At 41.4% G+C, this 144,179-nt stretch overlaps 2 protein-coding genes across 4 annotated transcripts; both read left to right on the top strand.

The window, feature by feature from the left end:
* Positions 1-6,914: 6,914 nt before the first annotated feature.
* Positions 6,915-18,902, top strand: FUNDC1 (FUN14 domain containing 1). Of its 2 annotated transcripts, XM_085586252.1 has the most exons (6): positions 6,915-6,963; positions 8,048-8,221; positions 8,575-8,731; positions 10,564-10,639; positions 16,633-16,761; positions 18,274-18,902. In XM_085586252.1, exons 2-6 carry the CDS (start codon positions 8,158-8,160, stop codon positions 18,349-18,351), a joined length of 504 nt encoding a protein of 167 aa, XP_085442378.1. In that variant the 5' UTR covers positions 6,915-6,963; positions 8,048-8,157; the 3' UTR covers positions 18,352-18,902. The 2 variants fall into 2 exon arrangements, with proteins under 2 accessions (XP_085442378.1, XP_021394322.1); XM_021538647.4 differs by lacking the exon at positions 8,048-8,221.
* Positions 18,903-42,490: 23,588 nt separating this feature from the next.
* On the top strand, positions 42,491-96,487 carry EFHC2 (EF-hand domain containing 2). Of its 2 annotated transcripts, XM_077790904.2 has the most exons (15): positions 42,491-42,570; positions 47,990-48,175; positions 52,540-52,690; positions 59,110-59,333; positions 62,314-62,568; positions 64,108-64,218; positions 64,547-64,685; positions 73,017-73,182; positions 74,200-74,342; positions 78,401-78,597; positions 82,145-82,278; positions 86,447-86,644; positions 87,238-87,330; positions 94,427-94,532; positions 96,158-96,487. In XM_077790904.2, the coding sequence occupies exons 1-15, from the start codon at positions 42,529-42,531 to the stop codon at positions 96,251-96,253; spliced, it is 2,241 nt and encodes a 746-aa protein (XP_077647030.2). In that variant the 5' UTR covers positions 42,491-42,528; the 3' UTR covers positions 96,254-96,487. The 2 variants fall into 2 exon arrangements, with proteins under 2 accessions (XP_077647030.2, XP_085442244.1); XM_085586118.1 differs by lacking the exon at positions 96,158-96,487 and having other exon boundaries at positions 42,502-42,570; positions 94,427-94,762.
* Positions 96,488-144,179: the final 47,692 nt, after the last annotated feature.

Below are 144,179 nucleotides of genomic sequence, written 5' to 3'. Positions count from 1 at the left end.
CTACCACTACAGTTTCTAATGTTCCATCTGACAAATATCCAGAAAGAGCCCTCAGTATGAAACAATTTAAAAAATGAACATGAGGAGATTCCTCTGAGAAGTCACTCCAGCTGCACTTAGGTCTTTTGGTTTTGCTTGCCCTCTTCTGTGTGAATCTATGGTTTGTGACTACAAGAGCAGACTAGAGAACTCTACATTGCTTGTTTAGATTCCAGCTGGACAATGGACAGCAAATATCCCACACTTCTCCTCTTCCTCTGAGGAATTCTGGATGAGGCTCAGTGAGAACACCATTCAAACACCAATGGCTGGATGGGAGCCATTGCTACCTCTCTGTCACTGTTGCTGCAGTCTGTGAGATTGGCCAGATGGTGTCAGTGCCAGGAAATGTATGGCACAAATGTCTTGCTCATTGAGTTAATGATAGGAAGACAAACTCGATTTCCTCCTCTAATCCCTACCCATAGCATTTTCGGGTCCAATCAGAGTCAGGATTGCTGCTTCTACAGATGTCTAACTCCAAATGATGTCCCAAACAGCTGCAGTAAATGGCACGGCCTCTGTCTTGCCCTGTGCTGAAAGCTCTGCAGAGTAGGGCTTGGTCTTCTTTAGGAGGGTGCAGCTTTCACTCTGCAAAAATCATTATCCAGTCATTGTAGAGACTGTAAGTGCTGAAGGTGGTCAATGGCGATGAGTTATGGTGGGTACAATAATTCCACAGAAACAAATATTGTAGAAAACCAAGAGGACAAGGTGAATGTCATCTGTCTTTGAACAATTTTATCAGGGGCAATGGCTGCTTTCAATTTTTGTCAAACTGCATTAGTATTTTATGAGAAATCAAGATTTGCATATTTAAAACCTGGAACAATTAACAGTGCTACTGGAAACAATGCTATTGTACAGTTGTGTCATTATTATTGAGATTTGAAAGGTAACTGAATGAGAGTCTGATCCTTTGGGCAATCTTTCAAGACAGGTTTTGTTATAAAGAAATAATTTAAATTTTTTGGCGATTCCTCTGTAAAGTTAGAGAAAGCTTTGGTGATGAATTACAGTTACTGCACACAAACACAATAAGGAATGCCTCTCTAGCTTGTCCGGCTGTCTCTCCAGTTGCCAGGGGTCTCAATCTTTGCAGGAGAATTACCCTTGGAAAGAAATCCAGTTCCCCTGATCTCAGAGTCACTAAAGCAAGCCAGTCCTTTGGCCAGAGAGCTGTTATTTTGAGATCTCAATCTAGGAAGGGGATACAGCCATGGGGAATGGGGCAGTTGGAGGCAGCCCTGTACTCTGGGAGTCTCATGTTTGACTGTCTTGGCACGTTTTCATTTATCTGGGGGAAATGTGTTTAGTTTTATTCCAGCCAAAACCAGGCAGCACGGAAGAAGAAGCTGTAGGAGGACTCTTCATAAGCTTGAGGTGACCTGAGAGCAGCCAGGTGTTTCAGTGAAGGCTACCTGTGACTGGCACAGCAGCATCTGATCAAAGGTTTTCTTTCCTTGGCAGCAGTGATGACTCACAGTACTTATCCTTTGTGTACTGTCTAGTGTTTATTCATTACAGTTCTGTATTCTTTTTCCTTCTTGCAAGAAAATGAAAAACATTATTGCCGTGTTTCCCTTCAGTTTAGGATTTTTAACCTTTTTTTGGTGCAGGGCTTCACAAACAGAAAAATCTGGAATTCTTTGGGCTCTTCACCTCTTAGATGATATTTCTGGAGGGTCTTCAACTATTTCAGCGTGGATTTTTTGTAAATCTGCCCTGCCCAGTTATTACCCTGTTACCCTTAATTTTTAAAAGCCAAGCAAAGAAGTTTCATTTTTCTTTTCATTATTTATGTGCACTTATGCTACAGAAAATAGGAACATCTGTTAGCTGTGGAAGTGGTGTGTATGATTGATTCATCATCACAGCTCCTCTAAAAAGTAATTCCTTACATTTGCTTGACAAGACAGACTGCCAGACTATCAGTCTGTTCTCATTCTCTGTTGGTTTGTCCGAGTACTTGAGTGACAATAGCAGGGAACTCCGAAATACCTACAGGATTTACCAAGGGAATTGGATATTTATCTCTGAAGGAGAACTTGAAATCAAAATATATCATTACATTCATAATCACAGCTAAAAGCTGTTTAAAGAATTTCTCTAAAATAATGCAGTACTACAGTCAGCACAGTTTTCTGTAATTTTATAATATGGACATACAGTAAACAAAAGGTTACCTCCAGATAGTTAAAAATCTTTCCTATTTTACTTACAAGAAAACAGCAAATTAAAAACACAGACTTGGCAGAACCCTTTCATTTAAAAAAAGTCACTTTGCATATGAGAAGAGTTTTAAACAAGAATATAACAACAGAGACACCTATACCATATTGAAGACAACCTTCCAGGGCCTTGCAAGACTTTCTCAGATTCAGTTCCCCTCGCTGCCCTTTATTTGCCTGGGCAATAACACGAAGCCTCAAATTTAGCTGAACACTTCAGTTTTTATTAAACATTTTGACTGTGCAAGAGGAACCTTCCTGAGTCATCTCCTGCATTCTGCTCCTTCCCGCTGCCTCCAGGGAAGATCCTAAAGGAATGATGAGCTCAGCTCTGCCCCAGGAGTGCTCTGCCACAAGCTCAGCTCCCTTCTGGCCGTGATCCCAGCGTTTTTCCACAGGCAAGGAGCACCGACCATCCCAAAGCATGTATGGGATTCACACAATAGCAGGAGGTCACGGTCAGAGCTCTGTGCTGCAGCCCAGGCCTGGTAACTCATCAGAGCTGAGATCAAAAGATTAATGGATAATCAGCTTGCCTTATTATCAATACAGTAAACAAAATGAACAGGAAAGATCAATCCCCCCCTTAACTTCTTATTTTTATTTCCTTACTTTTCCAGACGAGGGTCATGGGAATGTGTCCTGCTGCAGCCTGACCTGACACTAACCATCAGTTTTGTTTAATAAGTGCTGTGGTACACCTTACCTGGGTGATGTCTTTGGTTGTTACCTGTTTAAACACCTTCCACAGCACACTAAACTTGTTTTTTCTTTTTGTATCAGTTGAATTCTTCAGCAAGAGACTATTTAAACTCGTGTTAGTTAATGGAGACAATAGACATATCTTTCTTTGGACATTTCTCCTCCACTTATACATGGATTGTGGTGGGAATTTATAACTTAAATTTCATTAGGATAAATGAATTAAGATTTATGGTTGGACTCGATAGTGTTAAAGCTCTTTTCTGACCAAAATTTTTCTGTGATTCTAAGATAAAGGAGGCTGTTATCAAATTAGAGTACTACAAAACTGAAAAGCAGAATTTAATTATGTTCACAAACAAGAAAAAAATTTTCATAATTAAATTTTGTTGAACCTCGCAACAAACATTTTACAAAGAAAAGTGACAAAGGAAGGTTGAAGGCAAGCAATACAAGCAAGCCATCCAAAATTTCACATGGAGATGGCAGGAGACACAAGGATGTGTATTTGTTAATGTCATAATTACAGGGAATATTATCTTCATTTTAACATCACAGAATCATGGAATATCCTGAATTGGAAGGGACCCACAAGGATCATCAAAATCCAGCTCCTGGCCCATCCACAAGAATCCAACCATGTGCCTGAGAGCATTGTTCAAATGCTGCTTGAGCTCTGTCAGGCTTGGAGCTGTGACCACAGCCCTGGGGAACCTATTCCAGTACCCAACAACCCTCTGGGGGAAAAATCTCTTCCTGACATCCAAACTAAAGCTCCCCTGATGCAAATTCATGACATTCCCACAATTCCTGTCCCTGGTCACCATGGAGAAGAGATCAGTGCCTGCCCCTGCACTGCTCTTTGTCAGGAAGCCATGGAGCTTCCTACTGCATTAACAGTCCAGGTTATTGCTCCACAACAGCCCTTGCCCAGGATCTTGATGGACTTAGAACCCAAATCCCTTCCCAGACATTTCTCTGCCATTTTCCAGCCAACAGAGCTTTGAATAACAGCATGTTCACATAGGGTTGTTAAAAAGGAATCATCCATTCACTCCAATACCTTTATTGCCAGGTTATTCTGACTGCATTTACTAGGTTAAGCCTGTGGAGAACATAAGTTTCACTCACAAGCAAGGCCTAGTGGAGAGGGCTGGCAGTGTGTGTTGCCTTTAGTTTCTATAATTAATCATGCAAGGTGGTAAAAAATTAAAGGATATATGTTCCAGTTTGGAATTCTGGTCAGCAGCACAAAGCTGCTAGGATTAGAGTCGCACAGGCATTTGATGATTGGGGGCCTCTCTTCTGCTTTTTGGGGTTTTGGGGCATTTGGGGGTTTTTGGTTGCTTAGTGTGGAGTTTTTTATTATTTGTAAGGTACGTGTGTGCCATGTATGTTCCATTGCAAGCTGTGACCCTGAACATGCTTGTCACAGCTATAAGGACAGAGGGTGGCTGCACAGCCTGAACTTGTAGGTAGCATTTACAGAGCAAAGAGAGCAGTTTTTCTGCTCAGTCCTTCTGATGATACAGGAAAACACTTTGTTCCTGAAGAACCTTTAAGGGTGAAGCCAAAATGTGGCCTGAGTTTAAATTGTCTACCTTTCCTTGGAAAATCTGTCAGAATCTGCCATTAATAGCTTGAAGGAAGCATCAGGGTGCAAGAGATTTGAATGGGCCTGGGGAATTTTATACATCACAGTGGGGCTGGTAAAAGCTCTGCCAGTTATTCTTGGTCTCTGGAGCCACAAGGTTTGCTGTCTCTGCACAGGGTACGGATTTTGCTGGGAGCAAGAACAATCCTGACATCATTTTCTGTGCAAGCATTGAGCCAATCCCCCAGGCAGTGCCTGAGGATCCCAGGCAGATACTGGGAGCACCACTGCATCCTACTGTGGTGTCCATCCAACTGGAACCCACTGGGAAACGCCTTGGGGTGCATCCTGATCCCAGAACAGAGACAACACAACCCGAAACCTGCCAAAGGGCTTTCCCTGGGTCTTTCCTAAACTCCTTCCCTGCCACTCACACCACCCTGACTTGGCAAGAGGGGTGCAAAAGGAAGCAAACAGAATTCGCAGGTAGTACATGATGCAGCTACTAATGTTAATCTTTTAAAAGTGCTAATTATACAAACCTCCCTGTTCTGAAAGGAAATTAATATAATTGTTTGCACAGAAGTGCTGCTATTTTTTAACTGATAGTAGTTAAAAATAGGGAAGCCAAATATTAAGAATTCAAGCTACAAAAGGTACAAAAATAGCCAGGCTCACACAACGTGAGCAAAACTCTCTGGTCACCTCTCTTACCTTACTGGCATCTGACTGGGAAATGTCAACAAGCACTTTTTTACTGACTGGGAAGGGAATACCAAACCCACCAATTTTATGCTTAAACAAGAAAACTCCCAAGATGCACAGTGTTTGTCAAAACAAATCATAAGAGACAAATCTGTTTGTTCCTTATAGGAATGTATCTGTTGAAAACCTTAGAGAAAGCAATATATTACCAGTTCTGTCTGGCATGCTGTCACCTAATTATCACAATGGCAAATGTTTGTAATAAAAATAATTTAATAAGCAAACAACCACTTTATACACTAATTTCAAGTTTTATATGCTAATTTCAGTTTCAGAGCAGACTACAGAAGGACTTTCTCGTGGAAGATACATTCTTCCCTCTTCTGGTATGTCTGTAAAGGCTGGTGTAATTAAGGGGTTTAATTAAAATCCTAAATGCTTACTCCATAAAAATAGCTTTATGACATACAGAAAAGTGGATTTTATTCATTATAATTACCTGCTTTGTGTATTGACAGTGTAAGAGTCCAAGTGAGAAGCTGTAAACACTTTTAAATAATTTGTTTTCAATTTTATTATTTATAAATTAAGTTCCTTGATGTTTTCTTCATTCATATTGCAATAAAGCTCCTAAAGGTGCACTTACTGTGTCAGCCACCTCCGTTGCGGCTGCATACATTTAAAAAAACAGTCCTAAAATACAATTATGTGGCTTTTAGCCCATTGAAACCCCACCAACGCATTGAAGGAGCAAGCACACCAGGGCTCAAATTTAGTTTTTTCCAATGTTTCACAGCTCACATTGGCTTTAACCTTTGTACTTTGAGGGGCCTTGTGTTTGGTTTTTTCTGGTTATTAATTTTTATGGGGCTCGTGGCACGCAGCTGCTGTCCAGCCATGCCTGCAGCCACTGGGAGATATTGAGAAAGTTTTGGGGTTCTTACCCCCACCACTGGCATCAATGAGCCCCTCAAGGCACAGGCTTGAATATCGTGTGCTGTTTTGAGGACCACAATACAAGAAACACAGTGAACTGTTGGAGAGAGCCCAAAAGAGGGCAACGAAATGGTGGAAGGCCTTGAGGGGAAGCGTGTGAGGAGCAGCTGAGGGCGCTTGGTCTGTCCAGCCTGGAGGAGACTGAGGGGAGACCTCACTGCAGTCACAAATTCCTTGTGAGGGGAGAGGAGGGGCAGGCACTGATCTCTGCTCTGTGGTGACAGTGACAGGACCCAAGGGAATGGCCTGAAGCTGTGTCAGGGCAGGTTTAGGTTGGATATTAGGAAAAGATTCTTCCTCCAGCGGGTTCGCTGGGCAGTGGAACAGGCTCCCCAGGGCAGTGGTCACAGCACCAGCCCGGCAGAGCCCAAGAAGCGTCGGGATAACTGAGGCACACGGCAGGATTCTTGCGGTGCCTTGCGCAGGGCAGCCAGCTGGATTCGCTGATCCCCGCGGGTCCTCTCCAGCTCGGGATACGCCACTATTCCCACCGCGCAGCCCGCGCCCCTTCCCGCAGCCTCCCCCTCAGGGACTCCCCGGGGTGAGGGGAGCGGGAGGCGCATGCGCGGCGCGGCCGCGAGGGGGCGGCACCGCGGCGGGGCGGGGCGCGAGCGGCCGCTGGGGGCGCAGCGGGGCGGCCGCTCGCCGCCTCAGCCCCGGCCAACATGGCGGCGCGGCGGCCCCGCTCCGCCTCAGGTCAGTGCTGGCCCCTTCCTGACGGGAGCGCGGAGGAGGCGGCGCGGCGGGCGCCCTTCCTCCTCTCGGGGGCGGCGGGCAGCCCCCTCCCGCTGCGTCCCGGGGGCGGGGAGGGATGGCCCGGGCTCTGCGCCTCCCTTGTCCGTTGCGTGTCCCCCCCTCCACCGCGCGGCCCGGCGCATCGGCCCCGGCGCTCCTGGCATCACCCGGGCTAAAGCTCGTTCCCGGGGTTTAACCAGCCAAACCCCTTCTAGGCAGGCCCGCGGGCAGAATGAGGGCCGGCCGAGCCCTCACGGAGCCGGAGGTGCCGGGGGGATGCGGGACCGGAGGCTCCAGCCCCCATGGCCGCCGCATCCTTCCCTGCGCGGGGCTCTCCGGGCATCGCTGTGGCCTCGTCCTGCGGCGCCTTTCGGCACTGGCACCTTCCGTGTGCTTGGGCAATGTGCGGAACATCATTTGTCGCATGCAGGAGGATTTTTCATCGGTAGAAAACGCTCTGGCAGTTATTTGCCACAGAGCGTGTTATGGATGTGTACACTAGTTCTGGTTTAAATAATAATAATTTAAGGGCGGAATTATTGTGACTGTTCATGACAGTGTTTTAATATTCTCCATCCAAAGAAGTTAAACAAGTTGTCCTCAGTACTGCAAAGAAAGAACATTCGATAACAATTTTTTTAGCATTATAGGTCTCACTATTTATTATTTAGTACTCAAGAACATATGGTAATAAAGAGAAATAATGCCCACCTATATATGTACTTCTCGCAGTCTTTGAAGCTTTTACCCATACTGGTAGTACAAGTTAAAAAACTGTCAAAAATTTAATAAAATGTTTATTTATATCTACAGTCTTGCTTTGATTCTAGGTAAAAATTTAACTTCTTCTGGAATGTCCTACCCATAGTGCTGAATTTAGATTTAACCTTAAATATATTTAATCAAAGTGGACTTCAGTTCATGTGTGTATGTCACAGACTGTGATACACTTTTAAAATATTTTTCTTTAAAAATCTAGACCCATCTCTTTCCTCTAATGCTTGAGTATACACAGTGTTGAGGATCTCTTAATTTGAAATTGTAGGATGCCTGTTTTGAAAACATTGACAGAATTGTCCTGAAAACATGGAACCTAACTGAAGTCCCTGTGTCATCTGTTTCACTGGAAAAGGAACAGAAGTCGCTTCCTGGCAAATGCTGATGCCTGGTCCTCTGAGGAGAGCACTGGGCCAGAAGTTCTTAATCTTTCCAAGTGTTGGTCTGTCCCTTTGGTTTTTGTTGGGTTTTTTTGTTTGTGGTGAATGAGATGACTGGTAGTTTCATCGGATGTCTCTTGAACAGGCAGGGGATTCTTGTTCACCTTTGCAGTGCCAGGCATGGATTTTATTGATTATACCACTGCTGTAGCCTTCTACACCTTACCTTGGCGATGGCATAGAATCCCCAAATCCTTTGTTCTGGGAGCTGCTGGACCATAACTTGTACATTACAGTTGAAACCATTGGATTACCCGGTTAATGCCCAAACTGGGTCTGGGACTTTCACATAACTTGTTAATTTACTCTATAACTGAGAAGATAACATGTTTTAAAATTGCTTTTTCTATTTCAGACCACGACAGTGACGACGATTCCTACGAAGTGCTGGATTTAACAGAATATGCTCGACGTCACCATTGGTGGAACCGCTTGTTTGGCCGGAATTCAGGACCAATTGTAGAAAAATACTCTGTAGCCACACAGATCGTGATGGGAGGTGTGACTGGCTGGTGAGGGAGCTTCCCTTTCCATAACTGACCCAGACATTTTACATTTTTAGGAGATCCATTTCCAAGGGTATTTGAAAGCAGATAAATACATGTTTAATGGGATTTCCTTTAGCATTGATCAAGATTGTTCATGTGTGAACAATTTTAGCTTGTTACTCTGACTCATCATTATGAAGTGTTTTTTAATAGTGGTGAAACATGAGTTATCCAAGGGAACTCATACTAGTTACTGTGGAAAAGATTTGGGAAAATGTCAGAGCTCTAAAATGACAAGAAATAAATGGAAAATTACTACATGTAGCTTTTACTCTGTATGGAAGAGCATACTTCCTTATCTAGATTTAGAAACTTAGTTATATTATGGCTGAGACATATTTACAGGTAAAAGAAATGAAGGAAGGAAAAAAGGATGGCAAAATGTACTTTTAATTAAGAGCCTCATTTCCTGGAGACTTTTTTTCTTCTAAATTGAGCTGCAGCCATGTTGAGCAAATTCACAGTTTACTGTGATGTTAACTGATACATAGCCTAGTTATACTAGAATAATTCATGGTGAAAGCTAGACAGTCAGGATGAGAACTTAAACTGGAAAATGTGGTCACAGCCTGAGCAGCTGTGTCAAGGTATTTGTTATTTGTCAGAGGTATTTGAATGGTATTTGTCTACTCCAGTACACAGAAAAACTGTAAATTCATTGAAAAGCACCATTATAGTAGCAAAGTGACTTTTAAAGAGGGATTATGCAAGGATTAGAAGATGAAATAAACTAAAAATGAAATTATTGTACCTGGCTCAGTACAGCTTTGTGGTGTGGGTTTAGCTTTCAGTCAGAATTTTTTATTTGCTTCTGTAGCCTTAAAGTTATTTTAAAAAGTTATATGTGTACATGTAAACTCAGATGTTTCTAGGGAATAGTTCATCTGGCATCCATAAAAACTGGCTTATTGAATGATCTGGAAAATGCACATTTCAGTATCTGTAGATGCACATTTCTCTGGCTGCCTACTGATGTATATAAATGACAATTCACTATTTATATGCAGGGGGAAAAAATTCCCCTCTGCATGTGAGCCAGTGTTTAGACACACTGGAATTGCCCAGGGAAGTTGTGGAACCATCGGCCTTGGAAACTCATGTCTGAGTCAGGGCTCTTGGCAGCCCGATCCAGCTTTGAGATTGGATTGGGCTCTGCAGCAGTTTTGGGAAGGTGACTGGCCCAGGTGACCTCCAGAGGCCCCTTCCTGCCTTGTCATTGTTCTGTGATATCAATATCTGTTCTCCATTTGATGAGGGAGGTTTGGAGCCTGAGAACAAGGTAATTTTCTGGTTGCCTTGATCCATTAAAAATAGACTTAACACCATGTCCCAGCAGAGTGCCCTCACTGAGTTTAACTCTTGTGATAGGGATGTGCTGCTTTTTACTGAGATATTTCAGTTATGAGTTGTGTAGTTAATATAAATTACAGTATAATATATTTACATTCCACTTGGGAACAGTTATAGTAGCACTGTTATGTAATTATGCTGTGCTTTATTAACATGCTACATTTAATAGCAGTAAGATCTTGGGATCTCAAGGTTACTTTAAAGGGGCCATCAGACAGCCAGGAACAAGCAACCATTACTCACATTGTATTGTTTTAAACATTGTTAATTTAATATTGCTTGCATTAAATAGCCTTGATTTTTAAATTTGTAAATATGAAGTGATACATTTGCTTTTTATATGAAATAATGGTAATAGTTGTAGTCAGGAATTGTGTAGTGTGGCATTGTTTAGCAGAAAACTTCATTAGACTGGGTTTTTTTTTGTTTTGTTTTGTTCCCCTAAGGTGTGCGGGATTTTTGTTCCAGAAAGTCGGAAAGCTTGCAGCAACTGCAGTAGGTGGTGGCTTTCTTCTGCTTCAAGTATGTAGCATTTCATGCTTTATAAGTTGGCAAATGTTATTTATTAACAATAGGAAAAGCACAGCTGTTGGGTAACATTTAATTAGGAAGGCATCTTACCTACTTCATCTTTTTAGTCTTATCAGTCAAAACCTTACATTTGAGCTGGAATATTGTGTACAAATGTACAAAGGAGACATTTCTAAAATCAGTGGTAAATCAGAATCTACTCTGTCCTGTAAAATAGTTTGTTGTAAGACAAGAGAACTTCCGTGCAGAAGCTGAGGTACTGTGTGTGATTTGACACTGCCAGATGAGAGGAACTGCCTGTAAACCTATGGTTAGGGAGAATTTAAAATGTGTTTGTTTTACTTTGGTTTGATAGTTTTATCATAGCTGTTTTGGCAGTTGCCTGGAAGGCTTGTTCTGGTCCCAGTATGAGCTGTGTTTTTCTGTTTTCTCCCTTTGCCATATTTTATCTATTGAATCTCTTAAAGCCTGGCTGAATTTTGACAGTTTCATTGTATTCCTCTCTGCTGGCTTTCGGGTTCAGAAGTTTTTAATTATGTTATCTGGCATGATCATTTGCATTTTTCATCATTGTGATTAGGGGAGGATATATTTGCAAAAAAACCTTTGAATTAGACGAAACTTTAAGTGAAGGAGAATTGCATGTGTCCTTCTGTAAAATGCCAGGATTTTACTGGCATTTTTCATGTCTTAATACCTGTGAACTTCTCATTTTTCCACAGATTGTTCTAGGGGATATAGATTGGTGCCTACTTAGGCTCAATGATACACAATTTCTTCAGAGGGGAGGTTAAAGACACATTTATTCTTTCCAGCATCACCCTGGAGGGTTTCTGAAAGGCATATCCTGCTTTTATTTCTTTTGATTGTAGTGGCTGGTGCAGCCAAGCGCTGATCAGGAAGGGTGGGGTGGTAACTGCTGCTGTGTAATACATTGCAGTGTTGCTGTTGTGTGAAGTACATATTTTCTTCATAGTCATGGTCCCCCAGTGGTTTGGGAGCTGCTTTGGTTTTTTCCTCTCCCCATGTTTTGTATGCCATTGATCTTAATTATTTTAATGATAAGTATTTTATCAATATGACTGAATAGCTGCCACACAGAGGCACCCAGGGTGGAGGCAGCAGATTGCTGCAGGTGCCTTCCTCAGTACTCCTGACTACAGGAAGCTGAAAAGTTAAAGCTGAGACCTGTAGACAGAGGAGAATGGAAATTGAATAAAACCCATCACTTGTGCAGCATTTTTGCTTGTTGAGCTGTGAAGTTTGGGGAGATTTCCTGTACATGCAATAGATTTACCATGTGGTTGAGTGTCTGATTTCTTGGTTGATCTCATTTACACTGAATCCAAAAAGAAATGTTATCCAAGAGGAAATATGAGTTAAGTATTTTGATTGGATTGTCTATATCTTAAGTAAGATCAGATTCTCCTGAAAGGAAATGAAGTAAATGCCTTAGTCTCTCTTTTAATTCAAAACACTTTGCATTTTAAGGCTGAGTCATAAATTCTATGGTGTAATTACATTTCTGTAGTCTTTAATTTTTTCATTTAAAGATCACACATCTTGATTCTATGAATACGTGTTCAGTGCTTCCCCTGAGTGGGCAGAAGAGTATTTCAGCACATTACTAGAAAGTTCCTTTTTATCTGTAAATTTCTCTGAAGTTGCAGATTTCATTTCAACTGCTGATTGCAATATTGACATTATAATTACATGCTAGAACAAGAGTAATAACTACAGAAGGCATGATTCTTGCTAAAGCCCATTCAGTGAAATATTTCAGTCTTAAAATTTAAAAAATACAGTTTTTTCTTCAGTGGGTGATGACTTCATCTCAAGAAATGTCTAAGGAAACTGAAAGCAATACATTCTTAAGTGTCAGTTTGTACAGGAAGCAAAAAATATTTTTCATGTTTTTGTAAGTGATCTAGAACTTCAGTCTTAATACAGATTATCTGAAAAGTAGTTGGAGAAAAATAATAAAAAAATACATAAAATTTGCACAGTTTTTCAAAATTGTGATTTGTTATCACATCTTTGTGGTGAATATTTCCACACCTTAATTTGATTAATTCTTATTTGATTATTAACAATGCTTTTTTTTTGTAAAATAGATGTAATTCTTCAAATATGCTAGTGTAAGAGCAATATCCAGGCACTATATTAAGGAATATATAATGCATTTCTCATAACAAGTAAGGGATTTTCCCTGTGTGAATTCTCATTTATACAGCAGTTTGCTAAAAATCCTGAAGAGTAGGGAAGTATGAATTGAGATACTCTTGGTTCTACCGTAATGAATTGGTTAAAAACAATTGTTCTTAATGAGCACCTAGTAGCTCTTTATTTTTAAAATCCTCAAGAGCAGTTCCATTGTCTTTTGTTCTGCAGTGAGCATACAAATTACAGCTTTTTCTTTTCTGTGTTGTCTAGTACTTAATAATGAATTTAGATTCTTATTCAGTTATGTGCTTTCACTAACACATTTTTCCTCATCCCATTAATATGCCATTGATGAATTAAATTGAATTCTTCATTAAATTACATTCTAATTTAGGAAAGGTAAATATGTGAAAACAACACAAGAAGCAAAAACTCTGAGATGTCCTTGGCTTTATCTTTTGTTGCTAGTGCACCATGATGATCAAGGAATTATAGCATGGGTTGGGTTGGAAGAGACCTTAAGGACCATGGCATTCCAGCCCAGTGTGACATCCCAGTGACATTCCCAGGGAGAGAACAATTTGCTTCTGGTGCTGGGGGTTTAGTGAGGAAGATTCGATTTTATGTTGAATATCCCACAGTTGATGTGTACACACTTAGAGGGAAAATTCAATGGAACGGCCAAAGCAAATGGAAGTTGAGAGTTGACCTGATAAAGAAGTGCCAAGTTTGTGGCAGGTTCTGACATGGAGGAACAGAACGTCTGTGCCTCTGTAACTGCAGTGCTGGCAGTGGGGACCGTGGAGCTGAGGGTACAGCCTCTGCAGTTCAACTCAAACAAAATGTTGTGTCACTTCTCAGTCCCTCCTTCAACAAAATGTTGTGTCACTTCTCAGTCCCTCCTTGTCAGTGAGCTTGTCTCCTTGTCCTCTCCCTCCTTGTCTCCTTGAGCTGGGACTTGTCAGATCTGTTGTGGAAACTGGGGGTTGTTCCCTTCCTAAACAGCAGATAATGAAGACCTCAAAGTGCCTGTGGGTTCTGTGCCCTGCAGCTGAGCTCACCTGTGCCTTCAGGTCTTGCTTGGGCTCTTTAAATGTGAGACATTTTGCCTTGAGAAAATTAAAACTCTTTTGTCCCATCTTGCTGTACAGACTTTTTGCTCCAAAACATTTTTCTGCACATTATTCATGTTAATGTTTCACAATAACAAAGTATGTATGTGCCTCTCCAGTATCACCCCCAAAATGAGGTTTGCTCTTGAAGATTCTCAGTTTTCCTTGATTAATTTCAAGAAAGATAATACATTTTTAGTGCTCCTGCACTGATGTATTTCTTCAATTGCCTTTTTGAAAAAATTCTGTTATTTTTTCAACACTTTTGGTAGGTCTTGAGCAAATAATGAGCTGTGAGATATACAGATAAGTATATATCTATTGTTCCATTATCAGATATAGATTCCTGTAAACCCAAAATCCACTCCCCCATAGGTCTCTTTAATAATATGTGCAATTAATATGTATAGACCTATATAACTTCTTAATATATCCAAGTATGGTTATATTACTTGTTATTTTACTTGGCTGTTGTAGGGCCTGAGTTTAAAAAAAAGGGTTAATTTTGAGAATTTGCATTTCTGTAAATTTACTGTTATAAGAAAGTAGATTTTTATGGTACATTGGAGTCTAAAAATTGAAGTCTGTTTTTTCAGCATTTAAGTTCAGGGGTATTATTTCTGCACTTATATATGAAATTATGTAATTAGTGGGGTTGCAGCCAAAGTAGATATGACATAGGTTCTGTCACTGCCAAAGTACAGGGTTTTTTTCTTCTCAGTTAAAAAATTTATATTCAAAACATTACCCTCTCTTGCTTATTTCATAAACACTCAATAAGTAAAATTAGAATCTCTTATTTCAGGCCTGCAAAGTTCAGGGAGAAAAGATGTCTGGTTTTGATACAAGTGTAAGCTCTGCAGTAGTTACAAACAGATCTTAATTAAACACTTCTGCCTCATCTTTGTGCTCTCTGGATAACTGAGCTAATTAAAGTTGTCTTAATGAAATGTTTCTTCCAAGAGCCATTTGCATTTTACAAGCAAGGAGATACATTAGCATTTCTTACATTGTGTTGGACTGAGTAGATCAGTCACGTTTAATTTTCAGTTGTATGAGTGAGAAGGCACCAATTCAATGCTGGGACCTTTTTGAAATTCTTGTGGTCATGTTAAATTCATAAAATAACAATTGCCACAATGTGCAGCTGTTTTTCTTTTCCTGATATTTCATCCAGTGACTGGATGTGCAACCAGTAGAGTTTTCAAACAGGTTTCCTGCTTTCATGTGGTACAGACAGCCCTTAATGAGCTGTCGCTGCCTGGCACTACTGCCCATGTGAATAAATGGTTTTACAGTAGACAGGCAAAGTCAATTAATTTGTTATTAATTAAATTCGGAGGCATGAAGTTAAAGAGAGTTTAAAATGTAGTAATTTCATTTTGCATTTGCCCAGTGAATTGGGTTTTTTTAATTATGTAAAAGTGGAAATTGAAGTTGACTTTCTTGCAAAGGTGAGGTTCTAGAAGTTTTGTTTTGAATTCAGACAAAATCTGTCTGACACTTGTTTAATTTTATCTTTTTTCTGGATTATGAAATCCTCAGTTTGTGGTGAAATAGGTTGCTTAGTTACTGTGGCCGTTGTAGTACAAGCTAGATGGTCTAATTTCAGTTATTTGGTGGAAAGATCCGTGTGAAAGTCAAGCTTCAGAGCCTGTAAGTGATGTGAAACTAAACATAACAAATTGTGTATTTAGGCTTAACCTAATACATTGTATCTTTAGATACCTGTTTCACAAAAGTTCATTATCTGTGACTTATGTTTACCAACTGGACAGTTTGCATAGAAGGCTGGTAGGTAAATTGGGTGGATTTTCCACCCACATGTGACCTTAAGAAGTACCTGAGAAATCTCACAGTTTACAAAGAGTTTTTGTATAACAGTCATTTGTATGTAAGTTTAGTGGTTTATAGCTATTTGTCATAACAGTTAAAATAAGCAGTAATCCTTAATTTTGATTTTTTTTCTCTTTTTTTTCCCCCCAAATGATGAGTTAACTGTTTTCTAGAACATACACCAATTAAATATTAGTAACGGAAATAAGGCAGAGGTTTGGGATGATGGTTAGACATGCTGAAAAATTTGGAAGTTTGTGTGTAAATTGGTATGAACCAGTCTCCTCAAACGTATTCATTTTTCTGATTTTACAGAACTTGTGCTGTTCTCAGGCTGTGTTATTTTTCTACTTAATGGTTTTGTTTTGTAAGAAGGGTGAGAATTCTCTTGTAATGAGTACTTTTTTTTTGTTGTTGGACAGTTTAAATTGGGTAGGATAAAATAAAAGAGTTTTCAGTGTTTCTAATGATGACTTTGATTAGCCCTGGATACCCCGTCACAAATCAGAATTCTACAATTCTCAAAGAAGCTGAGACAAAAGAGTTTCTTCATTGTTGTCCTATGAATGTATTTTTCTTACAAGTAAAGTTACAGTAAATGCTGAAGGAAAAACATTGCAAAGCTTTTATAACTAAAAAACAGAGAACTGGTAAAATTAACAAGCATCTACTGAACTTTGCCATTGCTTGTTCTACTTTGAGCTGCTGTCACTGAAGAAAGGTTGGAAGCAGAGAACCTGCTGAAATTGGAAGAATGTATTTTCCTGTATCTGTAATAAGTAAAAATAAAAATGATTTTATAGTCACCAAGACAATGTATTTTGATTCATGAAATATGAATTGCACGTGTACTAACTCCCTTTATTTCCCTAGATTGCTAGTCATAGTGGATATGTACAAGTTGACTGGAAGAGAGTTGAAAAAGATGTAAACAAAGCAAAAAAGCAGTTAAAAAAGCGTGCAAATAAGGCAGCTCCCGAAATCAACACTCTGATTGAAGAGGTGAGTCGAAGGTGATAAACTCCTTTTTACCAGTCAGGTTTTCTTACCTTCCACTGCAGGTGATAATGAGTTGAAAATGCAAATGCAAAACTGGAATGCATCAAAAATAGTTTGGCTTTATAAATTATTTACAGTTATCAGATTATGCTGTCTTTTATTCATTCAGCTTTGTGGTTTGGTCACTGTTAAAAATGACACATGAATTTGTTCTTGGGAGGTGACAAAGCCAGTAAGGTCATGACATGGTAAAAGTTCAGGATGGTGTGGGTAAAACATGGTAACTACAAAGACAAAACCCAAATCTTCTTAGACTGCTGATAATAGAATTACTTGTCTGGACACGAATGACTTCTTTTGCAGAAAAGCTGTAGCTACTCTGTAACAGAAGTTGTGATTTTTATCTCACTTTTATACATTTTGGAGAGTATCTGTCTGCAGAATCTGTTATGTTGAGAAGAGGTAGTTGTGATACTGGTCAGTGTCACTGGGGCTGTTTCACCCTGTCATTTGAAGACTTCCATTTAATCAATTTTGTGGTTGGTTGGGGTTTTTAAACCCTGTTTTTACATATTTTTCACATTTCATACGTGCAATCTAAGTTTCATTCTGAATAACTGAGAATCCTGACTGGGAATGTGCTGCAGACAGTGAAACAGCAGCCACACTGGTCTTCTGTAATTAATGAGTTTTTGACATCTCAGATTAAACCTATATGGGGTTGCATATAGATTGATAAAAAATTTAAATTTTAATGTGAATATGAACTGAAATTTCAAGATTGACAGTTTTCTTGCTGCTTCTGTACCTCAAATACCTTAACCTCTCCTTTACTACTGTCCTGTAGAAATGGGTGGAATAGGATGGGGCTTTTGGTTTTCCTTTGGTTTTTTTTTTCTGCTCAGATTATATGAGTTTCTTGTAACTGTGTGTTAGTTACCAATCTAGAGTGTTTGAAGCAGAGGATTTATGAAATGGCACATTTGATAAAAGTTGTTATACTCTGTGCTGCTACTTCATGAAATACTCTACACCCATGTCATCATACATAAGTGCTTTTTATTCCTAGGATTAAGTTGTTAGGAAACTGGCTCATAATGGAGTGCATTTCTTTTCCAATGATCTTCCAAAAAGCAGTATTTTTTCTTTTAAACAATTACCATGTGATTGCAATTGAAGTCATGGTGGTGCTCATGCTTTTTTTGACAAGGTAGTTTGTAAAACATGTCTTATTTTAATCAAAACAAGAGTGGTATTGGCATGAAATTGCTGTAATAAGTCCTCTGTATTTTGACTTTTTAAAGGTTCACTGTATTTAAAAAATATTGTTAATGACAGCTGAGAGTCAGTTTGCATTACATTGGTGCCACCTATTTTTATATGGTTTTAGACTCATGGTTTTCCCACTGCACCCTTCTCCACAAGTTTAGTGTTTTTGTTTCCAGGAAGTTATGATAAGTATAAAATAATAATGTCAGACACAATTAACTTTATGAATATCACTTTTCTTCTCAGTCAACAGAATTTATCAAACAGAACATCGTGGTGTCCAGTGGCTTTGTTGGAGGCTTTTTGCTGGGGCTGGCGTCGTAAGGACCCGAACATCTCTTCCAGATGGGATCTGTGTCAGCCAAGATCAGTTGTGACACACTCTCTGCAAGCAGTGTGGGTCACTGGACCTGCCAGAGCAAGACAAGAGGACTAGCTAGACAACTTGGGAGCTTTTACATTTCAGGCTTTTGCCTCCTGAAGCTTGGTAAAACTAGGATTTGCTGAAAAACTGTGCAGTGTGCTCATTATAGCGTTACTGGGCAAAACTGGTTCATCCTCATCATGTCTCTTTTTATCTATGGCCTTTCAAGATCTAGCATTTTTTAAAATGTTATTCTTGGAATATAGCTATGTAACCATATTATAAGAATGAAAGCTCCATTTCTATGTTTTCAGTTAAATACTGTTTATTTAAAAAGTATTTTTCTTCATGCTGTAGTAGGTAGTATCAATGACTACATACTGTATATGATATTGTGTTTTCAGCCTCCTGGCTGTTCATCTTCTTTGGAAGTCACTGCAATAATCTGTAATACCTTTTTACAGAGTATTAAATAACAAAGAATCATGAGCTTATTAAAGGTGAAAATTCATTTTGGCCTTTGCGTAAAAAAAAAATAAAATAAGGAAGTCTCTAAATTTTAGCCTGCAGGGATCTGGTGCCAGTGTTTGCCCAGACAGGTTTTTAAGATGGTTTTAGTGATTTGTTACCAAGTTATTCTAAAGAAGCTGATAATCCAAACAAACAGTCAGTGCATTTTGCTGCATTTCAGACTTGAACCTTTCAGAAGTTCCTACCCAAGGAAGAGTTTGCCCTGCCCTGATTTCTCTGGTCTTTACTGTAGCAGCAGATGAATGTGAACTGGAATCTCTCCCACCAGGTTTTTGTTGGGTTGCTGTTCACTTCTCTGAGCAGCCATAGTGGTTCAGTAGCATCAGATGGATGGATGAGTGTGAACTTGGATACACAGGACATGGGATTTTGGACATATTAACCTGCTAAATATTTAGATTTGTGCATCGCTGGGCTCCAGAGGTTTGTATTACATGTTGATCTCGTGTTTGTGGTGTGCTTGTGGCCAAGGTGAGTAAGGTATGAAGCATGTCCTGCATAGCTCTGAGCTTTAAGGGTTTCATCAAGCCTGGTTAAGTCTTTGGAAAATAAATCTTAGCACACACACCTCCAAACCCAAGGTACATGAGTGGCCATGGATCCTAAATATCTTATTTTAAATTGACTATCTGAAGTTATATAAACACAGTTGCAGTTTATTGGAAATGGGAAGCCCAAGAAGAATGTGTCTGCTGGGTTATCTGGGATTTAGAGTAAAACAAAGATGAAAATGTTAAAATACGAAAGCTGTTGCTATGATGTTCAGCCCAAAGAATAATGGGAAGGTAACCAACCATCAGCTTTTTCCTGCTGATGAAGCTCATAGGTTTTTTGGCACATCCAAAGGGTACTAAAGCCAACTGACATGAGTCATCCACCCTGACTGGAATGAACTGGGTATCCTGAAGGGCTTTGGGGATGTAGTGACCACCTCAGTACCATGAACCTGTAAATGTGCATTTTTGGTGTACTTTGTGAAAGGATTTCAAAGGAGCATCCTTTAGTGAGCTTGTTAAAAAGGCTGCTCATGTGACCAAGGAATTTACTTCATTGTTAGAAGTAGAATTAAAACCAGAAGTATCAGTAGGATGCAAAAGTGATTTCTGCAGAGGAAAGTTGTTCAGCTATTCTGTTGGCATCACTTAAGATTTTCAGTCAATGAGTCAAGAATTGATTGAAATACTTTTGAGGCTTGTATATTTTTATTTTTTGAGTTAGATTTTATTTTTTAAGCCTTTGGAATAAGATACAGTGTTGTACATGTAAAACTATCAGAGGGACTAAAAAGGCAAGGAGAAATGGTGTTATTGAAAAGGTGAACACTGGTGATTTTTGCTGGGATTGGCTTCATGTCCTGGACTCCTGACTGGAAAAGGAGAATGGCTGCTGGCACAGCAGAACTTGCTGATGCAGTTCCTTGGGCTGGTGAGGCAGAGGGGATGTGCCAGCAGCTCCAGGGACAGCTGGCAGGGTGAGGTGGTGATGGAGTGGCAGCTGTGGTAAAGGACCAAGATAAGTGCAGCTCTCCTTGCAAATACCTGAGATTTTTTAATGTGCCAGCTCAGACCAGTCTCACCTGTGTGAGGGGATGCTCTGTAAAGGTACAGCAAACAAATGGATGCTGATGGGGTTGGGAATGGAGTGTAACAGGAATATTGGGTATCTGGGGGTAAAGTCTTCTCTGGGATGATTTCAGAGTTTCTGTTTCCCTCTCTGACAAAAAATAATCCAGGCTAAAAAGATTCAGAGGAGAAAAGCTGCTGAGGCCTTGGCACAGGTTGCCTACAAAAGCTGTGGCTGCCCCTGGATCCCTGAAAGTGTGCAAGGCCAGGTTGGACAGGGCTTGGAGCAATATGGAAGAGTGGAAAGTGTCCCTGCTTAAGGCAGGGGAGTTGGAACTGGATGGTCTTTAAGGTCTCTTCCAACCTAAACCATCCTATGGTTCCATGAATATAAAGGAAAAACATGGAATAAAAGGTTTTGAAGACCATTTTGTGAGGGTGGGTTGGAGGTGAGTGATTTAATCAGTTTTAGAAAGCTGATTAAGAAGGAAGGTGTTAGAAATACTTAATGAAAGGCTGACCAGCATTTCTGTGGTTTTTATGGTATAGCTGAAGAGCTTAAAAGTGGAAAACATGGACGTAGCAGTGGGAAACAGCTTTCCATAATACTCAGTGGGTTTGTGGAATTAATTTCTGGAGTGTGCTACTGAGATCAAGGAAGAGCCCTTCATTCAGGGAAAGATGGGGCAACATGGCAAGAGTCTGAGGTATATCTAAAGGTGGGAGAAAAACCACTTTAGATTTCTCTGGCCATAGTTAATAGTTTGGTGCAGTTCATGTAAAAGTTCCAGCTGATCCTACCTTTTACCTATACAGGCTTGTGTAATTTTTTCCCCTCAAATAGTTGTTAGCAGCCAGTTTTCAAAGTTGAATGCTAAGATAATGATTGAGGAAGGCATGGCATATATCCCCCTAGTGAATGGCTTTTGAAAGCTTATTAAATATGCATTTGGGGAGACATTGCTAATATTTGTTTTCTGCTATCTTGATGGGATAATCTATTTCTTGAAATTATTTCTTTTTAGTTAAAGAAGCATTGGGCAGTACATTTTAATTTAAGGTGAGATGCCAGCATGATCTTATTTCTGAATTTTAAGAGGCCAGAATATGGCTAAAACTTTGAAGGCTGTTTCTGCTTCAGCAGCCAGACTGAAAATTAAATTGTTGTAGTTGAAAGATAGAGCTGTCTTCCAGATTCAAGTGCATTTGTCATGAGGGCTTAAGAGGGGGAGAGGCAAACAGTAAAATGCAGGAGTCAGGACTGTAATTTGGTAATTCTGCCTATGCAGACTCCATAAATTACAGTGAATTCAGTAATGTGAAAAGGAATCAGTAATACCTCCCCCTAACCTTTTGAAAATTGTTGAAAATCTCAAAGAATTACTTTAAAAAATCAATTTTTTGTGGTATGCACCTCCCTGGGGTCAGTAGGTGATAGCAGAAAAAGATAATGTTCACTCAAACTAGAACGTGACATTTTGGAAGGGAGATTGGGCACAAAAAAAAAATTTAAAAAAAGTTTAATTCACCCTAGGACTGTGCATGGGGTGGGTGGATGGTGGGGGAGAACAAGAGTCAAATCTACCAGGGGAAGGAGGTGCTGTCCTCCCTTGTTGGGTTGGGAAGCAGGTCTGATGCAGTGTGGTGACATCCCAGTACTGGGACATGTGGGAGAGCTGGTGTTTCTTATCCTGGGGCAGTTTGGGAAGTCAGTCAGCTGACATTCATGAGGACCTGTAAGACCAGAAGCCAATTTTAATTAAAATAATTGTGGGGTGAGTGTGCACAAAACATCTGACGCTCATACAGCACAGCCTGAACCCTTGGTTATATTTGGTCCCACATTCAAGCTTGGAGGCATCTAAATGTTGGAGTGCTGTGGGACGTGGCACAGAGGTGTAATATGGGATTTTGTGCTCACAGCCTGGGCTGGACTCAGCACAACAAACTCCAGCACAACTGGTGCCAGGCTTGGACCTAGTTTTGCTGGACCTAGGCTGACTCCAGCTCATAGCTTGGGTAGGCCAGTCCAGTGGTACAAATTTGTATAGTTCGTGGAGTCTGCACTCGGAGGTTTTCTGCCTCCCTCACCCTCTCCCCCTTTCACAGTTCCTCAGAGCAGTCTGTGTTCCTGCCTCCCTGCTGTAGTTTTGCCTGCTTTCTGTTTTTTCCACAGCTCCCAGGAACAGAGCACCACTTCATACACTGAGCTCTGAAAAAGGGGAAATTCAGGGCTTCAAAATGAGGGGAAGCTGAGATAAAATCCCACAAGTCAGCTCAGCTATGAGACTTCCCAGCAGTAATGCCACTGTCCTAGCTCAGGGAAGCTGGAGGCCACGTTCCCTTACCTTTTCCTGGGAAACCTCTCCTTCTTCCTAGACCAGTGCCCTCCCTTCCAAACCATAAGGTGTTTTGTGAGATAACCTTGGTCTCTGTTGCTGACACATTCTGGGGTGTGGATGGATCTCAGTGTTCATAGAGCATGGACAGGAACCTGGGTCTGGTCACCTCAAAGTTTACCTGAAATCATTTGTAAACAGTTGAATGAGCTGCTTGAAGTGGGAATGCTCCAACAGGAAGAAAGGAAAGCAGGTTACTCCCAGGACATTTGGTTGCCCATTTGGTAGGATATTTACCTAGGAACTGGAATATATTGTTATATATTCAGTCCTTGATAAGATCTTTTTGATTTCATCATCAAACCACACAAAATCAAGTCCTCGTAGCCCTAATCTGTTAAAAAACCCATTTCTGCACATGTGAACTGTAAATTTTTAAAAAATACTTAATAGAAAATATTAATCCACAAAGAGAATTGAGTATTGAACTATATTATTCCCATTTAATATAGACAATTTGATCTTTTGCCACAACAAGAGGCACTCAAACACTTGCCATAGACATTCATGAGACCTGGAGAATTAGGACAAATATATCTAGTATGATTTGTAATTTAACATCTTATTTTCTTAAAGTATTAATGATGAAGTAGAGGTTATTCTGGTTTTTTGTGTGTTTAACAGACACCAAAATCATATTGCAGCCATATTTCAGATTTTTGTTTACAGATCCCAAATCTTCTCCAGTGAGGCAATCAAATGTCTTGATAGCCTCTATGTTTCTGAGACAGAAATCTAAGCCAAATACATCTGAATTAATCTGTAAACATAAGAAAGCCCTACAGATGTGTGAAAAGAATGTTTGGAAATCAAGAGTTGCCAAATATTATTTCAATATCCACTTGGGCCAATAAAGAGAAGGAAGGAAAATTAACAGCAATCAGGGAACCTGTATTCTTAATGCTCTTATAACAGTGTATAATTGTTAAAAAACATTAAGAAAATGCTTTTATGCAACATAATATTTTTTCTATTTATATGGAATATAAATATATGACATATGAGATCTAATTTTCAAACTAAATTTCAAAGTTGAATTGCATGCTGGCTTCTTTAGATTTGTTTTGAGGCTGCATGTGCAAGTATAGCCAAGCACATGCTTCAGAGACTCTCCAGTTTGTATGTGAAAGCCAAGGCAGAGCAAACCAGGGAAGGGATGCACAGCTCTTTCCTGTTTTTGTGTTATTACAGGAATCTCTGGTTAGGCTTTGAGACCCTTGGAATCAGGAAACCAGGGAATGCTCACGGCGGGGGAGTTCAGGGTAAGGCACAAGAGGAGGATTTTGTCTGTCAGAACGTGGGTGTTCAGCTGGGTGCCCTGAATCCTGTTACGTCCATGTTCTGTGGCAAATCTGCCTTACTGGGAATCACAGATTCACTGAATGGTTTGGGGTGGAGGGGATCTTAAAGATCATCTCCTTCCAACCTCCTGCCCTGGGCAGGGACACCTTCCACCAGGCCAGGCTGCTCAGAGCTCCATCCAGCCTGGCCTTGGGCACTTCCAGGGATGAGACATCCACAGCTTCTCTGGGCAGCCTGTGCCAGGGCCTCATCACCCTCACAGGGAAGAATCCTCCTGACATCTGATCTAAACCTGCTTGAAGCCATTCCCCCTCGTCCTGCCACTGCAAACAGCCTCAGACTTTTCCAATGGCCTCCTTCAGGTACTGGGAGGCCACAATTAGGTCACCCCAAAGCCTTCTCTCTTCCAAGCTGAACAATCCCAATTATTCCTTGGCCTTTTGAACCCCATAGACAGAGGCTGCAGGAGTAGCAGCTCTGCTGGGGAAGGCCTGGGGGTTATGGTGGACCTGGAATTTGAAGGATCTCTGGAGGATCTCTGTATTTTCTGCATATGGAAGAAAATACAGGCTGAGGTGCCTCAGGAGGAGCATGGTCAGCAGTTATGGAAATTTGTCACCTGCCTGTCTGTCCTCAGCCCTGGGGGACCTCACCTGGAATACCATGACTGCTTTTGGGCCCTCCAGCTCAAGAGAGGTGCTGAGAAAGAAGAAAGGATCCAGAGAAAGACACCTAAGCTGCTGAGGGGTCTAAAGCATCAGTGCTACCAGGGGAGCTGAGGTTGTTCAGCCTGGGGAAGGCTGAGGGTGAATCTGAGGCAGCTGCAGCCACCTGAAGGGGAGTCACAAAGGGGATGGAGCCAAACCCTTCCCAACAAGGGGCAGCAGCAAGAACTGTGGCTTGGGAAGGTCACACTGGACATGAGGAGATCTTCCAGCAGGAGGGTGGTGCAGCAGTGGGACAGCTCAACCCAGGGAAGATTTGGGTGCTCCCTCCTCAGGAATTTACAGGATTTGGCTGAACAAAGCTGACCTGACACAGCCCTGGCTGCTGCCCAACCATCCTGCTGTGAGCAGAGAGCTCCAGTGCTCCCCTCCTGGGAATATCAGGTGTTTTTATCCCACTTGGCCCCTTCGTCCTTCTCCTGGGTTTAGAAATGTGCTCCTTCACATCTGAGCATGCAACAGAAATGTGGCTGCTCTCTTCTTACTGTTCACACAGAGCAGGAAAAATAGATGCTGAGAGGGTGTGGCAGCACAATTAATTCCAGGGTTTCACTTAAACAAAACAACAAAAAAAAAAGCAAATTTATTTATTTTCTCAGCATTGAAAAGATTAGAGACCTGCCAGCTTATTTTTTGATGATACTAGTTTTGCTTTTAGAAAGTCAAGATCCTCTGGTAGCTGACACACAGGAATTCATGTATGTGTGTGGTTTGCTTGGAGCTGTTGCAGCAAATTCTTAAATATGGAACAGCCAGAAAAAAATACATTTCTTTCTTTTTTTTTTTTCAATAGGCACTCCTACACTAATTTAAAAATAGTAAACTGGGGCAAGGTAAGTATCACAGAGTCTGATGTGAAAAAAATACATTGATAGAAAATAAGGAATAGAATATGTGATGAAGATTGACACTGTAAGTAAAAAAAAAAAACAGAGGGAAAAAAAATAACACAGAATAATGGAAGATGCAAAGTGATTAGGGAGCACCGAGAGAAATGGGAATGGAAAGTTGGTGACAGATGAGGCTGATAAGGCAAAGGGCCTAAAGGAATTCCTTGCCCCAGTAATCACAAAGGGAGCAGAAGGCATTATCCCAGGAACTGGGATTTGTTTTCCTCAGGGAAGGAAGGAAAATGTCAAAAGGTTTTACTCTCGCACTGGAGTGGATAATAAGGCAATTAGTACTATTAAAAAGTTCTCAGAGCACCCAGACTGAAGTAATAAATCACATCCTAGCATTGTAAAGGGAATGGGAGATCCTGGAAAGCTTTGGTGGGACAGTTGTGATGACTTACTGGAATGGGAATTACTGAGGACTGGTGAGAGTTTAATGAATTTTGGGCATTTACAGATCTCTAGGCTTGACTGCACTTGACCTCAGGAGAAACTAGACACTGGTGAGTCATGGCTGTGTAGATTTGTAAGTGGAAACATGAATATATTATTAAAAATACACCATTTTAACATACATGCCACAGGAGAAGTATATAATACAAATTATTTGGAGTCTGCTGCACAAAAGATTTATGCAAATAATTTCTGTTAATAGGATTTCTCAGTGCAAATCCTTTCTTGACAATAGGAGAAGAGCAGTGGTATGCTTATGATTTACTTTTGCCAAGGGTTTCTGACATTTCTACAATTTCAAATGGTGTTTTCCCCTACATTAGGGATATTAGAGAGGAAGTAACTGGTAACATTTTGCAAAGCTCTGTAAATATGTAAAGGATGCATTTTCTCATCCACAGGTTGAATAAGAAGGGAGAGGAATACAAATCCTTCATATACTATACCTACCCACACCTTCTGATGGTCTCCACACCTTTGTATTGCTTGATGCATTTTAGAAAGAAACACAATTCCTTTCTAATATGGTTTAACTGCTGCCAATAAAAATAAAATAAAATAAAAATAACAGGCAAACTTCTCTGCTCGAAATTGTGGGCTGGTTGAACCCTGTGTTGCCCAGAGGAGCAAGATCTTGTTATCTTCATCCATCCCAGGGACTGAGCTGTGGGGGCTGCCTGTGGTGGGGGTGACAGGGCATGGACAGCCCAGGCTCATCCTACTCCCAGCCTGGAGCAGCCTGAGATGAAAAAGGGCTGAAGGAATGAGACCAGGCAGGAGGAAAGTCACTTGCTGCAGAGGATGTTTCATTTACCTTCTCCTCCAGCTGCATTCAGTTCCTTCCTTGGGGAGCACCACAGGGACCTCTGTTCAAGGGAAAAATAAAGAAATAAGGAAATGGGATGGAAAAATCAGAACCATTTGAGTGGAACAGCCTCTGCAGAAAGCATTTGGATAAACCAGTCCCTGTCCAGCTGGCAGGATGAATCAGCTGCCAGAAGATGCCAACAAAAGGGTGGACAAGATGCTTCCCAGAGTGCTTCCACAGTGCCCAGCACCAACAGCATCCCCTGACTGGTCTGGCCAGAGGAAATCAGTGAGGCAGGGGCTGTGGGAGCAACAGCCTGTGCAGAAAAATCAAAATCACCACTGGGAAAATGAGAGCAGAGTTCAGGGACACAAAGGTCACCCCATCTACAGCAGCCACCCTGCCCAGTGCAATGACACAGTACCTGCCTGAGGGGCTTCTTCTCAGCTCATCCTCCAACACCCCCTCTGCTCTGCCCAGCACCTCCTGTGCCAGTTTGGGTGTCCAAGCTCATCTTTGGTTGAGTTTCAGCACTCAGGAAAATTAAAGGCATAGCTGAGTCCAGCTGGAATTGACCTGCTGAGAACCAGAAATCTGGTAGGGAGCCAGCGAGTGGCCATGTGTGTGTCCAAGCAGGCACCATCCCCTGGGGTTTGTGCTCTGTGTCCCACCTGAGTCCTTGCTTCACCTCGAGGTGTCAGGGTTAATTCCTGCTTTTCCACACCATGGAACATGGACAAGGCACAGCCATTCCCCGGGTGTTGTGCAGCAGCTTCTCTCCATGTGTGGGACAGAACCCCTGAGGCTGGCAGGGACACCAGGAGCTCAGAGCAGATGTACCTCAAGGGACAACAGGCATCCCAAAAAACTGGTTATGCCTGTGCAGTGGGAGGTAACACCAAAAACACGACCTGATAATTCCTAATTTCTGAGCAGTCCCCAAACTGCCTCACCTTTTTTCTGTTATTATTTTAAAGGATTCACTATATTTCCCTGCAGGTGTTTTCCCTCTTGAATTCTTGAGCTCTACCCCAAACTGTTCTTATCTTTCCCACCTCTGACTGTAACTGTAACTCTCTAATCTGTGCAGGGACTTTCTGGGGGTTTTTTGAGAGCCTGACTCGAGGTTACACAGCTGTGCTGTGCCAGAGCTGGGCTTTGTGTCCTTGCCTTGTGCACAGGCAGCTGAGCTCCCTGGAGAGGCTCCAGAGACTGGGAGAGCAGCACTGCACTGCCTGTGTTATGCTGTGGGGATTTTGGGAAAGACAACCAAGCCTGTAAAACCATGGTTTGCTCCTCAGGTGGGCAATGCCCCAATTCTTATTGACTTGGGGGTGACAAGGCAATGCCCACAGCTGCTACCCATCATTTCTGCTGCTCCTGAGGAGCTATATGACATGCAAAGCTGGTGTTTGCTGAGTGAAATTTGAGCACAAGTATTGCCTCAAATTGCTAAAAGTGATACCATTCCTGTGAATGTACTACTCTCAGTTTTGGGGCTGAGTGTCTTCCAGCCTGCTCAGCATCAGGAGACACATACAATCTTGTTTTCTCCTTGCTTCTTCTTTGATCCCCTTCCCAACAATGAGCAGTGATGCACTTGATCTCCCCAGAGCCATTATCTAAACTGGAATGGTGGTGTGAGGCATCCACAGGTGTTGCGTGGCTCTTTAAAGCCTGTCAGCCCTTCTCAAGGATGAGCAGCAGTGCTGACTGATCCTGGATGTCAGAGAGGGCTCCTGTTCCTTGAAAAGCAGGCTCCATTCTTCAGAGAAGGCAAAAGGTGTTTTCTGCAAGAAGTTTCTTTCCGAAGAGAGGAGAAGACACACCAGGGCCAGACACACACAGAGCTGAAGTGGCAGCATCAGTCCCACCCCAATGAGAAAACGCTCCTGAGTGGCTACCAAAATCAGTATATTTTGGTTTTGTTGTTTATCTGCACTGCTTTTCCTAATTTCCAGCATGGTAAGAAGTAGGAAGTTTATGGTGCTATTACTCAGATTGCCTAATGTAACTTTCCTTGGCTCAGCAGAGACTGAAGCCACTGCAAGTTCAATAGGGGATCAGAGGCACCAGTCAGTTAAAGTCTCCCAACATTTTTGTTGGAACAAAATTGCAAACCTTTATCTCACTAAAAGAATTTACAGATTGCACATAACACTGGTAAATAAGAGTATCAATTTCATGTCTGACAGATCACCTCCCAAAGGACTAAACCTGTGCTGCAGAGGGATAGAGATGGTTTTCAAATGGTCATTCCTGTCTCCTTCTTTTATAAAAACTGCCTATTTTGTGGCCAAGTGGTACAAAAGCAAATAATTTGGAAGAGTTATTTTAAAGCTGAAATCAAGTTCTCAGAAAATCTGTCTCCCAGTCTTCCAGTAGGTATAAGGATGTTATAAAGAGGATTATCATCACTTGTTCGTCATGTCCATCAAAACAAGAACAAGAACAAATCAGATTTGAAGTAAAGAAGATTTAGGACAGCGAACACAGAAAATTTCCTAACGATGGGAATCATGCAGCACTGGAAGACAAAACCCAGGAATGCCCTTTTATACCCTTGACTAAAATCTGTATTGTTGCACAGAGGGATTTAAATCTCTAAATCAGAATGACATAAGAACCTTTAATCCTGGCATCTGCTATATTTGTAACTGGAATGTTTTTTTCAGTCTTTTTTATTTTTTTAATTTTTTTTTTTTTTAGATCCTGTATTAGTATGCCAATGAATTGTATAAAACAATGAGTGTCATTTGCAGTGTCTCGCTGTGATCTAGAAAAGAGATGGGGAAGCAATACTGAAGGTGACACAAAGTTATCTGGGTTAGGCTGAGCCAATGGAGAGGAAAGAATTCCCAGGACTTTTGTCCAGACTGAGCATGAAGGCAGTGGGACAATAAAGCTGTGTTGGTTCTCATCTATGCAAAATCATGTCCAGCAGATGGAGTGACCTGAAGCCCTCTGCACAGGGCTTGGTCCTAAATCACAGACAGCAAAGTCAGGGAAAGATTGGGAAATTCACCTGGAAGCTCAGTGTAAACCAGCGGTCAAATCACAAACAGGGTGTTGGGGATATTTGGAGTGGAATAGAAAACAGGTCCAACCATATGGCATTTCAGTGCCATTAGGGTTTAGTGACTCCCCTGGAATAGTGGATCCTGTTCTGGTCAGCCTAATGCTCTGCAGAGACCTCTGAAGAGCTGATTTAGCTTAAGGAGCTTACTCAGATCTCTCTGCAAAGAGCAAGGGGCTCTGGCTCTCTCCTAGGAGATATTTCAAGGATCTCATGGTAAGTGATTGTTCTCCAGCACCCTTCAGAACAACCAGGTTTTCTTCCTTAAAACAGGGGCAGCCCTTTCTTTATGAAGACACAGAAATGTAAGGTATGATTCATGAAAATTGTGAGAGAAGTTGGGGAAAAAAAACCCAAATGAAAACTGAGGAAGCTGATTTACACAGGGAGCAATCAGAACTGCACAAGCTAAGAAAAAACAAGAGCAGGCAGACCTGGCACTTCTGACTTTTTCATAAAACCCACCAGTGACACAGAGGTAGGGGATGAGAAGAGAGGAAGGCTGTTCCACACAATGAGGGGATGAAGCTTCACTGCCTTGACAGCCTTGCAGGATTAAAGAAAAAATCATCCTCTCCCCAACTGATGGGACAACCAGCAGCTGTGCTGGAAGGGCTGCAGCAGCCCCAGGGCTTGGGTTGCTGCATGTCAGAGCAGAACTTCACTGAATGTGGAAGCTGAACTCTCTCATTTACCCTTCTTTCCCCAAAAAGCAGTTTAATCCCTGGGTACCTCCTCACAGAGATTCTGTGTTTCTTCCCACCATGTCTGGCCCAGCTACCTCCAGAGAGGAAATATCCCACCCTCTGCATCCATCCCTGTGATCTCCCCAGCCAGTTCTGAGTGAGAACACAGCTGCCAGCTGTACAGAAGGAACAGGGGACACGGGGACAAGCCTGAATGTGCACCTTGGAGCCAGTGATGAGCCAGATTGCCATGAGTGAAAGGCCACCCATCCCCTCACATTTCCAGGCTCCTGCCAGGCCATAACTGCAGACACACACCAAGATATCCTGGGTCAGAAACAATGACACACCAATTTACAACATCCCACTGACCTTCTTGTTTCTAATTCCCTGGCTTCACAATTCCCTGCCTTTTTTAAAAGAAGCACTATATTTGTCCCCTTCTAGTCTTCTTTAAAAAGGCACTAAGCTTTCTGAACTTCTCAGCATCATCTGCTGATTTGCCTACCCATGGAGTAATTCTTCCCTTGTTTTCCCTTTCTTTTCCTTTTTTGTTACTAAAAAAATACCCTGAAAGTGCCTTATTAGTATAAGCAAAGAATAGGAAAAGTATTTTATTTTGTGCTTTAGACTTTCTGATTTTGTCTCTGTATGCTCATGCTGAGCTATTTTTAAGATTCATTTTTAGATATTTGACCTAGTTTCTATGTTCTCTACTCTCCCTTCTTGCACTTGAGATCATAGAAAAACTTGTGATTTCACAGATATTTCCTACTGCATTTCCTATCCTTTTTACACACTGGGAGATTTTGTGATTCTGCTGCTACAGTATTTTGTTTGTTTATTTATTTATTTATTTATTTATTTATTTATTTATTTATTTTTAATGATCCATCAATTCATTCTGGAACTCCTTTCTTCCATGGATTTGATTCCCACAGGAATTTATCCTCTGTATTAAGTCTGCTGCCTTCAAGCCCTTTGTGTTGATGTTGATGTTATCCTCCCCACATTCCCTGAGGCTTACAAATCCTGTGAGTCTCACTGACATTGTCCTTCACTTTTACATTCCCAAGTTATTCCTCTCCCCTGGTAGGAGCTCCAGGACTCCACCTGGGAAGCTGCTTTCTGTACTGCTGCCTGGCAAAATGCTGGTGACACCCACCAAGGGCTGTGCCCTACTTTATCATGTGCCTCAGAACTAGGAGGGTGGGTAAAGACCCCCTCAAACCAATTTGCTCTGTTTCTTTGTTGAGTTGTATTATTTTTCAAATCACTCTGCTATCTGCTCAAGAGTCACTCTCCCCTCTCTGAATTCCTTAGTTAGGGGTAAGAGGCAGAATGTAATGGATGTGATTTTTACTGCATTATTTCTTGCTACCATTTAGAGATCGGGTTTATCACGCTCCACACTCTCTGTCTGAGAAGGGATGTGTGTATCTGCTTTTCCCTCGCCACTTCCTATTTCTCCAGTTCAGTTCACTGCTTTCCATCTCTCCCTGCTGCCCACAGCCTCATGCAGAGCATCCTGATGGGAGGGGAGGGCAGAGCCCTGACCCTGCCCTGCTTTAGAGCTGCACAGAGCAGAGTGCCTCTTCACAGGCACAACCTCTAAGGGAGATTTACTTCACCCTTCCAAAAAGTCACATAAATTAGGCAGTAAAATTTTGCCCAAACCAGCAGCCATGACTTGACTATCGGGACCACTTTATTTCCCATTTCTTTAATAGGCAGCTTTTCTTCTTGAACATAGACTGCTCAAAATTTGATGCTGAGATCACTCAGTTCAGTCTGATTCGATCTTGTCATCTTCACTATGAACTGTCCCTACAATTTGAAACAGAAACATCACAGCTACATTAAATACCAATAAAATTATGTGCAAATACAAAGATTAACTCATTCTAACTTGATTTTTCACAGCATGATCCTGTCCTCCTCATCCACATAAAAGTTATTCAGCCGCAAAAGGCCCTTGAGCATAGCATGACATTTACAGCATCTCTGAGTGTTTCTTGTTTGTTTCTCATAAATTTCCTTTGGTAATAACTTAGTCACTCAGCAACACTCTACAGCACACACATACATTACATGATTATCTCATATTTTATACAACACACGTTAAAGTAATTAATTTTCCCTGGCAAATGTCATACCAGTTAGTTCATCGTTAGGAGCCAAATATTTGTGCAACCATTTGTTACAAATATATGCACAACCACAGAACACTTCAGCTCCCTGGTATTTATTAAATGTAATTTAAAGGGACACTGTCAAGGCTGTTACAATCTCAACTTTCACAGTAGTTTCTGTTCCAGTTGAAATGCCCTTAAATATTGAACCTCTACTCATTTACTTATTTGTGGACTAACCTTGTTACAGCATTTAGCACACAAAAATAAATATGGTCTTGCTGTGGTGTGGAATGTGCTAGTCTAGCATGGCAGAAGCATTTCTTCTCTCTTCTTTATCTTTTCACTGACAGGATCTGGAATTTGCCCCGTCTGTAAGGTAGAAACATAGCAAAATACCATGGCAAGGTATGTTGTTCATAAAAAGAACTGATATTAATCACAAGCTCAAAATGAACTCCAGGTGAAGACATTTCTTTCTGCGCTATGACAGGTTGCCTCCAAAGAGACAAAACCCCACTAAGACAGCAGCTCTGATTCCAGTGGATGGAAACCAAGTTAGCCAGGAAGCATCAGGATCAGTTGCCTTGAAAAATGTATTATAAGGGCATGAAACCACTTCTGATATATAGTGAAGTCTGCTTCTCCCATCCCTGAAATTAGGTCTTACCCATACTCCTCACACACTGATAGAAAAGCAAAGCCCTTCAAAGTGCATTTAGAGAGAGGAAGAGCAGCAGTGGAGCCTTGCAGAGAGAAATTGTGCTCAGAGACTCAGCAGGCTGAGCCAGACGTCTCCATTCAAGCTAACAGCCCAATAAATCCTATTCCCTGCAGATCATTTATTCTTCAGCACGTTCAATCAACAGGTTTGGAAAGGAGGACCCGACACTTTTCTCACTTATTTTGGCCTTCTATGAGAAAAGCAGCAGTGAAGAAAAGAAGCAGAACAAGTGGGAATGAGAAGGGCCAGGAGGAAGCACAAACCTAAGAAAGCAGGAAGGTAAGGGAAAGAAATATTGAAAAGAAATATTGAGAAGACATAGCAGAGGAAAGCAGAGATGAGAGTAACTGGAACAGTGCAGCACATTGGTGAGAGAGAGTTCTTTTAGGTTATTGTGCATTGCTGCTTTTTATTCAAGGAAGATGAACTTGGGCTGGAACAGGCAGAGAAAAAAGCAGAGCTGGGAGTTCAGGAGAAACATGAACTATCACACAGGCAGTGTGCCAAAAAGTCTGGTTCACTAAACTTGGCCGAAAGCTGAAGGGAGATGTGATTGCTATCTACCATTATGTAAGGAGAAGGCATTGGATGGCAAAAAAAGGAGATACATTATTCAAAGGACAATGCCAAAACAAGGATCAAAAGGATCTGTTTCCCAAGAGTGCCCTTAGGCTGGAAGTTAGAATAAAGTCCTAATCAGCAAAGGAATTAGGTTTGGGGTAAACCTCAGTTCCTAACCCATTCATAATTGACTGATCTTGGGAAGCTGGTATTGACCAAGGCTTTTGATCCATACAGATGACCCAGCTACCATTAAGACAGAGCTTGATTAAGAAAGATTTCTGGGGTAGTGCCTGCAATTGCCAATATCTTGGGTGCTGTGACAGAGGGGATTACTGCCACTCCTGTTCTGCTATTATCCTGGCAGGCTTCACCAATTTTGAGACCACTTCTTGGAAACCCAAAATCCACTTGCTGCTTTGATAATTTATACTGCCTTAATTTTTTTTTCCTATGGACAATGAGCTATCATATTTGAAGGAGAATGGATGAATTCTCAAAGCAGCTTTGATCTGTCCTAGATCCTCAAAGCAGCCTGCAAGAATAGCTTGAAAGCTTTTTATTTAAAATAAGTGTCATTTCCTCCCCTCTCATTTTGATTGAAATAGATGATGAATGCAGAGCAAATTGTACTCTAAGCTTGATTGTGAAAGCAAGTATAATTCTAAACCAGCCTTGATCAATAGCAGTTTCTGGTAATTGACTGTAATCTATCTATCTATCTATTTATTGCCATGGGAATTTTAAATATGGCTGGTGGGTTTTTTTGTTGTTTTATCCATCAGCTACAAAGATGAAGCTTGAAAATGGAGGATGGGAGAAGAGGCAGGAATTGATCAGTGATGCAGCCTCAGCTGATGGCATATCCTCAAGGCAACTTGCAAGACTTGGGGAAATGCTGACAGAATTTTCCTAGGCAGAAGAGAGCAGTCTGGTAAGTCTGGCTGAACAGAGCCAGGGCTGGGGTTTCTTAGGGGGGTTTGAAGTGCCTCCTTATCTAGATGAGAGAGCTTTGATAATGGAGAGTCAGGCTACCAGCAAGTTACACCTCTGGTGGAAAGGAGGGAAGGTGTATTAAAACTTCTGCTGAGCCAAACCCCTCATTTTTGTCAAAAAGCAGCGTGAGAGGAAAGTCAGGAAATGTTTGACCTGCATAAATTCAATCCCATTAACATCCCAAACAGGTCAGGAGTGAAGGAGGGGAAATAAGTGCAGTCAGGAGGGTAATGCTGCCTCCCTCCTTTATTGTCCCCGTGAGAGCAGCTCCCCATTCATTCTGCACTTGAGTGACAGCAGCACTTCCCTGACTTCCATGGGACTGTCTGGGTTGTGAGAGTCCCTGTGCCTCCCTGCTTCGGGGGCTTTGTGTTCCCAAGAGATTTGTCCTCACCCTAGGAGTGATGCTATCTGGAGGGAGGAAGGCTGCTTGGCTCTTGCAGAGGTGACACACAGCTGGGAGGCCTCAGCTGCACTTTGACGTGCGGTCACATTGCTGCCAAGCTCCATGTTCATACTTCATTCCCATCACTGTAAGGTGTCTTACTTACAAGTTTTTCCAACTCTTCCCATTTAATACTGCATGCTGTATTAAATGCATGCCTATAGCTTAATTGAGAGGAAAAAAAAAAAAATCTGCATTCTGCTCTGAATTAAATTAGAGGCTTTTCTGTCAGGTTCATTTTACCAATGTGCCTGCATCTCAAATTAGCCCACATAAGGAGAGTGAAGAGGAGCTGAACAGCTACTCCCTGATGCAGATCTCACTGAATATATGCAGCGGGGGCAACTCAAAGGTATCTACCAGGCCCAGAATATTTCTCTTTTCCTGTACTTTCAGAAGTGTAGGAGACTTAGGGAAGTGGCCTCTTCCATGACACGGAAGTCAGGCTGATTGCAAATATCCCTTGAGAAGCTCACACCTTATGTAAAGGAGCTGGGTATCAGATGAGCAGGAACTTCAAAACACTTCAAAGAGGCACAGCAAAGTGGAACTTGCCCACTGATCTCGTTCTGTGAGACAGAGCACTTTTTCATCAGGTTTCCAGAGGCTGAGGAGTTTGTGGGATGGGGTGATGGGGTGAGGGCACAAGGACAGGAAAACCAGCCTGTGCCAGGCAGGCAGCACCTGTGCCTGCATCCCTCATCCCTGCCCAATACCTCTGTCCCCAAGGGCATGGCACATCTCACTGAGTGGCTCATGTGCAAATGTGCCTCAGTGGAGCAGGCTGAATGGGAGCAACTGCCCTTGGAAAGATCATTCCAGCTAAGGAAACCTTCCAGTGAGACCCAAATGGCTGTAACTGTTTTTCTGTTCTCCTCTCCCCCATGGCATCGCCAGGAGGAAAAGGTTCCAGGCCATGAGATGTGGAAATTCACCCTTTTCACTTTGCCTTCCTGGGGCAGGAGGCAGCTGCAGGAATGATGCACCAAGCATCCTTGTGGTACATGGCCAGCACAGATCCATGGCCACAAAGGTGCCAGATTTTCCCTGTCTGGGTTGTCCGGAGCACTCCACAGCTGCAGCCCAATACTGTGGTCTCAGCATTTTTTTCTGGCCATGAAGCATTATCTTCATGGGCTACATGTTCATTGACTGGTGAAAACAAAATGAATGAGGTAATAGAAGACACAGGAAAACAAAGAATCAATATTCCTAGGACTGTTCACTGAAGGTAGCAGCTGACCCACAGTGCACCACAATGAAAAGCCACACTGGGGCTTCCCCTCCTTCCCCCAGCACGAGCTGGCCACAGGCAGAGCTGTGCTTGATTCCCCTAACCCAATCCCCTCTGTGACTCCTGCAATGCCTCTTACAGCATTCAATATTTTTCTAAGACAAGTCTAAGGAAGAAGGTATTAATAGTTAGTAATTTTCCATTCTTAATATCTGGTGCCTAATTAAGTGTATGCCACAGTTCAATTTTGGTTCAGGTTTTAGTGTGCTGTGTGATGATCCACGCAGGGTCATAATTAAACTGGGAAGCCTGGGAACAATCTGATTTTGGGCAGCCCAGACTTAACATGGCCTGTGAAACCAGTCCCAGGAAAAGGATAAGTCACACATATGACAGAAGCAGAGACATGTTTTCACAGACACTAAATTATGCTGATTTTAGTCAAACCTTCCTGGTTTCCTCTTATTTCTAAATTTTCCTATTCTAAACTGACAGAACTTGGTCAGACCTGGCTTTCCACGCAGACAAATGGACTAAGCCTGGAGCCTGCAGCATTTGGTCAGAGTGAAAGCCAATATATTTTATTTTTAATTATGGCTCTTTGGAAAGTTTTGGGTAGCTCAATTTACAATTTGTACTCTCTTACTCATTTCAAGTTTGCCAGTAAAACTCAATCCCAACACAAAGAGAATATAATAGCTGTATTTTTATCACAAAGACAGCATTTTCCATGTTTTCCCCAGCTTTAGCTCCCCTCCTGCTTTCTCTCTTCTTTGAACTGTACAACTAATTCAGCCCTATGTACATCCACCACTATCATCTGCAGAGTAGTCAGAACACATGGTTAATTTACTACTGCCAACTGCTTACTGTTGTCATTAACAATCTTCATTTAATAAAAAGCTTTTATCAAAATTGGTTTTCCTGGAGTACTTTAATTTTTCCTAGAAAAGGCATTAAAATTAATTTGTTTTCACTCAGTCTGTACTACTGAGTGAATACAGCAAGGAACAAAAAAGATAAACATGTGAGAGAAGGTAATGTAGAAAGAAGCAGCTGTATTCCAAAGTAGATTATAGTTTGGGTTTGTTTTTTTTTCTCATTTGAAAGAAAACAAAATGATTGAAGACTGGTAGAAAACATCAAATTGCAGTGCTGGTTTGGTGCACAAGGAAGATGCTCCCCTTCTCCACATCCCCTGTGGCTTCTTTACTGGGGGAGGCAGAGGTGCAGAAAGATTTGACTTGAGGGTTTAGGGACAATTCACAGGATTTTCTGCTGGAAATGCAGCAGACTCTACTAATACTCTGCATTTCACTGACTTTCCCCCAGCAGGGCTGCAGTTTCCTTTGCATGTTTTTAACATGCATGTTTTTCACACAGTACTCTGCCTGTACTGCCTGAAACCTTGGAGTAACAGTTTATTGTTGATATTAGAGGGAATATTAAGACATTTCAACCACCCTGTTACACAATGAGCAAGAAAATTGGAGATACCAATTCTTCCCTTCCCTTCCCTTCCCTTCCCTTCCCTTCCCTTCCCTTCCCTTCCCTTCCCTTCCCTTCCCTTCCCTTCCCTTCCCTTCCCTTCCCTTCCCTTCCCTTCCCTTCCCTTCCCTTCCCTTCCCTTCCCTTCCCTTCCCTTCCCTTCCCTTCCCTTCCCTTCCCTTCCCTTCCCTTCCCTTCCCTTCCCTTCCCTTCCCTTCCCTTCCCTTCCCTTCCCTTCCCTTCCCTTCCCTTCCCTTCTCCCTAACCAAAACAACAAAACAACCCCAAAATAATTTCCCCATAAATGAGAGTTTTGGAAATCAGAATATTTTGGGCGAAATTCCAATTCAGAGAGTGAATTCTGCACAAATGCTCCCTGGGGACTGGATGGGGAGTCTCTCCCAGGCTTGCTCAGACTGAGCACATCTCCCATGCTGTTCCAGGAGCCTCTGTTTGGGGGAGGAGGGATGACACATTATGGGAATTTCATGGTCTGATGCATCATAGAGTATGAAATATGGCAGGGGAGATCCACTCCATCCAGGAGAATAAGGACATTCAACAGATGAAGTACAGCTCCTCTGAGACAGGGTGATGGCAGATCACAACTGGAATATTTCAGTTTAAGCTATTTTATCCATAAAGTAATTTTTCTGTAAAAAGCAGTCTAATTAAAAAAAAAAAAAAACATATTAATGAACATCTTTATGTAAAATGGAGGAACATAACATAGCATGGTTGCTGTTCTCTGGAACTGGCTTTGGAAGTGTTCTGGAATGCATCTTCCCTTATTAACAAGTAAAATGTTACTTCCATTAAAGAAAAACAACCCTTCCCCCACCAGCCATCCGTGAGAAACTCTCACTGTATTTTCTGTTTGAAATTTAAATTTTTGCGTAATACCGCCCACTGTATGAAATGAATGTGATTAAAATGATGGTTTCTCTAATTTTCAATTAAAATATATTTTAAATGTTTACCTTTCCACACTAAATGCAAATGCAGATGTGTGGTACAGCGCTGGGAAACCAGAAGGTGGAAACCCACTGACCTAGTTTCCCTATCCCAGTGGACTAAAATGCAAAAAAAAACCAAATAAAAAGCTGTAAAAAGCTCCCACCTCCCCCTCCTCCTAGTCTGACAGGGCCCCAGAGTAAAATGTGCTGTGTAAAAGTCACAAAATGAAAAACATTAAAAATTAATTGGTGCAGAAAATGGCAAATGTGGTGGGATTTGTCCCATCTGTGACCCCAGTTCCAGAGGTATTTGGGGGGCACCATGTCCAGAGAAGTCACTGCTCCTCACCAGGTGAGGTAAATTGCCACAGAACCAGTGAGGCTGGAAAAGATCTCTGAGGTTGAGTCTGACTTCTGATCAGACAACCCTGTGTCACCTAGACAGTGGCTCTGAGTGACACATCCAGGATCACACCGTGTCACCCAGACAGTGGCTCTGAGTGCCACATCCAGGATCACCCCTGTGTCACCCAGACAGTGGCTCTGAGTGACACATCCAGGATCACATCGTGTCACCCAGACAGTGGCACTGAGTGCCACATCCAGGATCACCCCTGTGTCACCCAGACAGTGGCTCTGAGTGACACATCCAGGATCACACTGTGTCACCCAGACAGTGGCTCTGAGTGCCACATCCAGGATCACCCCTGTGTCACCCAGACAGTGGCTCTGAGTGACACATCCAGGATCACCCCTGTGTCACCCAGCCCATGGCACTGAGTGACACATCCAGGATCACCCCTGTGTCACCCAGACAGTGGCTCTGAGTGACACATCCAGGATCACACCGTGTCACCCACACCATGGCACGGAGTGCCACATCCAGGATCACCTCCGTGTCACCCAGAACATGGCACTGAGTGCCACGTCCAGCCTTTCCTTACACGCTTCCAGGGACAGTACCTCTGCCACCTCCTTGGGCAGCCCATCCCGATGTCTTATCACCCTTTCCATGAAAAAATTCCTTCTGATGTCCAGCCTCACCCTTCCTGGCACTGCTTTAGACCATGTTCTCTCCTCCTGTCACTTGTTTCCTGGGAGAGGAGCCTGACCCCCATCTAGCCACAACCTCTTGTCAGGGAACTGTAGGGAGCCATAAGGTCATCCTTTTCTCTAAATTTTTCGTGATGAAAATGGCCATGAATCCTGAAAGTTGAAGAAATTTATTTAGTGCATGCTAGTGTTGGATTTAATATGTATTTAGCATTCAGTAAATAATGATGCACAAGAAATATTATATACATATATGTTATATATATATTTTATCTATTATGATACATTTATATAGGATGTGTTTTATATTATAATAAAATTATATAAATTATATATACATCTATTTAGATCTATTTCTATTTCTATTACATATTAATTAATTATATACATAAAAATAAGAATGGATTTAATTCCACTTTGCTGCTGCTGACTCTGGGCCCACCCTGAGGCACCCTGAACTTGGTGGGGCCGGGGGTCCTGTGGAGGAGAGCCGGGACCTGCCTGCATCCCACCGAGACATATCCTGGATGAGCGCTTGGGATGAGGGCTCGGGATGAGAGTTTGGGATGAGGATTCAGGATGAGGGTTCGGGATGGAGCCATTCGGGATGAGGGTTTGGGATGAGGGTTTGGGATGAGGGTTCAGGATGATGATCAGTTCGGGATGAGTGTTCAGGATGAGGGTCTGGGATGAAGATCAGTTCGGGATGATCAGTTTGGGATGATCAGTTCAGGATGAGGGTTCAAGACGATGATCAGTTTGGGATGATCAGTTCGGGATGATCAGTTTGGGATGAGGGTTCAGGATGATGATCAGTTCGGGATGATCAGTTCGGGATGAGGGTTTGGGATGATGATCAGTTCCGGATGATCAGTTCGGGATGAGGGTTCAGAATGATGATCAGTTCGGGATGATCAGTTCGAGATGAGGGTTCGGGATGATGATCAGTTTGGGATGATCAGTTTGGGACGATCAGTTCAGGATGAGGGTTCAGGACGATGATCAGTTCAGGATGAGGGTTCGGGATGAGGGTTCGGGATGATGATCGGTTCGGGATGATCAGTTCGGGATGAGGGTTCAGGATGAGGGTTCAGGATGATGATCAGTTCGGGATGATCAGTTCGGGATGAGGGTTCAGGATGATGATCAGTTCAGGATGATCAGTTCGGGATGATCAGTTCGGGATGAGGGTTCAGGATGAGGGTTTGGGACGATGATCAGTTCAGGATGATCAGTTTGAGATGAGGGTTCAGGATGATGATCAGTTCGGGATGATCAGTTCGAGATGAGGGTTCAGGATGAGGGTTCGGGATTGATGATCAGTTCGGGATGATCAGTTCAGGATAAGGGTTCAGGACGATGATCAGTTCGGGATGATCAGTTCAGGACGAGGGTTCTGGGTGAGGGTTCAAGATGATCAGCTCAGGATGAGGGTTTGGGATGAGGGTTCGGGATGATGATCAGTTCGGGATGATCAGTTCGGGATGAGGGTTCAGGATGAGGGTTCGGGATGATGATCAGTTCGGGATGATGATCAGTTCGGGATGAGGGTTCAGGATGATGATCAGTTCGGGATGAGGGTTCAGGATGAGGGTTCGGGATGATGATCAGTTCGGGATGATGATCAGTTCGGGATGATCAGTTCGGGATGATCAGCTCAGGACGAGGGTTCGGGATGATGATCAGTTCGGGATGATGATCAGTTCGGGATGATCAGTTCGGGATGATCAGCTCAGGACGAGGGTTCGGGATGATGATCAGTTCGGGATGATCAGCTCAGGATGAGGGTTCGGGATGATGATCAGTTCGGGATGATCAGCTCAGGACGAGGGTTCGGGATGAGGGTTCAGGATGATGATCAGTTCAGGATGATGATCAGTTCGGGATGATCAGCTCAGGACGAGGGTTCGGGATGAGGGTTCAGGATGATGATCAGTTCGGGATGATGATCAGTTCGGGATGATGATCAGTTCGGGATGATCAGCTCAGGACGAGGGTTCGGGATGAGGGTTCAGGACGACCCCCGCGCCTGGCCCCGCCCCGTGACGTCACGGCGTCATGACGTCACGTGGCGCGGTGCCGGCGCAGCGGCGGCGCCGGTTGGGGGGCGGCCATGGCGCTGCCGCTGCTGCCCGGCTTCTGCCACCGCCGCAGCGTGAGTGCCCGCCCTCCTGCCGCCTCCCGCCGCCTCCGCCGCCTCCCGCCGCCTCCCGCCCTGCCCCGGGGCTGCGGGGGCCGTGCCAGGCGCGGCGGGGCCGTTCCTGCCGGCCCCGCGGGTGGGGGCGAGGCGCCCCTGGGTGCGCTGAGCCCCCCGGCCCCGGCGGCGCTGAGGCCAAACTGCGCCGGGCAGGTTTAGGCTGGACAACAGGAGGAGTTTCTGAACAGAAAGGCTGATTAGACATTGGGTGGGCTGCCCAGGGAGGTGGTGCAGTCACCGTCCCTGCAGGTGTTTAAGGAGAGGCTGGATGTGTCACTCAGTGCCATGGTCTGGGTGGCACATTGGTGATCCTGGATGTGTCTCTAAGTGATACAGGGGTGATCCTGGATGTGGCACTCAGTGCCATGGTCTGGGTGGCACATTGGTGATCCTGGATGTGTCTCTAAGTGATACAGGGGTGATCCTGGATGTGGCACTCAGGGCCATGGTCTGGGTGGCACATTGGTGATCCTGGATGTGTCTCTAAGTGATACAGGGGTGATCTTGGATGTGGCACTCAGGGCCATGGTCTAAGTGACACAGGGGTGATCCTGGACATGGCACTCAGTGCCACTCTCTGGGTAACACAGGGGTGGTCCTGGATGTGGCAATGTGGCACTCAGGGCCATGGTCTAAGTGACACCGTGGTGGTCGGTCACAGGTTGGACTCGATGATCTCAGAGATCTTTTCCAGCCTCACTGATTCTGTGATCTGGCAACTGCTTTGGGGCAGTTTGAGCTCTTGGTGCAGCTCCTACAGAACAAAACAGGGAGAGACAGATCCCCTCTATGTAAGTAAGCATAAAGGCTTTGCCAGAGAGGGCAGTGACAGCAGTGCTGATGTGCTGTTTCAAGGTTGCCAATACTATTAATGTAGGCTAAATAGACAAGATGGTTATTTTATCACAGCAAACAAAACAAAAGGTTGACATCCCTACTTCACAATTTTTCATCAAGGATAGCTTGGAATTCACTGAACACGCTCTAATGTGAAGCAGTGCAGGGGATAAGGCAGAATTCATGCACAGCACTCTAGCTGGTGCCTTCAGGAGGGAAATGAAACAGTGTATTTTAACATTCTTAATAATGTTAAAATACCTGAAAGGGAATCTGTAATTTTCACACTATAAATATGTTGTGGTCAAGGCTGCCCATACAACATGTCAATACCCCATTGCTGGAAGTGTTCAAGGCCAGTTTGAGTGCAGCTCTGAGCAACCTGAATGTTGTCTGTTCACAACCCCCAAACCTGAATCTTCCTGTAGCTGTCCCTCGTGACTGCATTTTGGGCCCTTTCCTTTATCCATCTGTTGTCTTCTCCCAGGCACTAAGAGCAGGCCAGAATCACAGAATGGTTTGGGCTGGAAGAGACCTTTAAAAGTCATCAAGTCCATGAGCAGGACACCTTCTGCTAGATCAGGTTACTTAGGGCAACCTGACCTTGAATGTTTCCAGGAATAGGGCATCCACCACCTCACTGGGCAACCTGTCCCAGTGTTTCACCACTCTCATTGTTAAAAATGTCCCCCTTATACCTAGTTTATACCATCAGGTCTCTTTTCACTTAAAGCTATAACCCCTTGTCTGTTTGCAACAGCCTCTGCTAAAAATCTCTCCCTTTTATTCTTATACTCTCCCTTAAAGAAAGGCCACAATAAGGTCTCCCTGGATGCTTCTCTTCTCTGGGCTGCATAACCCCAACTCTCAGCCTGCCCTTATAGGAGAGGTGCTCTAGCCCCTGCTAATTTTTCTGGAGCGCCTCTGGACCTGCTGCAATAGATCCATACCTTTCCTGTACTGCTCCACACTACTGGTGTTGATGCAGCTTATTTTGTGATGTTTTTAGAATGGCACCAGAGTTGCTGACAACAATGTCTTAGGGTGTTCCTCCTTTGCCAGTACCACTTAACCCCTGAACATCCTGAGACCTCTGCAGCAAGCAGGAGGTGATAAAAAAATTGGAAATCAGTCACATGAATTTGACTGGCACAGTGTGTAGCATTTGCATTTATTTCTATCACTTAGCTGAAGCAGCCAGGAGACTTTATCAGCAGCTTAGAATAGTTCAGAAGTGCCACACTTCATCCTGATACAGGGTTTGAGCAGGACATCCAGAGTGCAGCTGCTGTTCTCAAGGTGGGAATTACAGATGGATACTGGGTACAGAACTGTGCTGCCACTACTGCCATAGCTCCCTGTGGGACTGAGTTAAAAACGTGGCTTCTGAGAGCTCACTGAGGGCTCTCCCATCACTCCAGCTGCTGTGCTGGAAGATCTCCAGCTGTGTTTGGTTCAGCTGGAATGTGCAGCTCCCTGAGGAGTTTGCTGTGACTGTATTCCAGAGCAAGATGGAGTGAGCATGAGGCAGCATTCCCTGAGGACTGCAGGGGCTGAGTTTGCAAAGCCAAGAGCTGCAGTCAGAGAACCCTGACCTTTATATTAGTCACTATTGAGTGGATCCTCAGTATTTTCAGGCTTACTGCACAGAAAATGTCCAGTTTTGTTCAGCAGATCCACAGCCTGTTCAGTTGAGCTGCATTAACACAGCAGATACATTCAAGCTCTTTCCCTGCTCTCTGAAATCTTTCTGTTAGAAGTCATTCCATGTGGAGGTAGCATGATGTTCTGTCACTATTTTAGGCTGGATGTGGTCTGAGTTCATTAGCTGAAGTTTCTCAAATGTGATTTTTCCCTTTTGTGATCCTCAATTATAACGAATCTGTTTCTTAAAATGTCTATTTTTGTTGTTATTGTTCTGTTTTTTGTTTCTATTTTTTAAGAAATAACTGTACAGATTTTGAGAAAAGATTGTTTTGTCTATGGATCTCAGTGCTTTTTGGAAGAAGAGGATAAGAACTTATGTGATTAGGAAACTAAAATAGTCTTTTGTCAAACCCTAAAAAGTTATAGGAATGACTCAAAAAATTCAAGAATTGAAGATGTTTCATCATGTATTTTTCATATCAAATTTTAAGGATGTTGTGATTTTAGCCCTAAATTCTGGAAATTCCAGCAGGGTTATTGCTGGATTACTTTGATGAACACTTTACCATACTTTTGCTGTTAAACCCCCAAAACGTATGAACAGCAAATGCTTCTAGAAGTTTTGAGGACTTGAAAAGCTTTTCTTTGTCAGTGCTCACTCTGAACCATGGCATTTTATATCACAGCTCAAAAAGCTGTGCTGATATAAAAAAATTAATTTTGGGCATCATTCCTGCAAATGTGACTGGTTAAATTCCTGGCTTGAGCAATGCTTTATGGTAGGGGGACCGATGAGCTCCTAGTTTGCATACAAGCATTTCCTTTTATTGATTTTCTCTTTTATGCAGTAGCTCTTTTTCTTGAGTTATATCTTGAGGAGAATTTTTCTGTTTCCTTTGTATTATTCTTTAAATTATGATACTTTTTGCATGCTCTTTTATCCACCTTTGTTCAAAACACTGCTTACCTTTAAAGTATCTTCTCTAGGATGTGCTTTCCTAGCTCTGATTGTTTCTGACCCCAGTATGTGAACCTAATTCCTTTGCAATAACTGTTTCAAAGGGTACTGGCTAGCTCAGCTTTTTTTAACCTAAGCCAGGGTATAGCCATTGATTATCATGGTATTAAAAATAATGATTTGTAAAAATAATAAGTATTCTTTTTCTTACTGATGTCCTTGCAAAAGTGGTGTGCAGAAGGATTTTAAGCAAAGTTAAGCTAAAGCAGTGATTGGGCTTTTAATGTCAGCAGCTCTCTCTTGTGCCATTGGATTTGGAGCACCTGGAGGCAGGTGAACAGTTCAGACTGTGACCCCAGTGTGCAGGGGTTCCTACAGACTGGTGTTGATAGTTCTATGCCATGAGGCTGGTTCCCTGCCTTGCAGATTCCTGACTCTTTCATACTGGCAGAATGAAATAACTGCTTGAATACTTTCAGGTTTTGCAGCTTCACTGCTTGCACTTGTTCCCAGAACTGCACTGCTGGGTGTATGCTATGTTATCTTGGAGCACTTGAGTGTTGCCATCATGAGAAAGGATTATTTGTACCATTTTTTGATTTATGATACTAACATAGAACTGTCTACACCTTTTGGGGGAGTAGTGGTTTACACATATGCATGTGATAATCAGTGATGCCCAGTCTTTCAAATGGAGTGGGGAGGCAATTTTTTCCCCCTGCTATTTTACTGGCATGCTGCTCTGGTGCTGCCGTGAAAAATTTTGCTGTCCAGCTTTTTCCTCTACCTTTAATTTTATCACCCATAACATCAGTTCCCACTTCAGCCTCATCTTCCCTCATGTTCCCCCAGCCCCAGGGCAAGGGAGGGCACAGCTCCAATGGCCTCCCTCTTAGTGGGCATGCCAGGGTGCAGTGGCCTCTCTCTGCTTTCTCAGATAAAGTATTTGGAGGATTTGAGAGGGCAAGAAAGGGAAGAATAGCAGAGGGAGAGGAGCTAACAGATCAGGATTGCTGCTCATGGAAGGAAGTTGAGTTTTCCATTGGCATTTCCTATTTCCCTGTCTCTTCTACGAGACTGATGTGTGGGGTCATTATGGGATTGCTGCCAGCTCACCCAGCTGCCTCTGGCCAGCAAAGCAGGCAGGTTATTAGGAGGGACATTCCCAGAGACAGGAGTGATATTTATGTGAGCCCATAAGCTTTTCTGTGTAACTTGAAGACTAGCCCAGCCCCAGCCAAGAAATTTGAGTGGGCAAGATAGTTTTCTTTGCTGTTGGTTTTTCCTGTATTTTTAAGTGCTCCATCTTTAATTGCCTGAAATATTAGTAATAATACAGAGGATTCACTACAGAGACCTCCTTTTGAAATACTCCCAGATGAAATGAATGTCTGCCTTTTGATTCAGGTCCAGCCTCCCAAATTTCAAGTGTATTCACTAGTACAGAGGAATTTATTTTGCACTCAGGGATGCGAGTGTAAATAAGATCTTTGACATGAATAAGGAGAGCAGACTGTTCTCTGAGTGCTGCTGAACTGTTTCCATTTGTCCTCTGGAGAGCTGTAGGAAAGGCCTTTTCCCTTTACCTTTTACAACCATTTTTGGAGATGATTCTTTCCTTACCACCTACCTCAATCCTTATTGCAGGGAAGGAGTGTGGGGGTTAAACATCTGGTTCTATCCACTCTCTCAACTTAGGTAAATTACTGGAATATTATTCCATTTTTGTCAATAAGACTGGCAAATTGGCCACTTGAAAATGTCACTTCACTTACAGCATTCCCGTTGTTACAGGTTTTTAGAGTCTGTATTAAAAGTAAATATAAAGAAACTTTTGCATGATTTATCCTCCTTTCCTGGATGGTCAGCTATCATAATAGACTTAAAAACAAAAACACTGAAATTTTTTCTCTTTTTCTTCTGCACTTTTGACAGATTGGGGAAGAAAAGTTCCACAGATCACAGATCTGTGGTTACAGCAATAATGTTCCCAGGCTGTTTGAAGATAAACGTGGAATAGGAGGTGAACTGTTACCTGGTCAGACCCTGAAAATTACCAACAGTGTGTTTCCTGAAGCAATAGGAAGTAGTCCTCCTTCTTGGATAGCATTTGACAAGCAGGTATGTAGAAATCCTTTTTTTTTTTTTTTTTTTTTTTTTGAGAATAGCTACAATATGACAGAGTATACCAATGAAATTTCATTAGTCAGATATTTCAGAAGATTACTTTGTACATGCAATAAAAGCTCCTAGATAGGCAAAAAGAGTGGTAGTGGGTATTTTTTTTTATATTAATGTATTGGACAATTAATATAAACACATGTCATGCCCTACATCAATACATAAACATGTTTCTGTGTTGGGATACATCTCCTACAGGATTTAATAAAAATAAAGGAGTGGGAAGTATATTCCTTTCTAGTATGACAGTAAGGGAATTATTTGGCAAGCTGGTAAGAATGAATGTAAGGTAAAACCCAGTCCAGGAGAAAGTGTGTCTGGGCACTTGGGAATCATTAAACTCAGTGTAGTACTACATGCTTGGGATTCACTTATGCCATCATTCTTGTATGCTCAAGTCCTGTTGACTTCTGGACTTCTGTGTGATTTGTTATTTTGTAATTGAGTATGTCTGATACAGACACAGAAATTTAAAATTAGAATTTGATTTTTTGTTTGTTTGGTTGGTTTTGGTGGTTTTTTTTTTTTTTTTTTTTTGGTTTGGTTTAGTTTGGTTTTTTGGCAATAATTTAGTGACACCTTTTAAGTTAGAGAGTTATCAAATAACTATAAGCTGTGATGACAGGAATTTTGTAGCATATTGTTTTTGCTTGCTGTGTTTAAATTCACATTACATTCTTAGAGATATTTTATTCTAAAGCAAAAGGTCTACAATCAGGGAAGGAAAATGATCCAGAAAAAGGAATCATTCAGCAGATCACAGAAATGTTGCATGACTAAATGATTATGGTATTTAAATATTGAGAAGAATGGCAAATCTCATAATTTTTGCTTTAAAAGAGAAGCCGTGCAGGTAATTGGCTTACAATTACCCATTCATTTTTGGCAGAGCAGAACTACAACAAGAAAATGTTAGGTTTGAATAGCTCACATGCCTTTGGTTGGCTTTGCCTCTGAGATCCTTGGTATTGCTCACAGAGCAATGTGCTTGGGTATGGCCTGGCCCAGGTGTTGAGGCTTCAGCCAGACCTGAACTTGCTCTTCCTACTCCCTTCTTGGAGCAAGGAGGGTGTATTGCCTTCTCAGGCCTTGTATCCAAGTCTATGGAATTCAGGGGTTCAGTAGGAGGCAGAGGGACCTTCCAATGAGCATCAGGTCTTGGCCTTGGCTGGTGAGAGGAACTTGCTGGCCTTTGGCCATTCCTGATCCATGTGTGCATCCACAGGGCAGTCCAGGATAGGAGTTTGCAGGTTCAGAATTGGCCTCTGGAGGACTCATGTGTTTGTATTAGTGGCAGTTTGTTACAGGATACTCACTCTTCAAGTAATTTAGCTTCCCCAGTTAAGGGCCTGGAATGCAGCTCTGTCCTCCAGTGCTGCAGTTTGGGACTCAGCAGAAAGCACTTAATGACAAAAAGTTTGAGTAGGTGTTTATCTTTTGAAATGTAAGATGCTTTCTTACCACTTTGGCTGTTAACTTTCAATAGTACCAAAGCAACTGGAAGGACAGACATAAAACTTAATTATTAAGTAAGTTGAGAAGTAGTCTTTGTGGTTTCACTTGCCTAATAGGAAGCAGGTGTAAATTTAATTTCTTCTACAATTAAGTATACACACAGGGCTTCCTGAGCTTGGAATGATGTTTATAATTTGACTTCCACAGGTGCCAGGGAAACTTCATGGCACTTTACAAAGTGCTACAGAGTTTATTCAGTATTTGTTATTTTTGGTTTTCATAGGTAACATTTAATTTTTTAAGGAGTGGAATGGGAACTTTGTAGTTCTGTACTTCAGATGAGACTCCAGTTAGGAGTTAGGAGGTGTTACATGTTGAATATTTCTAAGACTAACTTTGGTCCAAAATGAAAAGTAAGTCATCTTCATTTCTGTTCCTTCCCCTCCTCACACTTCTTGAATCATCTGCTTTGATCTGCAAAATTTTAGTTGGTTGCTGCATATATTTCAGTCACACACTAGCATGTTGATAAGGGTATAAAGAGAATGAAGTGTGAGTGCAAAAGAGCCTGCACAAGCTCCCCAAATGGGATAAACCAGGGCATAGGTGTGCTCAGAGAAAGAAATAAACCCAGTGTATTAAGGATGTGATTGGGGTTGGACTTCTGTGCAAACAGACTGCTTTGCCTGGCTGGTGTCTCATGAGACAACTGTTCTCAGAAGAGATCACTGACAAAATTAAGAACAATTAGTGATGAAGCAGAGCTCTTGAAGAGTATGTTCATCAAATGTCCCTATTCTAGTGGGTCTGGCAGAATAGGGACAAGAGGGTACAGAAGGTTCCATGTTTCCAGTGATTTCATGGGTTATCAGCAGCTGGGTAAGGAATGAAATTCTGATCCTTGTCAGCTGAAGCCCAGGATGTTCAGACTGGGATACAGTGGTCTACCATAGCACCTTTTATGTCCCCTGGAGTGTTCAAGAGATTTATACAGGGCCCCTGGTCATTCCAGAACAGTAGCTGGAGGCCAGGAAGGATCATTCGGTCACCAAAAATGACACTCTGCACCAGTGTTTAAACAAATGGAAAGAGGAAGAGATGTTGCAGATTGATAGTTTGTGTTGCTTTTGTTGTATGTCAGATGTTTTGTCCAGTGTTTTTGTGTTTGATACATGAAACAGTGAAATCCCCAGTTAAAAAATGTGGACAAGTATTAATTTTTAAATTTATTTTCAAGTCTGTACATTGTTCAGAAACTTTCATGTTGTACTAATTAAACTGTAACTGAGTTTTTTAGATTTCTTTGTGCTAAGATCTAATGCCATAAGGTTAAACAGGTAATGGTTGTGTAATTTTATTATAATTTAAATTTTATTTCTGTAGCAGTGGAGGGTTACAGTGCAGCAGAATTGATGCCAAAAATATGTGTGTCATACTGTTCAATGACAGAAAAACCATTTTCGCGGTTGCTGAAAATCAGTGAGATCTGAGCCTTTGAAATAATTTCGGGGAACAGAATTATTCATCTTGCACCTTACCTGCCTGAGAGAAGTCTGAGCAGGACACAGGGTGGCTGTTGTTGTGTGCTCCTGGGCAGGCTGCTACTTCTCTCTTCCCAGATGTAGAAAAGGAGATTGTTCTTGTCCATGAAGTGTTATAAAATCTCTGGATGACAGAATACTCATGAGTACTCCATGAGTACTCATGGAGGCACTTTGAGCTTCCCAAAGGCACAAGCAAAAGGAGTACAGACTATTAACCAGTGTGCTCTGTCATGCAGGGAACTCAACCAGCTTACTAGATTTCAAACATTTCCAACTCATGGTCTGCTAGCTACTTGTTGAAACATAGGCAATGGCTAAACTGTATTTTTTTCAATGCTTCAGGTTGTCTAATGAATTAAGAGTAAAGGTAATTGCATTTATTAAATATAACCAGTGTGGAAGATTAAGTATGAATTAACAGTCATTTGACCCAAATGTGTTGGGGGGACATGATGGAAACCTGTTTTAATTAATGCCTTCCTGCACATACTTACCAAAGCAAACATCCTGCTAGGTAACGCCCTAGGAAGTAGCTACATGTCCCATGTTCCCTTAACTTTGGTGTTGGTGGTTAAAAATTGATACCAAGAAGTGCAAAATTTGTGTAATGGTGTCTGAGTTTGAGCTAGGATCTCCAGGTATGAGGGCCAGTGAGCATCTACCCTGTGAAGGTGGGTTTTTTTTTTTTTTTGCATTATTGCTGTTACAAGAGACCATAAAGAGAAGTTTCTACACTCTCTGAGGTTTCCTCTCTCACTGAACTGCAGAACAAGGGAAGTTTTGAAATGCCAATATCACATAGCTGTTAATGCCTCCTAAAAAATGCCATTTCTCTCTGATAGTCTTCAGTACCATTCATTTGAACACTTGCAGGATTTGCTTAAAAAGAGCTCTTTCCACTTACCTTGATGGTAAAGCCATTGCTGTCATCTTGCTCTGTATTTTCTAGTAATTCATAGAATAGCAGTCTAAAATTTGCTTCAGTACCTAGGCGGCTCATTGTGTTATCAGAAATGCTTTGTTTGGAAGACTTTCCAAGCAACCTGCTGATAGTTTTGTATTTGATTTATTTTTTTACTTTAGAGTTCCATCTCTGCTTAGATGCTGTGATAATAAAAATGCCAAGCAAATAATTTTAAATTTATGTCCTTTAATGTGGATTTCTGTTCTTACGTTTCTGAGAAATAAATCTACCTCCTGAAATCCATACATTTAGTTACTTATGATCTATACAAGTTTATTTGACATATTTTGCAAAAGCATTGGAGATTTTGCTGCTTTATATTTGTTTATTGTTTTTAATAGGTGTTGAATTTTGAGGCCTATTTTGAAGAAGAAGTGCCTGAGAAAAATCAAGAGCTGTATAGAATCAGACACTGTAAAATATATTTCTTCCCTGAGGATGATACAATTCAAGTGACTGAGCCTGTAGTGAAAAACAGTGGCATAAATCAAGGTATCTGTTTTTATTGGCACCTTTTTTCCTCCCCTTTATATCTCTCTTCAATATAGTCTTGGTCTATTCCAAAGGATATATAATGTGAGTTCTTACAGCTAAAATGGGGTGTCAATTCCCAGGTATAATTGTCTTTTCTTGTTATATATCATGATGTGAAGTTTTTTATTGTCTTAGTTTCTTAAATGTGGGTTTTGTAAGGCAGAATCCTCTTCCCTACTCAAACGTACAATTTTTTCTCTAATGTAGTAATTTGAAATCATATGATGGTAAGATCTTTGTCAGTGTTATGTCAGTCCTGCAAAAACAATTTGTGTTCTAGATCTCCATTCCTGCTCCTCCCATCTTGGCAATGACAGGGAGTTCTGTGGCAGCAGCTCTGTAATTGTTCATGAGCTACTGCAGTGTCTCTGCCTTTATTGAAGACAAGAGTCTTCTGTGCCTCTGGCTTTTGGTTCTTTTATGATTAAAGTGCCCTTGGCACAGTAATTCTTCTTTGATGCCTTTTAAGTTGAGGAGCTGCCTTGCTTCAGTGTCACATCCCTGCTCTGGGACCAGCTTGAGGACTTCAGGAGGAGCATTTGCTGTGCTGATTTACTGGGGTATTATTGGACTTGGTTTATATTAAGAAAATGTGATCTAGCGGTCAACATCCTGTTGCAGAGGGGGAGCACAGCTGCTGCTTCTTGGTGTTCATGGGTCACTGCCAGAATTAAAAGTTTTCAAGGGATATAATCCAGAGAAGCAGGATGTCTTGGGATGACTGCACCTCCCAGTCCCCAAAGATGTTTTGTACATTTTATACCTTCTTAGCACAGCAATTTTCAAAAATAAGTTAACCATTTAACTACCCTGTTCTTTTCCCAGATCTGCAGATGCTATAAATTTCTCTGTGTACAGAATAAGATAATATTTAAAGGTGTTATGTGCATCATTAATTTTAGGGCTGGGATAAAATTGCCTGTGAATCTCTTAAAACAGTATTTCAGGTGCCACTGTTCCTGTGTTGAGTAGTTCGTGCCAGAAGTTTTGTAGGGACTCATTTTGAATGCAATGAAATCTTGTCCTATTCCTACCTGGGAAAGTGCTTTTTCATGTGAAGAAAAGCATGTTGGGGCTCTTTCCCTTACCCCCACCCTGCACCCATATGTAAGATGTGGGAGACTTCATCAGGTTTAGGTTTTCCTTGATTTGTGTGCCCCAAGAGTGAGAGCAGCTGCTTCTGGGGTTTGTGGCTTAGAGGAAATGTCCACTGACAAAGGAAGTACAGAGAGTCAGAGCTGATACCTTTGAGAGAGAAGGTGGAAGCCAGATTCTTTAGAGCAGGATAAAGCATATTCAAAGCTGATTCCTTTGAGGGAGTTATTTTCATTGTCTTTGTACTATGGGTTGTGTAGGCTGCCTCTTCAGCCCTAATGTTCCTGGCAGTCTAGTCCTGTTCTTTTTGTGACAGGAAGGCTACAATTTCCTCCTGTTTCCTTGGTTGTATCTTGTGTTAATGATTGTTGGAGTCACCTTTGATACTGGACCTAAAATTAACTGAATAGTATTAGAGAAAAACAAGAATTTTCTCAGTCTTCCATGCAAGGATGTTTTGAAAGTCTCTATGAGATTTACTGAGTACTTTATGTGGGATAAAAATATATATCTGCAACATATTTACCTGATGGATTAAAAGTAAATGTTCCAGGATCTCCAAAGTGCACTTAATTTATTTGTCACTGGTACCTGGGCTGGTAAGGAAGCTCAGTGTATTGGTTGTGTTTAAGAAGGAAAACTGTAGATTGAAAGGCCCAAGGACTATTTGGAATGTGTTTGGGCTTCACAGTTGATGCATAGATATGGGGTCTATACTTTATCATAAACATCTACATAAATATTCTTGTTGTCCTAGAAATTAATATGATGTAGAGTGAAAGAGAGGATGGAGACACCCATCAGAGGATTCTCTTCTCACATGCACTTGGAGTTTGACTTCATGCTCCATAACTGAAGACCAATGACAATGTTGCTATGTTAAAGGCTCTAAATATTTGTTGTTGAATACATGCAAAAACAATATTTCTTAAAAATATATACTAAATCATTTACTGCTAATCTTACAGTTTTCAATAAAGAATTGTCCCATTTCTCTTTTAATATAATTCTGTCTATCTATCTGTCTGTCTATCTTACATTGCTCAAATTTTTTCATCCTGACCGGGAATTTTTAAGCCCAAGAACAGCAGGAGTGTAACTGTCTGCATTGTGGAGCTGGTAAACTGAAGCACAAAGGAATGAAAATCTTACCCATGATCATACAGAAAAGGTCATTACAGGGTGAGGAGCTGAACTGAACTGAAGTTCAGGATCTTGACCATCATGCTGCTCTCTGCACATCTGCTGAAATACAACTTTTCAGTTAATTAAAATTCCGGAGATTTGTTGAGGCAAGTTCAGCTGTAGGAGAGCTTAGGTTGCTAAAAGGCAAACTGCACTGAACAAAAGAGCACAGGTGCATGAAGAAAAATGTGTGAGGACATCAGGAGCAGGATGGGCTCTCAGTCTGTGTGAAAGACTGGAGAGCTGCAGTGCCAGGAAAGGGATTGTGTAAAGGAGGAACAGCAAAAACCAATAGCAAAAACCAATGATGGATAAAGTAGAATTGAACTGTTGGAGGCAGAAGGTCACTTTAACTTGGATATTTTCCCTGTCAAAAAAGATGTAAACCAGACAGCTGGCATGACTGTATTCCAAAGGCTTCTTGGAGAGAAGGTAGAGCTGTGACAGGGTAGATCAAGGGTAGATCTTGGCTGGTTAATGCCTTGAGGACATGGGATTACCAAGGCTTGTGCCATAACCCACAGATGAGATTTTGGTGGTCTGAATGGGTGTCTGAGAATGGTGGGATGGGAGAAATGCAGTAGTTTCCCATTGTAGTGCCTGTGGTTTTGTGGAAAGAAATTTGGACAGGCTTACAGACTGCAGGAAGATCTGGTGAAGGAACAGTGGTCAAAGAAGTTAGAAGAATTTCTAAATTGAATTATGATTTTACAAAACTAAAAGAAATTGGTTTCAGAGAAAAAAAGCAAGAAAATATGTTTTTACCATTGATCAAAATCTCAAAGTAATGTACTAAATGATCTGTGGGAAATGTTTCAGTGACTTTAAAAACTGCTTTATAAAATTGGCTGCTGAACATGGACATGAATTTGGACTTACAAGGTTGCTACTAAATAGCTGAAATTTAAACTTCATTTAATTTTGGATAATGCCTTGCTATTTGGCAAATATTAGAAACATTAGAAAAAATCTGTATTGAGGAGGGAATGCAGAGACCTTGAACTTGAGAAACCAGAATCAAAGCCAGAAACAGCGGGACAATCACAGTGCACAAGGCTGAAGTCAAGATAAGGAGAGAAGGACAGTAAACTTGAGCACATAACAAACTCCAAATGCTTCTTCCACAGCCAGAATGATAATTACTCTTTCAGTATTAAAAAAAAAAAAAAAAAAAAAAAATCCACCATAGAGAGCCAGGCTATGTATGGCAGTTGCAAGTGTTTTGTACATATAATTCCCAGTTAACAGGACTGTGGCTGGCTGATACTGTCTTATCAAAAGGTCATTTCTGTTCCTGTGGGGTTGACTGTAGCTTCCAGTGCAGTCCAGACCCTGCAAGCCAGAGCAGAGTGGAGCAGCTGGCTGGTTTCCCCAAGGTCAGCCAGCTGAAAAAGAGAGTGGAGCTGCCTCCTGGCTGGGTTCCCAAGGCTGGCTGGCTGAAGAGGAAAGTACAAGTGGGAAAGTGAAGTTGCATCAGCTCCTCCAATATAACAGATTATCTAAGAGTTTAAGCCTCCCCCAAGGCCTTGAAATAATTGTGATTTTGCCATATTTGATGGTGGCCAAATCATGACCTTGCTATGTTCTGGAAGGGTGAATAAGTGAATGTAAGAAGCCTCCTTGTTTTTTTGGATTAATTCTTGGTGTTGCAAGAATAATAGTGGTGGCTTCTCCTCTTTCTGTGCAAGCAATGCATGTACAAACTCCAGGTATTACTCATTCCTCTCCTCTCTCTAATGCACTCTTGAGCTTGTGCAGAGTCAGAGAGCTGTGCTGAGGAAACTCTGGATGCCATTTAATATCTTCTGCAGAGAAGGGAAGCAGCAGACACCAAATTATTTTCTGCACAGCTTTGTTGTCAAAAGGCCTTCACTACTAGTGAGATCTCCTTAAGGAGATGCTGGGGTTGCCAAATAATCCAAAGCCACAAGAGGAAAGATATGCCACAAATTATGGTGGGAGCTCAGTGCCACCACCACTGTCAGAGAAAAGCAAGTACCTCAACTCCCTTTCCAAGAGCACAGTAGAGCAGAGCCTTAGTCTGACCAGATGCAAATATTTAAATCAACACTCAGTGGTGCAGTAGAATGTCCTGCTCAATAAACTGACAACCAAAGAACCATCAGGATTAGCAATTCATCCTGAGCAACCTGAAAACTGCACGATCAGATGCTCCTTTAACAGCTTGCAACAAATTTCTAGACAAAATATATTATTTTCCAGAAGGAAAAACAATTTTAAAATGATGAAATCTAACCCCAGCTGATCAGGTTTTATTAAATTTCAAATTCAACATTATGAAATGTACCCTCTACATGTGTACATCAGGCACAATGATACCTAATAAAAGCAAAGGATTGCTACAGATAATATCTTTACAAGACATTTTCCATTAGGAAAGAAATTCTTCTCCCTCAGAAGAAAATGGGTATATGTGTTTTACCTTTAAAAGTGATATGAAAAACAAGCTGAGGCTGATTCACCAAACCTGAAGTGAATATAATCTCTGAAAACACCTCATATTGGAAAATCATCAACCATTATATTTTAGTTAGAGTGATGATTCAACAAGATTTGCATGCTCTGACTTACCCCATTATCTGTTGATTGACCTAAGAATTATCCAAAATCAGGTAAAATATTTTAAAGTATATGGTTTTGTTAAAGCTAATGCAATGCAGTTTTACATCCCATTAAAATGTGCTACATCCCACATTTACTAACACCTTTCATGAAGATATATCCTAGATAGGTATATAATATGCTTAAGCAGAGAGAGGTTCAAGTTTATTTTACAAAGGTCAGTAACCAGAATGTTGGATTCAGTACATGTGAAACATCAGGATGATGAATGGGTCTTAAATAATTATTTAAATGGGAACATAAAGTAAATCTGCTTTGTTGCTTTATTCTTCTCAAAAATTAAGGATATGTTTTCATTGTACAAATTAGAACTTAACAAACAACTCTGATAATGTAGTAAAGAGACGTATTTCATACAAATTTATCTATAGGGAAATAAAGTGAACAATAAAGAATTTCCATGGACTAACCTAGGAACAAGGCCCTTCAAACACCAAAGAACAATGTGGTATCTCTCTCCCTTCTGCTCTGCCTCCCTTTATCCCCTCTCTCCCCAGGACCCCCTAAGTTGGTTCTAAAATTCCTGTAAGTTATTTCTGAAATATTTGTGATATCCCTAAAAGGTTTGCTAGTTCGTGGCCCTCCTCAGAATCAGCAGAATCAGCTTTAGACAGATGCCCAGGGCCATGTTCTTTTGGGTTTCTCTGAGAATGGAGACTTTGCAACCCTTGTAGAGAGCCTGTTCCAGTATTTGGTCACCCTCACAGTAAAAAGGTGGGTTTGTGTGCTCAGCTGGAATTTTGTATCTTTCAATTTGCTGTCATCCTGCCAATGGGCACCATGGAGAAGAGCCTGGCTCCATCTTCTTCATTCTCTCATCAGGGATCTGTAAACTTTGATTTTCCCCACCTCGAGTCACCTCTGTTCCAAACTGAACATAGCCAGTTCTCTCAGCCTTTCTCATTTGAAAGATGCTCCAGTCTCTTGCTCAGAAGCAGTGAGTACTTTTGAAGCATCACCCAATTCATCAATGTATTTGAGAGTTTTAGCTGATAGGCCAATAGCAGTTTCCTTGTCTTTTAATGTCTTTTAATCTTCAAAAGGTAATAAAATTTGATGCTGCCAGGATAACAGTTCTTTCAATTAAAGACTATGAATAAGAAAAATTAAGTATTTGATTCCTTTGTCAAAGTTAAAATTTCTCTCTTTTTTCTCCTCTCTCCTCTCCTTTCTTTCTTGGATAATGTTCCTGTGAGACTGTGGGTTGTGAGGTTGTGGCACTATAGTTTTGAGATGGATTCTTTGCTTCAGACCAACAATCAGCCCAACTCACCTCTCTTGTCTCTACTTTCCATGTGCTCCTTAAGGAAGCTCAGTTCAGTGTCAGTTCAATGTCCCTTGATAAGTCATACTTTTTTTCCCCTGCTAAGGCAGGTTTTTCTTCTCCAAACCTAGTTCTGTCAGGATCCTTAGAACAAATATTGTTTACTTAATGAATTTACTCTGTTTTACAGGAACTATTGTTCGACGGCAGCCGATTCCACTTCCACCTCCTCATGAGGATCAGTTCTATACTATGTATCATTTCAATATCAACACAGAAGTAATCTTTTATGGCCGAAAATACAAGATTATAGATTGTGACCTGTACACAAAAAATTTCCTGAGGAAGATAGGAATCAGACTAAATCCTCCTGCAAGCTGTCCAGATGACCCATACACCACGGAGCGGCAAAAGGTCAGGAGGGGCAGCAATGGTGAAAAAAATAAAAATAAAAATAAAACTTGATTTGAATGCATATTAGTTATATGCATTACATACATTATTTCTTTAGTATCAAATAGAAAGTAGCTATTTCAAGAGTAAATCCCAAGAGAAAACTTGGATTTAAAAATTTTGGAATGTGGCTCATTGTACTAAATAAATAATTTTCTCTTAATGTGTTCACACACATTTTAAAACAGAATAAAATTAATTAGGAAAAATAATATAAGCCTCTCAGTATTGAACTGAAAAGAAAAAAAGGTGTACATATTACATGTTCTACTGTAATTTACATGTTCTACTTATGATTTTGCTTGAGCTCATCCGATGATAATGAAGACTTTTAAAGTGTTTAAAGGAAGATCTAATTGGAATTGTGGTTCCAACCACCCAAGGCTTCCTGCAGACTCTTTTCTTTTATTCATATGTTATCTTCCATCTCTACTCCAGCATGTTTTTAACAGCTCTTTACATGTGTAAAGCAGATTCTTCTGCCATACAGAACCCAGTGTTCTGCAGTTTTAAGACTTCTGATGTTTTATTTGCCTCCCTCTTTTGTAAGTGTATGGGATCACATATACACAAACACACACCTCCAGAAGTCTCACTCACAACTCCTAGATTCAATGTGGATTCCCTGTTGCAGGATTGGTTGTTTTTATTTATTTTTCCCCCTCTGGGAATAGTAATGGGAGTGATGTTTTCTGTTGTGAATAATAGCAAGTTTCTTTCAGTTCTTTCAGTTTTCCTTGATTAATACGAGTGCAAATGACACTTGACCTGACTCTTAGGACTTTTGGCCCATAATATGCAGCCTGTTGTGACAGATCCAGCCTGGTCCTCTGAAAGCAGCAAGTACTCCCTGTGTCTGTGGCATCCCCAGTGCTCCCAGTGAGCAAACTGCTGCGGGTCACAGCAGCAGTAATGGGAGGTGCCTGTGCCTGAGATGTGTAGGACAATTTCCATGACTCTGAGGCACTCTCAGGCCAACAAGTTGGTTTCTCTTCATTTATGCTGCCAGGCTTGTGCAGTCCCCCAGTGAAAAGCAGCATTTGTAACACATCTGGTTCTGTGTTGTGGTGACTCAGCCTGGCCATGGGTTTCTTTTCCCTTACTCAGCCCCTGTAGGTAACAGCTGTGCATATAAACACATGCTGAGTTTTCTTGATACTGTCAGACTGTGTCAACATTTTGAATAGTACTGCATAACCCACTTATGTTTTAGTATTTTTTTTAACAACAAGCAAAGCATTCAAGAATTGGGCATAACAATCCCTAAAGAGATTGGAGAGGGGAAAAAGGTTTGAGAAACATGAGTTTCAGAAGACAAAAAATACTAAAATATATGTCTCCATGTTGTCAGTTGTTGAGAAAATCCAGAAAAGTATTTTAGCAGATTCTGGCTGCCTTAAGCTTTCAATTTTCTGTGAAAAAATTACCACCTAATTTGTGGAAGGTAATTTTTTTTGATTGCTCTGGGCTACTTTGAGCAAAATTAAATTGGTTTCCACAAGACTCCCAGTACATGGCCAGAAAATGAAGGTATGAAGGAAGGTAAGGAATGAGATGGGATAGAAAATGAGGCCAGTGGAAAGTGCAGTAAACCATTTAGACTCATATTTCACAGAATTACAGAACCATTTAGGTTAGAAAAGACCTCTGAGATCATCAAGTCCAACCGGTGACCAATCCCCACCTTGTCACCCAGACTAGAGCACTGAGTGTCACATCCATGTGTTCCTTGAACACCTCCAGGGATGGGGCCTCCACCACTTCCCTGGACATCTCCTTCCAATGCTTAAGAACCCTTTCCATGAAGAAATTCCTCCTGTATTGCTGGAGGTGGTATTCCATGGATGATGATGGTGTTACCTGGTTCTGTGGCTGTGTTTTGCTGCCTAGTGCATCTTCAAGGGTGAGGAAGGAGGAAAGCACTGGGAAGGTAAATAACTTGGTTCTGATCTCCTTGGTTTAAGATCTGATGCCCTGAAAGAATGGGATTTTTCCCTCACAGATTTTTAAGGCCAGAAGGTGTGTTTGTGGATAAAGAGATATTTGGACAACAATATAAATTGTCCATAGTCAACATTGTTTTCTGTTAAGACAGTTCAGCTCACATTGTCCCATCAATGTGTGTCACCATTCTTCTTTGGAAGCAATTTTGTAGATGAGAAGGATTATCTTGTCCCTTTTAATGCACTTTGGTCATGTGAATTTTGACTTATGAAAAACACTCTGTTCAAGTCACTGTTTATATATTGAACAAACAGTATAGAAATGCAGTCCTTGGACTGGATCATCGTCCTGGGACCCAGTTTAACCCACTGCTACTGGTTTTGCTGCAACCATGACTGCAGGAAGCACCTTGTCACATGAGCTGGAAAGCATCTTTAGTTGAACATTTGCTGTTCCTTATGAGACCCATGGGTGTTTTGAGAGGAGAACAAGCACACCCAGTATCTGCCAACTGTGTAACATGAATCAAAAGTTAAAAATCTATGTTTTAAAGTTGAACGACAGAAAATGCCAAAGGGAAAAGAATAAATTGATTCTTTACCCCACATTATCTGTAAGAAATCATTTTTAAGGAAGTAAATCAGGAAGAGTGATGCTATTTGGTGTTCTAGTTATCTGATTACCACAGGCAGTTTCTTGAAAATATGAGCTGTACTGTAAATAATTTAACAATTCCTGATCTAGAGGATCTTGTTGCAAGAAAAACAAGGATTAAAACCAATCCAAAATAGTTTTTATGTTTTTTTCTGAGGGCACAGCAACCCTGTAAATACTCCTCTGATAATGGCATAAATCATATTTCATGTATTGTAATGATGTGGTGTCATTTCAAAGTCCTAAACCCATGTTCTAGGGTTAGACAGCACCATGCAGTTGTGATCTTGTTTTTAGGAGTAAATAATTAAAAACCCATTTCTCTTAATTTCTCCTTTACCAGAGACATCTGGCGAGCACGAATCCTTTCCATCCTTATGAACGCTTCGACACTTTGAAACAATTTCTGGAGTTTGATGGACAAGTTTTGGGGTTTTCTGGTGTGTGGAATGACCCAGAATCGCAGCTTTCTGACCCACGGGAACTTGTTCTTCGTTATTATTTGTCTGATGATACTATTGATATAAGAGAAATTTTACCATTAAACTCAGGCCGGGACATAGTTCCATTTTTCCTCAAAAGAGATAAGCTTCCAAAGGTGAGAAATGAAAATTTCAAACTCTTCCACTAATTAAGAAATATTGAATGCCTTGATTTGAAAATCCTCTCTTAGGATTGTAATGATATTTAGAAAGTGTTTTCAGAGTATTAATCATAATTGCATGATTTAGGTTTTGCACAAATACTTGTGTAGTAAATTAATAAGTGATGGAAAAATATCTTTAGGCTTGTCATACTTAAACTAAAAGGAGCATTTAGTCACAGACTAATGTCTTATGATTTGTCTTATAATGTCTTATGATTTTCTTTCTTCTATATTAATGTATTAAATTAACTGTTTTAACAAAACTGAATAATGGAAGACAAGAAAATTGATATTGATAAGCTGATGAATAACTGAGGTGAATTCAGATTTGATCTAGGACTTACATTTGCAGCCTTTGGAAAAGTCAGTTTTAGTATTCTATAACATTACCTCTTCATAACAAATCTGGTGTGATTTCTTAAAATTGAGTTTCTGGGTTTGGGACATTAAGCAAAGCCAATTAAAATCAATAGGAATCCATCAATAAGCTTTCTTGGGCATTAATCATGAGAAAGGCATCACTCAGAGAAATCTTCAATAGGTTTATATCCTCTGTAACCTATTATTATAAAATTACTGATCTGGATACACTTCTATAGCACTCCTGACAGATCCTGATGATAGAATAGCATCAGCCAACAGATGGAATAAAATACTGGGAGTCTTTCCCTCCTTTGCTTCTAACACTGATTATCTATTTGTGATACCACAGATGTACATGAGATTTTGTAATAAAAACATACCAGCAAAATATTACACTGTTCTCACCTTGTAAGTCTTGTGTTCTGAGATGCTGATGTAGCAGTGGCTCTGTGATATCAGACCCCTTGGACCACTGAGGTTCATGCTGCAATTGTAAGGACTGGGCTTTTCCTGGAAATTTTGATAATGGCATCAGAGGAATCAAAAGTTGAGGGTTCAGGAGAGGTGGTAGGACAAAGTAACTAATTTTGATTACCCTGCATCAGGAGTTTATTAATAATTTTAAAATGTGACATAAATATATATTAAGTTTGATATTACTATGATAAATTACTTCTGTAATTTTAACACTAACAATCTTTAAAACAAAAACACATCTTTGCCAACAGAATCATGCTGACTTGAATCTCCTGTGTTTGTGTAGTGGATAGGACCAATCCTGGATGGTTCTTTGCATGTTTTTATAATTATTACCAATCAAAATAATATCCTTTAGAGCAGATGTTGACAATGATGTGGTACTTTGGGTATGCTGACCTTTCCTTTCTGTTTGCTTCCAAGAGAGAGTAAGGTTCTGAATGCTGCTTCTGGCATATGTACATTCTGGCTTTAGGAATATAACTTTTGGCTTTTAGATGTAGTACTAGAATCTTAGAATTTATTAAAAATTCACTCAGAAAAAGACTGCATTAACAGCCAGTTATAACAAACCTGCTGGTTCTAAGGTAGCAGAATTCTCTTTCTTCACTGACACCCCTATTTCTGAAGAGTTGGTCTCTTTCCTTGCAGAATGCTCCTGCTGCTCTATATTATCCAGGCACCATCACCAATTACACTTTGCTCAATGTGCTGGGAAAGTCAGAAAGAAACAAAGGCTATTACATTCGGGACGTTCTGCAGGTCAGAAATTACTGAGTGCCTCCAGCTGTTGAATATCTTTATTGTAGTTTTTGTAATTTCTATGGTTGTTATCCCCTGCAACAAAGAGAGTTATTTATGAAATTGTGTTGCCACTGGAGAGTAGCTCAAATGAGAACTACTGAGATTTGCTGAATGTAAATCCCACATTTGTAAAAGTGAAGTAAAAGTGATGGGGTGAAATATACTTGCCAATGGACTTTGAAGGTTATGTGTTAAATCACACACACTAAGTGACCTGGGTTTTAACAAAGGTTGTGTGATTCTGAGATTTATGGAACTGCTGTATAAATGTTCCTTCTTCTATTAGACAGGAGCAGTGCATCCGGAATTTTACAAAGACAGCGACTTGAAAATAGGGGCAGTAATTAATGTTTGGGGAAGGCAAATATTACTCTGTGATTGTGATGAATTCACGAAAGAACATTACAGGAAAAAGTATGGAATTGGTAAGTAGTGATCATTATCCTTTCCTTATGAGCATTTTTATACTTCTGAATTTAGCAGAGCTGTCTTCAAATTTTATTACTGACAAAACATGTTCATTAAAAACCTTTAGCAATAACAATCTGTTGTAGGCTGTTAGCAGCAAAGCAGTAATTTTGCAGGTAATCCAGAAGGGCTTTCTTATACATTGCTTCCTTGAAAACTAGCATATAATGTGTATGTTCTGCTCCTAATGCCTCTATTTGAAAACTACAGTGACAAAATAGTCAAATGGATAGACTGGCATATCTTCTTCTTTCCCCTCCCCTTCCAATAGCTGTGTTTGCAATCAGAAAATAATAAAGAGCATGTAGTAAGTGGGTAAGTAGAATAAGCTCAATTATTCCCCCTTATATTTCATCTTATATGGATGTCAGAATCCTCACATAATAGGATTTTCTGACATGACAGTTTTAGTCTATCACATCATTGGTTTTTACAATGCAGTTTTGTGTATTCTGGACCATTATCTTGTATCTTGTGTGTATCTTGTGAAGTTTCAGTACTAAATTCTGGAAACATTTAGCAACTATATCCATTATGGAAAAGCATTTTGGAAATGAATAACAATAGGAGCCTTAATTTATCTGTCTTTGAATATCCCCAATCAGACTTGCTAATGGTTCCATCATGGACATCTTCCTGCAAAAATTACTTAGTTATTTTCTGTCAGTTTATTCATTCAATAAATATAGCTGAGAATCTAGCTATTCAGAGATGGTTGGAAGAATCCTATTATGGCCTTTCCCTGCCACTGTTAAATAAAACACCTGAGCAGACTATTTCTGTTACCTTGTGATCAGATAGATGTGTGTGTATCAGAGCTCGTCTGCTGCACTGGGGGAATTTAATGGTGTAGCATTGCCATTCAAACACTAGATTTATTATTTGGCAAAATATTTCTCATTAGGACCTTTTCAATAATACTTTGGCATGTCTGTACCAAAGTAAACCTGATCTTGCCAGTGTGTGAGGAAACCATATTCAATAACCATGGTATTACCTGCAATAATAGCAAATTTAACTTTAGAGATGTAAAATAGGGGGTTCTGCTCTGAGAATTTCTTCAGGCAAGACCACTGCTATTTTTTGGCAGCAATATCCTCTGTCTGAGCAAATTATCCTGAACAGAGAATGTGGATTTCTTACTCAGGGCAGGCAATAAATGAAATGCAACTGACCATCCTGGATCAAACAACCAAGTGACACACAAATGCCCTTCCCCTCCTCTAATTCTGGCTCAGTAATTGCTGCTTATGTCTCTGGATGTTAAAAGTTAGATGGTTTGCAAGTTAGGGGAATTCAGAAGTTGCTGATGTGCAGAATTCTAGAAAACTGTAGGTGGTCTAGGCTCTTCCTCTTCTGCAGTAAAGGAGATTTCTTTGCTTCCTGAGGTATCTTGTCCTAACCTCATAGTTAAAAATGCTGCTTAAAAACTAGTCTGAAGCTGGTTTGTGTAAACTGAGAGTAAATTTTTTCTCTTATCTCAGTTGGACTTGGGGAACAACTGCTCAGTATTCTCTTTCAATAACATCATATATATCTGAACACTATTCCAATACAAAACCTTACTCCTCTGCCCTCATCCCAGGCCATTTGCTGCTAAGGGAAAACATTTCAGTCTTTCTCCATAGTCCATTCTTTTATATCTGTGATAATTTTTCTCAGTGCTCTCTCCAGTTTCTCTGCTTCATTGACACCAAACACACAAAGATGTGCTCTAGCTGATACCTTTGGGAAACTGGGAAGTGTTTTACACATACCTTTAAGGATATATGATAGCAAAAACTCTGGCTGACATGGAAAACCATCCATCTTGATGCAACCTGTCTTGTTCACAGAGAATACTTTCTTAGAGCTAAGGGATTCACACACTTGGCTGTAAAATTCTTTTCTGCTTTCCCCAAAAGGATTAAAAAAATGTAGGTATGACTTTTTAACTGGAAGGGACCAGAAGTAGAATCAGTAGACCAGGGTAGGTTTTGGCTTAAAAGCAGGCTTTTAGAGAGAAATTGTGAATCTTCACCTTTTACTCTTAGTGATTTACACATTTTGTGTGTGTCTGTGGATGTACAAGGTACTCTCAGTGGGCTCAGTCCCACAAAGTGCTCAGAATTCCACTCCCATACAATTAAAACTGGAATGGACTTAATTGCAGTTCCAGTCCAGGGAGACCATTTACTTGAGCAAGAGTAAGCAAGTGGATAAATTAGTTCTTACATCAAGGCACAGTACTCAGCACCTCATGGAACCAATCCAGCTGTTTTGTTATTGTGCTTTTATATTACTCCTCTTCAATTTATACTCTTCTGCCAAAGCCATTAAAGAAGCTGACATTTATTTTTGAGTCTGCAGTTTCAGCACAAGTCGCTTGCCCACAGAATTTTCCTCTTAGGAGAATGAAGAGTAGTTTAGATTTCTCTTGAAGAACATGATATATTTGTAATGTGGGGTTTGCCTATTTTAATATCTTTGTGAAAAGCAGAGTTTCTCCACTGATGAATGTAGCTAATACTCTTCAGTAGGAAGCTCTTGGCATTACTGTCACCTAGAAGTACTATGAATGCAAGAGAAAATGCATTAATGTGTGAAGTTACCTGTCAGGCTTGCTAGTGCAGCCTCAGAGGAGGAGAAAAGGACTTTGTGGCCATGTAGGTGTTGTGGTCACCCTGCTGAAATGCGAAACAGGCTGATGTGCAATGGAGGGAAGCTGATACTTGTCCTTCTCACTTAATACAGAATCTTAGCACAGAGTATAAAGTATTCTTTCTTAAATAACAGATTACTCAAGATGGAACAAAACCAGAAAAATCTGGTTTCCTACAGCTTTTTCTTCCCTGTCCCAGCACCTCCCAAGCCTGGCTGCTGAGGCTTTTCAGAGCACCCTGCAAAATCCCTGTGCTGTGCCGGCTCTCCACCCCTCCCACCCCCTCAATTCTCAGGCTCCGGCCCTGACCCGCTGCCGGGGCAGGGCTGTGTGCTGCTGGCCAGGCAGCTGCTCCTGGAGAACGGGAGAACAGCTGACTCCTTGCTTTCCCCTCAGCGGGGCACTAAAGCCTGCTGCCAGTTTTCACTAGGCTCCTCAGAGGTCAGTGTCTCTGGTGTTTAACCTCTCCACTACACGTGGTGGAGACTGAGCAGCAACTTCTAAATATACTTTGCATACATTTTTTCCTTTTTATGCCCAGGTAACTGTAATAGTCATTAGAAAGTAAGTCTGTAAGTGGAGATTTTCTTTGAATCAGGGTAAACACTGTCATGTTTCAGCTGCATGGACAGTTCTGTGAGCACTAGGTTTTCTTTATTCCTGCATGTAAAAGTCATGGACATGGATTTTTTTTTTGCCTTCTTATTTTGCTTCTTATCTCAGTTGCGAAGCAGACTATCACTAGAAGGTCTCAGCTGCTTGTCATACATCTTCTCTGTATAAAGAACACTATGCTAACTGCCATCTTCCCAGGTTATCACCACCTCTTTATATTGTCCAAGTCGAGTGGGATTTCTCTTTCCTGTTCCTGGCTTTAATGGTCAGAGGTGCCTGTCCTCTTCCTCTGAAGGTAGAATTTCTTTCCTGCTTCTAAGCCCTGATATTCAGTAGAGTTATCATTCTAATCCAAAGTATGTAGCGCTTGGCTCTTCCTTGAAATATGGTCTTATCTAACACATGAGAGTTTTTCTGCAGTTCTTCAATGAGGGCAGAAGGTAATCTCACACTTTTTATCAAAATCTCAGAATGTATATTGAAATTGAAAACTGACAAGCTAATTCAAGCTGGTTTAATGCTGCCTCTCCGGCAAATTCTTCATGAGGCATTTAGTTTTTCTTACTAAGAACGTTTTGCTGTCTTCAAATTGTTTATATGCTAAAGGTATGGCTGGAGTTGTTTTGTCTCTTGCTGTTCCCAGTGCTTGTTCCAATCTCACTCAGGTTTTGAAGTCCTGAGAAAACTACAAGCATGTGGTCCATGTTTGATAAACCAGGTGAAATAACCCCCCAAGTTACTGCAGTAACAAGTGATGAAAATATACATGGCAAAAATACCTGTGCTATTCTTTCTGGAAGTAGAAATTTGTAATCCCAGACTTTCCCTTTACTCTTTACCCACTGTAAATTTACACTGAAAATGTTACAGCCTGGAAAAATTGCTTCCTTTTCTAGACTGGACAGAGGTAATTTACTTAAACATATGAAAGTGTCATCTGTCTGTCTGATTCTGCTCTAATGCTGTGTGGCATTGCAAAGATGAAATGAGTTTTGAGCTCAGGTAGCTGGCTCTTCACAAGTTCCCAAAATGAGTTTTTGACTAGTTTTGTAACCTGTATTTCTCTATGGCAATTTCTTTCTGAATTTCCTCATTCACAGGAGAGAATATGAATATATAATCCTTTAAAATCCTGGAAAATATAGGTGACACAAGACTGGATGTTTGTATTTTTCTTTTTAGTGAATCTAAACAGGTGACGATCAGTCTCTTGTCTCAGGTAAGAAGTGACATGACAAGATAAAACAGCCTCAGAGGAGGTTTATATTGGATATTAGGAACCATTTAATGACTGAAAAGGTTGTCAAGGTAGAGCAGACTGTTCAGGGAAGTAGTGGAGTGGAATCATCATCTCTGGAAATGTTCAAAAAATGTGTAGATGTGTCACTTGGGGGTACATGGTTTAGTAGTAGACCTGACAGTGCTGGGTTAATGGTTGAAACTGGTGATCTCAGAGGTCTTTTCTAAAATTAGTGATTCCAATATTCTATGAATGACACAAGTTTGTTTTACTCCAGGAATGGGAATCAAAGGGCTGAACTTCCCTTTGGATTTCAGTTATTCCAAGCTTCACTTGAGAGGTACTCAACATATCCTCCAGGGATAAAACATTATTCCTCTTAATTTAAAATTTCCTTTTAGTTTATAAATCTATTTTTCATCCACATGTGCTAAAGTTTACAAAAGGGGAAATGCTTTAGCTTCTCTTAATTAATGCCTTGTGCATGGATGTGAATGTGCAGACTGTGACCAGCATGTAAACACAGGAGCTTCCTGTCCTCTGTGTCCAGGGTCCCACGCAGTTGCCCTGGTACCCCGAGCGCTTCTGGCAGGACTTGTGACACCTGAGGAGAGAGGCGGGGCTCTTGTTTGCCAAAATCCGCTTTTCCATGATCCTAATCCGCTCTTCCATGATCCCAATGGAAAACGAGCGCTCGGGTGGATGAGCAGCACCGGCCCCCCGCCGCCTCCGCCGCGCCGCCACCGGGTGGCGCTGTGGGAGCGCGGAGCCGCCGTTCCCAGTGCCGCTCCCGGCGCGGGACTCGGCAATCCAGCCGGGAATTCAGCGGGAATCCAGCCGGGAATTCAGCGGGAATCCAGCCGGGAATCTCGCCGGGGAATCCTGTGTGCTGCCTGCGGTGCTCAGCACCTGTAGGCATCGGGGTTTACTTCCCCACTCCGTCTATGCCGATTTACAGGCTCCCTGTTTATGGTATCAGGAATTGCCTGTATCAAGCACACGCTGTGTTTTGGTCACAAAGAGTGCTTAGAAAACAGGAGATCTCATACAGTTTAACGGGAATCTCATGTGGTTTAATAAGAACAAGTTCAAGGCACTGCACCTGGGCTAGGGCAATCCCCAGTATCAATTCAGGCTGTGGGATGGGCAGATCCAGAGCATCCAGGCAGAGAAGGACTTGGGGGTGCTGGTGGATGAGGGGCTGGATATGCCCTGGCTGTGTGCCCTCTCAGCCAAGTGGTCAGGGGTGTGCTGGGCTGTATCCAAAGCACCGTGGGCAGCAGGTGAAGGCAGGATTCTGCCTCTGCTCCACTCTTCTGAGAACCCCACCTGCAGTCCTGCATGCAGCCCTGGGGATCCCAGGCCACGGACCTGTTGGAGAGAGTCTAGAGGAGGCACCAAGCTGATTAGCACCTCTCCTATGGGCAATGGCTTGGAGAATTGGGCAGTTCAGAAGGCTTTGGGGTGACCTAAATGTGGCCTTCCAGTACCTGAAGGGAACAGACAAGAAAAATGGAGAGACTATACAAGGGCCTGGAGTGTCAGGACAAGGCTTCACACTGAAAGAGGGTGTGCTGAGATTAGATATTAAGAGGAAGTTCTGTGCTGTGAGGTTGGAGAGGCAATGGAACAGATTGTCCTGAGAAATCTCAGATGCCCCATCCAGAGCAGGTCCAGAGAAGTGCAACAGAGCTGGGGAAGGGTCTGGAGCACAAGTCCTGTGAGGAGTGACTGAGGGAGATGGGGCTGTTCAGCCTGGAGGCTCTGGGGTGATCTTATCACTCCCTACAACTCCCTGAAAGGAGGTTGGAGCCAGGTGGGGCTTGGGCTCTTCTCTCAGGAACCAGTGACAGGTTGAGAGGACACAGTCTGAAGCTACTCTAAGGGAGGTTTAGGTTGGACTTTAGGAAGACATTCTTCACAGAAAGGGTGATTACATATGGGAATAGTCTGCCCAGGGAGGCAGTGGAGTCACCACCAGGTTTTTAAGGAAAGGCAGGACATGGCATTCAGTGCTATGGTCTGATTGACAAGGTGTTTGGTTATAGGTTGGACTTGATCTCAGATGATCTAATTGATTCTGTGATTCCTGGAGTTGTTCAAGGCCAGGCTGGATGGAGCTCTGAGCAGCCTGGTCTAGTGGAAGGTGTCCCTGTCCATGACAGGGGGGTTGGAATGAGGTGATCTTTAAGGTCCCTTCCAGACCAAACCATTCTATGATTCTATGATTCTATGAGTATGTGATTTTGGTGCATGTTTACACATACATACTCTTTCCTGGTGAAAATTACTTTGAAGATTTCTGAATGGTTTTCTTTGGGCTTGGCCTTTTTGCTTCTGAGTCCCAGAAAGGGCACATGTAGTTTCTATGGAGAAGAATGTCGGTGTGGTTTTGCAAAACCCTTTTTGACTGATTCAGGTGAAACTATCAGCTTTTTTAGTCAGACCATATTCTTCTGGATAACTCATTGTTTTCAGGCTAAAGAAAGACTCTGACATCTGAGTGCTTGCTTTATTTTTCAACTCACACTGCTGTTAGGCAAGTCAGATTTCAGGAGTGTTGTGCTTTGATCTTCTGATATAGCCATGTTTAAAACATTTTAATCACAAACCAGTTCAGTGTTCAAAGTGACAGCAGTTTTGTCACCCTCTCTTTGCATGGAAACCCATGCTGCAAGTTTAGGTTATCCATCTCTCTTCAGTTCTGGGTAGAAAAGTTAAGTTTTAAAGGGAAAAACCCCTTTATTTCATGAGATCCACTTTTATACACTGTTATCCTATCTCTTATATTCCTCTGACCTGAGGCAGACCCTGTGCTGAGCAGACCTCCCGAGGTCCTGTCCAACCTGAGTTATCCTGTGCTCCTGTGGCTCTTGTCTTTTTTCCACAGATCTGCCCATTTGCTTTCTCCCATATACAAGTTCCTTATTTTCCTCTCACCCTTTCCATTTTCCATGAGCCTCATTTAAGCAGCAGACTGAGCTCCTCTGCCAGGTTTTATGTGAACACACTGGAAGCTGTCCTGCAGCAGAAGGGGTGCAGGGGTGCAACAAGGGGCCAAGTGGGACAAGAGTTTTGCCAAGAGAGGAGTAATGAGAATCATGGAAGCAGCACTTTTGGGAGGTACCTCTGTGGGAATTGAGTGCAGGTCCCTGACCAGATATGCCTCTGCTCAGTCAGGACAGCTCCTGCTGTGTACCTGGGATAGTCAGGACCACTGATCACTGCAAGACAACATTTCAGTCTGGAGAAAATCAGGAAAAACAAAGCTTCCCAAAACTCTGGATATAGTGAGTTGTGGGCTGAAGTTATTTGCTTTAGTGTACCAAGGACTTTTAATATATGTATGTTTTAAAAAATGAATAAAATTTTATTTATGTATATTTTTCCTCTGATGAAAAGCACAGGGCAGGAAACTCATAAGACAGTTGTTTACTTAATCATGTTGTCTCAAAGGATGAAGCTAAAAATTAATTTAGAATTTTTAATTTACTATTTTATCTCATTTTGAAACTTTTGTATTTGTCTTTCTTTTTGCCTGTGTATCTTAATGACGTTTTTCAAACATTTTAAGATTATAGATGAAATCCTGAAACCCTCAAATAAATAATTTTGCTGTTGGCTCTATGGAGTCTTTTTCTACCCTGTAACAGTAGGAGGGATCCTGGTTTGACTTTGATCTGTGGTCTGTTACAGAAGTTGGCTATTAACTGTTCATATTGGAAGTTTAAATCCTTGGTAAAATGTTTTCATCACAGCAGTAACAAATAAGTCTTGCTCTCTTTGCTGCAGTGGATTTCACCCCAATTCAGTATAAGAAGCCACCACCTGCAAAACCAGAAACAATTCTTCCTCCTTACAATGGATTTGGTTCTGAAGAAGATTCTTTGAGCTCCTGTAAGGGTGTGGTTATCAAGCCTGCCCACAAGGATTACAGGCAATTCCTGGTGAAAGACAGGTATTTTGTGTGAAAAACAATTTCAGTTTTTAAAATTATGTATTTTTGGGAAGGAGATACATGTTATGTGGGGACGTAATTATTTTTTCAGCAAAATGTACAGCTCATCAGACTTTTAAGAGACAGGTGCATGAGGCCTGGGTCAGTGACATGGTACTCCAATTTTCTGCAAACTCTGCAAAGTTTCTCTTTGGAGAAGGCAAATATTATCACCCTTCAATCCTCTACCTCCTTCCCTGTGCTGTCTTCAGTGGGAGTTTGAGAGAAATCTTAGTGCAGGCATTAGTAGGAATTTTGGATGATCCAGCAGACCAACACAGATTTGTTTTACTTTCTGATACTTACTTTTTTTTTTTAATCTGCTGAATTTTATGCAGTTTACTGTAGCACTACTAAAGCTTTAACACTTTACTTTCCATTATGAAATGGTTAATTAAGCAGCAGTTGTTGAAGCCAAATTAAAAAAGCAGTCTCCTGTTAAAGATTCACCTGGAGAATCTTTGTAAAAGAGGAAAGCAGTTAGAAAAGGAAATGTATTGACAGGGTGTATACAGACACTGGAAATTATTTAAAACACAATCACTCAATAAATATCTAGCTAGTAAGGTCATCTGGTGGACCTGAATTTGTGGGAGATAATCCTTGTATGAATTTCTATTCAGAATTTGGTTTAAAAATATACATACCTATATTTGTTCTTCCTTTACAAATTTTCTGGAAAGAAACTTTGGGCTTGATTTGCAACTCAACTTGAATAAAAATTAATTCCAGACCTGTGGGAGAGAAGTAATTTTCCCCTGAAAATTATTCCTTTGTGTCTGACCGACTCTATCTGGTTCTGTTAATTTAAGCTGAAAATGGTTTTTGACAAAGTAGTGAATCTTATGCCATTTTCCTTCCTGGTGCAGTAATAACACAATTAATGTATGTCACAAAACTCAGGAGAAGGCATCTCTTAGGGGTGAAAACTTTCTTCACACTGTTTTTGATTTCTTACCTGTTCCTTTGCTTTTTTAGATATGGCATGGACAGCAACATACTGCGCTACGGGGCGAAACTCATCACGGACAGCACCGTGGACAAGGATCGTAAATTCATTATTTCCTTCTTCCTCAGTGATGACACCATTTCCATTTTTGAATATGCAGAGAGAAACTCAGGTCAGATGTAGCAATGTCTCTAATCAGCCCCAGTTCCCCTGCTCATTTGGTTAGACTTTGCAGTAAACATTGTGGCCAGACTCAGCAGTAGCAGGAGCAAGGATATGGTTTTTCAAATGCAATGGGAATTACATCAGCAGCCTGCTGCATTATCTTGCATAGCTGGATGTCATAGTAATTCATGATCTTCCTTACTCAGGATTACATTGTTCATTGTATGGCAATACTTCACAATATCCTTTGGGAACTGCAAGTGTAATACCTTAGAACTTTTATTACATTTTAATTTGAAAATCTGACCTTTAAACATTTGCTGTTGTTGTGGATAACATACAGGGAATAGTATTGTAACTGGTGATAAATAGGGATAGGAAATACAAGACATCAAGAATGAAAGACTAAATCCTTTGTTTTGCAAAACTGTGTTATGAAACATATACAGCATCCATTATATAGAAGCACCTCGTGAAAGCCAAACAGCTGTGACACTTTCTAACATAGTTTACCATTAATCATGGAGTTCCGAGCATTTGAAGAGGGAAAATTGCCCTGTGCTAGAGTCTGGATGTGTGTTTGTGTACAATGCTGGACTGCATTCCAAGAGTCAAACTGACAGTATTGAAGTGACAAATAAATGCTTTGTTATGTATCAGTTCTTTGACCACATTTATCTTATTGCTGGAGCATGGTCACCAAATGTTGTCATATTTAAATTCTTTTGGCCTCTGTTGCTGTTTTGGGCTGCCTCCAGCTGAGGATACAAAAAGTTTGTGATTTTCAAGCATCTTTTTGTTTTCCTGAAGTGTCTTGTGGCTGGATGGAAGGACACAGCAGTGGGAAGGATGTTGGGAAGTCATTCTGTAATTCAGAGAGATGGGGGAACTTTGACTAAGCATGACCCTGGCGGAGTGATTAGTGTCTTTCTGTGAAGCCCACTAAACATCTTCAGCAACAGTTTCAGAGCAGTTAACATCCATTATGAGTGCATAAATAGGGACCTCAACCCCAACTAAAATACAAGTAATTCTCTAAGAAGTGTTTTGTTAAGGTGTAGAGTACCTGCTTAGGACTTCGATGAGTGTTCCCAGTTAATCCTGCTCCACTACAGCATCAAGATTTATCACTGTTATGGCAACAGTGTCTTCTTATCAATACTTTACTCATTTCCTGGGATCCAGTGGCCTGAAATTTATGCAACTTCTTTTGTTGCAGCTAAACGCACACACACACACTTATGTATCTATTTAATATGTAATGTTGCTGTGAGGCTCAAGAGCAGCTCAGTTCTCCACCACTGAATGAAATGTTTGATTGGCATTTTTTAAGTCCAGAGATATCAAGGGTGCTAAAGGTACAGCTGCACTGTTAAATTGAAGAAGTCCAGGGAAACAGTCTGAATCTTGGACCTCAAGCATGTGTACTGCCTGTTCAGTCACTTCTAGTTCTCCTTTGCACCATTTCAACTAGACAAGGCCCCAGAGAGCCTTGAACACACAGTAATAATAGTTGTGACCTGAGACTCCAGATTTATCCTGCAGCACCCAGAGAAGAGTCAAACCATGCACTGCAGAGCAGATGTGGTCAGCTGGTCAAGCCATCAGCAGCATGAGTGCCAGGCCAGAGATTGCTGCCTGCCTTCCATTTATTTTGGAATGAGAATATGCGCTGGGATTTCACCTGGAAGTTCATTGAACACTGCTGGTCAAATAAAATGTGAAAAAATAAATGGGCAAATTTACCCACTATTAGTAACAAATGCTTCAAGGCACATATGAAAGGCATGTGTCTGTAAGTGGACTTTTAACTTCCCTGGGTTGTTAAAACAGATGGATTAGGTGACTTTCAGAGGTGGTAGAAAGGTGAAATGAAAGGATGTGGCTGAGAACTGGCCACTGGAGAGTTTAGTGAGAACAGCACTGAAGAGGCAAGGAATGTGGTGCAGGAGGTAGAGCAGCAGTTGGGAAAAGGCCTGGGTCAGCACAAGTTCCCACCTTCCTTTTCTTTCTACTTCTTTTCTCTCACTATCCCTTCCTCATTTTAATCATATCTGAAGGAAAAGTTTATTAGTTTCTTCAGTGTTAAGAATGAGAAGGCTTTGTAGAGGTCAGGTAATAGTGGCTAAGGAAAAGTAGTAAGACATCCAAAATAACAAATTGGCCATCCCTTTTATGCACAGGTTCAGAGGGTTGAAATGTTACCTTTTTATTTACATGAACTGGTACAAATTGGTAAGTAATGCTTCAAATCCCAATGCTTCAAATCCCAGTCCTAAAAGGGAAGTAGTAAGTTGCTCTTAGTTTTCTTGTTTCAGCAACCTGAAGGTTTCAGAGAAGTACTTCACTCTAATATTAGTAACACTGAAATTCTATGAAATTCACAGGGCTGGACATCTTGAAGCACTTCTTGAGATGGGGATCAAAGCCTGAGAACTTTGGCTCCCCATGAAGAAGATCACAACCCCTTTTTTACTCAGTGTAAGACCCAGCCAACAGCTGTACAAACACCTGCAAACTCTGATCTGATCTTAATGGAAGAGGTTTTTCGTGGTGGTGTTTATTTTGTGCTTTGAGCCTGGCTTTTGTAGATTTCCATCAAAACTCCTTATCAGGTTTCAGTGTAAAATCTCTAACCTAATGAGATATTTTCAGTCATTTTTCTTTATACCACTTGTGATGTATTAACCTGTAACATTTAAAAAACCATTATGGGACAGAAGTAGGTTTCCAATCTAAGTGCACAATTGCAGGGAAATAGAGGGGCGAGAGTGAATTTCCAGTCTTACAGAAGAGGGGCAGGAGTGAATTTCCAATCCTAGCAACTGTTTTTAATATTAAATATTAAAAACAGTTGCTAGGATTATATAACCTAAAAATTTCTTCTTTGTTTTTATAGCTGGGTGAAAAGGAATGTGTTAACATTAGAGTCACGTTAATGATTTGAATTGTTTTTTGATTCAAGCAAGATCTGATGATTACCATAGTGGAGGGTTATTTTTGTCTTTTATGGTGCTAATAAAGCAATTAAGACAGACATCTGCTCCAAACTCTGGTTTAATAAGTAGTTTGGGTTTCACATTCATTTATAATTTTGACTATAAAAGGCATTTGATTACACTGTTCATCAGCCTTTTTTTTACTGGACTTGCATCAGTACCTGATATTAAGGCGTCATTAAATGTTACTAAAGGAAGATTTTGGCTTTTGGCTTGGAAGCTGAAATATCAACAGGAAGCAAACCCCAGAGCTGTTGCAGGGCACATATCCCAGTGAAACTCTACACATGACAGAAGGTTTTCCAGAAAGCTTAGTACATGCAGTGCAGTCCTGTAGTACACCAGAAGTTAAAACATGAAACAGAAATGTTCCTTTTAGCATCTTACCCACCCTTGAGTACTTGTGCAGTTTCTAGTGACACAAATAAAATCATTATACTGTGAAAAGGAACCATGTGACATACCCACCTCACAAAGCAAAGAGCAGATCACAGTTAAATTGCATAGGCAGAACAATGTGTGGAAGACAATATCATATCTCTCCTACATTTAAAAAAAATTCAAAAGCACTTTAAAGGAAGTTAGAATTAAAATACATCAGAATTCACAATCTTTGTAGTACAGCGCTCTCTATGTGATTTTTATTTTTCTTTTTCTGCTTTTAACAGTTGAAGGATAATTGCCTGCATCTTAGTGTTTGGATCTTAGGGCCAGTTCCAAGGCTGGTGACAGGGTTATGGGAACGATTTGAAGAGGCACATTTCTGTCCTGTTGTAAAGAAAAGCAAAGCAGGGAAGGTGTTTGGCAGGCATTCAAATGAGACATGTCACAGAATGTGCACAGTGTCACTGTTGCTGTGGACACTGGCAGAGACGGTCCTTTTAGCAGTGAGAGGGAGGTGAAGAGAGTGTTCTGAGACAGGAAGTTGGAGCACAAAATGTGGTATAGAAATACAAATAATCTGGTTTGGGATGTCTTTTTGCTGATGGCTTGGAGTTTTTTTCTGTGTGTGTGGGTTTTTTCCAAGTAAAGCCATAATTAATTATTTTTAATTCTATTCCAATAGGGATAGCTGGTGGGAAGTTCCTGGAAAGAAGTCGCATTAAGAAGCCTGGGCAGGAACTCTTTAAGAGTGAGCCATCTGAATACTACAATGCTCAGGATCTGTTTGTTGGAGCCAGAGTTTGTTTCCATGGTCACAACTTTCTTTTGGTGGATGCTGATGAATACACATTCAACTACATGGAGAAGAATGCAAATGAGGTGAAGCAGGCTCTTGTTAATTTCCATTATCTCTCAGGACTGTGGTTTCTTAATATATTTTTCAGAATTATTTATCCTGTTTCCTCACCCAAGGCTCACAGCTCAGTGCTCTCTGTCTAACAATGCATTTAGGGGTTGCCAGCTGGGAGTGCAGGCAAGTCTGGCCACTCTTTACTGTCCATTCCCTTTTCCTTTCTCAGAATCCACTCAGTCTGCATCAGGGGTTGTGATGAGGGATATCCCTGCCTATTCCTTCTTGAGGCTGTTCAGGAAACTCTTGTCCCTGAGTTGATCTAGCCTTTGCTGAACCTACAGATACTGTCAGCTTCCACAACTTTCTGTGGTAGTAGGTTGAAAAGTTCACTGCCTGCTATGAAAAACAAATAACTGATAAAATAAGTATCTTTATCTGTTTTAAACCAGCCTCCCACTAGTTTCAAGACCAGTTATACTGTTCTGAGGTTTGGGGAAGATCCTATTCACCTTATCCACCACCTTTATAATTTTGTGAATCTAAGACATTCTTCCCCCTCAGCCTAATCCTGTGCAGGTAAGAGTCTCACCCTTTTTAGTCTGTCCTTGCAAAGTAACTGAGATGTGGAGACTGGAACAGTGTTCAGTACTCAAGACATGGACACATCCAATTTAGTCTTACTGATGAAGTTATTTTATGTCCTAATTTGATTTTTTGGGTTCATACACATTTTTCTACCAAAACATTTCCCTTGTAATATTAGAAATTCATATCCCAGTCAAGAATAAATTTACAGTGTTTATTGAGTTTTACTGTCTTTTCAGAGAGCAGAGCAATAAATTGAGAGGTGGAGTGCCTCTGCTGCTTTATACTTTAGCAGAATGGTGCAATTTTTTGTAAATTAATGTGGACTAGCACCATCTGCCTTCCCTGGAACAATGAGAAAGATCTGCAAAATGCTTGTGGATGTAAAATGCTAAGGCTGCTAAATGCTTAAAGCAGTAACATACAAAGCTGAAACCTCAAAAATGCAATGCAGTGCGTTTCCTTCCTGCTGCATGGTTTCTCCTCCTGGCGGAATCAAAACCAAACCTTTTCTCCAAAATTCAGAGCTCATCTTTAGATTGTAAATGTTCTTTGGAATGTTGTTTGCATTGATTTTCCTGGATCAAATGGATGAGACTTTAGTTCTCCAGACTGAATGATTGTATAGCATCAAAATAAAATCTGCAAAATGGGAAGAGGCAACATTAAAAATATGTAATTGATGTGAATTTTGAAAGATAGTGAACCTTTGAAAGGTTCTTTGCACAATTAAGGTTTTAATGGAGATGGTAGGAAAAAAAGATTGATTCTCCCAGAGGTAGGTGCTTCACTCACATCCTTTGCCCTAGAGCTCCAGAAGTTTGCCTCAGTTCATCAGGGGATCACATTCTCAAATCACAACAACTTCAGCAATTACTAGAGAAGATCAGAGCTGGAAGATTGCTTAGAAAGAGGGGAAAGAATGTAAATATGGCTATTTGTTAGTAGTTTCTAAAATTAGAAAACAAATTATTTTCCTTCTGAATAGACAAGAAATTTCCTTCCAGCAGAACACATCAGTATGTTCTCTAAAACTGGTAAAAGAAATCTGTATGGAATATTTTTTTAATGGAAATTTCCATCTTTACCACAGTTCTATAGGCATATGGTGATTTAGATGAAATTTTGATTGGTAATCATAGTGCAGGTGAATATTGAAATTTTTTTGACACCATCTAAGATAGTTGGAAAGCTTTAATTTTCTGTTTCAAAATTATACTTAATTGTATTGTTTTTCTGTTAAAGGAAGAGAAATATTAGAGTCTTGTCATTTTGATTGCCACCTTTACTGAAAGTAACCTCAAGGACCTGGTTAAAACTTTTCATCACTTTGGGTTTCTTTTTCAATTTGAGGGAGAAAAATATTTATTTAGGAAGTGTAAATTTTCTTGCAAAACAGAGTAGGTGTCTTGTGCACAGTCCTACTGGTATTAGCCAGGTTTGGGGAGGACTGTTTCAAACATGGCATCACTGGAAGGGAATTCAGCATCTCTGAACTGTGTCAATTGTTCTAACTTTGCTGTGTGCTGCAGCACAAACATGGAAAAGGATTTTACTTCCATTGAATTTAGCATAATAATCTCTGAGTTAAGCAAGGCAATCAAACCAAACTAGACTGTGGCTAGAAACATGTTAGGAGTTTCATGAGAAGGGGGAAAGCTGGTGAAATTATTGCCTTGCTGCTCAGACACTCAATGGCTATGTAGATGTTTGGAATATATAATTTAGGAAAAAAGATGTAAAAATACCTGTTTTGATAATGTAGAGAAGACAGGCTCCTAAATATTCAGAACACTTTGTCCATCCTGAAATACTCTGCTCTCTGAACCCTTCTGCTCAGTCTTTTCTCCCTGTTCCTTGCTTGAGCAGCAGAAGGCTGTATGTCTATGCCCCAAACAGTAACACCTTGGAGAGGGGCCTGGAAAAGCTGCTGCCTCTAAAACTCTTTGATTGCTGCTCCAAACCACTGCCTTGCAGAGCATTCCTGCCAGGGCTGCACCTGGGGTTTTGGCAGACACAGAAATTGTCTTCTCCAATTCTGAGAAAACCCTGCAAGGGCTGATGTATTGATTAAACTTGGATCAATTTGTACTGCTCTGCCAGTGCCATAGGGACTTTGAATACCCTTTTATAGATCACTTTGAACTGATACAAAGCTGTAGACACACTTCAGCACAGTTGGGGCTGAGGCCTGATTTTTATGTCCTGGTCCTTAATACTAGTCATACCAAATTTCAAATAATTGCTATTGGAAGAAAAGGGAGAAAAGTATTTTCAGGCAGTTCATTGTGCTTTTTAAGCTAGATAGAGCATGACAGATATAAGGATATAGCAGATAATCATACTTGAAGTCACCCCCAATTTAATGACTAAATACTTCTATGTTTTATATTAAAAATGAGTATAACAAATAAATCTTTGGTAGAGCACTAACACAACAATTTGAATATAGATTGAAAGCCATAATGCTTCAGTTCTGTTAAATCCAAGCTTATACTTATTTTAATGGTCTATTTAGGAAAAAATAAACATTTAAGCATTTTTATACTCAACAGGTAAAAGTGGTTTCTAAAAATTTTTCAATGTGCTATTGGATGTAAGACAATGCAGTCCAAAATGAATGAGACTGTTGGAACCTTTCTGGAGCCAGTGGTGAAAAATTAGCTTTAACATTGTGAAATTTATGACTCGAGAATTCAGTGAGGTGCACCAACGTAAAATGTGGACTAAGTTATTAGAACTGTACTTTAAATGTTCCTACTTCTGCTTTATAAATTCAATGTTTCAAACAAAAATGGATGTTCTTTTATGTAGCTGGATGAAGTTTTTTGAGAATGTATGATCTGATGATTTTTGTTTAATTGTTTATATTCTTAATAGTCTTACTGAGATTGCCATGGGCCCATTTCTCCAACCTGGACAGGTCCCTCTGGATTGCATCCTATCCTTTAGGTCTTTATAATCTCTGTCTTACTTTCCTCTTCTAAGTTCCCCATGGCTGACATTTGTGTCATCCTCAACAAACTGAAGAGCATGACAGAACCTTGTGCCAAAGAAATCAGAAAGACATTTGCTACTACTGACCCTGAGCATACCAGTGTGATTGGATATGACACTTTCAGGTAAGACAGTGGGTTTGGGGTTTTAATAGTTAATAAAGGCACATTCCCCCAAAATGTATAAAGCATGACTGGGTTTTGATGCCTTCTGCCCAGTAGCTGACAAGTGGCATAGATTTGTTTTGCATTTACTTGGAGATTGTATGTAAAAAAGAATGTAAAATCCATGTTTCAGAAAAAAAAAAAAAAAAAGTGATAGTTTCAAGTAAGCTGAAAAGCACAAGAGAAATCTATCTACTTTTTATGGAGCTGACACAGAGTGTTGTGGAGAAGGGCACAAGTCAGCAGTAATATATATGCTGAAAGATAAAGAAAAGTCCATCCTGTGAGTCAAACAGTAGTTTGGATATTCAAGTATGAATGTTCAAGTTTCCTCCTGAAAATGGTGTTTAGGTTTTGAACCATTGGTAAAAAAGACAGTCTTTACAAAATTAAGTTGTATTGAAATTAGAGAAGGCAGTGCTAAGCATATTTTAAAAAGATTGGAAAGCAGTAGTGAGAACCATAATTAATACTTGGATAGTAATTTAAGCATAGATAAAGGGAGAAGAAATCTGGATTCTGGCAATGATCCAGATATGGCAGTGGGCAGATGTAGAGATACTTGAAGGAGGAAATAATTTTCAAATACAAGCTAATTTTGGTTTATCCCACAGCCAGAATACTTGAGTGTATGAACTGTGTTGGGCACAGTACTGGTACAGTTAATTATGTGAAGCAGAGGAGAAAACTTTGCTTAGAAGCATTTGGTTTTCACAGAAGTAATATACTATATATTTAGGAACTGTCATAATAACTAAGGCATGTAAGTAGATGAATATTGCATGGAATGCCATCTCCATAGGAATGCTAACCAAGGCAGGAATTGCTTCTGAAATATCTCAGAAGAGAAATAGATCAGCAGAAGGTTCTTTCAGTAATTCAAAATTAAAATAGTGAGAAACTAAAACAAGCTGGTATTCAGAAATAAAAAATAAGTGTTTTAAAGGTAGGATTTAAACTAAAAAAGGCCACAGTTTTTGGCAGCTTTTGTTCCAAATATTTCTGAAGTCAGATATTTTACTCAGCAGAAGCGATATTTTGAATTGCTGATTGCATTAAGAGGGAAGATGTTATTACTTGAGTAAGAGAAAATTGAAAGTTCATGTTTAATGGGAGAAAGTTCCTGGCACCTGGAAAAGGTTTTTAATTTATGTACAAAGTAACTATTTTTAAAAAAGTTTTATTTCAAATTATGAAATAATCACCTGCAAAACTCTGTGCATGCACTAAGAGCAGCTCAAAGGTTTGGAATATTTGTATGATAGAATTAGGGAAGCAAACCTTTAGAAGGGATGATTGTGCTTTTAAATGGCAGGGAAAAGTTTTTATTTTATCCAGAAGAGGCTCAGTTGGGTGTAAATTTAATCATGGACATAATCTGTGCAGCTGTGAACAGCTCGACTGTTTAATTTAGGGTGGTGCTATTCTGTGACATGGAGAGAGATATGTCTGATCACATGGAATGGAGGGACTTGGTTTCAGCCACAAAAAATGCAGGAGCCCTCTCCATGAACAGAAAATCTGGGGAACCCAAATAATCAGGGTTTTCTGGGCCTCAGTGCTCATCTGGGCCAGTCTCAACACCCTTTAATGGTCCCCATCCCTCCTATGGGGGAAGGCCTAGGGTCTAACAGGGGATGTTCACACTGCCAGAGGAAGGATTTGCCTCTAAGGAACCTTGAACATTTGTGCTCTATAGTGATAGTAGGTTTTGTTTCTTTTAGTTTGCATTACATCCAGTAATCTAAAGGTTCTCATTATTATTATCTGTGAAGCTTATTTTAGAATGAAAGAAGCATTTTTAATGACAAAAACAAGAGCACTTCTTTACATCTATAAAATTTCCAAGATACTTCTATGTGAATAGAGTATTTTTTCTTTCATTTTCTTATTGTGTACATCTCTGTTTATTTTTAATCTGCCATGACATTTGATTACTATAACTAACAACAAATGATTATTTTTAGTGCAGGCAATTATCTGTATGACAGCTTCAATGATAATCCTCTTTCCTTATCTTAAAGCTGAGGTTTTAACTCAGCTCTGAATTTGGCTGTTCAGATTTCTTCCCTTCTACCTATGTAATTTTATGTAATCTGCATTAAAACTACATCTATAAGTATGATGTAGTGAAGAGAATTGTGATTATACAATTTACTTAAACTGCTTTCAGAAATCTTCAAATCTTCAGCACTTCATCCAGGAAATAAATGTGTAATGTACACTTCAGCTATCCCCTAAGCTATCATTAGAACTATTGAAATCTTTGTTAAAAAGAGAATTAAAAAATATTTAAAACATAGATGCCTGTTCATCACACAGCCTTATCCAGGATATCTTTTCTCATAAGTTACTAGCAAGAATGTTTGCTGTTAGAGACAAAGAAACATGTGGGTCTAACAAAGATGCCTATCTTCAGTTCAGCAGATTTGAGCTGCTGAGAAGCATCTCTCTTGAGCAGTTAATTATGATGACTTCTTTCTGTAATGAATTCAGATTGCGATCTGTCTTATTCTTCTACAACAAAAAAAGAAGTAAAACAAGAGATAGCTAAGCTGTGGGAACAATTATTGAAGCTTGTTTTTTTTGGTCAGGGAGAATTTAGATGTCATTCTGTTTGTGAGTCTTGCATCTTACTCATTAGTCCCTCACAATCACTAAAATATTCTTTAATTCCCAAATGAAATTATTTTATCTTTGGGTTTTGGCGATTCGATTTTCACTGACTGGATTGAGACAATAAAAAACTTTTGAAATCCTGACAGTGAAAAAATCTGTGCCATGTATGGATATCCAGCCTGTGGAAATGGCTGATGTTATCTGCAGCCCCCAGCTCTTCCAGCCCAAGCACTGGGGTGCCAGGCTTATCAGGCAGCATTGTCCTCTTTGTGTGTGCAGTGGTGTTTATTGCAAGCTGCTGGAAGCAGGCTCCAGCTTTGACTGGATTTCTGAATGCTGCTGCAATATAAATTATAATATCCAGTAAGTGGAAAAATAATACTGACAAGATAATGATAATATTAGTAGATGGATCAGGTCTTGGTCATTAAGTTTGTGTAATCTCAAATAATGTTTGCTACTGTCAACAGCTTGTCACTTTCTTGTATTTATTTCCTGCCACTGCAAATAAAAGATCATTCTGATTTATTTAATATGAAAAAAGAAGCAGTTGAATCAAAATAGACACTCTACAGTATTTAACCTTTCTTTAATAGTTGTGTAAATGCAATCATATTTATTACATGAAGTGATCCTTTCCTTTGAACAGGACCACACAAGCCTCTGGGAGGAAGCAAGTGAAGAATTGTGATTCTTGTTAAAAGTCTGAAAATTTGGAAGGGTCCTAAATTTATGTGCTTTCAGTTCACATGTGGATGTTAAAGAGATCCCTCATCAGATTAATTCAACAATTCAAGTGTTCTCCAGGCAACCATTTAGCTCTTGTGTCAGAACTTTGTGCATCACTTCTAATTTCTTCCATTTGTTTTCAAGGATTGGAGTTTAATCACAGTGATTCAGTGTCCTCATGGGTATCACAAAGTACAGCACTAATTGCACCAGCAATTACAGTGAAGTTTATTCTTAGTGCAGTTTATCCATAAGTATTACATTTAATTAATCTAATTTTGACTAAACACATAGGCCTATGCTGATGCTTGCTTGTTAAAAAGCCTGGTTGAGTGTGAGTGCACCAGGGGCAGATATTTGGGATCATAGAGCCAATACACTAATCCAGATTTGACAAAGAGGCCTTGTAACAGCTGAGGGAGCTGACACTGTCCCATCAGATGGATCTCAGGAAAATTTCTTCTTCCATGGGCTGGGCTGATTTGTCTGAGCAGCACACACAGGCTTGGGAGAGCACATCCCAGGCTCATCCTTGCATGGGGTCTGATTTTCCACTTACATCATCCAAGTGTAAACTGCTCTTGCTCCTGCCTCCTGTCTTACATTCTTGCCAGGGGAACTTGTGATTTGCTGTAATTCTCTTTATGGCATCCCTGGTAAAACATTTCAGTCGTGGTTAGGATGTATTTTTGTATGTATAGACAGCCCCAAAATTAGTGATTATTAATTTTTTTTAACTTATTTATTCAAAACTAATGTAGGCTGTTGTTTTTGTGCACAGAAATTGGTTAGTCAGTGTTGCTGGTGGAGGATTTTCAGAACACGAAATTATGACTCTTGGACGTCATTATGGCATCAGAGATGACAATCAAACAGATCTGCTCTTCCTCCTTTCAGTGGCTCAAGACAAACTAAAGAAAAATAGCTTTGAATATTTTGAACAACTTATTACAGTGTTTTTGTACAATGACCGAGAAAAGTAAGTTTCCTCTCTTTATCCCAAACTGTTTGAGAAGTTCTTCTTGTAAACCCACCTACTTTCTGTTTGTTGCTGAGCAAATGGTATATTGTGGCCAAAGAATATTATGTGTAGTGTTAAGCCTCTCTCAGCACTTGACAATAGACAAGAAGAGGACAGCCTTCAGCCTTTTTGTCTATTTTACATTTTGTAGGTGGGCTTTTTATTGTAAATGCTGTACTGAATATTCTGTGACATCAGATACCAGCTCATGGGCAAAACACAGGATTTTAAATCAAAAAGGAAAAATTGTGATTTAAGGGGGGAAATAAAGGAAAGAATTTGTATTCTTTATGTGACTCATTTGCCCTTTTTGTTCTCTGATGTCGTAGATAAAGAATCACAGAGAATCACTGAGGATTTCAGTATGAGAAAGGCTACAATGTGGCCTTCAAGTTTCTCAGCTGTGTAATAGAAAAATTTCATAAAACTTTGTTGTCTTTTTCTCTATCCTGATATTCTTCACACATTTTCCTATGCACAGAAACATTTACTTGAAGTAAGACTGGAAAATACCTAATGTATATTTATACCCTTCTCTTTCTTATGTGCAGGTGTGGATTATTGCCCTATGAGACCTGCAGGACTATTTTCAAATCCTTTAAGTTGCCACTTCCTGATGATCTTCTAGAAACTTTACTGGCCAGGTAACTTAAGGGCAGGTAGGGTGACCTGCATGCGCGGGAGCAAATCAATGTTAAATATCTACTGCAGACACAAATCTTCAGAATTTGCCATTTATTTAACATGAATCATTTCATGATGCAGATTTTGTCTCTACATACTCAGACTTTCCTATTTATAGAATATTTATAATCAAGTGAGATGCGTCCATCTTAGCAACTTCTCTTCATTTTGCCTGGCATAGTAAATCATCTGGGATTTGGCAGAATTCTATGGAATTCATATTTCCAGAATCAGTTACTGATACTTATAATTTTCAATAAGATTCACTTTTTTTGCTGTAGTTGTTCCTGTGTATAGATGTGAGGTAAAAACAATAATCTTATGAAAGAACATTGTGTGAGTTCCAAGGAAAGCACTAACATGAATACAATGAACTGCTTTTATCAAGTTGACAGCATCAGTAGTAAACAAAATATGTTTGCTACTCCTATTAATCCAACCTGAGACATATTGTAATTTTTAAAAAGGAAAAGGAGCGTTGGCATGGCTTTGGTACTTCTACATAGCACATTTAACTTTTTTGAGACAACTGGCTTTGCTAGCTGTATTAATGGGAATAGGAGTGAAAAGAAGTACTATTTAGTGCACTTGTATTAAAGATTACTGTTCAGAGTAAGCTGTGGTTCTTTGAACACTCATGTTCTGTTGAGTTTGGTTTTCCTGGCCAGATTTTCTGGTAATTGATTTAAATGCATACTTGCTGTTTTCTTCTTTCCCTTGAGGGAAATCCTTAAATCACATGTTTTGTCTGTGCTTTCATAGTCTGTTAAAAACAGGAACAGGTCTTGTTTTCTGTCATGTTTAGAGGCTTTCAGGTAAATATTCTTCTTGATTTCAGGAGGAGTTGCAAATTAAACATAATATAAATATAAATAAATTATAATGATAACAATAACGATAACTATAACTATATAGCTATAGCTATAACTATAACTATAACTATAACTAACTATAACTATAAGTAAATATAAATATAAATATAAATATAAATATAAATATAAATATAAATATAAATATAAATATAAATATGATATCTGGGTTTAGTAAATAATGAAAAGACCCTTGTCAGGCATAAATTTTTTGATAAAGCTTCTTTGTGCTGCTGTTCATCATTTCTGACACTGAGTTATAAGCATTAGTCTTCAGAAAAGTCTGAATTTTAACAGTAATCTACAACTGACATTTTAGAACTCCCACCAAGCTGCCAAACACAATTGTTGGACAATGGACATCCCATGTTAGACAAGGGGTTCTTACAGATTCCATTTCTTAAGGGCAGAACTTGAATAGATGCACAACAAGGCACTGGATATTTTCCTTTATGTACTAACTCAGTTCTGATAAGAAGCAGACAAGCCTGACACATCCTGGGTTAGAGACATGTTTATTGTTTGTGAATTTATACCAGGGAAAGCTTCTGTGCCCTGAACCTCTACTTTTCTAAGGAGTGAGTGTAGGCAGTTAAAAAGAAAAAGCCCAGTACACTATAATAAAAATGAGAGATAAGCTTAGAACACAGGGAGGAGATCAAGGGCTGGACTTCACCCAACTTCAGCAAGGTATCCATGACAGCTGGATGAGGTTTCAGCTGCTGTAGGCTCTTTCTGTAGGTGGTAGAGGAGAGAGTTATCTCCTCAGTCTGCATCAGAGCTGCATTTCTAAATTCCCATCAATTTTCCTTAGTTTCTAAAGGTGCTGAGGCCAGCCTGTGTTACAGATTTCTGTATCAGAAAGGTAAATGAGAATGGTGTGAAGCTGGGCCTCAGAAATCAGTGTGGGAAGTGCTTCACTTGACAGAGAGCCTTGTGTAAGGCACTTCTAAGTTACAGCATCTGCTGCTTCAAAGGTGGCAATTTAGTGGAGTCACAGCACTGCAGGTAATGAGGAATTGGCACATTCTTCATCATGTGTGCACTTGGCACTGCTTGGGAAGTCTGTTGTTTTGTGAGGGTGCAGAGCCAGGGAAACTTTTTTTTGAACTCTATTTAATAGGATTTAATTTCCAGTAGTGTGTAAATTGAAGAGTTGAGTCATCTTAATGAGATTTAAACTCATCTTTTCCTTTATTTCTGCTTTCTGTAGTTTTTTCAGCACTGAAGAATCATGAAACAGGCAGGTTTATTGTTAATGAAGAACAGTCTCATTACTAGGGAGTTTGCAATTCAGTGTGGGCTGAGTTTGTCAACAGTATTCCAGTATTCTTTCCTCATTTTTTTTTTTTGTTTGTTTGTTTGGGTTTGTTTTTTTTGTTGTTTTGTTTTTTGGTGTTTTTTTTTTTAATGAGGAACCATGTAGTTTTGTGTCCACTGATACTTCTAAAACAAGTGGTGGTGGTGGTCCTACTCTGGGAATCTTTATTTATGAAGGAAAAAAGTGGTACAATAAAATTTGCTGGACTGATTCCCACAAAATCAGTATATATAGCTAATGCACTAGCTGGACCCCATTCAGCTATAAAATGATGCTGGACAATGTGATCAGATAATAGTTGAAGGCTAAAGCTCTGTGTTTATTCAGCTTTGCTATCTGAGATTAGGTGGCAAAGACTTTCTCCAGGACTTAATGACTATTTTTCTATTTTGAAAGGTAATACTCTTAAAGTATTTATTATTTACATTTGTAAATTATACTGCAATGATCTGTCACTTATTACAAGCATGGGATGAGACTAGAAATTACTGTCTAATTTTGTGGTCACCTCCAAATGACCCAAGACTTTGTTTACTGTACCCAAAGAGCACTCAGTTGCCATGGAGTGAAGGGAGACTTAGCAAAAAAATTGGGGTTTTCATAAGACCTTTTCATATTGTCCATCTAGTGTAAATTTACGTTTATAATCGTGGGATGTTGAAATAGTAGGATTTAGGTACCCAACAATGTGAACAATTTTCCAATTTACCTGAACTGGCATATTAAAAAGTATTTGCTTTCTCCATCAGCATCTTCTCACTTACTTTTTTAATCACAGAACAATACAGAATTTAATTACATTGCTGTAAGCAGTGCAGACAGTACACAGTTGTTTCTGCCAGAAAACGACAGTAGTCATTATAAACATGTCTTTAAATTTATGCAGGCATAATGAAAAACTACAGTTTGTTTAGTAAATAAATTTTGCAAAGTGCTTAAGTAATGATTTCAGGGTTTTTTTCTGTTATTTTTATTTTCTGCAATGCTAAATTGATGCTAACAAGGACTTAAAAAGAAGCGGTCTTTCCCTGGAGGATTTATAAACTGCTGGTAGCTAAGGAAGAGACAAATTGAGAGGAGGAAGAATGGATGACAAGTTTACAAACATTACATGTTGATTATTCTGCATTAATTCAGCTGTTAATTGTAGGTCCGTCCCTAGTTTTTTATATTATGTTTTTAAATTTCTGTTAAAAGTAGCTGAGTAGTTTTTCACCTTCCTACACTGTTGGGGTTGGTCTTTTTGAAAGGTTCTTGTTTTGAAAAGGTGAATCTCCACTCAGGTAGCAGTGCCTGATGACACAGGGCCTCCTACATGGTGAACCCAGTTACCAAGTCACTTACAGGCCAGGCCAGGCCACTCCTGCCTGCTCAGTTTTCCCCAGGATTGTGGCTGGGTAATAGTTTTTTACCTGGTTTCCTACCTGTAATGTTTTTTTTTTAGGTCTGACCTTTTTCTTTCAGGAAGAAACCCTCTTCTTCTGCTACAGCAAGTGTCCAGTAGCAGGAGCAGCAGTGGAAATGATCATGAGGTCTTTCTCCTGCTGCTTTCTTGTTACTTTTGGTGCCTGTGACTCCCTGTGCCATTTGTGATTAAAAGGATCTCTAAAAGTCATATTTTAATCTCTTAGGACAAATTATTCCTGTTCCTCAGTTTGCTGAGGAGCTGATGGTTCAATTCATGGTTGATCAAGACATGAGTAAATGTAGTATAAATATAAATTTAAAAAAGGGGATGGTAGCCATTATTATTTAAGAGTGACTTGTTGTGCTTGCTGGTTTAAGTCCTTTAATATGAGCAGTTTATGACAATTTAGTTGTACACCTGTGGCAATTTAGTCCATGTAGAACTATGTTGCACAGAGAGTATCAAACAGGCTGAAAAATCCCAACATTTTCTCTAAGGTTAAAGCAGCAGATGCTTCTGCTTGGTTATTATCAGATTAACTTTTTAATAAATGTTATTTGAAATTAAGAAATTAAAAAACTCTGCATGTACATTAAAATTTCACATAAATCTTTGGGGTATAGATTTCTTGGTGGGAAAGAAAAACGAAAGTAACCTTTACTCACCAAAGCATCCTCAGGAATTATCATCATGTGATTGACCAAATTTTTCACCTATCTGGAGTATTTAATTATGAAAGTACTTTTCTAAGCAGAAATGTGTGATTATTTCTGTAATGATAAAGAAAATAAAAAGCTCTGCAAACTGACAGTGATGGCAGAGTGACTTTCATAGTCTAAAATCCCATGCATTGGTGAAGTAACAGGGAAAAACTGAAGAGAAGGGTGGTTTAAAGCTATCTTTGGTGCACCTTCTTGATAAGACAAATCTAATTTCCTTTTCTGAAGAGCAGTGTCTCAGCATTATTAATTCCAACCACTGAAATGTATGACATCTCTGTCCTAATAATATCCAAACTGATAACATCTCCTTAGTCCATCTGAATGCTCTGTGCCAAATCTCTAGTGTGTGCTTTTAGTAGATTGATACAATAAGTCACAGCAGTAAAAAGATCTAAAGAGTAGATTTTTTTTCTTTCTGGGTTATTCTAGAGTAGTATTTTAAGATGCTTTCTTTAGCTATTTATTTATGGGATTTAGGAATCCCATTTCCTCTGCCCATGTTAAAATTCTTGGTTATAGATAATTTCAAATTCATATTGTCATCTCAGCTCACTAGTGCTGTCACATTAAGTTACTTTTCTCCTTGTAAATGTTTGTCAAAAGCAGAAGCAATGCTTTCCTCAACTTTGGTCCTCAACAGAAAGTTTGAGTAGTTACACACCATCACTTGTTCTTTGTTTAAAAATCCTGCTTGTATAGCTCAGCATCTCGGTGGTAGAATTAATCTTCTGACTTTTCACAATGAGTAAAAGGTAACTACATAATAGTAGAAAGAAAAATAATTTGTCCAGAAATTCCAATCTGTCTGCTATTATTTTTCCAAGAGGTATAAGCTTTTTGATTGTCTTATTACATCTCATGCAAAACTTGTTTGTCTTCCCTATTGCCACCTGAAAAAAAACAACAACAACAACAAAAAACAAAAAACAAAAAAAAACCCCAAAAAGAAACCTGAAACTAAGAACCCACTGGAAGTGAGAATGATAATTTTCTTGTGTATTGGATATATTTCCCAAAAGTAAGGCTTTATGGAAATGTTAACTTGCATGTGAACTATGGTAAAGAAGCAAGCTGTGAGAGGAGGGTTTCTCATGGCAGTGTTTCAGGCTCCATTTAATTCTGGTAGCAGTAGCATTCTTTTCTGATTTTGCTTTCATCTTCAGCATAATTCACTGTACTTAACATTCCAGTTTATCACGACCATCTCTGTTTATGGCTTTCAGTATATTTTATTATTATCTTTCCTGCTGACTATTAAATGAAAGGTGTTGAGGGGGGGAAGAAGGAAAGGATGAGTTGCAGTTTATTGCAGTTTATTTTTGTTACTAGATCTATTTCTCCTCTGGTATTGTTTTCCATGTTTGTGCTGTAAATTCTCCCTTAAAATGCCTTCATGCTTAATTTTTGTTAGAACCCTCTGCAATGATTGAAGGGTTTTGAGGCCTGTGTTTTGTGTATTGCTATTTCATTAAGGACAAGGCAAAATGATTTTCTGAAATACTTGTTTCCTGTGCAGTAGTTTTTGTCTCACCAGATGGCAGGGCAGAATTGTTTAACCTGGTGTCTCCCACCAGGTAAGAGATACTGAGTCTTGCTGGGTGTCTGTGTTTCTCCATGGACCTCAGTGAAGCACAGACACTTCCAGGCTATGTTTCTGTGCCCAAACTGGGTTCCTTTTGCAGGTGGGTGGTGTTGGGTGAGACAGGTGTCCTTCAGAAGCTGCCAGTGCTGTGTTTTTTCACATAGCTGTCCCAGCTGTTCTTTTCAAGCTTCAGCCCAAAGGTATCTTTCAACATTTGGCTGGTGACACTGAAAGAACAGTGGTTCCCAAGGGCCTGAATCACCTCAGTGTTCTGCTGAACTGAGGACTTTTATTTCTAAAGCTGCTTCATCCAAATCAATGGCAGAAGGATGAAGTGACTTACAAATCTGTTCCCATGTGGCTTATTAGTGCAGAGTAAGGATTTTAGAAATCTAAGAGAGGGAAATGGTGTTTTCCACACGTGCCTGTATACCTGTAGACCCTAGCTATCAGCAAATATATCTTCTGGCATATATATCTGCTGGCAGCATCTATATGCATTTAGGGGACAGCCACAACTGATAGAAATATAGCTATTTATCCATAGGAATAAAGAGCAATGCTATAAACCTGTTACCAAATGATTTTAAAATCTGGCATTTTAAAACATTTGATATGTTTGTGTTTGTGTTTGTGTTTGAGCTGTCTGTTTGTCAATTGCAGCTTGATCCCAAGGTGTGTGCAAACAGCATTATTGAAGGATTACTTATTTTCAAGAGGTGATTGTAGAAATCAGATAGAGCAGGTCAGTTGTGTTGCAGCACAGATGTGCTGTGTAATTCTGTTTCTTTTCTACTCAAAGGAATCATACACTGATCATCCCAACTCTGTGTTTGTCAAAAGCTGTGAGATCAGTGTTGGAAAAGGTTGGGCAGTGCTTCAAAACTAAAATGAAAATAGTTGAAATGAAGCAAAACTTGAAAAAGTTGAATTCTACTATAAGAGAAAATAATAAGGTGTAAGAATATGGAAAAGAATGTATAATATAATCCTGACATTTTATACTTTTTCTTTCACTCCTGCCAGTGTTTGGGAATAAAGTAGTATAAAAATTTTTATCCCCAAAGCAATGATTAGTATGCTGCAGATAACATGACATAACTTTGTTAAAAATTCCTTTTAACCTTGAGTCATCTTATGGATATTCTGCTCAGGTTTGAAGATAACCAAAAGCAGGTAGACTATAAAAAGTTTGTTCATGCACTGAACTGGAGAGAGAATCAAGTCCGTGCTTTTGTGGAGGAAAAGGAGCCACCCAAGGTAAAACCAGTGTCTCAATATCATTTCTCCAACTTTAACAAGACTGTCTTAGCCAACACACATTACAATATTTTTTCCTATTTGTGTATTTGTACCTGTTTTCTTTAAGTACTTATTTTTTAATAAATTTATTTTTTAATAAATTTAATAGGGAGGTTTAGGTTGCAACAGAGAAGTCAAACAGGGATGAGGAGGTGCCTAGTAAGTATCACATCATTTTACAGAAGAAAAAAAGAGAAGGAGAAGCAGATGTATTTATCCATGGGCAATGGGCATGAGTACTGCTTCCCCCACAAATATCATTGTGACATGTCAAATGATCTGTTCATTTGCTGAGGTAGACAGAAAATACTTTAATCTCCACTGACATATGCAGAAAATAGCTCTGCATTTTGTGTAACTCCTCAGAAACCTGTGCACAGCACACCACATCCCTGGTAGGCATGCACAGAGAGAAGAGCTGATGGATCAGCTTTGTGTATCTTCAGCCTGCTACTTAGGGTAAAAAAAAATGCAGTATCAACAAACTGCAGAGACTAATATGATCTTGCCATCTTGTGCTGAGTAGAACATTTTAAAATAGAAGGTCCATAAGGCAATTATGCTGAATTTTAAATACTTTGTAACAAATAAATCCAAAGACTTCTGCCAACACATCATTTTGCTATTCTGTCCTGGCCAATGTGTTGTACAGAATGTGTTTGATTGTGTCCAGACCATTAAGAAACAAAGCATTCCTTTAAATTCAAGTTCACTCATGGCATAGTTTAAACCAGTATTCCTCAGGCACTGTGCTCCTGACTCCTAATTCCTGCCTGCCTTAGCAAGACTTTCTTCTGTAGCATCTCAAATTGTTGATGATGTCTAATGAGGGCCCAGGGCTGTTGGTTTGCTCTGCTTTCCATGGTTGATTATTTCTGCTTTGTCTTTGTGAACAATTTTTCATAAGATAAAATCAAAATACTTCCACATGTTTTATACAGCAGTCCTGAGGATCATGGTGTTGAATAGGCTTTGTTGAGGGGGTATTCTTTGTTTTTACAGATGAATTCTGTGCTTAAGCAATAATTAAATATTTAATATTTTAAGAGAGGAGCTACAAAATGGAAAAAAAATCAGAGACAGGAAAAGTTTTAAATCTTGTTCAGCTTTAGAATTCAATTGTCATTCTGTGCATGACTTACCATGAATGAATAGCAGTATTTTGAAGCTACAGTACCTGTATTTGACAGACAGATTTCAGCAGCAGAGTTGTGCTTGTTTGGCTGGCTTTCTTTTTTATTCCTTGTCTTTATCTCATTATTTTGTATGATTTTTGGTGTTGAGACATAGATGACTCTCAAGAATTTGAAGTATAAGCATTTTAATGAAGAAAATGTAGCATTATTTAATTAAAAATGTCTGCAAAAGGGCTAGTGATAGAAAATATTTTTAATAAAATATTTTGCAACATTCATAAGAATGTGCATGTTTTAATCTTTTAAGATGTTCTATATAAACCCCAAATTTTTCACAGATTTTTCTGTGGAATTGAAGCATCTCATTCAATCTTATGTTGACCAGCTTGAAATGATTCCTGTTTTCATGATTTTATACTAAGATATTCTCTGGGTTACTAATTTCAGAGGGAAGATATCTGGAACAAACTACCACGATCCCCTCCCGTGACTGGGATCAGATACCCTCCTCTTCTGGATGATCTGTTTGGCAAGGAAGAATAATCTCACCTTTCCAAGGCACTGATTTAAGATTGGTGCTTCAGCTCTGAAGATTACTTAGAGAGATACCAAAAACATTTATTGTATAATAAGAAAAAAGAAGATGCAGGTTTTATTGCATTTAATTTTTCTTGTTCCAACAGAGATGTATACTTGTCTGTTTTTGGAAATCTTTCTAAATCAACAGCACTCTCTCACACTTCTACAAGCATAAATAAAACTAGATCCTCTAATATCTGCCTGGTTGCATGGAGAATTTGTGAGTATTGACAAAATCTGACTAACCCTGCTTTGTTCTGAGAACAAACTTTGTTGGATGACCTCTTGACTGCATTAGCACAATGATACCATTCCATTCAAGTTCCCTCCCTTGCTCTGCAGGTCTTATCTGTGGTTTTGCTCTATCCCCGTGGTGATGCTCAAGTGCTGTTCATGTCAAAGTTGGTTATTTTGTGGAGGAAATGCCAGCAAGGTTTTTGCACACTATAAAGCTGTTCTGGTATCAGAGATAATTATAGCCTTTAAAAGTGGAAACAAATGTTTTGTAGGCATGGCATAGAAGCTGTCAGCTCTTGCTTTTTGTTTTAGATGTGACTCAGGTTAGTCCCACCCAGCTTTACTTGGGTGGGACATGTCTGAAGAGAAGGGATTTCAGTGGAATTTCAGTGTGCAGCATTCTTGCAGCAGAAATGTACTTGCCCTTTGAAAATTCACGGATGCCCTTCTCTTTCTCCATGGCTTAATGGAGTTCCTGTTAGCATATTTGTATCTTTTTAAGCTTATACCAGCTCAAATACATGATTAGATCTGGATTTACTTTGTGCTCTTGTGAGAGGAGTAACTACCCCACTCTGAAGAATGGAATAACTGAGGTGAAGGTGGAGCTGATTCATCCATGAGATTCCACTGGGAAAGGGGAAGAGGAGCTCTTCTGGTACCTGGGAAGACTTAGAACCCTTTTTTTTCTTTAATCCGAAATTACAGTTTTGGGGAGGAATTGTTTGATTTAGAAAGATGAGAATTCAATGTATCTAAATCCCCAAACTGAGGGAGAGACAAATGGCAATTTTTTGGAAACTTGGAGATCCCCTTTACAATTATGATTCTAGATAGAAATACCTTCCTACACCTTTGCATGATAATGTAAATGAAAATCATATTCTTTTTGTACCATATGGTAAAATATAAAGCTTTTGAAAGCTCTTTGCCTTTTTTGCAGTGAAAAAGGTCTTGAGACAAAGCATAATTATGTTGCTGCTGCTGAGGAGGGGTAGCAATAAAATGGGCAATGAGCATCTGTATCCAGAGGCTCAAACTGAAAAAGGCAAAAATGCTACAAGCTACAGAACAGACTATGAATTGCTTTTTGATCCAAAAGAGGAAAATTGTTCCTTATATGACAATAAGTATCTGACCACAGGGGCAGTGTCAGGATCCAAAACAATAATTTGTGCTTGAAGCCAATTTGATGAAAGCTGGATATTTCTATGACATGCCACCAAGACTGAGATTGATACTAAATGAATGCAGCTTTCTTTGTAAAGTTTGAATGTTCCCAAGACTTCAGAAGCATTTGTTTCAGTTGTGGAAGTATTGTATAGCTGAGAGTTTCCAAGAAAAGGGGACTCTGAACATTGAGAACCTCTCAAGTTGCTTCTAGAGAAGGTAAATTCATTTTAGTTTGTTTCTCTTTATGTGTATGAGACAAAAGGAACATTTTAAAAAAATACTTAAAGAAATACAATATTTTGTAATTTAATGTGGAACCATGTTCATAGGTCTGTTCAGTCATGGTTTGGTCTTGTCTGGTCATGGTCAAGAAAGGAGACTGTAGACTGGAATCAGTGCAGAGAAGAGCTGGAGAGGTGACCAAGAGAATGGAGATAAGAAAGGTGACTGAAGGAGCATAATTTATTTAGAGTCAAAAAATGAAGGCTCAGATTGAATGAACATACTTTCTCTCTGTAAATACATTGTTGCCAGGTGAAGAAAATTATCTGGTTCAGGTAAGAACATCGGTAGTCTTAAGGAAAAACTGGGTATAATTTGCCATGAATAAATTAAACCTGGACAACAGAAGGTGGCTTCTCACTTCTAAAACAACGAGGGTCTCAGACTGCCTTCCAAGACTGATGTACTTAGTTTTAAGGTTGAGATGGGTTCATCTGATGATGGTAATTTCAGGAGGTTTATGATACCATTCTGAATTATTAGTCTCACTTCTTGTTTTCCCTTTTTCCCATGCATCTTGCATAACCCTGACAAACACAAAACAATCTCCTAGGAGAGGGCAGACGGGGCCTGAAAAATATTTTCATTGCTTGTCACTGTGCTCAGTGTGTCACACGCTGTGTCTGACATGCTATAAACACTTTTCACCAGGTTTTCTCTCTTACAAGCAGTAGTGCTTCCAGAATGGAAAGCCCTGGCCAAGGAGCAGCCCAATAATCCTCTTTGTATAATATGACTTACAGCATATGCTGCCCAGAATATTTCAACCTCTCCTCTAATCCTGCCACCAGCTTCTTCTCCCTTTTCACATTGCTGATGAGGGGCCTGAATGAAGACAATACCACAGGGTTATGTTTCCAGATGGCAGGAGGCCACGGCTTTAAAGCACGCCTGGCACCGAGGGGAAGGCAGCCCCCACAGTTGCCATTAATCTCAGCTCTGGATCTCTGCAGGGCAGCCAAGGGTATCTCCTTTCCACAAGTATCTGCGCTGGCCCGGCAGGAGCGCAGGGATTCACGTTACAGCCCTGCTCCTCTGTGTGCTCAGTGTTAATGTTTGCTTCCTCAGCCTGGCATTTGGGAAGGACAGGCTCCGAGTTCTCTGATAGCTGCTGCTGCCGAGGGAATGGCTGCAAACAGGTTGGCTCACAGTGCCTGGGCTGTCACCTGCAGTTGGGTCCCCTCGGACATGGCAGCCACGGGCATCTGCTGTGGGCAAACCATGGGTGTTCCTCACCAAGCAAATATTTTCTTCATCGTACAGCCAGCTACTGTATTTTTCAAGGCAGAGCCGCTTGCACCAACATCAGCAGATGTTCATCTACATAAATGAAAGGATGAAAATCGCCCTGCATTTGTTCCCCATGCTGGTGGGAGTTCATCCGACTTCATGGAAAAAGACTGGGCTCAGTTGTCTCCTGTGTCTGCTCTCTCACTGTTTTGTCCTTTTAGCCCAGGAGACACCACTGCCTCCCAAAGGAAAACTTGCTGTGGGAAAGCTGCAGGGATCCTAATTCCACAATAACCAAAATACTGGATGTTTTCAGAGACTTGACTGCATTCAGAGAACGCAGTCCACGTTATCATTGGCAGTAATTCATCAGGTGTGTGCTTGCTGGGCCCTTCTGTGTTTCTGTGGTTTGAGACATGGAACTGATAAAAGAATTTTCCAGTTTTTAACATTTTGTAGTTCAGTGTCATGGAGGGAAACATCAGTTCTTTAAGCAATAATGTCCTGTACCCTCACTAACTGAACTATTGTATGATTACTTGCAGAATTTCTTCCTCTTCAGGGCCATTTAACCATTAAGCTGCAGTACAATGAGAAAAACAGAATAGTGGCTTGTTTATGAAGAATTTACAATATCAGGAAGAAAAAAGTATCACAATTTGAGCTCAGTCAGATTTTTAAAATTATTTTTAGGTTTTAGACGGCAGTATAGATAACATTTAAGAGAAAACTATCTGGAAAAAAAAACAACTTTTTAAAAGTTACTCTTTCCTCTAAATCAATTTCTTCTTGTAGTTTGTTTGGGGGAGTGACTCAGACCCAGTCAAAAGCAGTACTCCTGATTTGGGCAATGGTCAAAGAAGCCAGAGAGAGGTGTGGGGGGAGGACCCTGCCAGTTTCCAATGTAAAGTTTAAAACTAGGAAGCATAACCAAGATTAGCAAGTTAATATAGCTATAATATATTAATGGATTGAATAAATGAACTCTTCGTCTGCACATTTCTCTGGTCATTTCTGAATCATCTGGAAGTTTATTCTGGTATGTATTACACACAAATGAATGAGCTATCCTCATCTGCCCTTCACCCCAGCCGTCTGTCCTCTCTGCTCTCCCCTTTCATCAGGATTGTTTCATATTTAGAACTATGAACAAAGAGAAGTAAAGGAGCTGATTCACAAACCTGCCCGAAATCTGATCCCTGGTAAGCAGCATGGTGGGATGATCTGTAACAGCACAAAATTCACTGTATCACCTGACAACACTTGAGAAACTCCCACTTCCAAGCAAATCTGTCAGGATGGCATTCCCTTGGAGGACAAGAGGAAGACCCTTTGCAGAGCTGCCATGGTGCAGGAGGGACAAGGCCACCTCCAAATTAGAATGTCTCTGGGTGACACTCTCCTCTGCTCTCAGATGTCGGCAGTGCAGGTGTCTGCACCTGCCCTTGCTCTGTGCATCTCTCACTGCTGATGGAAGGGAAATCAGCACCTCTAGGCAGTGACCAGCCCACAGGAATATTCAGAGGATGCTGATATCCCTGCCCATCTCTCTGCACCAGCTGAAGGGATTGGAAACAACCAGCTAAATGTGGATGTCTGCATTGCTGCTGGGGGAGATGAGTGCCACCCTTGGGGTCCCCTGGCATTGTGAGAGGAGCTCTGAGGCCAAGCAGGGTGACCTTGGCTGCTCCCTGCCCGTGGGCAGCTTGTGGCTGATGGATGGTCTGGCCTGAGCAGGGTGGAATGGGCAGAGTGTGAGACTGTGAGACCAGGGGATCACAAGTCCATGAGACCAGGAGCCCACACTTGATGTGCACAGGATGCCTCTCCTGGGACACTGGAGCTCAGTTTGAGCAGATTCAGCACTGTGTTTATCACTGTGACTGTGCTTGGGCTTGACTCTGCCTGGTGGGTCTTGCTCAAACTTCACCCCAGCTGGGTAAACAGGAATATCTGGGTTGGCTTAAATGGAACTACAATTTCTTTTGTTAGAGCTCTCTGAGAATCTAATTTAGCCAAGTATTTAAGCGTGTGCATAAAGCTGTCCTGTTTGTTCAAAGCCACCTGAGTGTGTGCAGGCAGCTAAAATCTGTCACACAAAGCACTGCTGGAATTGCTCTAACAAAGAGAAATCCCTAATTTGAGGCATTTAGGAATTAAATCATTATAATAACCCCATCCCGCTCCGAACCATATAAGAAGGTAGCAGTGAAAGGAAGTGATATAGAACTGTCTGGACATGTTTATAGGCTATATATTGTGTGTTGTTACTGCAGTTCTTCTACAATATAAGCCAGCAATTAGCAATTAAATTCCCATTATGGGATCATGTTGGTAATTGAGATAAACTATAAATGTGTAACTGTTTTAAACCATTCTTTTAACTAACCCAAATACTATAGTACTTTTATAATATAGAGATAATATTCCCATTAGTAGAGTTTATGACTCAATAAACAGCTCCCACAAGTTCATAAAAGCCAAAACTGTAAACACCAGAACTATTAATGCAATAGAAATTCTGTGCCTCCCTCTTCTCTTGGTGGTCTGGATAGAGGAAAGGGAAATGCTAGCACAGAAAAAAAAAAAAACCCAACATTTATTTTGGCTATATAAATATAAATGAATTGTCTTAAAACCCATCTGGAAATTTCTTCTCCTCCCCATGTCCCAGGTGGTCTGGCAACAGTCGTGCATTCTGCTTTTTTCTGCAGGCAAGGGCAGGAGCTCCCATTGGAAACCATTTACATGAAGGGATTGCATTTGAAAGCCTGGTGGTATCCTCACCCTGCCTCTCCCTCGGGAGAAATAGGAACAAAATCTTCTCTGGAGTTGGGTTTCAGTGTACTTTTCTATTATTATTGTTATTACATTTATTACTGTTTTAAAGGAGAATCCTCACTGAAGTGCCTAGAGTCCACAGGTTTTGAACCTCTCTGCTGCTGACTTTTTTTTTTTTTTGACAGCTAAATGAATTTTAGTAAAGTGTATCTGCTTGCTTTGATGTTAATACAAGCAGAGCTTTTGTAGCATAAGCCTCTTTCCTTTTGGGGCTGGGGGTAGTGAGTAATTTAACTATTTTCAATAAAAAATGACCACTTCTTTGTCCAAAAGAACTTCATTTTGCAGCATGTAAGGCTCTGTTCTGCTTAGCAAATCCTTGTGCAAGGAACCACCACCTTCATCTGGTGTCCTGCTTTGCTGCAAAAGGACATTTCTTCCTGTGTTGTTAAAATCATATTGCTCAAGATCATCAAAATGCAGGAAGTTTTTATTTTTCTCACTCACCATCTGGGTTGAAGTGGTTGTGAAAAGCTGGAGGAGCACAGAGAGCCACTGCTCCTGCACTCTCTCTCCCAGTAGGTAACTCACCCTGGGATGGAACACACGGTTTTCATCTGTTTTGCCATTGCATCAGGTGTCCTGTTCCAGCCACTTTTGTTGTGAGAGTTGGTTTCAGAGTAAGAGTTTGTTTCCAGAGTAAGCATCTCAAGTGACTGCTGGGATTCGTGTCTATCACCTCGCTGCTGCTGGATCCTGACCTTTATGCCTGCAAGCAGTTTGGCTTTCAGGAGCTTTCGGGACCCTGGGAAAGCTCAAAAAGGCAGAAACTCAGACATTTTGTTCTGCAAGGCCTGGTAAGGAGTGAGCAAATGGTCTCTCTTAGGCTTCCTGGCATTTCCATTTCACTGGCTGTCCTGAAGTTTCAAGTTTCCCTAACAATGGTATCAAACAGAGAGGGGCACTCCATCGGGAATGTGCCTGCTGCTTCTCTCACCCCACACATAACACTTGTAGTATCCCATGAACTTTCTCCCCCCAGCCAATTCTCGAGAATCCATTTGAACCCCCCCAGTGAAGTTTCACAGCATCACAGCAGGTTCAGAGATGCCCCTTTGACTCCCTGTTGGCCCCTTTTGATTCTCTGTTGGCCCCTTTGGACTCCCTCTTGTCAGGCACGGAATGAAGACAGCACAAGACCCGAAGCAAATCAAGTATGTGAATTAGAAAGGCTCGGCATTCCTAATGAAGCAAAATTCCTTTTTGAAGGCAAACAATCATGAAGGACCTGAGCTGTCACTCCAGAGGCCCCAACAGTTTCACCATTGATTTCTGTGAAACAGAGGAACAGGATTTCCTGTGGGAACATGGTTTGACTTTACTTTCTGATTGCTTTTCTGCATTCCTACCCCTGCACTCGGGATAGCCCACATGCTTCAGCTGCAACAGCCAGGTCCCAGGGCTGGGTCAGGTCCTGGCAGATCACACCTCAAAATTCAGTATTGCGGATATTTAGGTGTGGGGGTTTGTGACAGATTCACTGGTCCCCTTAATGAAAGGAGGGAAGGGCCTAAGCCATAACTGGGCCAAGAGGAGTGGAGGAGTCTCCAGTTCCAGCCTGTCCTCTGAAAACCCACGGAGGAGCAGGGTTAGAAGCTTGTCCTTTGAAGTCTGCAGGTGACTGTGGTTCTTGTTGGCTCTCGGGTCCCTCTGAGCAGCTCAGGAGCCAGTGGGGGATTATTTTCCCAAAGCAAGCCCAGCAATTGTAGGATTGCCTCCTCACCAAGGAGAAGCCTCGGCTTTTGGATGATTCTTTTCACTCCTGGGCTGCTCCTCTCAGTGGCACAAACCTCCCCCTCTCCCTGGGGGAAAGGGTGAGTGGACAATCTTCCTCCTGCCCCATCAGCTGAAGCTTTCAGATACTCTGGGCCTGTTGAGCCCAGCCCTGCAAAGCCCCAGGCTGAGCTTTTCCTGGCACATGGGGAGCTATGGAAAGCACGAGTGGCATGAGCATTAACACGGGCAAGCAGGGGGAAGAGCTGCACCACTGATGTGTGGATGCTGATGAACACTTCCCTCCCCTCGTGATCTTTTTATAAAATTGTGCCAGTGGTGGCATTTGAGGCATCTCTGGCACAGTGTGCCAAAGGCCTCTCCTCTTGCAGGAGGTAAGCTATAAATCTCAGTACAAAATACATTTATTTGGATTTAAAATTGCTAATTTAATACACGTTAGTGATGCTGACCATGCATCAACTAAAGAAAGCAATCAGTTTTCCACCTCTGGGGAGCATTTTCACAATGTTTAGGGTCTAAAAGCTGGATCCCATGTTTGTGGAACAGGAGGTTTTCAGCACAGGTGAGCAAAAATAATTTTCAGGATGATACACTATAAAGTTGCATTTATCTCAAGAGTATAACTAATAAATAATGTAATCTGTGTGCCTAAATATTCAAACCATCCTTGAGTGAAATGGTCACTGTCTTTCTGAAGGGTAATAATGCAGGAGTCAGCATAAGAGGTTTGCCTTGTTCTGGACTACATCAGTAAAAATGATGGTGGTAAACAGAAGAGGGGTGGGTTTATTGGGATTGATGTGGGATTGTTGCTTCTTCCCTCCTCCTGCTTGCATCACTCGCTGTATCTATGAGTGATGCAGGGAAAATGGAGACCCCTGAGTCCAGCAGGAAACCCAGAGTGGTTTGCAGCAGGATGTGTTTTTTCCAAGAGTTGGTTTTAGGAATGATGAGCAAGAAGGACTGGGAAGGACTGGCTGCACAAAGATGATTACAGTTGGGTGAGTAAGCCTTGGATTACCCTCTGGGAACCCACAACCACTGTTTCAAGAAAATCAGATGGCCAAAGGTGACTCATTAGACAGCATGTGCTGGAATTGCACTGATGTAGTGGTGAGAAGGATCAGGAATGGAAAATGAAAGGGACAATCAACAGTTATTTTAACAATACTGAAATCAAGTCTGGGTTTGTTTTTTTTTTTTAATTTTCATGAGATTTCTATGCTCTCTGAACCTCTGTTCACAGCTGTTGCTGCTCCTTATCCAGAGTAGTTTTCAACATAAGATGAAAGCCACATTATGAGTTGGGCACTGGCTGGTGTGACCAAGGAGGGCTTGGTCTCTGCCAGGCTGCACTTGCCATTCAAGTGGTAAAAATTGCAGTCTGTTTTTTTTCAGTTTGTGATTGTGATGCTGTAATGTTGGCCTGGTGGAAACACTGCTGCACACAGTTGCTAGGGAAACATCTTCAAGTTCATTTTTCTTTGAGTTTTGTCATTCAACTCACAGCACTGCTGTAATTATTCTTTTAAAAGTGGGACGTGGGAGCCAGGAAGGGGTGCCAGTCACTGATGTAAGAGCTGGCATTGACCAAACACTCTGGCTTGAATCTCACCAAGGGTCTCAGGGTCAGCAGAGAGGTTTCTGCAGGTGCTGGAGGGGTGTGGGAAGCAAAACAGCTTCAACATGAATTTGAATAATGTGTGGAGAAACCCCTCCAATTATGCCTGCAGGAATGAGTCAAGTTCAAGCTTATATGAGTAAGATGTCTGGCTAGACTTTGTATTTACATTTCAGTAGCCTTTTCTTCTGACAGTGATGCCTGTTGTCTTGTTAATGAGTCTGCTAAAAGTGTATTGGTGGGCTCTGTAATGAAAGGAAATGTGACAGGATTTATTGACACAATACCCAAAACTGATCAGAAAATTCTCCTCTCAAGAGGAAAGGAAATGACAAACCTTTATCAAGTATTCTACTTTGAGTGTTATTAAAAACCACCCCTCATCAGATGCCACAGAGGTGGTGATGGATGTCCTAAACACAAACATTTGTGGAAAAAGAACCCTCTCAAAATAGGTGCATCTCCCAAACATTTGTATGTCTAAACTCTACCTTGAACAGAGAGATAATCAAGCACAAAATCACTCATCCCTCTGTGGGGACTGAGCTGGGGACTAATTTTCTGATGGACAGGAATTGCTTTGTGAGCAGAGGCAAAGCAGAGGTTTTGGAAAAGCAGCTGCACTTTTGGTAGGACCCCTCTGCAATGCCTGTTTGTCAGCAAAGCTGCTCAGAGCCTTGTTGTCTCTGCACAGGCACAGCAGGAGTCTGGGTGTGATCCACAGGTACTGCCCTGGGAGAACATCCAACAAAAGTCAGGAAGGGCCCTGAGCTGGGAGCTGAAGTGGCACATCTGAGATCAGCACAGCAACACAAGGCAAGCTCCTGACCCTCTGAAACCCCAGGTAGCTCCTTCTCCAGTGTCTTCATATTGAACTCTTTCCTTTTGTGTCTCCAGTTCAGGTAATGTCTTCAGAGGCCCCAGGACTTCCCAGATGGATTCTTCTGTGGGTTTTGTCTTCCCTGGTACCCAGTGTCCTGCTCTGGGTGATGATGTGCAGAGAGGGGACACAAGGAGCCCCCACATCTCCCAGGGCCCTGCAGGAGGGTGACAAACTGGGCCACGAGCTGCTCCTGCCAGGCTTGACCATTTCTCCTGCTCCTGTCCTCGGTATCCTGAACAGATGAAGGCTGCCAAGCCCAAGGGGGCATTTTTGGAGTGAGGTGGGATCCTGGGCTTCGGGAGAGAAGAAGAATGATGCCATACCAGCTCTCTCATCCCCCACCCCCGCTTTGATGGAAAGTTGGGTCAGTGTTGTTTTTGTTTCTGCTTCTTTCTCCCTTGCCAAAGAAATCATTGTGACTAACTCCTCATCATACGTGTTCAACAGTGTTTCTGGGATCAGGTCCTTCTCAGGAAAACAAAAATAATCCCTCTTGTTTCTCCTCCCTGCTATCCTGTAACATACGTAAGAGTTCAAGGAAGCCAGGAATGTATTTTAATTCAGATCATTATTAATAAGTTCAGGAGCTATGAGTTTTCCTCTCTTCAATCAAAATGAACTACGACTTGGAGAAAAATATATCCATTTTACAAAGTTTTAATCCGAAGGGACACCTCTTAATTAAATTAACCAGCAAAAAGGAAATACTTGTAATAAGGGTGCAAGATAAATATTTGTATTGTGCACATTCTAATTTATCACAGCCTTAAAAGAGTCCATAAAGTTTGTTTTCCTTCACTGAAATGTGATGCATTCAGATATCATTCTCATTTATAAATTAGTGTGTGTCACATGGGACACTCCCCCATGGGCTGTGGTATTGGCCTGCCAGTGATACATTGCAGCTGGGAGAGCTCAGCACTGAAGATGAGTAGTCCTCAAACTCAGGCCCTAAATTTAACATTACCCAGAGACAAACAGAGCCCTGAACTGACTCAGGGCTAGAGGCAAAGCTGCACAGCCCTGATGTGTTATCTTGTGGGATTGCACAGTGCAGTGGTGCTGCCAATTTTGAGGGAGAGAGGGGAAAGCACATACACTTCCTCCATTAATCTGCTTTTATTTGCCTGGGTGGTACCATGGTGATACTCACTGAAGCCCTGGGTGGGCAAAATATATAAGTGGGAACCTAATTTTAAGGCAGCTGATAGGTTGCATTAATTGCACAGGCAGTGCTGTCATATTTGTAGCTGTGTTCATGATTAAATACTCGATGCCTTTGCTGCTATAGGTAACTTCTACATATTTGGGTTTTATTTTGTAGTTTTCAAAAAAAAAAAAACCCAAATAACAACTCATGGACATATGCATTTGTTTGTACATTTATCCTCTCCAATGTCTGCATGAATGCTCATGGAGTATTTTTCATACTCACACGTGCTGGGGGTACAGGACACACTGACACATCAAATATAGGTTTTTATATTTTTTACCCAATGTTATACATCTGACTACACATACAATACATATACATTTTAAAATACACAAATTTCTGGTTTGCAAAACTGGGAATAATCAGGCTGAAGAAAAATATGCTGCAATATCAATAGATATGCACAATTATTCCAGGAATTGACTGTGCACAGGGAAAGATCTGATTCAGACTAGACTAGACTAGACTGGAATAATTTCTGTCAGAAGGGACCTAGAAAGATACTGTAGTCCAATTGCCTGACCACCTCAGGGCTGACCAAAAGTTAAATCATGTTGTTTAAGGACATTGAACAAATGTTCCTTGGAGACTGACATGCTTGGGACATCAACCACTGCACCAAGACATCTGAAATTTTAGAGGCAAGACAACACTAGTGCATTTCCCAGTGTAGGAGGACGCTAATTGTGAATTCAGATTAGAGCATTAATTGCAGATGCCAAACAATGTGACAATGTCTGGATGTTCAGTTGGTGTCTTATGTTGTGTTTGACCCATGAGAAATTATGGGAGTGAAAATTGTCAATATAAAATTGGAGTTTACAGGGGAAAGTTTTCCATGCATTTTGTGGAAATCAATGCTTTATTCAAGGAAGAAGGAAAACTTTCTAAGTATTTTAATTGTGGACATTGGCCCAATTTGCGGAAGAAACTGCAATTTGAACAGGAAAATTAGCACAGATAACTGAACTTGTCTATAGGGAATATTTGTTGTCCTTTTAATTATTAATAAAACCTCACATTTGAACATTTTATTCCATATATAAGAACTATAACTAGAAATAATTCAAGAACGAACCTAAGAACTACAAACTAATGAGCTAACCTTCTATACCAGTCAGGGAACTGAAAATTCTATCATAAATTAGAACTGGCAGACACAGATGGATCCTGTGTGCATGAGAGAGATGGTGGCAAGAAAGAAATGTTGCTTTTATTGGGGAGATCCAGGCTTTTCAAATCTGTTGGCATGTTTTTCAGAGGTCAGTGAGGACGTGTCTCAGCAAGGCATCACTGATAAAGCACATCCAGCCTTCCAAAAATGGCACTTTGCCCCAGGCACACTGAGGAGCCAAATTGTGGATGAAAAAGGGTTGAAGCTCTCTCATGGGGCTGCTCCAGTTTAGAAAACAGTGTAGATGTGTGTGGTATAGTCCAATGGGTTAATTAAGTGCCTGTAAGATGGGATAAGCAGTGAATTAATCACATCTGTGGAAGGTGCAGGACTCTTCAGAACTGCCAACAGCCAAGAATTGCAGGAGGATCTTACTTGCTCCCAGCTGAGTGACTGGGAGATCAAAAAAAGCCAGCACTGGGAAGAGCAAAGTGATGAACCAGAGAAGTGACAAAATGACCACTGCTCAGCCAGCAGCTGGCAGTCAGCACCCTGCTGCCTTTTAGAAAAGAATTTGGAATATTGATGGAAAATTCTCTGAAAGCAGAATTCTGATACTCAGGAGTGGAAGGAAAATATAGTGAAATAAATGCTGGATACTACCAGGGGAGGAAGTTGTCATATGAATCACAAGCCCAAGCCATGCCATGCTTCAGCCACCCTAAAATAGATATGGGGGAGCCAGAGGTAGAGAATTAAAACAAGAAGGAGGAGTCTGTGACCAAGTTTGCATGAGAGAGGTGATGGAACAGCTTATGAAAAAGATCTGTTCAGGGGCAAAAAGCCTATTCAGTGTTTTTTGTAATGTAAGAACAAAGAGTCTCCCAAGGACATGAGCAGGTTTAAAAAGAGGGTGAGGATTTGCTGATTTCACAGCGGAGCTGCCTCGTGCCAGTGCCCTCACCACAAGATTCTGCAGAGGCCAAGAGGGCAGAGGGCTCCAAATTAGGGCGGCTCAGAGGGGACCAGCCTGTTGTGACTGTCAAACACAGCATTGCAGCTCCAGCTCAGGAATCCTGGTGATCATGGAGTGGTGGGAGCACAACAGGGACACCAGGAAAGGCCCCATGGTACTGGTCCTGTTTCCTCTTCGATGTGCTTTGAGCATCTGCCACCAACCATGGTCAGAAACAGGACCCAGGGTTGGACCAACCCTTGTTCTGACCTTGCAGAGCAGCTCTTGTGTCCCTCTGTCTCACCAAGAAGTACAGATGTGCTGTGCTGATTTCTGAATAAAATAAAATAAAATAAAATAAAATAAAATAAAATAAAATAAAATATAAAACAAAACAAAACAAGATAAAATACAACAGTCTAACTCTAAATAAACGGAATGTTCTCCTTGAACTTAAAAAGCAAAACAACAAAAAGCCCCAGAATAAAACCAAGACAATGTTTATACTGGGAAATGTGCATTTTTGTCTTCCTGGATAACTCAAAAACAGCTGTAGGGGTTTTATTCAGACTCCCCCTCTCCAAAGTTCACTTTTAGGTTGAGACAAATGTTTTCAGTGCCAAGGAAGACATTTGAAGAAGACCGTAAATGAGAGAGAACAGAGTTAAGATGCAAATGGAGTTTTGCTGCAGCCTTAACCAGAAATCTCATGATTTACAGTCATTTCTCTAACATTTGCTTATCTTTAAGGAGAGGAGAGCTCTGGTTTAGAGGAAGCTGTGTTTTACCAGGGGGATAAACAATGGTCTTACTGACTAACAAGCATTTCCCAATGTTGTCTCGTGAAGATTTCAGGAAAAATCTCAGAATAATGCTCTTGATGCTAGGGAGGAGAGATTTGAAAGAAAACATTAGACCTGATAGCACTTAAGCAGGGCTGGGACAGGCCCTGTGCATGTCACAAGAACCTAAGGAAATCTGGAACTAATCTTGGTGGCAGGCCCAGCGGGGGATTTTGCCTTCAGTAAAGACAGGATTGCCCAACATTTCCCATTATAATCTCTTGCTTATGCTTTCTCATAACATTGGCAAGCTTTAGCTTTTCAGGCTAGTATTATGTACACTGGATAACTTTCCCTAGTTTGGAAGTTTGGGGAAATGGCAGTGCAAATGGAAACTTCTGAGGAGCAGGAGAAAAAGGAAGCAGAAATGAGGGTTTACAACACATCTGCCAACTTGTTCCTGTAAAAGTTATGAAGTCCCTGTTGAGGTGTGGCAGTGACTTGAAACCTGGGAAGAGTTTTCTTGCTGTCACCACAAAAAACTAGCTGTCATTCAGAAATGTGATCCTCTAAAATCCCATTTTTACATGCTCAGAAATGAGTAGAGAGGCTGCCAATGCATCAGCAGAACTGGCAATGCTCCTATTCCATTATACCATTCCTGGGTGGTGGGCACTGTGCTAGAGAAGAGGAATTATCCTAAATAGTATTTTGGGGGGTATGATGAACCTCAGTTCTTGGTTTGGCTCTCCCAGGTGACTGGAAGGTGACTTTGTAAGAGCAAGAGTGGTGTGATTTCAGGCCCTGCTGCATGAGGGAGTGCTGGAACAGAATGTGCAACCTTGGCAAGGCTGGATTCCAAGGATTTCAAGGACAAGCTCCCAGAAGTTCAAGAAGTCTCAGCACTCTTCCATCTTCCAGGTGGGGTCAGCCTGTTTCTCCAGTGTCAGAGGCAAGATTGTGTGTTAGCAGGCATGATGGTCCTCCCCCTCTGGAGGGGAGATGAGAAATGACCAAAGGTGATAAGTACCAAAAAGCTGTTGACATGCATTCAGGACTCTGGGAGAGAATGTAGGAAATTTGCGTTTCCTGCTCTGCCGGAGACACATTTGATGAAACAACCATGTTATGTATGTGCAGAAGGTTTGAATGAAGGGTCATTATATGTTAAATTAAATGTATTGCAAGAACATTAAAGAAAACAAGAGCAGGAGAAACTCTTCAATCCATGAGAGGATTTGTGTGATGCCTCAGAAAAGCAGATCTTTGTGTTAGCAGGAGGCCTATCATTCTTGCGGGGTCATTGGAAGAGACCCAGGGCCTTTTGCACTCTGCATGTGCAGCACTAAATAGCTTTGCATTTGCTTGATCTTTTCCATTATATTATACAACCTTGAAGAAAGAAAAGCAAGCATCGAATTTGTGATTTATGGCTTGATATTTACTTGCCGTATCCGGGTGCGAGACCTAGGCCAAGAAACAAAAAGCGACCGTGAGCCCAGAACGAAAAATCCACGCTTAAGGACTAAATGTATTTTTCTTGGAGCGCAGTCCCAGCCAGCTCTGCTTGGAAAGCCGAGCTCCTGCTCACCCTGCCAGGGTTTCCAAGTTCAGCTTCCACGCTCAAGTCTCTCTCTCTCAACACTCTTTGCACTTGGCTCGGCAGACCTTAACCCCCATCCTCGCTGCTCCTCGTGGAGGAGATCCCTGCACCCCTCGGCTGGGCTGAGAAAACCCCTCTTTAATAAATTAACGCAGTGTGATGGGACCAGGGAGCATCTGGTGCTCCCTGTCTTGATTTATTTCTGCAGGAGCACACAAAGCATCGAGTGATAAATTATTGAGAGTCAATGGGCCCTTGGAGAACAGGGCTGTGATGAATAGTGAGCAGTTGGCATCCCACATAACCGTGGGTCCCAGAGGGCTACCTAGGGAGAGGGTAAGGGGAAAGAAAAGGCCAAAGCCTTTGAAGGATACAGCTGTTGGGAAAGTCTTCCTTTCAGTGAGACATTATTTTTATTTTTAACGCCTTTTTCAGCAGTGGGAAATGGGGTTAGGAATCCTCTGGGGATAAACAGTAACCACTAAACCCATACCTGCAGCTTGGTCTGATACAGGGCAGCAATGAAGCTGAGTATTGACCTACCTAAGTGAATTTTTCATTAAGGAGTTCATTTAAAAGATGTTGCTGTTACCAGGGCTGTCTTTTGCCTCTTCTAAGGCAGAGGAATCCACAGTCTGTGTCTCACCAGCAAAGAGGCACAATGTGCTTGTTTGGTACAGAAAACAGAATTATTTTGGAGTCAGTGTTTAAAGACACAAGAACAGAGGCCAGATAATGTAAACACTACCTGATTGCCCTGCTTGTGTGACACTTTCACAGGGAGAAGTGGAAAAAACACTGAGGAATGCCTTTCCTTAATGACCCTGGATATTGTGGTCATGGGGAAAAATTCCCCAGGCGTGGGGAGGTGGTGACTGCAGGGGACTGCTGGGTGGCACTGGGGCAGCAAATCACTCCCTGTGCCTCCATCCCACCACATGGGAGCTGGGTGCAGAAAAATCATCACTGATCATGCAAGGCCAGTTGGCAGAAGGTTTCTTGTACATCAGGTTGTGAGAGCAGCCTTTTCCAAGCCTTTCATGAGCTTCACTACGCCCTCTGAAGCAAAATACACCCATATCTGGCATGCAGGGGTGTGAGAGCTGAAATGAGCCTTGTGCCCAGAAGTGAGAGGATTGATCCAGAATGAGAGCTAAAAAGGGCAGTGCACTGGACCCTGACCTCCCCTGCCTGACTCCAGTTTTTCCCACTGGATTTCCCTTCAGGAGGGCATGAACAGAACCTGTTCATGGGCATCTGGAGCATCCTTGTGCAAACACTTAGAAAATCTTAAGCTGCCTCAGCCTGTCATACTTTCTGAGTTATCTGTATTATAGTTGGCAGACAAGTTATATCCCACACTTACCTGGCCATCAGTGATAACATCACTTTGGCTTGAAAATTTTCATTTTAGTTGTCCCAGAAGCCGTCAAATGCTACATATTTCTGGCTGTTTCTGCTTCAGACAGCTCTGCTTTCACATACTTGAATTTGGGGGATTTTTTCACATGCACAGCTAGCACAGTGAGAAAATAAAAAAGAGTAAAACATTTTGGTGCTTGTTTTCTCTTGTTTGCATCTGCAGTTGGCCACACGTGTCACATGTGACACATTCTTGTTGGCTGATGGAATTTAGCTTTGAGTGTCCTAACCTAAGAGTCACTGGGTCTGCTGTGTAGGCTGGAGTAGACAAACCTGTACAACTCCTGTGGAGGGCTTCTGGGCTGGCAGGGGTCAGTTCAGGCTGCCTCCAGTGTTTCAGTCTTTATCCATGTCTATTTACACCCTTAGCACTATTTTTCTGCAGCTACCACAAGGGAGTGGCTTCTGAGCTGCCCCTAGAAAGGTGTCTTAACACACCAATGTCAGGACATTTTGGTGCCCATTTGAAACCTTCCTCATTGCCTCTCACTCTCCCTGACTTTCACAATTCCCAAAGTCTGAATAACTTCTGGCAGTCTGTTCCCTTTGCCAGCCCTCTGAATGCACTGACTCTGCCTCCTGGCCTGGGAGACACCATCAGGGGGTCCACCAGGAGGTACCTACTCTGCTCATTCAGGATTTCATTTTTATCAGAGTTAAACCAGTGTTTTGCATTAGTGCGCTGCATGAAAGAAAAACACAGCACAGATATGTCCTTTAATGTATTAATTAGAATAAATTCACCACTGATGTCACCAATAATGCCCTTCTTAGAGCATGAAACCAAAACATTTGTTCTTTTTAATGGAGCATTTTTTCCCCTCTGCTTCCCAAGTGAACAGGGGTTTATTATCATCATTCCCACTCCTGTATTCCATATGTGACTCCAAATCAAACCCTGAGGTATTTCATCTCTTACCTGGCAGGGTCAGTTTAACGTACTGAAATCAGCCTGGCTTACATCTGCTTTGCAGATCATCACTGGCATACTTTAAAAATTGTTATAAGTCTATAATGATGCTTTTCTCCCCTCCCCCAGTGCTCCAGTAATGTCAAGATTTATTGAATCTGAAGGTCCAGTTGTGACCTTGGCTCCCACTCACTAAATCTGAACCTCTGGGGTCCATAAATCTTTGTGTGCTGTTCAATTTATAGAAGTGAACATCTGCTTATCATACAATATTTAAGTTGCAGGTGTATTCCACCAGTAAAATAAACACATGGGTTCAGCTGCCTGGGCTATAGGACAGAAGTTGGTGGGATGGTGATGGTGTTGCCTGGTGGGAGAGCCCTCTCTGTTGGCAGAGCTGCTGTGTGGTGAGGTGGCTCTCAGGACCCTGCATCCCTGAGAAGTGAAGATGGCACAGCTTTAACCCCAAAACTCAGCCTAACCCTGCTTGGGAGCAATGCCTGAGCTGCACACAAATCACACAAGGGAAAAATTCCCGTCTTCCTGCCTCTCCTACATCTGGTGGGAAAGGCATCAACCCACGTAAGGATGGCTCGGCACAACCTGGGGAATGAGAGGCAGAGCAGTGGCTCTGTTTCTTCATTCACCTGATGAAAAATACAGTGCACAAGAGAACCCTGTCTCAGAGCATGCATGGAGAGGGAGAGGCCACAAACACCTGAATATGATGAGAAAGGCTGGAAACTCCTGCTCCACAGTGTGAGTGATGCATTGCTGACCCCAAATCATTGGGAAGAGAGAACAAAAGGAGCAGAAAATACCCACACTGAGTGAAAAGGAGGAAAGAGGAGGCAACCAAGCAAAGATAATTAGAGGGTCATTGGTGGCTGGGCTGGGAAATAGAAAGGCAGCAGAAAATCAAGGTGCCTTTGTAAGTCCTGTAGGACATGACAGGACACAGGATTTTTGGAAACAGCTGAAGGAGACAGCAGTTCCACAACAAAATGAGGGAGATGGGACAGTGACATCACCCAGCTCCTCTGCTCTCCCCATGAGTTGTACACTCACACTGTACACAGAAGTGCCACTCCAAGCAGTGCCTGGTGAGGAACTCACTCAGAGTGCTGTGGGCATACACAGAGGCTGGAGCAGCATTTCTGGTTGCCTTCCATCCCATCAGCTGGCAGGGAGAGAGCTTTTCTCCTGTTTTGCCCAAGAGACTCTTTCTAAAGGGCTTTGGCCCAGTGCAGGGTAAAGTATCAATTGCAAGCAGGTAGTGAAAGTGCCTTTGGGCATGAAGCATTTTAAAAAGCAGCTCTGCATTTTAAAAAGTGCTTTGTGAGAGGAAGAGCCCCTCTGCCAGAAGCCCAACTCCCACGCTGGAGAGTGGGGCTCTCTCCCCCCTGTAAGCACCTGCCTGGGGAGGGAGCTGGCTGGAATGGAAGCAGCTCCACAACGTGGCATGTGCTGGGTGAGGAATTGGGCAGGAGGTCCCACAGGCCATGGGGCTGTGCCAGCAGGGAGCTGGCACCCAGCTCAGTGGCCCTGCTTTGCAGGAGGACAAAGGAGGAGCAGCACTGCAAGATTTCCAAGACAGACCCTGTTCTGTCCAGGCACATGGTTGGATGGTGTCCTTCTCCCTGCTCGCTCCTCCCTTGATGCTCCAGGGTGTCCACATGGCCCTGGAGCAGCCTGTGACACTGCTGGAGAGTTTTTGCACAGCCTTGCACCAAAAATGGGAAATAATGAACTGGGCATGAATTGCAGTGCTGCAAGATGTATTTTCCATGGGTTTTGTCCCTGTCCCTGCTGCCAGAGGTGTCCTCATGAGCCCATTGTGCACAGGTTGGAGAGTGACCAGCTCAGATCATTGTTGCCCACAAAGAATGGCAGGAGGGCATCTAGCTAAAAATAACAAAGCACCTGAAGAAAAAATATTAGGAAATATTGTAGCTCTACCTCAATAAAAACATCTATTAATCCATTTCAAGACCTTTCACAGTTGTTTTCTCCTCCCTCCAGGGTAGTCTAACCCCAGCCATAATTTAGCGTGAGGCATGAATATCTTCACTTATTGTACCCATAAAAGAAGAAAATTGGGAATTTGCTCAGACTGCCAGGAATCTGGAATTTGTTGATGAATGGACATTTGGCTGAACATAGTGAATTCCCAGCTAATTGAAAGCAGATAATGAAATAATGCATTCACCTTGAAAAACATAATTTTCTTAATAAATAATTGAAATGGCATTCTTCTGACAGATGAAGTAAGGAAAAAATAATAAATAAATTCAGGATTAATTCCTGTCCTATATATTACAGCCTACTTCAGTCATACCTTATGAGGAGATAAAAAACCATAAATCTTTTTTTCAGCACAGTTCCAGAGAGTGTCTTGGTCTAGAAAATGCAAGGGCCATCCTGTTCAGGGGAGTGTGGTTTTAGTCATCATCAGCCTCTGCTTCTGTCTCCAAATATCATACCTAGGGAGAAGAATGCAGAGGCCAGGGAAAAAAAAACAACTTTGGAGAAAATGTATGGGGTATCCAACATCATCACAAATACCTGAATTAGCATATCTGTTGGTGTTCACCCTTCTCATCTCATTCTCATATTTGGGGTGGGCTGGCAAACCTGTTTCACATTGCATTGTCAGGATTCTGTGGGTAGGAATTACCCTTCAGTCAAGGAGCAATGATTTTCAGCTGAAGGGAGGCTAATGGCTGAAAACATGTCAGCTTGAAACACTTACAGATGATCTGATCACACCCTCCATTTTAAGGAAAAGATTAGCAAAGGATCCAAGTAAGAGCATATGGGTCCAAATACCCCAATCTGGGTAGGGCTGTGACTTGGAAACCCCTCTGGATCTAGAAGGAGGATCCTCCCATATTTATGCAACAGGACAAAATTAAACTGCAGAACTGAACTCCAAAGTGTGGAGTTTACAAAATGCAAAGGTGGATTTTTTTTTAATAGCTCTAGTTTGACAGTAATAATTTCTTGTCAGATTGTGGTTTGAGTGGAACACAGTGTTCCCAAAGAGACATGAAACCTGACAAATTTTAATCTGCTAAACTGCAAAACTTGGCTATCCTAATTGGAAGTGTTATTAATCTGGGTTAAGTTTGGAATTATTTTTCAATGAATTTGCAGCAGGTTGTGGTTTTGGGCAAAAGCCATGGAAAACTTGGTAGTTACACAGATTTTTAATGGGAATAAGGGGAAAACCACAGTGATTTTGCTTGAGTTGTGATTTAGGACTTTAGACTTGGTCAAATTGATGGGCTGCGAGGCCGTGTGAAATAAAAGAACAAGTCTTGTAAATGGAAACTTCCCCATGTGCAGCAGATCTACTCACAGAGGTGCTTCCTCTCAGATCAGTTCATGAGTTTTAAGCACAAAATCATGTCCAGCTTCTTCCTAAAATCAGTGGGCAAGAAGTCCTACAGGCCTAAAAGGCACTGAGGAGTATGAAGAAATGGGATGAATGTTTTTGAACCTCTACCTTCCTTGCTACTAAATGTTCAGTGATTTTCAAGACCAGTTAAATCCTCTGCCTTGAGAAAATTTGTGTGGTCAAGACAAAATTAAAAGAACAACAGCTGAAAAGCTTAACATGAGTAAACATGGTGGTTGCACTAGCTAAGACATCTTATTTGTTTGTAAGAGGATTCCTGGTAAAAGCAAAGAGTAGCTTTGGGAATGTTTGAGCATTCCAGGGTGTAGAACAGAGTCTTTCCACTTATACCACTGGTGAGACAGTCTGATGGTTGAAAGACCCACTGAAAGGATGTGCCACTATTGCCACTCTGCCACTCTATTTTCTCAGATTTCTGGGGGCTTAGAATAGACCTTAGGGCCTTCTTGAATGATCTTCATTGTAATACAGCTGATGGAACCACATAAATTTCTCGAAAGTCATCTTTAAATTCTCCATATCAATGTCTAGAGTACTTTTTTTTTTTCTTCTCATTTTTTTTCTTCTTTTTTTTTTTTTTTTATTTAGGGACTACTCCAGGCTTTATTAGAAAGTACTACTTACAGTTAATTCTTTTTCCCTCTGAAGAACAATATCTTAATTCCATCAGAATGAATCTCTCCATCATCAGACCATGAGATTTGTTAAACCTTTGTCCAAGAAGTGAAAGGACTTTGTCTTTGGGCAAGTTCTGCTGTCTGTGCAGCCGTAACTCATTAGCATCATGTAATCCCTGAGCCTTCCTTTGGATGTGTCACATAAATTGAGCTCTTGAATCTCTCAGAATAAGGCATGTTTTCCTATCCTCAGTCAAGGTAGTGTGTTTTTTGTCTAAATCCCCCTTTTTTTTTTTTTTTCTTTTTTTTTCTGAACACCAAAACAACTGTAAGAGCCATCACACCATTGTGAAACACAGCAGATACCTGCTCCATAGTGGACCCTGCTTTGCACAGCCAAAAAAGCTGTTTTGGCCCCTTCAGACCCTGAGCTGAAGTTTGTCTGACTTTTTTTTTTTGGAGATTTCTGCAGAATCACCAATCTAGTCACTTGGGCAGTCTGGCCTGCTTTGCCCTCCCTGATTGTGCTGTGCCATGGTTAAGTGGCAAACGGGCTCTGCCATTCACCAGTCCCTCAGCCTCTCTCTTACTTGAAGGGAACAGTCAAACAGTGATGAGCCAAGAACCACGCTCATGGAACTGGACAATTCTCCAAAGACAGTTTTATTTGAGGTAAAATAGTCCAGTTGTTAAAATAGTCCAACAGTATTTATATCAGATCTATCACCTTTACTGATTAAACATGTTCATGTTCCAGCATTATAAAATTATTATGATAGGGTCTGTTTTTGATAAGCTCATGATAATTTCAATGTAGTTCTATTTTCCCCCTGTAATTCTTCAGAGAGTTCCCAAATAACCATTCTATTATTTTGTTCAGATTGGTGTCAGGCTGACAAGTCTATATTTATCCACATCATCCTAGTTACTGTGTTTAAATGCTGGCACAACTTTATCTTTGCTTCACATCTGTAACTTCTCTAGTGTTCCAAGACTTATTCAAAATCAGCAGCAGGGGTTCAGTGAATATCTTTCCCTTTTGGATGCAAATTATTCAGGAACTGCCAATTAAAAATGTCCAAGTTTAGAAAGCATTGTTATAAAAGAAAGGCTTGTTTTTCTTACATAAGATGCAGTGCATTATCTGGCTTTTTCCCAAACAGAAGTGGGACATATTTACTCATAATTTTTACTGCTTTGGGTTTATTATTGACAATTTTAGCCAATAGACTTTATCCATTTAGAAGCAATCTGATACATTTCTAGTGATCCCATTTGCAGCTAACATACTTTTAAAACTCCTGCTGACCATAGATGTCTACATTTGTCCTTCTCTTTCCACGATGCTATAATTTACAGCCTGTAATTCATAGTCATTACTACCAATTTACTCAATATTTTTGATTAGTGACTTCTCTGGACTTAAGTCTTTAGTACAGGTTCTCAACTGACTATACATCAGAGAACACACTCCAGAATGTTTGTTCCCAAGTTGCCAGAAATCTGGAAACAGGCCAAAACCCTTCTCACCAACAGTGCAAGTCCTCCTCAGATGGTGCCCAGCTGATCCTCCTGAAATACCCAATAAAGATTGATTGAAACATTCCAGCCATGGGAATCTTCTTGCCAGATTTCAGTCATGGTGACCAGGTCAAACTTGTGTTTCTAAAGGAGTAAAAATCACTCCCAATTCACTCTATGAGCAATTAGAGACTTTTTTTTTTTTTTTTTTTTTTTCTGGACATTCTGATTTGATGCTAAATGAATGATTGGATCTTCTCTTGCTTCTCACTCCTCTGCTCCAGTGAGTCAGGGAGGCCAGTCCCTTCCTGAGACAGGCTCCCCATCCCACCACAGCCCCTGCACCAGAGAACAGAACCAGCCAAACCACAATGTCATGACAGCTGTTCTTGGTATTTTAAAGTGGCAGTGGTGGTTTTGCTTATGAAATGAAGTTTCTAGCTGTTTCTCACGTAACACAGGAGACAGCCTGTCTCAGTGCAGATGGAATTATTATAATGAAGCAATCGTCCTTTTACTGCAAGTCTTACCCAAGTGATAAACAGAAACAATAGCAAACACAGCTAAAATATTGGCTGACTCCCTCCAAAAAGTCCCCTCAGGTCTCTATTATGTGAAAAGATAGTCTAGGTTAGGCCAATGCTCTGCAATAATTAGGATAAAGAAGGGAAACATGAAGTCATCCCTTTCTGAGTATCTCAGTCATCCTATTTATAAGGACTATCTGGCTGATTTTCATGTTGATTTAATGGGAATGTATCACTTCTTAAAATCACCAACTTTAATTTCTTGTTGATATTCAGTGTTGGGTGAAAAACACAGAAAGAATAACACAACTTGAAACAAACTGGTTATCTATTATCAAATACTTATTCTGCATTTTGTACATACAAAAGTTGGGTGGTAGTGGTGAGGCTGAGCCTGGTAATTTAAGAATCATTTTCTATAATAAATCCAGTTGGGGTTTATGGCTTGCTTGATTCCACCCGAATCTACCTGAAGCAAGTAGGCATCCAAGGCTCAAATAAACCCAGGGCAGGTTTTATCTCACCTGGTTTTAGGAAGCTGGAAGGAAACTTTTATGTAATCAGTGGAGAATGGCAGATTTGTCAGGGATCTCAGTTTTCCTTTCCTGTAACAGGTGCTCACACAGGTGTCCACAGAGCCTTCCGTTTTAATTAAGTTTTAATTAACCATTATTGTTTATTCTCAACAGCCCCAACCTATGTGGGGCTCTGCTGGTCCCCTCAACAGGACTGTCCCAGGAGCAGAGCCCTGCCCAAGCTGGGTGAGGTGGGCAGAGAGCAGGTCTAAGCCAGCTCATCTCTGTGTACTGAAAATGTGATTTGATCCTCCTACATTTCTGAGTTTGAGCGACAACAGCTCTTCCCTTCCAAATGTCCTGCCAGACTTGGAATGCTCTTCAGCAATTTGGGAAGGTATTAGACTTGCAAATCAATTTATTACTTGGACTTTGGCATTCTCATTAGGGCCCTGGCTGTACATCTGAACTGTTACCCCAGCTCAGTTTACCTTCTTGTAAACTTTGCTGATATGTGAAGTGTCGGATGGGTCTTTTCTGAAACATATTGTCCTATTAAAACACATTTAAAGAGTCTTGTAAACCCTGGAGATTAACCCCAATGTTTATAGAGAGTTACAGATGCTAATTCTTGCATATTTGTCATTCCAAAGCATGGCCTGGTGGCAAACATTCTTCCTACACCACATCATTTGCATCAGTAGTATTTGTCCATGCTCTAAGTCCTCAGGACAGAGAAAAGAAATTATTGGAAAGTGAGGAATATGGGTATTTACCATCCTAGAGTACATTAGCTGGTCATAAAATCTAGCTCATGGCAGAAGATTGGGAAATAGAAGGAACATCCCCAGAGGATAATTTTAATTAAAAACAACTTCATGATACAAGATGGTCTCACCCTAAAGAAGAAGTGGAATTTTCTCTTTAAGGTTTTGTTAATGTTCTTGTTTTGGAGCATTATTGTGTATGATCTCTTCTTCTTGTCTTGCAAACACACCGAGTTGGCAGCAGCAACTCCACAAACCTTCAGCTTCCTCACCATCTGCCCAGAACTCATCAGTTTCCTCTCTTCTAGGGATGGAAGATTTTTAACACCTGTAAGCTCCTGTCTGGTGGCAAAATAGTAGATAAAACAGTGACAGACTCAACTGTTTGGGGTATATGGGTCTAATTGTGGGGAAATATGTGCTATGTGATGATAAAAATATGTATGTGTATTGGTTTTCTGTGTATATATACATATATACATACATATATACACACATATATATATATAAATATATGTGTTCACACACACACCAAGAGTTTGGCATGCATTTGTATGGCCAACACAAATCAGAGCAAATTCAATTTGTCTGAGTTAATCTTTTACTATATCTCCATAAAGCTAATCCTGGCCACTTTTTTTGAGGAACAGAACATTTGGGTGATACAACTTCTTGAGGAGACAGCAGATGTATCAATTATGACACTCAGAGGAGTCAGAACTAGCTCAAGAATTTAAACCTTATGGATAGATGGGGTTTTTGGGGAGAACTGATGTTTGAAAGAGAGACCACTATGGAAGGAGACTGATGATGATGATGATGATGATGATGATGATGATGATGATGATGATGGTGATGATGGTGATGACGATGATGATGGTGATGATGATGATGCTCTTACCAAGCACTTTGTGAACAGCTGCTCTCCAGAAACATTGTAAGGGGTACCAGCAAAGAGCTCCATTCCTGATGTTGATTATCCCTGCCTTGAGGAGAAAAAGTCTTTATAGCTTCGGTGGTCTTTTTCTTCATGCCTAATTTGTTAGATAAACAAATGCCTTCAATAAGTCAACTGGATTTATTATCTATTTAATTTGACAGTCTTCTGGATCCCAAATTTTGTCTGAGCACTGTGACTAAAATGAGTGAATTAGATGGAAATTAATCATCCTCAGGCTAGCCAACTCAAATCTATTTTTTTTCTTTTTGATGAAAGATTCTTTTAAGCTCAAATGAAAAAAAAAATTATCTATACAACTGGGAAGCTGAGAGGCAAATACAGGACAATTAAAGGAAAGGAGCTCATACAGTCCTTTGTTGCTACTTGAACAAGCTGTCTTAATAATTTGCCAGCAAAAATTATTCTGATAAATCTCATAACTTTTTTTTATTTTTAATGCATGCCCATGAGAGCTCATATTTTTGAAAATATTCATTAACAATATTTTGTAGATAACTTTTCAAAAATATTTCTTACTCTCTTGGCAAAGAGCAGGCCACATTGAGTAGTAGATACTTCAAATGCCTTGGTTGTGTGTTTCACTGTGCTTCACACTTCTACTCTCTGCCTAAGGAAGTGCAGCTCAAAAAATCAGGGTTCTAGTGAAGATATCTCTTACCCACCTATATCTGTGATGTAACACAGTGAAAGGTGCACTCACCTGTCTAAAACAAATTTATGTGCAACATAGATGGTAAAAAAGACATGCTCCTTTTGGATTTTGGAGCATGCTGGGGCTCTGGGTTTCTAGGAACAGTTAAATCTTTGGAAGCTCCTTCCCTTAATCCCTTTGCTGTGTCCAGCCTCAATAAACATATATTACTAAGAGAGGACAGCCTGTGAGCAACAATGCAAACCCCAGCACGCTTTTCTATCTGTTTATTTTGTTGTACTTCACTTAAGTTCTCCTGTTAACAATTGTGTGGGCATTGCATGGAAATGTTACTGATAATGCTTGAACTTCACCTCTTGCCCTTCCTCAGCATCTCATTCAGGAAACTTGCCTCGTGTGGAAGCAGCTTCTGTGTCCTGCTAATCCAAGAGCACAGCTCAGAGTGAAAATGAAGCCATAACATAAAGACAGTTTGGCCTTAGGATGGCTGAGGAATTTGAGTTTGTTATCTCAAATAGCTAAAAATAGCTAAAACTCAGGAAGCCAAAATTACTTCATCTTGGAGCAGTGTAGAGTTGGATGAAGACAGCTCCTCCACAGGCAGAGAAGGCAGAGAAGAGGGAAGGCTCTCCTTATTACATTTATTAATTTCACTCCTGACACAGGATGGGTGATAGCTTCAAGCAACAAATCCAGTCTGCATTTCCTGATGGGAGCAGACTGCAGGGGCTGATCCTGAAGCAGGGAGCTGCCTGCCTTTCCCAGGGCTGGGCAGGATCCTTGCAGGCACCCCAGCTTGGGCTCTGGGGCTGCCAAAACAGAGCCAAGGTGGGCTGAGTGTGTGACCCTGACTAGGCACAGCCTCTCCACCCAAAGAGACAAAAGCTACTTAACTGCTAAAGGGGTCAGTAACAAAAGCCTGGCAAATTTTGCTCATACTTTGGGAGTCACAGTGGCCCCCTCAGCGTTTGTATCTCCACTGTTTCTCTCAGTAGAGTCAATTTAGACCTTTATTTTGCAACACATATTATGTGCAGGCTCCTTATGCTCTGCCTGAGCTGGAATTCCTTCCATGGTCACAGCAGGTCCTTGTGTGGGCAAGGGAAGTGAATTCAGTGTCACTCCTTGAGCATGTCCAGAGGGAGGGGAAAAGTCTCCAGGCTGCTTTGTGGCCTCCCTCTGCAAAGGTCTTGGGACAAGGTGTTGGGCAGCAGGAATCAGGCTTTCAGCATTACAGGGAGAACCCAAAACTCCAGGATTTCCCAGTCACTAACAGATACAGTCTGACTCTCTCTGGTTTCTTTCTTCCTTAGTGGAGAGGATGTTGTTGATTACAGTGAAGATTAATAGGACAGACTCCTGAATACTGAGAGTCTAAGGAGCTGAAGCAAATTGCATTCATTGAGTTTGGGCTGGGTGAATGAGCCCTTGATTGTGCAGCTACATCAAAACATGGTGTATGTGCAAACAGTTTGTCATGCAACCTTGGGAGCCACATTCCCAATAACCAGAGGCTCCCTCTCCTCTGCTGTTAGGGAGGGAGCCTCTGGAAGAGCATTCAGCCCCATGGCAGAGGGTGGAGAGTGACGGCAGACCCTGAGAATTCTGCCTGTCCTTGAGACCACCAGGAGCCAGAAAAGCCAGATGAGTCTCCCTTGGGATCACAGGCTCTTTGTGGAATCCAAGACTGCAGCACCACCAAGGGAATAAAGAGTGGTAGCCTCAAGTGAAACCATCCTCTCTGCCTTTCTGCTTGTGAGGGCATTGAGGTGACAATACCACCACAGAGACAACCAGCAGCTCATTGTTCACAAGGAAGGGCCTGTGCTAATTATTTGCTGTCCCAAGCAATTGTATTTTGCAGTTTAATTGTGGCTCTTTCTCCCTTTCTGGAGCTGGTGGTGCAGGGCTTTAGCTGGCTGGGCTGCCATAGGATGACCTGAGTTTAACATTTGTACCACCTTCATGCTCACAGGGCTTGGGGCAGCACTGAATGGCTTAGCCTGGGCTGCCCACAGCTGCTCCTCTGCCTCCCATGGGAGCTCCTCTGGATGGGCAGGGCTGGAGGGATGAGTAGATCAGCTTGTCTGGTGTGACCCCTGGATGGTGTTTCCCTGCTTGGATGAGCACAGGGGGAGAAAGAAGGTGAAGATCATGGGAAACTGGTGAGAACCACCATTGATGAGCCAATTACTCAAACTTTCCCCCTTGGATTGTGTCAGGTGCCTCTTTCAAAAACCTTAACTCACACTGTTAGGAGTTTAATTTTAGGTTCTTGCCTCCCACATATGGCTTTTATACTGTGGGAAGCCTTCAGACATATCACACTTAATCACTGTTTATCCTTACTCAGTTTCTTGCCATGCTGGATATTTGTTTTTAATCAAGAACAACTTTTCTGTGTCATGCATTCATCCAACTAAATGACAATGTGCAGCTCTGCTCCAAGAAGCCACTATGTCTTGCTGCATCATTTCAAAGCAGGGCTTGCTGAGTTGGGTAAGAATATAGCTTTTTCTTCTGCCACCCTGGGGCAGCTGGCACAATTCGAAGGCAATAACATAAATTATTTCTTATTTTTCACCTTGTCCAAAGAAATAGAATGTAAATTTCTTATCACTGCCCAGCTAGGTGGCATTTTTGGGGATGTAGGACTTTTCCTAGGAGATGAGTAAGGGCAGAAAGAAACCTGTTTGGCAAACACTGAATGTCTATTAATTGGAAAAACCACAGTGAGTGAAAGCTTGGCCCTCCAGAAGACAGCAAGAGCTTTGCTGCAGACTTTCATAAAACCAGGATTAAATTCACCCACTTTTAACAGTAATATAGCAAATTTTGCATCCAACACATCTGACATGTTTCTCATTGAATTTACTAGTAGCCCAAGTGGGGTTTTTGGTCTGAGAGATAATAAACTCAGAGGTACAACCATATCCACTGGGGAGCCAGTGCTCTCATACCACAGCTGACATTGCCAAGGCAGAAGTATGTGGAAGACAAATGCAGTTTTAGCTCTGCAAACCTTGGATTCAAATTGGAGGAAGAACTAGATTAAAGGAAAATACACTCCTGTGTCCCATACAGTCATTGAAACAGTGATGGAGAGAAAGGAAAATGCTTGTCCACAATATGTGTTAATACAAACATGAGTCTGCAAGGTGTTAGGGGAAATAATTTCTGTGAAAACAGCTTTGTAAAAAGATAAGGTAAAGAGAATTTTTTTTTTCAGCCATCACATTTTAATCTGCTTCCACTGGCTATTTCTGGGAATGTGAGTTGTTTGGGAATACCTGACACACACATCACGTATTTTTCATGTCAGAATCACCAGTAGGAGATATCATTATGTTGTTGAGCATTCATTTTTATCTGTTAGTGAAAGAGATGAGTGGATGAATCTATGTTCCCAGCAGAGCTGCCTGGGTGGGATGGACATCCTGTACACTCCAGCACTTTGAAACTCTTTATCTTTCACCTTCTTTTTTTTTTTTTTTTTTTTAACCTACAAAATACCCTGCAAAAAGTGCATATTCTGGAGAAATCAAGGCTTGGGTGAGACACAACTATATCTAATTACTCTTAAACCCTTCCCCTCTCCCATACACCACCCTCCAAGCCTCAGCTTTTAACATCAGCCTTGCTCTGGTTTACAAATAATTAATTTTTTTTCTGTGTGGCCAAGGTTTACAGCACCTGCACTGATGTTGGGCAATTCCTCCTCTGCTCCTGGGAGCATCAGCTTGGACAGAAGTGGCCACAAGGGCAAAGCTAGGGTGACAGTGGAGGACAGGGGAGGACAGGGCACACAGGGGCTGCAGCTTCACTCAGCCATAGATACAAGGACGAGTTTAACTCATCTGTTGTAACCCTTGGGAGAGCAAAGCCCTGGCCTGAGGCTTTTTATCTTCTGGGGGCCCAAAGCCTTGGCACTGCCTCAGTTCTCATGTGGTTTCTGGAGGTGACAAATCAAAAAATCACCTTCATCTTGCATTCCTGGAAGGCACTGCCTTCGTGGGACAGCTGGAGAAGTGGTGGCATTACAAAAACCAGAGTGACCACAGGGCAGCTCTAAGGGAGGAGATGCTCAGTTTTGCTCTTCACTGGGCCATAAATGCTCCCCTGCTGAAGAGATGTCTCAGTGTCACTTCAATCTGTCTCCTGTTCTGGTGACAGACAGTTTTGATTTTGGTTTCTGTCAGTGCTCACGTAAGTCAGTAACTTCTTTATGGAAATAACCATTAAGGACACAAACCATCTGACACTTCACAGATGTGTGTAAATGACAAATAAAAAATCCATGATATCATAAAAAAAAAAGATGAGATCTGATTTTTTCTGTTTGTTTTTCAGACAGAGAAAGAAAGCACCTCTTTAGACTTTGATCTTATACATCATTAGCTAAAGAGGTTGTAATCCTAGGTTAAAATAAGATATCCTTCTCATGTCCTCTTTAAGTTAGTTTTACTATTCAGTCAGGTACTGAAGCAAAACAAAGCAAAGCAGCTCATAAATCCAAAAGCTTTTCCCATCTTACTAAGGTTTTGTGCCAGAATTTATTTTATACATAAATGTACATACATGCTCTGTCTTGAAACACTCACAATTCTTAGAAAACAGAGAGGCTTTGAAGGATTAAAACAGAGCATGTGACTTGCAAATAAAGATTGGCTAAATAGGGTTTTTTTTCCAATTAATTGACAGCACTGGAAGAATTAAACCACCGTTTCTTTCAGGTTGCCCTAAAATTAGAATATTCAAAGTGTTTTAGATTAATCAAAGAATGAAAAAAAAAACGTGACTGGAAAAAAAAACTTTTTGTGCCTGAAATCAAACATTACAAGTACTTTACTGAAACTGGAACTGTATTTTCAGACATGAAATAACAGAATTTCATCCTTAAAATATGAACGTTTAATTTTTTTTTCACTTTGTCAAGCTTTTTTAGAGTCTTACTTATCTGACCAGTCCAAGACAACATTGGGCATAAATTAGAGTTTATTCTTGTCAATCTGTGCCAGCATTTTCCAGGAAATAAACTACAGCTGTAAACAACATTCCTCTGTCCAGTCAGAAATCATGATGTTACCTGCTTCTAATTTGTATGACAAGTATGATACACCAATGACATCCAACAGTTCAGAAATTATCATAAATCCTCAGACTTACAGCAGACCCCAAGTTTTTCATCCTCCTACAGTAAAATTGTGCTGAAGAGATTATAGATGGCACTGTTCTCTGCTACCTCCTTGGGGGATGATTTTTTCCTGAACTTCATTGCCCATGCAGTTTTGTAAATCATGGAATTTGCTGGGGATGCCTGGCATGATTTGGTTTATAGACCTCAAGTGAACAAAGTCTTTGAATATTGTAATCAAGCAACATTTTTTAATGCTGGGAAATCTTCCCAGTACAACGGGTTCTTATCTAAAATTCTGTAGATGACAGATTTTACCATCCAGTCCTGAGGTTACACAGAAAGCTTATGAAAATGCATATTATTTTATATGCTAATGTTTTATGTGCAGCACATATTCCAAGTTATTTTCTGTGCAAAGACATGTGGTAACTCTGCATTGTCTTCAGCAGCATTTCCTTAAACCAATGTCCATGGATGTTGAAGAGCCAGAGCTTCCCAACCCATGACAGCTGCCTTGCATTTGAGAGCCAGTTTTGGAACAGAGGGCTCATATAAAGGAGAATGAAGATTTCTATCAACTTCATAACTCTTTATGACATATTAATGCACATCAGGAGGGACAGAGCCTCAGTTTCTGAATATTGGGCCCTAATATTGAGCATTTTTTTGTTTTGTGTTTCTTCTGTACAGCATACTGTGAAGTTCAAAATGAAATACAACAAAGAAAACCCAGTGAGCCTGGGGCAACTGCAGAGTTTCATAACCCAGAACATGAACACAGTGGGATGTTGCCAGGCCTGTCAGAGCAGATGTCCAGACTTAGAATTCCTGGTGAGTGAAAGGCTGCACCTCCATCCATGGAAATGAGGACTTTGTGAGAGTCAGCATTTGCATTATTTAGAATAACTGAGACGTTTCTCTGTTTTTTTTCATTTGGTCTCTACCTTCTGTGGACATGTCTGCTCCAGCTGGAGTATTCCCCAGTCTAGGAAGCCCACAATGCTTTTTGTTTCTTGGTATTGTCTCACAGGACTATCGCCTGGACAAACTGGAGAAGGATTTTCAAAGGGTTGCTCAAAAATATTTTCTTTGCTGGAGACTGTGTACAACCCTAGGAAGCAAACTCAGGGGAGGGCTGGGGAAAAGAGCAGATATTAAAAACACTGTCACATGCTTCTCTTCTCAGCCTGGTTGTATACACTTCTTCAGGAAGAAGTCATGGGGGTGAGGGCAAGGAGGGTATCTTTCAGTCCTCTAAGGAAACTACTTCCCCCTGCCCTTCTCCAAATTGGAGTGGGAGCCCTCAAAGAGAATCCAAAGGGATGCACAATCCCAGAAGATGTGCTAGCAGTAAAATACAAGGCTTTGCACAACTTAGCAGACGTGCATTAAATCATGTCCTTTGATGTGAAAGACATTTCTACCCTGGGTAAGATCACAGTGCTGCAGATTTACTGCTCAGCTGGGGCAGGCTCATGGAAAGCCCTGAGTGTTCTGGTATGAGCTGTGCTGAGGAGGTGGGGAAGGTTTACACCTGCCTAGGGCTGGACCACTGTCAGAGGGTAGTGGAACTCTCTAATGTGATCCAATCCTGGACTACAGAGGACAACTACTCAGAAAATTAGTTTGAAAACAGCAAGCTGATGAAAAATCCAGAAATCAATAAAAAAAAAAATCATCTTCAGTTCCAGAATCGGTCTTGAATCATTTATCACACAGCTTCTTTCAGCAGGAGAGGTGTATGGGTGAGGGAAGACTGAAAGGCAGTGTAAAAGCAGCCAAGGTGCTGCGTGTGAGCAAGAAAATCCCTGGCCATGTTGGTCTGTACAGTGCAGCACCAGCCAAATAGTGACAGCATACTCTTGTTGTCATGGTCTGCAAAGCAAACAAAGTTCATGGTCACCTTGTGATTTTTCAAAAAAGACCCAGGCAGAGAGGGCTGTCATGTGAAGCACAGGAAAGGTGAGTGAGATTTTTGGTTTTCCAAAGGCAAGCAAGCCTGATTTTGGCAACTGCTGGAGACACTTGTGATCTGCCCCTCACCCTCCCACCCCAAAATGAATGGTACTCGGCAGAGACAACACCAGACTGTGTTCTGGGAGCAAGGTGCCCTGCCCTCACCCTCCAGACTGATGTCTGTTCATAGGAAGACAGTCCTGGACAAGAGCAACAAACTCCAGCTCAACCCCTCTCAGCTGACTGGTTCACTCTTGTCATGGAGCTAACCCACCTGTAGATGTCTTTTGCTTCAGATTCAGAAATCATTTGCTGTTGTCTTTGTTGATTTTTTGGTGGTGATGGTTTGGCTTGATTCAGCTTTTTAGGGTTTTGGGAAGTTTTGGGGATTTTTTGGGGGGGTTGTTTGTTTGTTTGGTTTTGGTTGTTGTTGGGTTTGGTTTTGTTTCTGATTTTGTTTTTGTTTGTTGATTTGTTGGTTTTTTTTTTGTTGTTGTTGTTGTTTGTGGTTTTTTTTTGGTGGGGTTTTTTTTGGGGGGTGGGGTTTGTTGTTTTTTTTTTTTTTTTGCAGGAGAGTGTTCTTGCTGCACTGCTGCCCAGCCACCCCAGGGTACCATGTGGCAGAAGACAGACTCACAGCAGGGTCCTGTCCTTCCCACCCTGCATGCCCAAAGCCCATCACAGCATCCTCAGGAGCTCAGCATTCCAAGGAAGCTGCACATTGAAAGGCACACCATGGGACTCAGTCCCTAGAGGCATCAGCTCCACCAGGCTTCCTTGGCAGCTCTGGTGGGTTTGGATCTTGGGCAGGAAGAGGGTGGGACTATCAAGCAGTGGCCTGGGAGGTCAGCAAGCCCCCATGTATCCCCCTTGTCCCTGGCAGCCTGTTTATTCCCAGGCATTTAGGACCAGTTCCCCACTTCTGTGCCCAATGTCTCTCACAGATCACCAGCGTAGCTGCCCCATGCCAGAAACCCCATGAACTTCCTCATTTAATGTTGTTCTGTGTATTATGTACGGCAGAATCATTTTTCCAACCTCAATAAATTACTCCCTCATCCTTTCCCCATAAATAATGCATTTCAGTCCCTCGCAGATCCTCTTGCTCCTCTTCCCATCTGCCTAAATCCTCTGCAGAGCCTGGTGCCAAGGTCTGGGCACAGGGCTGATCCTCAGGGTCCTTCAAAGCAGAGCAGAGTGGAGTAATTGTTTGCAGCACTTTCTGGCATGTCCCAGAATGACATTTGCATTTTTCCCAACAATTTCACATTGTCAATTCATGCTCGATGCCCACTTTTCTCTGGTGCCCAGACTAGTTTGTGCAGCAGCCCAGTCCATCTGCCCAGCTTGGCCTTCTCCTGGGCACCAGAGTTTTCCTTCCTAAATGCTGCCCTCTCACTGAGTTTCACCCTGTGATTTTAGATCTGTTTTATTTTGTTTTATCACGGCTGCTTTGAATTCCATTTTTATCTGTGAAAGTGCTGCTCAGACCTCTCCAGCCTCATGCTCTTGGAAATCTTTCTGAAACCAAGATATACCACCTCCACAGCATACCCTTACCCCCCTGTGACTCTGCCAGAGAAGGAAATTCAGTTGGTTTGACACAATTTGCTCTTCACAGATCTACCCTGGCTGTTTTTGTTCCCTTTATGCTCTCAGAGTTATTGACTGATTGTCAATAATTCAGCTGAGTATTTTGCATGGTGTTGAGCTTCCACTGACTGTTTTACCATTGTCCATGTGGATTTTCTCTTCTTTTCTAAAACCAGGCACAGTGTTTTTCCCCTAGTGAATCCCACATCTCAAAACTCATTCATACATGATTTTTTGGAAGGACTCTTCCTGGGATTTCCAGGAGTGCTGGCAACACCCAAGGGGTACATGGCCAGTCCTGTAGGTAGGTCTACATGCCCTTACTAACCAGCTTTGAATGAGATGTGTGCTCCTAAAAAGCAGTTTGCTGCTTTCCAACACACTGCAAAAATGATGCCATAGGAAGAAACGCTACTGCAGATAAGCCAAAAACTTCTGTGCAATTCTAAACTGAATTTGTCCCACAAGAGATGGGGGCTCTGTGTACAGGTCTGGGAGTGATCTGAGCTGACCAACAGAATCACTGTCTGTCTTGTTGTATTTTTTGAAAGCCTCATAGGAAGACAGCTCAAAAAGCCCCTGCCAAACCCATAAAACCCCTCACAAAACAACAACAAAAAACCCACTAACCAAAAAAGTGCAGCATCCTCTCATTCACCTCTATCTTAAAGAATTTTCTATTGGGGTTCTCCCCATTCCTCTGAGATTCACTCCTGAGTTTTCTGAATTTGGGAATGATGTAACTTCCTTAATCTTAGCCTGGTCCCCCAGCCACCTAATCCTGTGCTACTTGCACCTACCCACATGACTTAAATCCCTGTGCAATACCTTTCACAGGCACCTTCTTTAAAGATAAACACATGTTACAATAACAGTAAAATAACACATTACTCTCACAGCCCTTCACACTTGTTAACACTCATCTGGATCTATGCAAACTCAGTTTTTCGTTTATAATTTTATTTCCATAAATTTTAAATCCATACCTGGGCCATGGGATTTAATCACAAGTAACTAATGGCTTTCTTTATGAATCTTATTGTTGGTGCACTTCAGTGTAGCACAGAGTACAAAGTGTAAGAGAAAATTTCTTTCCTGGGGACCATATGGTAAAAGAATAAAGCTCTGACTTAATGCCCTCGCTTTGCAGAGTAGCACAGTCAACAAACCCCTATTAGATCATGGGATAAATATCGACAAGTTCCAGAGTATTGTTTCAGCCTGTTGCTATAGTAATTTGAAATTTTGTTCTATGAGCCATATAAAAAAGGGGATGAAACAACACATTAGTATTTAATTATTCCACAATTTGCTGCACTGGTACCACTCAAACCTGCATTTAAAGGAGAAGTGGGATGTGGGCATTTCTAGGCCAAATTGCTCTGTGTAGGCTTTCATTCTGGAAATTGTTTATTCATATTAATGGAAAAGAGAAGGGTTTTCCCTGGTCTTTAAGCCAATGATTTTAAGTTCACAACTCCAAACCAGATGACACTGTCTATTTTTGGAGCCACATGAGTTTATAATTTCATGTGAAGGATAAGTGCTTTATTGGGCAGTCACAGAAGGGGATGGGGTCACGTCTGAGCTTTCCTGAGCAGCGAGTGCCGAGGCACTCGGGCACAGTGCAGGAAGGCATGCATCATCCATAATGCATGGGCTGCCCCTCAGCAGGCTTGCTGTGGTGTGAAAAGATGCTGGGAGGGCATCAGGGAACAGCAGAGGCAAAGGTCAGGAACCAGGGAGAGCCTGAAGGGAGCAGATCAACTATAGGATGTGATATGGGATCAAGCAACTCTTATCCAAGTTACTTTTACATAGCTGCAGCAACTGTGTGATGCTCATGTCCCATAGCCTGACAAACTGACCAGTAACATTTTTAACTTTTTCATTTCCTTCCAAACCCATAGTAAATCACAGTGAAATCTTCTGAGATTGCTTCAGTCCCCTCCAGCTCATGCAAGATACTACAAAATGTGTGTAACTTGTGAAGAACCTTCTTTTGCATTTTCTCTGAAGTAGGCAATATTCTGTATTTTACCTGCTACCTTTATAATAGGTTAGAGGTGTCCTGCTAGACTGTTTCTAAGGATTTTATAGTTGCTCTTTCTTAACATAAAGCTGTAGTTTAGCTCAGCATTTTGTAATGACAAGGCTCTGGAAGGGAAAGGAAAGTGCTTTTCATTCTGTGGAACACAACACGTTGTGCTGGTCTGTGTGGCAGCAGATGGGTGGTCTGTGGATGGATAAAAAAAGTGAGAAAATCAAAGCATACTCTTACACATCTGACAAACAAATAAACTGGGGGTGGGAGTGCAGGGAAAACAGCACTGAAGACCAGCTGCATTTGGCTGCAGAGCAAAAGCAAACTGGCAGCACTACACAAGCTGTCCTTGACTTCCTTTTTTGCAAGAGGATGCATATTTTTTGAAATGAGGAATGCTGAGCAGCCCTGTTGAGCAGTATGGGGCACACAGCTGCATAGAGTTATGGACACTGCAACACCACCATGTGAAATACAGTAAGTGTCTAAATGTCTGGGGACAGTACAATTGCTGTCGTGCCTTTGAATTGGCACCACGCTGCAAATTATTAAATAGATGTCTGTCTGCTCTGGAGGTGCTGCTAAGGGCTTTTGATGCCCAACACTTGTAAAAGTGATCTTCATCAGTTTGTGCTAGACAGGATTTGTCGCTGGCGAGTTTTGGTACCCTGGGCACACCAGCTGCCCCTGTGACATTCTGCACAACCAGCCAAGCCTGGAAGAGTTAAATCTTTCCAGTGCCTGGCTCCAGCCTTTCTCCAAGGAGCAGCCTTTCCCCCTTGAGAAACAGGCAGCTGGCACCCTGCCCACAGCTTGTTTGTCAGAAAAGGGGTTCCTTTCTTTGCAGAGGGCATGGCCCAGGCGTGGTGAGTGAGCCTGGCCTGGTCTGGCACTGCCCTGCCTGGCGGGGCTGCAGCGAGGTTCTCATGCTCTGGGGACTCACCGCTGCCGTGCTGACAGCTCCAGAGTTACACTGGATGACATTTTTCTTTCTTCTTTTTCATTTTTTTTTCCTTCCTTGCAGTCCTCCTGGCAGGTACAAATCCTCTATTCATATCTGGTTAAACCAAAATTTTCACAAGGAAAATTTTTGTCCCCTCCTGTGCACTGGTCTTACAGGGATCACCCAGAAAATGAGGGAGTGGAAGGAAAGGGGAGCAAACACTCTGCTCTCACCCCGAGGGCTCGTCACAAAGACCCCTTAGGTCTTCCCCACAAAGCTGAATTTCATACAAAATGGGTAAAGAGAACTCAAATGGTCTTATTTGCATCTGCAACTCGTTTGTGAAGTGCCACGTTTCAGGTGCAACTGGAAGGTTGGGGTCCAGCTTTTTAAGTGATCTGCCCTGAAGCGCTGCTTGGGCTGCTGGCAAAATCCCTGGCTCAGTGATGGGGCCAACAAATGCTCTTGTACACTCATTAGCTTTCAAAAATGCAGGGCTCCACACACAGCACTCATCTGGATCCTGGCACAAAGCTAATAAATGCTCAAAAGTTCAAAATTCTAGAGTTTTCTTTGCAAGTAAATTGCCTGGTAGTAGCAGGTGCTACTCCAGCCTGGAACTGAGGTCATTTCTCTCTCTGTCTCCTTTTTCCACAGGAAGCAACAACCAACAATTCCATTCAACATCACCTACAATGTTCAGCCCCATGTGCTCTTGACTGCCCTGTCTGCAAAACCCATCTGGGGAGTTTTCCTGTAGCTACAGGTGGTGATGTGCAAATTTATCCACTTGCCTACACCATGCAGCCACCCTGAAGCTTTCTATGGTTGCAGAGGAGCTGTCTCTGAACCCTTCACAGAAATGCCCAAGGTACACAAACTATCTACACCCATTTTTAAGAGCTGCCTGTGATTTTTGTGATAATGTGAACTTCATGGGCCAAACTCTCTGTTGGCATAAAACAAGCGAGTGTGGAGGTCCTGGTTAACCAAAAGGAGTTGTGCACATCAAAGGGATCACTGAGTTCAGTTGTTTTTCTCTCACTCAGCATAAGTTGGACAGAGTTAATTACTGCTTTGCTCTGCTGGATGCTGTTGTGCCCTTGAAGCTTAAAGCTTCAAGTGTCATCACTCTTGACTGTAAGGAGGAACCTGCTGGGGGTGAAACCACCTGCTCAGTGTTTTTTGCTGACAAACCAAAGTGTAAGACCTCTCATTTTGGAGACAAAATCTCTGTGTTTCCCTTCCAGCTTGCTAAAGTGGGGTGGCAAAGAGAGACATTGCAGGTCCTCATCTCTCCAAATGTGAGAGTTGGTCTTTTCCCTTAAGTCCAACAGGAGTTTTCTCATCTCCAGAAAACCAGGAGTTGTCGTAGCTGCACATTTTGGGTGCTGGAAGAGGAAGAACATTGTCCACTATAAATCAGCACTGTTGTGCAGGTAGAGCCATGGGGCAGCACTTTGCAGATGCCACTGGCAGCATCAGTGAGAATTAATGGAAAATCTGGACCCCTTTGTGAAGCAGTAGCTTGAACATGGAGTAAGAAAAGCAATAGTTAATGAAGCTGTGCTTTATGAATGAGAAGAAAATATGCTCTAAAAGAAGTGCTCAAAAAAAAATATGAATTAAGTAACTAAGAGGACAATTCACCTAAGCCCTCCAGGAAAAAAAAAATATTTGGACACCCTTAGCTCACTAGCACACCCAAATAAATCTTGCAAAGTGTTAGTATTCTTCAGATATAACCTCCTTTTTTTGTTGTTTATAGCACAAAGTCTTTGTAATACAGGGATAGTCTGCAGTGCCTCTGTAGGGAACTGCAATTTTATATATGGTATCTGTGGATTTAGGGAGGGAACAGAGCAGGTAAGTGTTCTCTAGAGAAAAGGCTCTTGTGAAAAGTGACCCTGTAAAACTGAGATGCTCTCTAAATAACTAGGAGCTGTTGGAAGGTCTAAGCATTGGACAGGGCTGGAGGCAGGTATGCATAAGCAAACATGAAAACAGATATGGAATCAGATAATATTTATTTTGCTTAATCCTTGGTAGGGGCACATTCCTGAAAGTAACTGGAGCACCAGGTCTCATGTGCATTTCAGGGAAGCTGTTTCTGCAGCAGAGACTGTGCCAGAGAGTCACACAGCCTCAGGATTGCAGCTGGCCTGTCATTATTGTAAATGCAGGCGAACCCAATGGAAAGAAATGACAATGTCTGACTCAGTTCAGAAGGCTGAATTATTTCTTTATTATAACTATGCTAAAATACATTAATATACTATAGAAAAGGAGGATACTAAAACTACATACTACTTTCTCTGACTCTAACACAACTCCTGACCCTCTCCTGAGAGTCCAGCCACAGGAGGATTGGATTGGCCACCAGGCTCAAACAATCCTCACCAGAATCCAACCAAGCACTCACCCCAGGTAAACAATTCTCCAAACACATTCCACATAGAAAAAACAAGGAGCAGAAATAGAAATTATTTTCTCTTTCATGTCTCTCTGTGCACCTCTATGAAAAATCCTGAGAGGGAGAGAAATGTGCTTGCCACATGACACTGCATGGGAATCATGGACATGGGAATGGGCATGGTGGGAAGAGCAACCACTGCCATGGGTGCCCCAAGGCACAGCCAGTGCAGCCAAACTCCTGGATGAGGGATGAGGTTCCCTATGGTACAAACGATGAAAGCAGGGAGTTTGTTCCAGCTCTCAGAGTCACAATTTGCTTCATATCCTGATTTTTTTTGTTGTTTGTCAACTTCTGCCCAATTTGAGTGTACCTTTCATTTCTCACTCAGCACAGGCCAGTGGGCACAAGAATCACCTGAACTCTGTTCCTTGTGCCTAAGGAATAAGGTGTGTGGCACTCATGTGACTTGTTTTTCCCCAGCAGTATTCCCTGGACAGCTCATCATGGGGTGAAGAGCTCAAGAGCATTGTGAAACCTTTCATTAGACCAGATGAAATGCAAAAAAACCCCCAAAAAACCAAAGAACAGACAGTTATATTGGTGGACACACAGCTCTCACCTCATGACTCAGAAACCAGTAGCAGCGTATTCCAAACAGGAAACCAAAGCACAGGTGAGAGACAATAACTCTTTGCTCATCACAGTTGTGCCATCACAGATGACCAGCCAACTTTGGAGAAAAAGGGTTGTTACAGTCTGTGACCAGATGAGGTTTTAGCAAGAGGAAGCTGATAGCAGGTTCATTTCTTCAGAGAAAAGCAGGGGGAAATGTGTTGGCAGGCAGCCCACGTGGAATGAATTTCATTCAGCCAGACAGAAGGAAGATCAAAGAAGGCCTTAAGTACATGGACTTTGTTGAGTCCATAATTTCTTTCTTTTTTCTACTCTAGTAGATTTGAGAATTTTGCTTTCCAGTGTTGCTTTTTGGAGTTGTCTCAGAAGCCACTTTTCAGGATGGTCCTCTGAGGTGTCAGTGGGAACGGTGAGTGAAAAATATCCCCAAAATGGTAACTGGGCGCTCTGGTCCTTTATTGATTTCACTCCAGCAGATATTGTCCAGCTGCATGGTTTCCATCAGTCCTGTAGTGCACAGGTGTGGAGTGTGTCAGGTTTCATGGGGAGCATGTGAAGCTCCCTGGATAGCAGTGGGGCTGCTTGGAGGGCAGTGAGGCAGTGGCTGCAGAAATGAATTTACAGACTATTTATTTTCTGCTTGTTGCTGTTCGTTTGTCGAGGGCGGGTTTGGTTTGTTTTACTTCTGATTATGAGTTTGTTGAGGGTGGCAGTTATTTAAAAGTTAGAAAGTTACATGCTGGGGGACATTTCTTCCAAAACACATGGCGTTCTATTGCTGGTTTTAATTACTTGATGATTTTCCACTTGGATCCCATTTGGGTTTAGTATGTGAAACTTGAGGGATAGAGGCAGTTGGTTGGCTTGGGTTTCTGCACTGAACCAAGCTTCTGGTTCCACATAGAATAAGCTGAGTTGGAAGAGACCCATCAGAATCATTGAATCCAGCTCCTGGCCCTGCACAGGACACCTGGGAGTCACACCATGTACCTGAGAGCATTATCAAAAATCTTCTTGAGCTCTGCCAGGCTGGTGCTGTGACCACTGCCCTGGGGAGCCTGTTCCAGTGCTCAAGCCCCCTCAGGGTAAAAAACTTTTTCCTGATATCCAACCTTAACCTCCCCTGACTCAGATCCATGCCATTTCCTCGAGTCCTGCCACCAGAGAGATCAGTGCCTGCCCCTCATCCCTCACGAGGATGCTGGAGACACAATGAGGTAAGGGCAGTTTTTCTGATGAGGCAAAGCCTAGCCTTACACCAGCAAAGCAAGTGCCATCATTGCTCTCCTCCAAGTGACCAATGGTCCCTGAGAGCCTCCTTTAAGGCACAGCAGTGTGATGTCTTTTGGATATATTTGGTTACAAGTTCAGTGGCAATATCTGTGTTGATCTGCAGGCATGCTTGTGGATGGGAGATTTAGAGTCTCACTTCACAATGACAGTGCCAATGAAGTTGACATAGGTGTAAGAATATCTCAGAGACAGCTTGATGGCATTGTTGATGACTGAATTTGCGATGGGAACTGAAAATAAAACACAGGCTTCCAATCCAGCTGGTGAGCATGTGATTTCTGAATGTTGGTTAAAACATAGGCTTGGTGACGTAGTTATTTAAAAAGAAAAATCTTCTGTGAAGTTGATTTATAAAGAAGTTAGAATTTTTTTGGGGTAAACTGGGTTCCTATGGCCTAAATTTATTGAAAAAAAAATTTGATGGAGTCAGAGATGCAGTGGGTGAGTTTGGTGGTGTGTTTGAGTTAGGAATCTGTGGGTATATTTTGTTTTGTAGATCCTTAAGAGAAGCTGCAACACTCTTACTGGGGATGTAGTTGCACAGTCAGTTCTTGGTGGTGCTAATTTGGGGTACTTCATTTTACACAGACCACGGGAAAAATCAAAAAATCCTCAGCTTTCTGTGTGAGAAAGGGCTGAGGATGATTTCTCTCCCTTGTGATAATTCATCAGGAAACCTGGAAGCAGTTGATCTGCCAAAGTTGGGAGCGGGGTAGGGATTTTTTCTTTGGCTCAGGAGAGCAAAAGCACTGAATTTAGGATTGTTGTCTCAGTGCAACCTTTGTGCACCGCAGGGCTTCCCAAACTCTGCAGCCAGGCAGGCTTTGCCAGCAGCCAGGCTCCAGAGCTACGTGGGCATGCATGCAAAGAGCTCCTGCCCTGCCACTGCCTGACCCCCACCTCTCCCCTCTTTTCCATTCAAACCCTCCCACCCAGGAAGAAGTTGCTGCACGGCTGAGGAGCTGCACAGGCAGGGATGTACTGGGATTTTCGGTCATGTTATTCTGACTTGGGGAGCTGTTTGTCCTCCTTCAGTATTCCAGGCAGCCAGCCTGAAAAGAAGTCCGGATCCTGTGCTGCAGGCCAGTCGTGTTCACAAAGATCTCTTTGTTACGCCCGTGTCTGTGCCATTGTTCCTCTCCAACAGAACTCCCCTGCCAAAGCCCTGATGCTCTTGGCTCTGAAAGTGCCAGGCTGGTGATGGAAGGGGTGAATTCCTGCTCATTCACCCCATCCTGCCTCCTGCATCCTTCTGCCCTGCAGCTTTCTACTTTCTCAGAGTATGATGGGTGGGAGAATACAGGCAAGACATGGTGGTTTCTCCTCCTTGCAGCCCATGTGTTACACAGGCCCCACATTGTGCAAAAGTCCTGCTCTCCAGTCAGGTTTGCACAGAACCACAGAATCATTAAGACTGGAAAAAGACCTCTAGGATCATGAGTCCAGCTGTCAACCTAGAACCACCACCATGGTCACCACTAAACCATGTCCTCAAGTGCCACATCCCCACGTTTGGAACCCTTCCAGGGATTCCATCACGTTCCTTGGGCAGCCTGTTCCAATGCCTGACGACACCTTCTGTGGAGAAATTTTTCATAACAGCTAACAAAAACCTCCCCCAGTTCAACTTGATGCCTCCTTTCAGGTTGTTGTAGAGCACATTGAGGTCTCCCCTCAGCCTCTAGGTTTGTCCCCTGTCAGACCCAGCACTTGGTTTCTGAGCAGATGGTTGTGTGTCAGAACTCAAAATGTCCTTTAGACATTTTTGGATGTTCCGGGTCCAGGTCAGAAGCATCTGAGACCCTGGCAGGCAGCTGGAAACAGCTCTGATTTTGGATTTGAGCCATGGAATGATTTACCAACCTTGCAGAAAGAACAAGAAGTCACAAAAGTTTAGATATTATAGTAGAAGTAGTCACAAAGTAGAGGGAAGAAGTTTTGAGTGCTGTACAGGGAGGTTTTAAGTCCTGTACAGGGGGGTTTAAGTTTTGTACATGAGGATCAGAAGTTTTAAGATGGAGGGATTTGTGCCTGCCCTGTCCTCCCTCTTTCTTCTTCCTTACTTCCATGTTCTTGGTGATGTTGGCACTCACAGATTGGTTTAGAGTAGAAAAGCACCATTTAATATAGGAAATAGGCACTGGGGAAAAACTGTAACCATGTAACACATAATGTACCATATAAAAGACAGCAGCAGCCCTGGGCGGGGAGAGAAGAAGCAGTCGGGGTCAGAGAGGATGTCAGGGTGTGTGTGTGCCTCTGCCTGAGCTGTGAGCAAACCACAGCAGCCCGAGAAGAAAATCTTTCAGATAACTTGCAATAAACTGCCTTGAGACCAAACAACAGAGACTGCTGAGGCTTTCTTTGGAAGCATGGGTTGGAGGAGAGATTTTTATTGCCTGTTTTTAATGCCTGTATGGAGGTATAAACCACAGTGCCAGATATCTGGGAGCACTTGACAGATTTTTAGTCTTATTCACCCATTTCTGTCCCCTGGGGCAGGACACAGTCAGGACAATGGACTCTGTAGTCCCAACACAGCTTTACCCTGAGTTCCTGTTGCTTAAAGCTTTACATGGATTGCCAAACAATATTGTTTTTTCTAGTCAGCTTGCCCTGTACTCCTCCACATATTCACTACTACACTTTTCACTACTGTAGAGGAAAATCTGGAGCTTTCTCCAATCAGTATTTCCATGCAAACTGACTTGTATTTCATAACAGGAGGCTTAATAGGGAGGGAACCCAGGTAGAGAACAGTAAAGACCCTCACCCTTTTCTCCTCTCTGTCTCTGCACTGAAAAGTCCCTCTAAGGAATCCATCTGCCCCTGGCAAACACCACCTGTGAGCCAGATGTAAACAGCTGCATGGTAAGTGTCATTTGTGATCCAAACTTAATACAAACCATGCTAAGAATTGGTTACAAATGACTCCATTAAAAAAAAAAAAAAAGACAAAATGCATAGCACAGGTAAGTAGTACCTCTTTTCTTATTTTACCTTTCCTTTTATCTTATTTGCTTTCATATCTATGCTATGGAGGACACCCTTGTGTGGTGAGATGAATAGCAGCTGAATTTCATTAGTGTGGCCTGGGTGTATTCAATTGCTTAAATAAACACTTAAGCAATATGCACAGTCTAAACATTTGTTTAAGTTCTTACCTGAGCAGGGATACTTCACTGCTATTACTTACCCCAGTGACTAACCTGACAGGTTGGCTGGTTCTCTCTTTGATATTTCACTTGGTGCATGTAAAATTTCCTAATCCAAGAGTTTCTAACAGCAAATCCCTTTAAATGGCAAGGGCATTGCCTTTTTGCCTAACAGCGAAGCACCTTCTAAAAATCCCTCCAGGTTAGGGTAATGTACCTGTTGTTTTTGAGATATCAGTACTGCAGTTGCCCTTGTTCAGCCCTCCACTCTGAATTTTCACTACTTGCTTCCCATTTCATTTTCTATTTTTGAATACATTGGATTGATATAACAACCCTTTAATTTATTTTTACTTTAAACCTGCAACTTCTTGCCTTATCCAAAGAATGCTGGTAGCAACTGTAGGGAATGCACTGGCTGTTTTCCAATAGTCCATGTTCCTTTGCTGGCAACTTTAACAAATATATTGATTTTCAATCTGGATCATGATATTTTATCATCTCACATTTTACAATCTCACATTCCAGACAGCAACAGTTTGATTCTCCTGTCATTATGAACTATTCATATTTTTACTAGGCTGCTGAATAGTTCATGCTGTGTCAGATCATGCTGGTTTCTCTGTAGTAGTTGCATTATAAACCCCCAAGGAAACATATTCTGTATAACAGGTCTGGCTCAGACTGAGTGTTAAATCAAGGTTATAAAAGAGTTTGCACTTTCCTTTCCTTTCCTTTCCTTTCCTTTCCTTTCCTTTCCTTTCCTTTCCTTTCCTTTCCTTTCCTTTCCTTTCCTTTCCTTTCCTTTCCTTTCCTTTCCTTTCCTTTCCTTTCCTTTCCTTTCCTTTCCTTCCCTTCCCTTCCCTTCCCTTCCCTTCCCTTCCCTTCCCTTCCCTTCCCTTCCCTTCCCTTCCCTTCCCTTCCCTTCCCTTCCCTTCCCTTCCCTTCCCTTCCCTTCCCTTCCCTTCCCTTCCCTTCCCTTCCCTTCCCTTCCCTTCCCTTCCCTTCCCTTCCCTTCCCTTCCCTTCCCTTCCCTTCCCTTCCCTTCCCTTCCCTTCCCTTCCCTTCCCTTCCCTTCCCTTCCCTTCCCTTCCCTTCCCTTCCCTTCCCTTCCCTCCACTCCCACTCCCACTCCCACTCCCACTCCCACTCCCACTCCTCTCTTCATCCCTGTCTGACTCAATTCTTTTCATTCTCCATACAGAATGGGAATCCTCAAGAAAAATTACTCAAGTCTGTTCTCACCATCAGCAAAAGTTGCTGAAATGAACTTGCAGCCACATGAGGCAGGATCAGAAGTAAATGACAATAAAAGCAAGCTCAATATTCTGATTCTGCAAGGCAATCCTAGATACCTTTGAGAAACATTTAGAAAGTGGATTGCCTTTAAGGAGATTTTAGTGGTTCTCTAATCAGACCTCAGTAAAACACTGCAGACTCGATACTTACAGTCAATTGCTTCATGTTTACTTTGCAAAACAAACAGTGGCCAAGAACTGGTATCCTGAATTGTATCCTCACTAAAAATTGAAGTGGTAAATAAACACAAATCTAGAGATAACAAGCACATGCCTATCAGGTAGATTTGCACATGAACATAGACCAATAGCAACTGCTCAGCACAGAAGGGAAGAGCTGGAGATTTTGCCAATGCTCTCTTTAATCAGAAGATTAATTAGTTGTGGTGGTCTCCTGCATGGGTGTGTGTTCCTGGCCATCTCCACCTGATGCTGTTT

This window comes from Lonchura striata, chromosome 1 (assembly GCF_050655825.1).
Source record: "Lonchura striata isolate lonStrDom1 chromosome 1, ASM5065582v1, whole genome shotgun sequence".
Lineage (NCBI taxonomy): Eukaryota > Metazoa > Chordata > Aves > Passeriformes > Estrildidae > Lonchura > Lonchura striata.
This window is presented reverse-complemented; position numbering and strand designations above follow the sequence as displayed.

Excerpts from the sequence above, each read along its gene's own strand:
- FUNDC1 (XM_085586252.1), top strand. The coding sequence starts at position 8,158 with ATGCTGATGCCTGGTCCTCTGAGGAGAGCACTGGGCCAGAAGTTCTTA. Across the intron at positions 8,222-8,574 it reads CTTAATCTTTCCAAGTGTTG|ACCACGACAGTGACGACGAT; the intron begins GTCTGTCCCTTT and ends TTTCTATTTCAG. Across the intron at positions 8,732-10,563 it reads ATGGGAGGTGTGACTGGCTG|GTGTGCGGGATTTTTGTTCC; the intron begins GTGAGGGAGCTT and ends TGTTCCCCTAAG.
- EFHC2 (XM_085586118.1), top strand. The coding sequence starts at position 42,529 with ATGGCGCTGCCGCTGCTGCCCGGCTTCTGCCACCGCCGCAGC. Across the intron at positions 42,571-47,989 it reads GCTTCTGCCACCGCCGCAGC|ATTGGGGAAGAAAAGTTCCA; the intron begins GTGAGTGCCCGC and ends CACTTTTGACAG. Across the intron at positions 52,691-59,109 it reads AAACAGTGGCATAAATCAAG|GAACTATTGTTCGACGGCAG; the intron begins GTATCTGTTTTT and ends TCTGTTTTACAG.